Genomic DNA, 144,179 nt, shown 5'->3' with positions numbered 1-144,179 from the left:
GTGCAGGTCTTTTACCTCCTTAGTTAAGTTTATTCCTAGGTATCTTAATTTTTTGGTGCAATGGTAAATGGGATTTTTTTTTGTTTGTGTGTTTCTCTTTCTGTTTGTTCATTATTGGTGTATAAAAAGGCCATAGATTTCTAGGTGTTAATTTTGTATCCTGCTACAAGGCCGAATTCATTTATTAAGTCTAGTAGTTTTTTGATGGAGTCTTTCAGGTTTTTTGTATATAGTATCATGTCTTCTGCAAATAAGTACAGTTTTACTTCTTTTCCAATTTGGATGCTTTTTCTTTCTTCTTCTTGTCTGATCACTATGGCTAGCACTTCCAATACTATATTAAACAGGCATGGTGAAAGTGAGCATCCCTGTCTTGTTCATGTTCTTAAGGGAAATGGTTTTAGTTTTTGCCCATTGAGTATGGTGTTGACTGTAGGTTTTTCATATATGACTTTTATTATGTTGAGGTATAATCCCTCTATTCCTACTTTGCTGAGAGTTTTTAATCAAGAAAAGAGTGTTGGATTTTGTCAAATTCTTTTCCTGAATCGATTAATATGATTATGTGATTTTTGTCTCTCACTTTGTTTATGTGATGTATCACATTTATTGATTTGCAGATATTGTATCATCCTTTCATCCACAGAATAAACCCAGTTGGTCATGGCGTATCATCTTTCTAATGTAATACAGAATCTGATTTGCTAAAATTTGGTTGAGGATTTAAGCATGTACTTTCATCAAAAATATTGGCCTGGCCAAAACCGGTTTGGCTCAGTGGATAGAGCGTCGGCCTGCGGACTGAGAGGTCCCGGGTTCGATTCCGGTCAGTGGCATGTACCTGGGTTGCGGGCATATCCCCAGTGGGGGATGTGCAGGAGGCAGCTGATCGATGATTCTCTCTCATCGATGTTTCTAACTCTCTGTCTCCCTTCCTCTCTGTAAAAAATCAATAAAAAAATATTAAAAAAAAAATATTGGCCTGTAGTTCTCATTTTTTGTAATGTCTTTATCTGGTTTTGGGTTTAGGTAATGCTGGTTTCACAGGAAGAGCTTGGAAGTGTGCCTTCCTCTTGAATTTTTTGGAGTAGTCTGAGGAAGACAGGTTTTAGTTCTTCTTTGAATGCATAGTAGGATTCCCCTGTAAAGATGCCCAGACCAGGGCTTTTGTTTGCCAGAAGATTTTTTTATCGCTGCTTCAAATTCTTCGGTAATTATCGGCCTATTCCGGTTTTTTAATTCTTCCTGATTGATATTTGGTAACTTGTACGTTTTTAAGAAAATGTCCATTTAATCTAGGTTGTCCATTTTGTTGGAATAGAGTTGTTCATAGAATTTTTTCATAATCATTTGTATTTCTGTGGGATTGGTTGTTACTTTACCTCTTTCATTTCTGATTTTGTTTTGGGGCCCTCTCTCTTTGTTTCTTAGTGAGCCTGGCTAGAGGTTAATAAATCTTGTTTATCCTTACAAAGAACCAGCTCTTGGTTTTGTTGATCTTTTGTATTGTTTTTTTGGTCTCTATGTCATTTATTTCTGCTCTGATCTTTATTATTTTCTTCATTCTGCTTATGCTGGGCTATTCTTGGTGCTCTCTTTCTAACTCATTGAGTTGTAGAGTTAGAAAATTTATTACAATTTTTTCTTGTTTTTTGAGGTAAGCCTGTAGAGCTATGAACTTCCCCCTCAAGACTGCTTTCACTGTGTCTCATAGATTTTGGATTGTAGTGTTTTCATTGTCATTTGTTGCCATGACGCTTTTTATTTCTTCTTTGATCTCTTGGGTAACCCAATCATTGTTTAATAGCATGCTATTTAGCCTCCAGGTGTTTGAATTTTTAAATTCTTTTTATTGTAGTTGACTTCTAATTTTATGCCATTGTAATCTGAAAAGATGCTTGATATGATTTCTATCTTCTTGAATTTGAAGAGATTTTGCCTGTGTCCCAATATGTGGTCTATCTTTGAAAATGACCCATATGCACTTGAGAAGAATGTATATTCTGTGGCTTTGGAGTGAAATGTTCTGAAGATGTCAATTAATTTTACCTGATCTAGTGAGTCATTTAGGATTGATGTTTCTTCGCTGATTTTTTGTTTAGAGGATTTATCCAGTGGTGTTAGTGGGGTATTAAAGTCCCCTACCATGACTGTATTGCTGTAAATCTCTCCCTTGATATCCTCCAGAAGTTTTTTGTGTTTTTTTTTTTATGTATTTGGGTGCTCCTGTATTGGGTACATATATGTTTACCAGAATTATATCTTCTTGTTGAATTGTTCCCTTTAGTATTATGAAGTGGTCTTCCTTATCTCTTGTCAGGGCCTTCATTTTGAGGACTAATATGTCTGATATAAGTATTGCTACCCCAGCTTTTTTTCATTTCTGTTCACCTGAAAAACCTTTCTCCATCCCTTCACTCTCAACAAAGGTGTGAGTCCTTTGTTCTGAGATTGGTCTCCTATAGACAGCAAATATATGGATCATGTTTTCTTATCCACTCAGCTACCCTGTGTCTTTTGATTGGGCATTCAATCCTTTTACATTTTTTTTTTTTATATTTTATTGATTTTTTTTTTTTTTTACAAAGAGGAAGGGAGAGAGATAGAGAGTTAGAAACATCGATGAGAGAGAAACATCGATCAGCTGCCTCCTGCACATCTCCTACTGGGGATATGCCCGCAACCCAGGTACATGCCCTTGACCGGAATCGAACCTGGGACCCTTCAGTCCGCAGGCCGACGCTCTATCCACTGAGCCAAACCGGTTTCGGCCCTTTTACATTTAAAGTTATTAAGTGGGAACTTGTTTGTCACCATTTTTATTCTTTTTTTTAATTTATTTTTTTTAAATACATTTTTTTATTGATTTTAGAGAGGAAGGGAGAAGGGGAGAGAGAGAGATAGAAACATCAATGATGAGAGAGTCACTGATTGGCTGCCTCCTGCACGCCCTGCACTGGGGATCATGCCCTCAACTCCAGGCATGTGCCCTTGTCTGGAATTGAACCTGGGACCCTTCAGTTTGCAGGTTGACGCTCTATCCACTGAGCAAAACCGGCTAGGGCAGAAAAAAATTTTAAAGCATTTTCCTAAATGCCACCCAGCACATAATCCTCATTTCCTCTAATTTCAAACATAAATGAGAGCCCAGATCAAACCAGAAGGATCCTTGCTGCATGCTCACCAGCTCATGCATTCTCTTCATTCTGAGAGGCTCCAGCTCAAACAAAAGGTACAAGATGAAGGGCTACTCCAACTTCCTAGCAGAGCTAATCCATGCTTTGTCTTAAAAAAATAGAGATCTGTAATTCCTATTTGAACATGCTTTCAAAGTAGAGATCTTTGACAATGAGTTCCTCTTTAACATAATCTACTGCCCAATGGTGATCCATTAGCTCCAAAACTTCCCACTTTGACTTGAAAATTTTGTTGGTGTCTGCAGCATGCATTGCCATGGCTGCTCCAACATTGCTCTTGCATCATTTCTTTTATTTTTTTTAAATTAAATCTTTATTGTTCAGATTATTACAGTTGTTCTTTTCCCCCCATAGCTCCCCTCCACCCGTTTCCCACCCCACCCTCCACCCTCACCCCTGCCAATGTCCTCATCCATAGGTGCACGATTTTTGTTCAGTCTCTTCCTGCATCACCGACACCGCTTTCACCCGCAATAATAGTCAGTCCACTCCCTTTCTATGCCCATGATTCTATTATAATCACCAGTTCATTCTGTTCATCAGATTATTTATTCACTTGATTTTTAGATTTACTTGTTGATAAATGTGTATTTGTTGTTCATAGTTTGTATCTTTACCTTTTTCTTCTTCTTCCTCTTCTTAAAGGATACCTTTCAGCATTTCATATAATACTGCTTTGGTGGTGGTGAACTCCTTTAGCATTTTCTTATCTGTGAAGCTCTTTATCTGACCTTCAATTCTGAATGATAGCTTTGCTGGATAAAGTAATCTTGGTTGTAGGTTCTTGCTATTCATCACTATGAATATTTCTTGCCACTCCCTTCTGGCCTGCAAAGTTTCTGTTGAGAAATCAGCTGACAGTCATAGGGGTACTCCCTTGGAGGTAACTGACTTTTTTCTCTTGCTACTTTTAAGATTCTGTCTTTGTCTTTTGCTCTTGGCATTTTAATTATGATGTGTCTTGGTGTGGTCCTCTTTGGATTCCTTTTGCTTGGGGTTCTCTGCACTTCCTGGACTTGTAAGTCTATTTGTTTCACCAGGTAGGGGAAGTTTTCTGTCATTATTTCTTCAAATAGGTTTTCAATATCTTGCTCTCTCTCTTCTTCTGGCACCCCTATAATTCTGATGTTGGTACGCTTGAAGAGGCTCCTTACACTATCTTCGTATTTTTGGATTCTTTTTTCATTTTGCTTTTCCAGTTGGGTGTTTTTTGCTTCTTCGTATTTCAAATCTTTGACTTGATTCTTGCGATCCTCTAGTCTGCTGTTGGGAGTCTGTATAATATCCTTTATTTCAGTCAGTGTATGGTAATTGCTAGTTGGTCCTTTATCACAACCTCGAGGGTCTCATTAGATTTCTTGAGGATCTCATTAAGTTTATCAGCGGTTTCTAGAAAATTCTTGAGAAACCTTAAAAGTGTGGTTTTGAACTCTATATCCAGTAGTTTGCTTTCCTCCATTTCTGTCATTTGTGTCCTGTTTCTTTGTCTCCACATTTTTTTACGCTTCACTGTGTCGATAGAGTGGCTTTCTGTGCTAGGTGTCCTATAGGTCCTAGTGGCTCAGCCTCCCCAATTACCTGAGGTAGACACTTTTGGTGCACCCCCTTGAGGGCTTTGTGCACAGTCTTATTGTAGTTAAGCCTTGATTGTTGTAGGTAACACTGGGAGGGATTGACCTCCAGGCCAATTGGCTGTGAGAATCAGCTGTGTCTGCAGTGGGAGAACTTCTGTGCTGGAGACACCCCTCTGGGCAAGACTTGTTTCAATGGGGCTTTGGTGGTCAATGAGTCTGCCCCCTGAGTGTGTCCTTTATGGATCCAAGGAGCTGCAATCTGGATGGTCCCACTCTGACCACTGGGCACACTGCTCCTGGATCTTTAAGGAGGTGCTAATCTAGCCTCTGCCTGAGGCTACCCAGCAAGAGCCAGCTGTGATGCAATGCAAGTTCTGTGGCCTTGGGCCAGCTGCAGTTTGTTAGGTAATTATCAGATTGCAAAGGGCCAGGCCTTTCATATGCAAAAGCCTCCGTGCACGGCGGGATTCCAGGGGATCAACGGGGTGGAGCAAGCAGTTATGGCTGCTCTCAGTCCTGCCCTCAGAGGCCCTGCTTCTCAGTGTCCCAGCAATCGCTGCAAGTACCTCTGAGAGATAGCTGCCCTCGAGTTCTGACCGATGCCAGACAGTCCAGTTTCTCCCAGATGAGTCTGGGTCCCCAGAGACTCACCCAGAACTTGAGCTCAGAGCTTGAGACTCCCTCCTGATTGAAAAAGACAACCGTGTCCTCAGCCACCAGCCCTCTCCGCATGCGCCTATGTGCCTCTCTATTTTACTTCCGCACTGTGCCTCCTCTGAGTCTCGGTATGCTTTTCTCTTTCTTTCTAGTTGTAGAATTTCCACTCAGCCAGCCTTCCTGTGGTTCTGGATGTTGTCCGTTCCATCTTTTAGTTGTATTTTTGAAGTGGTTGTGTGAGGCAGCAATCTCTGGTGTTTACCTATGTCGCCATCTTGGTTTTTCCATTTTTATTCTTTATGCCTGTGTTGCTTCGTCCTTTCCTATTTCTTCTTTTTATAGCAGACCCTTGAGCATTTCTTGCATTGCTGGTTTGGTGGTAATAAATTCCCTTAGTCCTTTTGTGTGTGTGAAGCTCCTGATTTCACCCCAAACTTTGATTGATAGCCTTGCTGAATATAGTGTTCTTGGATTCAGACCCTTGCTTTGCATGACTTTGTATATTTCATTCCATTCCCTTCTGGCCTGATGTGTTTCTGTTCAGAAATCAGTTGATAGTCTGATGGGGGATTCCTTGAAGGTAACTTTCTGTCTCTCTCCAGCAGCCTTTAAGAGTCTTTGTTGTTGGTGTTTGCCAATTTAATTATAATGTGTCTTGGTGTTTGTTTTTTTGGGGGTCATCTTGTTTGGGACTCTGTGAGCTTCTTGGACTTGTATGAGTTTTTTCTTCCCTATATCAGGGAAATTTTCTGTCATATTTTCTTCAAACAGGTTTTCTATTCCTTACTCCATTTCCTCTCCTTCTGGCACCCCAATTATGAGGATGTTGTTTCATTTTGTATTGTCCCAAAGTTCCTTTAGGCTCTCCTCCTGATTTTTAGGTGTTTTTTTTTTTCTAGTTGCCTCGCTGCTTGGGTATTTTTTTCCTACCTTGTCTTCTAGCTCACTGATGTGGTCATTCACTTCTTCTAGTCTACTATTGATGCTTTCTATTGATTTCTTTATTGCAGCAAGTCATTTTTCATTTCTTCTTGGTTCTTCTTCAGCTCCTCATGTTCTCATACATATTGTTGAATTTTTCTCCCATCCTGTTCAGAGTCCTTATGACCAATGCTCTGAATTCTTTCCCTGACATATTGCTTGCATCCATTTTGTTTACTTCCTTTTGCAGTGATTCCTTCTTTACTTTTGTATGCAGGCTCTTTCTTTGCCTCCCCATGATCGCTCCTCTCAGGTTGTCTGGTTATGTAGCTCTCTCTCTCCTGCATTGACTTAAAGGCACAAAATGCAACACGACAAGAAACAATGCACAGGGCACCAAACAAAAATGTATTCACAATACTAATAACCCCAAATAAAGGTGACCACCTGAGAAAAGAGAATTAGGGGAGAGAAAATAGTGCAAAAATGATATTGAATAAAAGAAAAAATGTAAGAGAGAAAGTAAAGAGAAGAAAAAAGAAGGGTTCAAAATATATGTATATGGGGTGAGGGAAAAGTCCAATAAAACAACAATTAATCAAAAAAATGCAAACAACAAACACCCAGAGATGAATGCAAACAAGAAACAACAACTAATCCAAAAAATGAAAACAACAAACAACCAAACAACAAACACCAGATGAATCTGAGGATAGAGAGCTTAATTCCAGAATTTAAGGTCAAGGAATTGAATGAATGGGGAAATCACCACAATTCAGTATAGAGGAGGTAGAAAGGGTGTATAAGAAGAAAAATAAAAAACAAAATACAAAAAAGAAAAAAGTATAAATGTTAAAAATATATATATAAACTTCCCCTTTCTTTAATCTATCTATCTATGTATTTGTCTATTTTTGGAAAAGGAGAATAGAGAGTAGATAGGCCTGAGTTGGTGATTGAAATTAATTAAGCTATTAATAGAAGAAAAGAACAAGCAAGGAGAGAAAATACAGAAGCAGAAAAAGAAAAGAAAAGAGACTAATAAGCAATCAAACCAACAACAACAAGAAGACAGACAGAAAGACAAAGGAAGAAAAAAAGGAAGAGAAACAATTTGGATAGTGAAGAAAGAGAAGAGAGAAGTGTTTGTTTTCAAGCAGGCAGGATCTCTCTGTTCACTTTGTTTCTGCCTGCCTTCAGTTGTATTTACAAAAGAGTCAATTTCTCACATAACCCCTGGGTGGCAGTGTTTCTGTATTAATATCTGGGAATAAATGGGCCATCTACACACTGTTTTTTGTTTTGTTTTTAGTTTTGTTTTTTTTGTTTTTAGTAATATTTATTTCAGGTGATATGGACTTTATTTTTTTTAATTAAATATTTATTGTTCAGATTATTACAGTTGTTCCTCTTTTTCCCCCCCATAGGTCCCCTCCACCTGGTTCCCACCCCACTCTCTGCCCATACACCCCCACCCCACTGTCTTCATCCATAGGTGTACAATTTTTGTCCAGTTTCTTCCCGTACCCCCATACCCCTTTACCCCGAGAATAGTCAGTCCATTCCCTTTCAATGCTCCTGATTCTATTATATTCACCAGTTTATTCTGTTCATCAGATTATTTATTCACTTGATTTTTAGATTTACTTGTTGATAAATGTGTATTTGTTCTTCATAATTTGTATCTTTACTTTTTTTCTTCTTCTTCCTCTTCTTAAAGGATACCTTTCAGCATTTCATATAATACTGGTTTGGTGGTGATGAACTCCTTTAGCTTTTCCTTATCTGTGAAGCTCTTTATCTGACCTTCAATTCTGAATGATAGCTTTGCTGGGTAAAGTAATCTTGGTTGTGGGTTCTTGCTATTCATCACTTTGAATATTTCTTGCCACTCCCTTCTGGCCTGCATAGTTTCTTTGGAGAAATCAGCTGACAGTCATAGGGGTACTCCCTTGGAGGTAACTGACTATTTTTTCTTGCTGCTTTTAAGAGTCTCTCTTTGTCTTTTGCTCTTGGCATTTTAATGATGATGTGTCTTGGTGTGGTCCTCTTTGGATTCCTTTTGTTTGGGGTTCTCTGCACTTCCTGGACTTGTAAGTCTATTTCTTTCACCAAGTAGGGCAAGTTTTCTGTCATTATTTCTTCAAATAGGTTTTCAATATCTTGATCTCTCTCATCTTCTGGCACCCCTATAATTCGGATGTTGGTATGCTTGAAGCTGTCCCAGAGGCTCCTTACACTATCTTCATATTTTCGAATTCTTTTTTCTTTTTGCTTTTCCAGTTGGGTGTTTTTTGCTTCCTCATATTTCAAATCTTTGACTTGATTCTTGCGATCGTCTAGTCTGCTGTTGGGAGTCTGTATAATATTCTTTATTTCAGTCAGTGTGTGGTTAATTTCTAGTTGGTCCTTTTTTCATAACCTCGAGGGTCTCACTAGATTTATGGAAGGTCTCACTACATTTATCGGCAGTTTCTAGAAAATTCTTGAGAAACCTTAAAAGTGTGGTTTTGAACTCTATATCCAGTAGTTTGCTTTCCTCCATTTCTGTCATTTGTATCCTGTTTCTTTGTCTCTGCAATTTTTATGCTTCCCTGTGCTGATAGAGTGGCTTTCTGTGCTAGGTGTCCTATATTGCCCAGTGGCTCAGCCTCCCCAATTACCTGAGGTGGACACTCTTGGTGCACCCCCTTGTGGGCTTTGTGCACAGTCTTGTTGTAGTTCAGCCTTGATTGTTTTAAGTATCACTGGGAGGAATTGACCTCCAGGCCAATTGGCTATGAGAATCAGCTGTGTCCACAGTGGGAGAACTTCTGTGCTAGAAACACCCTTATGTGGCAAGACTTGCTTCAGTGGGGCTTTGGTGCTCACTGAGTCTGCCCCCTGAGTGTGTCCCTTATGGATCTGAGGAGTTGTAATCTGGATGGTCCCACTCTGACCACTGGGTACACTCTCTCTTGGATCTCTAAAGAAGTGCTAAATTAGCCTCTGCCTGAGGCTACCCAGCAGGAGCTATGGAGAGATCGGCAGATGCCTCTTCTTTGTTTGGGGTTTGGAGGTGCCCAGATTAGGCCCAGCTGTGAAGCAATGCAAGCTGCTGTGGGGCCTTGGGCCTTCTTTTGGAAGTTCTGGGCCTCTCTGACCCAGCTGCAGTTTGTTAGGTAATTTTCAGATTGCAAAGGGCCAGACCTTTCATATGCAAAAGCCTCTGTGCACAGCGTGGGTGGGGCAGAGTATCAGGGAATCAACAGGGCATAGCAAACAGCAATGGCTAATCCTCAGTCCTACCCTAAGAGGCCCGGGTCTCAGTGTCCCAGTAATCACTGCAAGCACCTCTGAGAGAAAGCTGCCCTTGAGTTCCGACCTATGCCAGACAGTTCAGTTTCTCCCCGTATGAGTCTGCGTCCCCAGAGATTCACCCAGAACTGGATTTTGGGAGGAAGCTTGAGGCTCCCTCCTGATTCAAAAAGACAACCGTGTCCTCAGTTGCCAGCTCTTTCCACGTTTGCCTCCGTACCTCTGCACTTTACTTCCACACCTCCTCTGAGTCTCAGTGTGCTTTTCTCTTTCCTTCTAGTTGTAGAATTTCCACTCAGCCAGCCTTCCTGTGGCTCTGGATGATGTCTGTTTTGTCTTTTAGTTGTATTTTTGAAGTGATTATGTGAGGCAGCAATTTCCGGTGTTTACCTATGCCGCCATCTTGGTTTCTCTGTCTCTATGCAGTGTTTAGACCAGGGGTGGGAAAACTTTTTGACTCGAGGGCCACAATGGGTTCTTAAACTGGACCCGAGGGCCGGAACAAAAGCATGGATGGAGTGTTTGTGTGAACTAATATAAATTCAAAGTAAACATCATTACATAAAAGGGTACGGTCTTTTTTTTTTTTTTTAGTTTTATTCATTTCAAATGGGCTGGATCCACCCTGGGCCGCGCTGCTTTAGGTGGTGGTGTTACTGTATTGGTTTCAGGGACCAAAGGACGCTTCAACCCAGTCCCTGAGTCTATTCAGATTCTTTGTTTCCTCTGCAAAGCTCAAGGCTGGGTATGCTGCACTAGTTGCCTGTGGGTGCTGGGAGGGGCTGGTTCTTTAGAAGAAAAATGGCTGCTTATGGTTGGAGGTACCAGAATGTCCCAGTGCTAGATTCCTGGTCACCTCTCCCTGTCCTGCTCTTCTCCACAGCCTCTCCCCTGCCTCCACAATACTGCCCTCTACCTTCACCACAGCCTTGGTGAGTGTTTTAATTGAAAGTAAAAGGGCGAGGGCTATGCCCTCCATCTTACCCTGGATCCTCCATGTTGGGGCAGAGGCCATGTGCTCAGAAGAGTGCCTTCTTCCCGGAAGCCCAGGCCCCTGCTGGCCACGCCCGGGATTTCTTTGAACTAACCAATGACAAGCAAGGGATGTGTGCGCCATAGAGATGACCACATCCTGTGTAACAAGACCCAACTTGCGCCTGGCCAATCGGCAGGGCCCACAGTCAGCTCCCCTCCCCTCACTATTAAAGCCCTGATTTTCTCATGGGTGGCACTCGGTTTCCGGTCGCTGCGTCGACTGGAGGCCCGGGTCGGGTTAGCTAACTCAATAAAGGACCTTCTGCTTTTGCATCGGACTGGCTCCCTGGCGTGGTTTCTTGGGGATCTTGAATTCTGAGCATAACATTTTGGGGGCTCGCCGGGATCCCCAACACCATCGAGGGGACCCCCAGCCCGGAGGGCCTGACTGACCGCGGTAGGTCTTGTTTGTGTCGTGTGTGTTTTGTTTTCTATCTATCCGGTGTGAGCTCACTTCTGAAATCTGTAAATGCCTGTAAATGCCTGTAATAATGATCTAAGTGGATGCACAGGATCAACAGGCGGGAGGAGCCGGGGGATGCCTTGATCCTCCATCTGAAGGGGTATAGCTTTGCTTCCGCGGAGTCGGAAGGTCTGTAGAAACCCCCTTAATCTGAGACAGGCAGGAGGAGTCAGGGGGCGCCTCGATCCTCCATCTGAAGAGGGGAAATTTTGCTTCTGCGGAGTCGGAAGGTCTGTAGCAACCCCTCAATCTGAGAAAAGGCGGGTCGCTCCTGTTGGTTGGCACGCAGCCATCGTCTAGCTTTCGGTTTTTGCTTCCATGGAGTTGGAAGGCTGTACTTTTTTGGGCCCTTTAGTTGTTTGTGTTTCCGTTTTATTTTGTGGACTTGCTGGATTAATAATTTCAAGGAGATTGGGGGAGGCTTTAGAGCTCCCTCAGGAATGGGGAAGTTGTTAGGAATTGAATGGATTGTTTAAACTCTGAATGAATGTCTGGTGAAAGTGTATGAATGTGGATGGAGGGGGACTGCTCTCACCTCTCCTTTGTGTGGCGGTCGGGCAGCCGCCTGAGTGAGGGTCTGTGGAAACAGGTCACCCCCTCCCCAAGTATTCTAAAATTAAAATCCTTCTTGTAATTGAAAAGCGTTTACAAATTTATAAATGCATCCGGGATTTCTGTGCACGTGTAAAGGGAAAAGGCCAGTTTAAAAACGAGTGCGCATAGTTTTGAGCTGGACTTGACTTTTTGCTGCGTACAGAATAAAAACCCAAGACTGTTTTGGCCTTAAAAATAGCGAAGATGAACCTAAGAAAGAACTACAGGCTGGTTTCCCAAGGCGATTTAAAGTAGCTCTTTTGAAATTTCCCGCCCTGAGGCAAGTACCACCAGGAAGTTGATAGTCAAGTTTACATATGAATAGCTATGACTTCCCCAGCAGGGTGACCATTTGTGAAATTTAGCAGCTATGCCAGGCTTATTGGCTGGAAACTTAAAACTTTTAAGTGCAAATCATCTAAAAGCATTGAAATTTATAATACTGAAATTTTGATCTAAATATGCCTAATATGAGGTCTAAATGATAGAAGTTAATCTGTTAATTGAAAATGCCTTTGCTTATTAATCTGATTGAAAAGAGAGGATTGATTTTGTGACCTCAACTGAAGATTTTTAATACAAAAACCAGTTTAAACTTAATTGATATTAAGAAGTTTTACCTAGGTTACCCAAGAAAGATTTTTCTTTTTTCTGTGTCTCTTAAAATGTATTGCTGATCACCTAAGAATTAAGGCTAAGAGTTCTAGCTACATGGAAAGCATGGCCTTGGTGTGATAGGAGAAAAAAAAGAAATGTTAAGTGAATAATATACCAGTGAGCTGGGACTGGTCACTAATGATGGATTGTGAGAAGGGCTAAATATGGCCTAATTTCTCCTTCCTTGGTACCCCTGAAACGTCAGAGGATCCAATGTGTTTAATCCTCTTGAAGGACATTGAATGGTTCTTTCCTTCCTCTTTAACTTTTAGGGGATTGTATAAATGGATTACTGATGTAGATTATCAAGAATCTCTAAGGGACTTGTCCTGTATCTGGAGGAATGGCTTCTAGATGGTATTCACCGTCTCTGGGACTTCCAGAGGAAAGTCGAAACTCGGACTGGCTAAGGGTTTTAGAAAGATAGAAAAGAAGCATTCCTAGACAGTTTTCTACCGCCTCTGTTCAGGGACTTGTTCTGTATCTTGACACAACTGAAACTGATTTGTTGGTATTTTGTGGTATAAATGTGGCATGCACCTCAAAGTTCTTAATGGGGAATGTATCTAGTTATCATGTCTATTTAGTCTTGATTTCCTTGTTCAATATGAGTACCTTTTCTATCTGGATGAGACATAGGTCAAGAATCCCGTCCTGGGACGGGGGAAAGGGAGGCCCCCACATCTGTTCCTGTCAGGCCCCCATCAGGGGACTTGGGCGGTGTTCCTGTTACCTGCTCAAGATCCCAAGACTGTATTTGTTTATGTAAGTGTGGAAACATATTCTGTGCTAGGTTGGGGTTTTGGAATTCTGGGGTAGATTTAAAAGATATTTGTGACTTTTCTAGTCTGATTGGGACATTTAAGGGTGGGGCTCACAGTTCCTCAGGGCAGAGATTCCATGGGCCCTTCCCCCTGCCTGTGCTGAATTAATACAGGCCAGTGTCATTTAGCTTGCTGGTTAAAGGAAAACAATGGACCTTAGAATCTGTAAAGGTGGGCGGGAATGAAGCTGGTCAAATGTACTGAAAGAGTTTGGTACCTATTGCTGCTAGCAAAGGAGGGGCTGATACCCACTTCTAGCGCACTCCCTTGAAAGAGGCCTGGTTGCTGCTCTGCCACAAAGGGAACTGGTAGAAAGACAAAAAAGCAGAGCGCTGTAACTGATAAACAGGGTTACCTAGAAGCCATCAGGACTTTGAAGTTCTCCAAGAGAGGAGGAATCTAACTCAGAGACTGGTGAGGACTGGGTGGCTTCTCTTTAACAATCTCTTTCCTTGAGAGGTTTCCAGAGGGTGCACGAGGACATTTGGTCACACCTCCGCGCCATCTACGGGACTAGCCCAACCCCAACTCCTCATCAGCACAGACCAGGAAATTGGGTCTACATCAGAAGGCACTGCTGTGAGACCCTAGAGCCACGTTAGAAGGGTCCCTACACTGTGGTGCTGAAGACCCCCACCGCTCTCAAGGTAGACGGTGTCACGACCTGGGTCCATCTGGAAAGACTTCATCACCAAATGGAGCATCGATCGATCGAGATCAACGCAACCCGCTCAAGCTCAAGCTACGGAGTGCTTGACCTGCCTGATGCCGGTAACATGACTCGCGATCGCTCCTGTCACCAGGAGCCCCCACAATACTGTGTAATACACTTAGATAGTGCCTGCATCTTCATGGACATGGCTCCAAAGAGACAAGGACCATTTATAGGATCACATGTTTAGTGGTAGATTTGGCTACCTGAAGCGGCCATGATGCCAATATTATGTTTCATTGTATTGATATGTTATATTAACCTTTGATTCTTTTGCAGGTTTGAATGTATGTTGGCTGTCCTGGAAGGGAGCTGTGTGGGGTGACCCCCAAAAGTAAAGGGTGTCTAGCTGCCAAGAGGACAAGTGCCCAACTGGGCAGGGAAGGGTGCCCATCAGGTTTTGGTCTCTGTTGAGAGACAGCTAACAGTTGACAGCCTGTAATACTGTCTTGCAGGCCTGAGTCACCATGCCCATGTCAGGGGTAGTAAAGCTGGAAAAAGCCTGTTTAGACTAGAAAGTCTGAGGCATGGTTATGCATAGAAAGAAGGTTTTATACCAACAATTACTGTTTTGTTTTAAATCCATGAAAAGAAATTAGCAAGAAAAATCAAATCGGTATGTTTTTCTCCTTATGTAATTCCTCCGAAATCTGGCAATGCTAAGTAAGTACGTTTCTTTGCATAGATTCAGTAAGACTGGTTCCTAATAGTGGTTTTATTAACGGAAACCTTTGACTGGAGTATCATGTTTTGAAGAGCCCTATCTGAGCTCTAAAGACTTGAAGCCACTAAGAATGCCATGAAGAAAGCCTGGTATCCTGCCTGGGAGCCCTGAAGATGGCTGGTGCTGGAGCGTCAGGCCCATGCCCTACCATCACTGGCGGTTGGTAAGAGTAGAAGGGGAGCAGTAAAGATGCCTCTGCATCCCTGCAAAACCCCCACACACTCTGGGCCGCAACGAGTAGGAGGGCTACTGAGATGGGCCTTAAAGCCTGGAGCGTGGGCTCACGTGGAGTTGCTACAGGTGAGGGATTCACCTAACTCAGCAGATACTGCAGGCAGGCCTGATGGCAGCTGGATGGCTCGGCTTCCTGGCCCTACGGGGCACATTAAGGTTCAACCATGAAATTCCAGCAAAGGTAGTCAGTTACCATTCTTGTTGTGTTTATGCAAACATCAGGACAGTAAATAAATTAATCTTGATTTGGCTTTTTAATAGCCATGGAGGAATTTTAAGAAGAAAAATCCTATTTCAATAGAAGTTGTTAAAGCTAAAATGGTTTCTTTCCCTTCCACCGGACTATTTGTTAAGTGTATAAAATAGTTCAGTTGATAGTTCTGTGTGCTCACTACGGGCCCCTAGCGACGGTGAAATAAAAGTGCAGTCCGTCTCATGATTGAGCCGGAAGTTCCAAGACAAGGGGGGAATGAAAGGGCGAGGGCTATGCCCTCCATCTTACCCTGGATCCTCCATGTTGGGGCAGAGGCCATGTGCTCAGAAGAGTGCCTTCTTCCCGGAAGCCCAGGCCCCTGCTGGCCACGCCCGGGATTTCTTTGAACTAACCAATGACAAGCAAGGGATGTGTGCGCCATAGAGATGACCACATCCTGTGTAACAAGACCCAACTTGCGCCTGGCCAATCGGCAGGGCCCACAGTCAGCTCCCCTCCCCTCACTATTAAAGCCCTGATTTTCTCATGGGTGGCACTCGGTTTCCGGTCGCTGCGTCAACTGGAGGCCCGGGTTGGGTTAGCTAACTCAATAAAGGACCTTCTGCTTTTGCATCGGACTGGCTCCCTGGCGTGGTTTCTTGGGGATCTTGAATTCTGGGCATAACAGAAAGGTCCTATGAACTGGGTTTAGTGAGTAAAAGCAAGGACAATATAAAGGCAAAACAGCTGTGCTGCTTTGAGTTTCTCTCCCCAACCCCGGTACCATGTGGCTAGGGCAGTTCTTCAGACTGCCTTTCTGGGCACAGCCTTTCACAGCAATGGACTTACATCTAGATTCCCTGGCTGCCAGCAGCCCCGTGGACCCCCTTCCACAGTCAAGTGTTATGTGTGTCGCCAAGGGACTCAGACTTGGTGCAGCACAGGTTCCTCTGGCCCTCTTGTCCCAGTAGTTGGGCATCTCTCTCTCTCCAGCCCAGTTTCCTGATCCTAGCTTTCTCCAGGCATCCTCTGTCCTTTCCAGCTGCAGATTGTCTCACCAGCTGTATTTAATTCACCAATTCCAGTTGGATGTTATTTGCTTTAGTTGTTTCTTCTATCTGCTCTGTGAGAAGGCACAGGACACGTCCACCTATTCAGCTGCCATTTTGTTTCTCATTTCTAAATCTCTGTTCCTGGTCAACCCCCACTGATCTGAGTCTAGTTATAGAGTGATTACTTTGTGCATATTTCCCTATCTCTTCACTGACAAAGAGGCTGCTCTGCTCAAGCTTCAGGCAGAATTTCTCTAGTTAATTAACATATCTATAGCAGAAGCTATTAGCCTGAAGGCCATCAGAAAGAACAAGCATTTCATTTCCTCTCCTTTCTCTTATGACATAAATCATTGTATTTTGGGCTCATCCTAAATCCAGAATGATCTCAAGGTGATTAACTTAATACACCTGTAAAGACCCTTTTTCCAAATCAGGTCACTTTTACAACATCCCAGAGTTAAGATTGAGACATTGTGGAGCGGGGGAGAGGGGGGATATTCAACTCCCTATATTGAGGGCAGAGTTAGACTTCAGTTCTTGAGTTCAGTTAAGAAAGAATTCAGAGCCAAGAACTCTGGCATAAGAAATTTATTTAGAAAATCAAGGAGGTAGAAGTAATGAGCCAACTAGTCTGCAAGGACTCAGGAGATAAGTTACAGAGGCAAAAGAAGGGACTTTGGAACTTATGAGAAAGCAAGCAAAGATAACACACCCAAGGGAAGAATAGGAAAGGCACAGGTGAGAGAGAGAGAGAGAGAGAGAGAGAGAGAGAGAGAGAGAGAGAACGAACAAGAACTGTGTCCTTTGTCTTAAGGGCTTTTATCTGTTTTCCAAAGGTGGGAATTTTAGGGGAGGATCTCAGTAGAATATTCATCATCTTTCCAGGGTGTGTCCTTTCAGGGTTGTTGTGTCTACTGATTGATTGGCAATAGGGTAGGGGCTAATTAGTCATTGCATCTGGTCCTGATGTCAGCATCTGGTTTTGCTGCTTTTCTGGGCCTGGAGCTGAAACACAACTGAGACCTAGATGTTATCTCTAGTTGGACCAGAACTATATCTCTATAGCCAACAGACCTGAGGCTTTGTTCCCGATTATTTGATGTAGGTCAGAACCTTACTATTCTGGGAACTTAATGCTTAAGGGAGTGGTTATGCAAGGGCTTGTATGGGAGTCATCTGAGGCTGTTCTCTAGCCCCCTTGTTCCTTATCTAAGGGGGTCTAAACCTCATGACTAGAGACATCTAGGGGAGAAAGTCACCCTGGCAGTAAGTTCTTAGCTTTTATAACTTTTTTCCCAAATTTTGCCTATTGCTTGGCACCTGGGATGTTCTACCCTGGTGACATTCTGTACCTAGCCTATCATTCCTGGTCTGCTCATGCCTGTCTAACTGCCTATTCTATCAACTACATCCAGCAGAAATGTGTAGGAATTGAAACTCGAAAATTGAACTGGAACCTGTGGTGTTCCTCTGGGTGGGATGATTCCTGGGTCCTTGTCCAGGTGGAGTCAGAAGAATGAAACCACAGACAAAAGGTAGTATAGGAAAAGATGGAAACTTATTGAGAAACAAGCACAAACTCCCATGTGAGGAGGCGGAGAGAGTCCCACTAAGTCCCTTTTTCTAAGGTTTATAAAGACTGCAGTTCTTTATGTCTTGCTATCCCCTCTGATTGGTCACTATAGCAACTTCAGAGCTGAAACCCCACATGAGGTTTCCCTTCTCTTCTCCCTTATTGTTTTTCTATTCCCTTTGGCCTTCCTCTTCCCTCTCTGAATGAGTGGCTTCCTTCCCTTTATTCTGTAAATGTATACCTTCTGGCAGCCCCCAGCTTTGCAGTCCTGTGGTTTTCCCAAGGACCCCCTAATTCTTAAAATTTCCTAAATCTGCCTATTTTATCCCTAAAAACTCCTTTCAGAATGTTATCCAAAATTTCTCTTCAGGTGCCCTTTGTTCTTATGATTTTTCCATGGAAAAGGGTGTGGCTGACAAACTGGTTTCTGTTCACACCCACAGGGTTCAGCTGTACCTCCCCTTTACATTTCTCTCCAGTAGTCGGTCCCTAACTGCCTAGCTGCTTATAACTGCTCAGGGACCAAAAAGACTCACAAAGGACTGCGCTCCCAACATTAAGTATCTTAAGAAGAAAGTTGCTGTGTCATTCTAAGGCAATGATTAACATAAGCAAAGAACTAGTATGGAAAGGTTAAGGAAACATGTAAGACAAGTTATCGTATTTTATTGAAACTAGTAGCCCTGAGCATGAATCCACGCACCAGAAGGTCGCTGCCGCCCTCCTGTAGCTCTCCGTCCACTGCCCCCCCTCCTGCAGCTCCCCCCGCCCCCGCCCTCATAGCTTGTTGCCCTGCCCTCTCCTGTAGCTCTCTGCCTCCCACTTGCTTGCTGCCCTGCCCAGTCCTGTAGCTCTCTGCCACCTGCTTGTAGCCAGTAGGTTGCTGCCACCCTCCTGTAGCTCTCTGCCCATGGCCATGCCCTCCTGTAGCTCCCTGACCCCTTCCCCCCCCCTCCCCATAGCTTGCTGCCCTGCCCCCTCCTGTAGCTCTCCACAGCCTGCTTGTACCTCACTGGCCCATTTTCTGCTGATCTGTGATCTGGTAGTGATGCATTTGGTCTTTACACCTCAGGGCATAAAGGCTAATTACCATATTCCTCTCTTATTATATAGGACTAGAGGCCTGATGTACAAAAATTTGTGCACTGGTGGGGGGGTGTCCCTCAGCCCCACTTGTGCCCTCTCACAGTCTGGGACCCCTCGGGACATAATGACCTGCTGGCTTAGGCCTGCTCCTGGGTGGCAGAGGGCAGGTCCAATCCCTAGGTGCAGCCCCTGGTCGGGCTAAGAGCAGGGCCGATTGGGGAGTTGGGGCGCTGCCCCCTGTCATGCACAGAGCAGGGCGGATCTGAAGGTTGCGATGCCACCCCCAGTCACGCTCAGGGTAGGGCCAATTGGGGGTTGGGGCGCCGCCCCCTGTCACACTCAAGGCAGGGTCGATGGGGAGGTTGTGGCGCCACCCCTGTCACGCACAGAGCAAGGCGGATCAGGGGGTTGGGCGCTGCCCCCTGCCACACACAGAGCAGGGCAGAAAGGGAGGTTGTGGCCCCGCCCCCTGTCACACACAGAGCCGCAGGGCAATCAGGGGGTTTGGGCACTGCCCCTTGTCATGCTGCTCCAGGGGCCAAGAGGCCTCCCGGATCCACTCATCTCAGTGCTGGGAGGCCTCGTGGCTCTGCTTGACACTGGGCAGTGAGGCCTCGATTCTCAGCTGATCCCGGTGCTAGGAGGCCTCGCTGCTCTGCTGATCCCGGTGCTAGGAGGCCTCGCTGCTCCGCTAAACCCAGTGCTGGGAGGCCTCGCTGCTCCGCTGAGCCCGGTGCTGGGAGGCCTCGCGGCTCCACTGATCCCGGTGCTGGGAGGCATATTACCCTTTTACTGTATAGCATAGAGGCCTGGTGCATGGGTGGGGGCTAGCTGCTTTGCCCTGAAGGGTGTCCCAGATCAGGGTGGGGGTCCCGCTTGGGTGCCTGGCCAGCCTGGGTGAGGAGATGATGGCTGTTTGCAGCTGGTCACACCCCCTTCAGGGTGGGGGTCCCCACTGGGGTGCCTGGCCAGTCTGGGTAAGGGGCTGAAGGCCGTTTTCAGGCTGGTGGGTGACTGAAGCTCCCAACCTCTCCTTTTTTTTCTTTTTTTTTTTATTCTGGGATTTATTTACCTTCTATGGCTGTCACTGGAGCTGAGAGCCGGCTTTAGCTCTGAGGCTCGGCACCAGCTCTGAGACCTTGGCTGCTGAAAGCAGGTATCTGGGTTTGTTTGGCTTCTATAATTGAAACACTGTTGCAACTCCAGCTCGGCCGGCTGGCTGAAAGCATGGGGTTTGTTTAGTTTCTATAATTGCAACATTGTTTCTTAGAGTGCAATCTCAGAGCCCAGCAGTGGCAGGTGGGGAACCTTGGCTTCCTCCTTTACTGGAGCAAGCAAGCCTCCTGTTCGCTTCAGCTGCCTGGCTGCCGGCCGCCATCTTGGTTGGCAGTAAATTTGCATATTGCTCTGATTAGCCAATGGGAAGCGTATCGGAGGTATCGTTAATTACCATGTTTGTCTATTATTAGATAGGACTAGAGGCCCGGTGCACAAAAATTTGTGCACTCGGGGTGGGTGGTCCCTCAGCCCAGCCTGTGCCCATTCACAGTCCAGGATCCCTTGGGGGATGTCCACCTGTCGACTTATGCCCACTCCCTAGGGGATAGGGCCTAAGCTTGCAGTCAGACAGCCTTCTAGCAACCAGGGAGCCCTTGGGGATGTCCGACTAAAGGATTAGCACCCAAGGGATCAGGTCTAAGCCATTAGTTGGACATTCTTAGTGCTGCCACGGAGGTGGGAGAGGCTCCTGTCACCACCACTGCACTGGCCAGCCATGAGCCAGCTTCTGGCTGAGTGGCACTCCCCATATGGAAGTGCACTGACCACCAGGGGGCAGCTCCTGCATTGAGCGTCTGCCCCCTGGTGGCCAGTGCACATCATAGCAACTGGTCATTCTGCCGTTCAGGCAATGTGCATATTAGCCTTTTATTATTATTACAAGAGGCCTGGTGCACAAAAATTTGTGCACTGGCGGGGGGGTGTCCCTCAGCCCCACTTGTGCCCTCTCACAGTCTGGGACCCCTTGGGACATAATGACCTGCTGGCTTAGGCCCGCTCCCGGGTAGCAGAGGGCAGGCCCAATCCCTAAGTGCAACCCCTGGTCGGGGTCAGAGCAGGGCCTATTGGGGAGTTGGGGTGCCTCCCCCTGTCATGCACAGAGCAGGGCGGATTGGGAGGTTGCGATGCCACCCCCAGTCACGCTCAGGGTAGGGCCGATTGGGCAGTTGGGGCGCTGCCCCATGTCACACTCAAGGCAGGGTTGATGGGGAGGTTGTGGCACCACCCCCGTCACGCACAGAGCAGGGCGGATCAGGGGGTTGTGGTGCCACCCCTGTCACATACAGAGCCGGCTGATCAGGGGGTTGGAGAGCTCCCCCCTCTCACACACAGAGCAGGGCCGATCAGGGGGTTGGGGAGCTCCCCCCTATCAGGCACAGAGCAGGGCCAATCAGGGGGCTGGGGCACCTTCCCCTGTCACGAACAGAGCAGGGAGGATAGGGAGGTTGTGGCCCCGCCCCCTGTCACACACAGAGCCACAGGGCGATCAGGGGGTTTGGGCGCTGCCCCCTGTCATGCTGCTCCAGGAGCCAGGAGGCCTTGTGGCTCCGCTGATCCCAGTGCTGGGAGACCTTGCGGCTCTGCTTGACACCGAGGCAATGAGGCCTCGCTGCTCAAGTGATCCCTGTGCTAGCAGGCCTCACTGCTCCGCTGATCCTGGGGCGTGAGGCCTCACGGCTCCGCTGATCCTGGGTTCGGGAGCCTTCGCAGCTCCGCCGATCCCGGTGCTGGGAGGCATATTACCCTTTTACTATATAGGATAGAGGCCTGGTGCACTGGTGGGGGCCAGCTGGTTTGCCCTGAGTGGTGTCCTGGATCAGGGTGGGGGTCCCACTTGGGTGCCTGGCCAGCCTGGGTGAGGAGATGATGGCTGTTTGCAGCTGGTCACACCCCCTTCAGAGTGGGGGGTCCCCACTGGGGTGCCTGGCCAGTCTGGATGAGGGGCTGAGGGCCGTTTTCAGCCTGGCGGGAGACTGAAACTCCCAACCTCTCCTTTTTTTCTTTTTTTCTTTTATTCTGGGATTTATTTACCTTCTATGGCTGTCACTGGAGCTGAGAGCCAGCTTTAGCTCTGAGGCCGTCTCCAGCTTGAGGCCTCAGCTGTTGAAAGGAGGAATCTAGGGTTTGTTTGGGTTCTATAATTGCAACATTCTTTCAGTCCTGCTCGCTCCAGCTCTGGCAGCTAAATGCAGGTTTCTGGGGTTTGTTTAGGTTCTATAATTGCAACTTTGTTTCTTAGAGTGCTAGCTCAGAGGCCGGCAGGGGCAGGCGGGGAACCTTGGCTTCCTCCATCACTGGAGCAAGCAATCCTCCTGTTCGCTTCAGCTGTCTAGCTTCCGTCCGCCATCTTGGTTGGCAGTTAATTTGCATATTTCCCTGATTAGCCAATGGAAAGCGTGTCGGAGGTAAGGTTAATTACTATGTTTGTCTATTATTAGATTGGATATAGGATATCCCTATTTCCCCCCTTTTGCCTCATCTACCCAGCTCTTGCCCCCCACTTCTCTATGGCCATCACCATACTGTTGTCTGTGTCCATGAGTTGTGCATATATTTTCTTTGGCTAATCCCTTCTTTAAATTCACTTCTTGGACAGACAGAAGATGGCGGCGATATAGGCAAATGCGTGGGACCCAGAAGACCCAGAAGCCACCTGATATGGTAGTAACTCTATCAGTAAGCACTCTGAAAGTCAGTGGCACAAATGCACCAATTAAAGGACAGATTATGAAGGTGAATCAAAAACAAAACCCACTTTAAATATAAAGACACATATAGATTAAAAGTAAATGAATGAGAGGAGAACCAAGATGGTGGCATAGGTTAACGCCGGAGTTTGCTGCCTTGAACAACTACTTCAAAAGTGAAACTAAAAGACGGAACGGACATCACCCAGAACCACAGGAATGCTGGCTGAGTGGAAGTCCTACAACTAGGAGGAAAGAGAAACGCATACGGACACTCAGAGGAGGCGCAGTGCTGAAGTCAAATTCTGAGGTGCGGAGTGCGTGGAGCGGGCTGGCGGCGGAGGGCGCGGTTGGCGTTTTCAATCGGGAGGGAGTCGCAGACTCTGAGCTCCAGATACGGGCGAGTCTTTAGGGACCCAGACTCAAACGGGAGAAGCGGGACTGTCTGGCTTCGGTCAGAGCGAGTGAAGCTTTCCCTCCGAGCTTTGCAGCGGGTGCTGGGACTCAGAGAGGCAGAGCCCCTGGGGACAGGACTGACAGCCGCCATAACTGCTCTCTCCGGCCCACCCTGTTGATCCTGTGCGACCCGCCCCACCCAAGCCCTGCACAGAGGCATTTGCCAGATAGCCTCAGGCAAACGCCAGATTAGCACCTCCCTAGAGGACAGAAGTTCTCTCACTGCAGACACAGCTGATTCTCATAGCCACTTGGCCTGGAGGTCAAACCCTCCCTGGTATTAGCTACAACAATCAAGGTTTAACTACAAGACTGCGCACAAAGGCCACTAGGGGGTGCACCAAGAAAGCATAACAAAATGCGGAGACAAAGAAATAGGGCAAAATTGTCAATGGAAGATCTAGAGTTCAGAACCACACTTTTAAGGTCTCTCAAGAACTGTTTAGAAGCCGCCGATAAACTTAGTGAGATCGACAAGAAAACTAATGAGACCCTCGATGTTATATTGAGGAACCAACTAGAAATTAAGCATACACGGACTGAAATAAACGAATATTATACAGACTCCCGACAGCAGACCAGAGGAGCGCAAGAATCAAGTCAATGATTTGAAATGCGAGGAAGCAAAAAACACCCAACCAGAAAAGCAAAATGAAAAAAGAATCCAAAAATGCGAGGATAGTGTAAGGAGCCTCTGGGACAGCTTCAAGCGTACCAACATCAGAATTATAGGGGTGCCAGAAGATGAGAGAGAGCAAGATATTGAAAACCTATTTGAAGAAATAATGACAGAAAACTTCCCCCACCTGGTGAAAGAAATGGACTTAGAGGTCCAAGAAGCGCGGAGAACCCCAAACAAAAGGAATCCAAAGAGGACCACACCAAGACACATCATAATTAAAATGCCAAGAGCAAAAGATAAAGAGAGAATCTTAAAAACAGCAAGAGAAAGAAACTCAGTTACCTACAAGGGAATACCCATACGACTGTCAGCTGATTTCTCAACAGAAACTTTGCAGGCCAGAAGGGAGTGGCAAGAAATATTCAAAGTGATGAATACCAAGAACCTACAAAGCTATCACTCAGAATTGAAGGTCAGATAAAGAGCTTTACAGATAAGGAAAAGCTAAAGGAGTTCATCACCACCAAACCAGGATTATATGAAATGCTGAAAGGTATCCTTTAAGAAGAGGAAGAGGAAGAAAAAGGTAAAGATACAAATTATGAACAACAAATATGCATCTATCAACAAGTGAATCTAAGAAGCAAGTGAATAAATAATCTGATGAACAGAATGAACTGGTGATTATAATAGAATCAGGGACATAGAAAGGGAATGGGCTGACTATTCTTTGGGGGGAAAGGGGTGTGGGAGATGCGGGAAGAGACTAGACAAAAATCGTGCACCTATGGATGAGGACAGTGGGTGGGGAGTGAGGGCGGAGGGTGGGGTGGGAACTGGGAGGAGGGGAGTTATGGGGGGGGAAAAAGAGGAACAAATGTAATAATCTGAACAATAAAGATTTAATTAAAAAAAACAAAACAAAACAAAAATTACCTCCGTTAAAGAAAACCTTTTATGCCTGAAGTCTTTTCTGAAAGAAAGGGTTTGTTGAGCCAAATGCTAGCCCAAAAAGGACAGGTTCTCGAGCATGCAGTCTAAACCACCAGCAGCATAGCTAGAGGGGGAAGACAATATGTCTTCTGTCCTGGAGTTGATGAACTCTTTTATATATTACTAGAGGCCCAGTGCACAAATTCATGCACGGGTGGGGTCCGGACAGCCCAGCCCCAATCAGTGTGGATTGGGGCAGGGCCGGCTGGGGGGAGGGGCCAAGGGTGATTGGCCAGTGGGCCCACCCCCGATTGGGGTGAGTGGCTGATTGAGGGCAGGCAGGGCCAGCTGTGGGGAGGGGCTGTAGGTGGTGGGCCAGTCGGCCCCACCCCTGATTGGGTTTGGGGGGCCGATCTGGGGTGGGGCCGGGTGGGAGGAGGGGCTGCAGGAGATTGGCTGGGCAGCCCTGCCCCCTATTGGGGTGGGGGGAAATCAGGGATGGGGCACGTGGGAGGGCTAGGAGGAAGGGCCTTGGGGTTTTGGCCAGCTGCCCTGACCTCGATTGGGGTGGGAGAGGCCGATCAGGGTAGGGACAGCCGGGGAGAGGGGCCGCAGGCTCTGCCTCCCCCATCAGGTGGGTTCGCTGGCCACAGTGGACGTCATAGCGACCGGTCATTCTGGCCATTATGGCATTATAGTCACTGGCTTTTTATATATATAGACTAGAGGCCCGGTGCACAAAAATTTGTGCACTCAGAGGAGGGCGGGGTCCCTCAGCCCGGCCTGTGCCCTCTCGCAGTCTGGGACCCCTCGGGAGATAACGACTTGCTGGCTTAGGCCTGCTCCCGGGTGGCAGAGGGCAGGCCAAATCCCTAGGTGCAGCCCCTGGTCGGGCTCAGAGCAGGGCCGATTGGGGAGTTTGGGCGCCGCCCCCTGCCATGCACAGAGCTGGGCGATCGGGAGGTTGTGATGCCACCCTCAGTCACGCTCAGGGTAGGGCTGATTGGGGGGTTGGGGCACCGTCCCCTGTCACACTCAAGGCAGGGTCGATGGGGAGGTTGCAGCGCCACCCCCTGTCAAGCACAGAGCAGGGCCCATCATGGGGTTGGGGCGCCGCACCCTGTCACACACAGAGCAGGGCCGATCAGGGGGTTGGGGCGCCGCACCCTGTCACACACAGAGCCGCAGGGCGATCAGGGGGTTGGGGAGCTCCCCCCTATCAGGCACAGAGCAGGGGTGATCAGGGGTTGGGGCGCCTTCCCCTGTCACGAACAGAGCAGGGTGGATAGGGAGGTTGTGGCCCCGCCCCCTGTCACACACAGAGCCGCAGGGCGATCAGGGGGTTTGGGCGCTGCCCCCTGTCACCCTGATCCCGGTGCCGGGAGGCCTCGCGGCTCCGCTGATCCCGGTGCTGGGAGGCATATTACCCTTTTACTATATAGGGTAGAGGCCTGGTGCACGGGTGGGTGCCAGCTGGTTTGCCCTGAAGGGTGTCCTGGATCAGGGTGGGGGTCCCCACTGGGGTTCCTGGCCAGCCTAGGTGAGGGGATGATGGCTGTTTGCAGCTGGTCACACACCCTTCAGGGTGGGGGTCCCCACTGGGGTGCCTGGCCAGTCTTGATGAAGGGCTGAGGTCTGTTTTCAGGCTGGGGGTGACTGAAGCTCACAACTGCTCCTTTTTCTTTTTTTTTTCTTTTTATTCTGGGTCAGCTTTAGCTTTGAGGTTTGGCTCCAGCTCTTAGGCCTCCGCTGCTGAAAGTAGGTTTCTGGCCTTTGCTTACAATGTTGTGATCCTGCTGGCCAAAGCCCGGCGACTAAAGCAGGTTTCTGGGGTTTTGTTTAGCTTCTATATTTGTTACATAGTTGCTTAGAGTTGCAATTCAGAGGCCTGCAGCGGCAGGCGGGGAACGTTGGACTCCTCCGTCACTGAAGCAAGCAAGCCTCATGTTAGTTTCAAGCTGCCTGGCTGCCGCCCGCCATCTTGGCTGGCAGTTAATTTGCATATTGCCCTGATTAGCCAATGGGAAGGGTAGCAGTCATACGCCAATTACCATGTTTCTCTTTTATTAGATAGGATGTTTCAGGGAAGAAAGATGTAACTTGTTTTGAAAGAATTTATGTTGGCTACAGATAAGGCGGTGGGAGGTGAAGGGGGCAGTTCTCGAATAGATGTACAGTCCTTAAGGAAGAAATATTTACCACTTTTGATTGGTGCTGGACAAGTTCTGCAAGTTCATGCATAAGCAGTATGTTGCGATGTCTAGTGGTCCATTACTTCTTTTCAGATAACCCCCTGAAGTTGATTCAAAGCTCCAACGTACATTCAGGAATGTGAGCACTCTATTGTTAGTTAGCCCACAGCTGGCTAAATACTCTTGTCTTTTCTCTCACTCTCCTGCCTGCAGTAATTTAATTTAGCACACCTCAGAATTTTTCTTGTCACCTTTATTGTGAAGTTGTTCTGAAGATCACTGACTCAGTCCATGTACGTACTAAACAGTTAGTGTTAGCTATGTGGGTCTGTATGGGCAAGTGGCAGGTGAAGGCTTTAATGGTCCATGCTCATCACAGACACAGGACAGCTTTTCAATAACCTGGACAGGGTACTGTGTTGGGGAGAGATAGCTGGGAGTCTGCCTGGATGAACATGGCATTGTCAGATAGACAGTGTTGGGAAGATCACATGGGAAGGACATCTCACAGAGCAGAAGCAGGATTTTAGAGCATCAAGTATATTTACTCTTGTCTTTCTATTTACCTGCAGTGCTGGCCAGCTTAAAGATCTGGATGGGAAACTGTTTCCTGGCTGGGTGACTCATCTATCTATGTGTACAGATAGAGATTTGTCTGGCTTCCTGAGTGTCTACCTGTCTAGATGGAGGAGTGGGGTGGGGTGGAGGGGTGTCTGTTGTCTTTCTGGCCAGGGGTTTGCATGTCTACACACATAGGGGTTTGTCTGAGGGTCTTATGAAGCTGGGAGTCAGTCTATCTGGAGCTCATTTTTCCAGTTGAATCAATCTACTTGCAGGTTCATGAGTCTGTTTGGCTAGGAGCTGGTATGTCTGTCTGGGTCAGTCTATTTGTCTATAAGGCTAGAGATCTGTCTTGCTGGATACAGATTTGTTTGCCAAGATGACAATGTGTCCATCTACTCAATGTGTCCATCTATTCCTTCTTTCAGTTCTCCAAGGGTTGGGGATCTATCTGGCCAGGGGTCTGTGTGAACAGCAAGGAAACAGTCTGGTTGGGGAGGGTCTTTCTCTCTGGCTGGGCTCTTTCTAAATAGGATCTGACTTACTAGAGATCAGTCATCTGTCCAGATGAGGGTCCACCCATTCATCTGGTTTGAGTTGACTGTCTAGTTTGGAATTTAACTAACCAATTGGCTTGAAGTCCACTTATCTCTCTGGCTGAGGATAGTCTCACTGTAGAAATGGGAGTCCATCTGTCCAAATAAGGGTCATTGGAGTCCTATTTTTCTGAGGGGCTGGAGGTCCCTCTGGCTAGTAGGAAGTCTGTCTGAAGGATCTGTTGATCTACAATGTATGCCTAGCTGGGAGGTAGTCAGGATTCTGTCTGGCTCATGATGCTCATGTTGACTGCCTGGGAGTTGACCTGATTGTCTTCCCATCAGGAGGTACAGCAATTTGTCAGCCAAAATGTGGGTTCTGTGTAGTTGGTGACTTAGTGGAGTTTGTCCACCTGTCTGGAGGTCCACCTATCTGCCTGGTTGTGAGTCTAGCCGGCTGATTGGGGTATCTGTGTATTGAAGGGTCTATGTGACTGTTGTCTATTTGGCTGGGAATCCATCTAGCTAGCTGGGAGTCTGTCTGCCCACCAGGGGGAGGGCATATCTGGCTAGCTAAGAGGATGCCTATGTGTCCATCCAGCTGTGTGAACTGTCCCTCTGAAAGTCTACTGGTATGGCTATCTGCCTGTCCAGCTTGGGGATCTCCCTCTCTTCTCTACTCATCTGAAGATCTTTTCACCTGTTTAAAATCATCCTACTTGCGCCAGCACCGGTTTGGCTCAGTGGATAGAGCGTCGGCCTGCGGACTGAGGGGTCCCGGGTTCGATTCCGGTCAAGGGCATGTACCTTGGTTGCGGGCACATCCCCAGTAGGGGGTGTGCAGGAGGCAGCTGATCGATGTTTCTCTCTCATCGATGTTTCTAACTCTGTCCCTCTCCCTTCCTCTCTGTCAAAAATCAATAAAATATATTAAAATAAATAAATAAAATAAAATAAAATAAAATCATCCTACTTGCCCTAGCTGGTTTGGCTCAGTGGATAGAGCATTGGCCTGTGGACTGAAGGGTCCCAGGTTCAATTCTGGTTAAGGGCACACGCCAGGGTTGCAGGCTCAATCCCCAGTAGGGGGCATGCAGGAGGCAGCTGATCAATGATTCTCTCATCATTGATGTTTGTCTTTCTCTCCCTCTCCTTTCTTCTCTGAAACCAATAAAAATATATATTAAAAAATAAAATAAGCCTACTTGACTATTGTCATGCCTAGCTTGGATCTGTCTGAATAGTGGGGGATAGTCTTTCTCAAGGTCCATCCATCTTTCTGTATCATCAGCTGAATGTCTGAGGAAGGGAGGCTTAGATACTGAGATGAACTGGTCTATTATGTGGTGATGGGGGCAGTCTCCAGAAGCCTATCTGTTCATCCTCCCCTTCACAACTGGGGGGCCCTTGGGGTTGAACCCATCCCTAATGTTCATTCTTGAACTACCCAGTTCAGTCTCACCAATCATTATCTCCCAGCTACCACCTCAAGCCTTGAATGCTATAGTTACTGGGACAAAACCCCCACTTTTCCCACTCTGAGAAATTTTATTTTGATCCAGGCCCAGTGTTTCCATTCCCAACACTTCACAAAGCAGAGCACAACCTTCAGCAGTCCAGGCACCCATGTGGGGTAGCAGGCAGGCTGGGCGCAGCATTCACACCCGGGTCCACTCCACAGGAGGGTCCCGGGGCCCTTTAGGCCTCCCAATGCGCAGGTTGAAACCTGGGAAAGGAAGGGCACCATGTGTCTCAGGGAGAAGTTAAGATGTGGAGAGGTAAGCAACTTAGGTACAGCCATCTTCAAGCCTTCAGACTCTCCTGGTTCACTGCAGCCCCATCCACAGAACTCCGAGGCCCAGAGCCCCATGCCACCATCCTTAAAACACCAAACTTCTAGAATTCAGTCAAAGCTGCAGAGTCCCAGAAACTTGGGCTTTGTCTGACTTACCTAGACCACTGGTCTGAGATCCACCAGCCACGTCCTCGTATGTGCCAGGCCCAGCAGGGCTCGGGTCAGCAGGAACTGCAGGCAGGAAACCAGTCTTCACGCATGGGCTCCCGTAGAGGGTGGGGGTGGGAATGAGGGAGAAGGGAGGAGGGGGCAGGTCCCAGACCTCTGCTCAAACAAGGTGACTTCCGGAGAAGCGCACCCAGTGCAGGCCCTGTGGTTTGGCCTGGGACACTTCCGGTCGTGACCAGCAGCCAGGTGGTGGCCAGATCTGCCTGGGGCAGAGGGTCCAGCTGTGGGAGTCCCCAGGAGATGGGGCCGGCCCTCCCCAACCCCTCCCCCAGCCTGTCAACTCACCACCGCCCAGTTGTGCCCCCTCCTCTGTGGGTGCCTGCGGCCAGCGGGTGCCCGGCGTCACATGGCTGTAGAGCGGTGCCCCCTCCGTGCTGCATGCCCCAGACCCTGACCCGGGGCCTGAAGTAGCCCTGCGCTTCTGCACCACCGCATATGTATCAGCCATGGCGAAGGCTGTGGGGCACTGAGATACTCCTGCCTGAGGGGAGTTCGGGAGGAAGTGAAACAGCTCGCCTGGGGGAGGGAGGGTTTGGGAGGAAGGCCTAGTGCACAAACCGCAGGCTTCCTTCCCGCCTCAGGCAGTCAGGCAGCCCACAGTTGTGGGGAGAGGAGCGGAGGAGGAGGGAGGGGTCTCTGGGTAACGGGCTTTCCTTTCCTGTCCCCATTGCCACTGGCAAGGTCAGTGGATGGAGAGGAGGCCAGTTTGGCAGGTGAGTGGCACAAAGTATTAGTATTGAGGGGTGGTTTTTTCTGTGTGAGATCGCTGAGAAAGAAGATGCCAACTAAGAAGGGCTCCTGGTGGCTCAAACTTAAAAAACAAAGTGCTTAGAAGGCATTTCTACACAGAGGTCTCTTACTGCAAACTGCACTTCAGGAAGAAGCCTGCACTGAACTGTGTTCCTGCTATCTGAGCAAGCCCTTATAAGGGAGTTCCTGGAATCCTATTTCAACCAATAGGACTGAGGCTTTTCCCATCCAATCAGAGTTGTGGCACCTACAATCAACCAGAGCAGCTCTGTTCTGACCCATCAGGACTGTGCCTTTTGGACCAAACTGTGAGGATTTGAAGTCCTAATTTGCATGACAACAGACTAATTAGGGACCAGAGGTGGAGACTTCTGTCCATATAGCCAGCTCCCCTCTGGCTCTGAAAGGAATCTTTCCCTTTCCACTGGAACTCAAGACTGCATCTCCCCCTCCCTAGTCTGGAGCTGACTGCTGCAGAGGGGCTGGCCCTAGGCCTGCCTGGCCCTAAGGCTGCCTCACAGTGGTGCTATTCTCATAGCTGTGCTATATCACACTTTAGCTGTTCTGCACGAAAAAATGTTTCCTTTTTCACCACACCCTTAATTGGGGATTCCTGTTGGAGATGAATTGGTGCCAGACAATTGACATGTGTAACTGTTTATCGAATAAAAGAATGAGGAAGAGGCATCTAAAGAAAAGGGGACCTTGCCAGTGTTGATCAGTGGTTAGAGTGTTGGCCCATGCACTGAAGGGTCATGGGTTTGATTCCTGATCAAGGGCACATACTTGTTTTGCAGGTTTGGCCTCCACTGAAACTTAATTTTTGGACTGGAACCCAGATTCTTTGTCTGCCAGAGTCGAAGAGTGAATCCACAGACAGAGGGCAGTATAGCAAAGGTGGAAATTTATTGAAGAACAAGTACAGACTCACACAAGGGGAGAGGGAAAGAGTCCATTCTGTTCTTCGACTCCAGTGGACAAAGAATCCAGGTTCCAGTCCAAAAATTCTGTTTCAAATGGTGCATTGGCCAGGAATTTCTCAGTAAGTCAGTCAACCCTCTTCATGGTGAATGGTGAGTAGCCAGAGAGTCTGTCCCTCTGCCTTTTCTGTCTCTTGTTTAACTTTGGAAGCTGACGGATGCCTGCCAGCACTTAAACTTGGCTGTCGTCTTAAAAGCGGGCATTTCTCTCTTTCCTTCACTGCTCCTTTCACCTGCCTTTTTCTTCTGCTTTCTACCTCAGTCAGTTCAAATAGTATCCAGCCAAAACCACTGCATCCGCAGTCCAGATCCCACTAAGCTTAACTCCTCAGTCTCCATTTGTGCAGGCCTTTATAGTAAGGGTACTGGGGAAAAACCTCTAGGTGAGAGTTAAGAAATGGGGGACCAGCTGTTTCCCGCTCTGGCATACGAGTGTGACTCTAGATCTTTCCATCAGGCATAACAGGAATTAATCACAGCCCTTAGCCACTTCTGCCACCACCCAGTAGAAGTTTTAGCCTTTTAGAGAATTCAGCATTACAGCCAGGCACAGCTGTTAAGTTAGCCCATTAATTACTAGGTAACTTGCCTCTCACCTTTATTGTGATTCTGTAAAATGGTTGCACACTCTCAGGAGTGTTCTTAAAAGTCTCATTTTCACCATGTTTTTATTTCCCAGTCCCTCATTTGAAATTTGGATTGGTGAGCCATTTCTCACAAATTAGGGATGCTTCTGGGACTCTCTATACCCATGTAGAGGGAAAGGCTAGTTCAAGGGGTCACACCCCACCTGATTTTGGTTGGCCTCTTGGCCTGAGCCCAATCTCTTCGTGGATGCTATAGAATAGGCCAGAGACGGTTTTTCTTTAGAAAATGGTGAAAATGACACAAGGGGAATATATGCGAGGCAACCAGGCAAGCCACATGGCCAAAATAGTCCATTGGAAAAATATTGAGGTTCTGGGAGGATCAGTTCCCCAAACCAGGGGCAAGGGACATTGGTTTTTTTTTTTTTTAATTAAATATTTATTGTTCAGATTATTACAGTTGTTCCTCTTCTTTCCCCCCATAGCTCGCCTCCACCTGGTTCCCACCCCACCCTCTGCCCTTCCCCCCCCCCCTCACTGTCCTCATCCATAGGTGTACGATTTTTGTCCAGTCTCTTCCCGGACCCCCCACACCCTTTCCCCCCCACCCTGAGAATTGACAGTCCACTCCCTTTCTATGCCCGATTCTATTATAACCACCAGTTTATTCTGTTCATCAGATTATTTATTCACTTGATTTTTAGATTTACTTGTTGATAAATGTGTATTTGTTGTTCATAATTTGTATCTTTACCTTTTTCTTCTTCTTCCTCTTCTTAAAGGATACCTTTCGGCATTTCATATAATACTAGTTTGGTGGTGATGAACTCCTTTAGCTTTTTCTTATCTGTGAAGCTCTTTATCTGACCTTCAATTCTGAATGATAGCTTTGCTGGGCAAAGTAATCTTGGTTGTAGGTTCTTGCTATTCATCACTTTGAATATTTCTTGCCACTGCCTTCGGGCCTGCATAGTTTCTATTGAGAAATCAGCTGACAGTCCTATGGGTACTCCCTTGTAGGTAACTGTCTTTCTCTTGCTGCTTTTAAGATTCTCTCTTTGTCTTTTGCTCTTGGCATTTTAATTATGATGTGTCTTGGTAAGGTCCTCTTTGGATTCCTTTTGTTTGGGGTTCTCTGTGCTTCCTGGACTTGTAAGTCCATTTCTTTCACCAGGTAGGGGAAGTTTTCTGTCATTATTTCGTCAAATAGGTTTTAAATATCGTGCTTTCTCTCTTCTTCTGGCACCCCCACAATTCGGATGTTGGTACGCTTGAAGTTGTCCCAGAGACTCCTTACACTATCTTCATATTTTTGGATTCTTTTTTCTTTTTGTTTTTCCGGTTGGTTGTTTTTTGCTTCTTCGTATTTCAAACCTTTGACTTGATTCTTGGGATCCTCTAGTCTGCTGTTGGATCTCTGTATAATATTCTTTATTTCAGTCAGTGTATGCTTAATTTCTAGTTGGTCCTTTTTCATATCCTCAAGGGTCTCACTAGATTTATCGAGCGTCTCCCTAAATTTATCAGCGGTTTCTAGAAAATTCTTGAAAAACCTTATAACCGTGGTTTTGAACTCTATGTCCAGTAGTTTGCTTTCCTCCATTTCTGTCATTTGTGACCCTTTTTTTGTCTCCTCATTTTGGCTGCTTCCCTGTGTTGATAGAGTGGCTTTCTGTGCTAGGTGTCCTATAGGGCCCAGTGGCTCAGCCTCCCCAATTACCTGAGGTGGACACTCTTGGTGCACCCCTTTGTGGGCTATGTGCACAGTCTTGTTGTACTTAAGCCTTGATTGTTTTAGGTATCACTGGGAGGAATTGACCTCCAGGACAATTGGCTGTGAGAATCAGCTGTGTCTACTGTGGGAGAATTTCTGTGCTAGAGACACCCTTCTGGGGCAAGACTTGCTTCAGTGGGGCTTTGGTGCTGAGTCTGCCTCCTGAGTGTGTCCCTTATGGATCTGAGGAGTTGTAATTGGATGGTCCCACTCTGACCACTGGGTACACTGGCTCTTGGATCTCTAAGGAGGTGCTAATTTAGCCTCTTCCTGAGGCTACCCAGCAGGAGCTATGGAGAGATCTTCAGATTCCTCTTCTTTGTTTGGGGTTTGGAGGTGCCCAGATGAGGCCCAGCTGTGAAGCAATGCAAGCTGCTATGGGGCCTTGGGCCTTCTTTTGGATGTTCTGGGTCTCTCTGACCCAGCTGTAGTTTGTGAGGTAATTTTAGATTACAAAGGGCCAGGTCATTCATATGCAAAAGCCTCTGAGCACAGCTCGCGTTGGGCAGGGTCTCAGGGAATCAACAGGGCAAACAACTATGGCTGATCCTCAGTTATGCCCTAAGAGGCCCCGGGTCTCAGTGTTCCTCAGTATTCACTGCAAGCACCTCTGAGAGAAAGCTGCCCTGGAGTTCCAACTGATGCCAGACAGTCCAGTTTCTCCCCGTATGAGTCTGGGTCCCCAGAGACCCGCCCGGAACTGGATTTCAGGGCCAGGAGCTTGTGTCTCCCTTCTGATTGAAAAAGATAACTGTGTCCTCAGTTGCCAGCCCTTTCTGTGTGCGCCTCTGTACCTCTGCACTTTACTTCCGCACCTCCTCTGAGTCTCAGTGTGCTTTTCTCTTACCTTCTAGTTGTAGAATTTCCACTCAGCCAGCCTTCCTGTGGTTCTGGATGGTGTCCTTTTTGTCTTTTAGTTGTATTTTTGAAGTGGTTGTGCGAGGCAATTTCCGGTGTTTACCTATGCTGCCATCTTGGTTTCCTTCGAGACTTTGCTTTTTAATGGAGTGCTTTGTCGAGTGTCAGTGGATTGTGCGATCTTGTAAATATTGTGTATAAGAATGTTTCTATTGATGGTTGAATCAATGTTTAAAGATAGGGCACGTCCCACCTTGCTGGGGCCCAGCTGTTTGTGGATAGGCTGAACATGTGGCAGGGTTTGAATCTTGAGAGTCTCTTTGTCTGTGATGTACCTTGGTTACTGATTGCTTTGCTAGCTTAGTTTGCTCTTCACGGTCTTTGTGAACATAGAAAGCCCTCTGTCTGTGCTCTGTGTAGGCTCTGTGTTACTCAGAACCAAAGGTTATTTTATTGGGTTAAGATTTTAAAATTCTAAGGCTAATTTCAAAGTGTAAAATTTGTGAAGGTTACATATATGTTAACCCAGGGAAGTTTAAACAGAGACCATTAACTGAAGTTGTAGCCTACCCATGGTTGACAAACCATTGTCTTCCCCGCCTGGAGCGAAGTGGGAGAAGGAAAAAAAAAAAGAGCAGTTTTACTCAGACAAGCGGCTTTTGGTTCTAAAAGTGGCAGAATAAGAGACAGCACTGGCGAAACCTGTGCAGGTGCTTAGAAAAGAGGCAGGGCCCCGCCCAGCATCATGTCCATTAAACATCCAGTAGGCAGCATAGGTATTGGGGACCACGTGGTCCGTGCCTGCCTATGATGCCTGTGCTGGAGACACCCTTATCCACTGGCCTAAGGGTGAACTGAGGCTGGCCTAAGCTGAACTGAGGCTGGCTAAAGAGCAGCCACTTCTGTTCCCCTTGGGGGCACGACAGCAAGGGAATGGGCAGAAGGTAATCATGTCCTCCTAGCATTTTCTCTACAATTCAAAGTATACTGTGGAATTATTAAAATATAACAATTTATTAGCCAGATTGAAAAGAATTAAGTCAGTGGTCTGGACCACTGAACAATTTATTAATTGTTAATTCAACAATTGTTAATTCAACAATTAATTGAGTGGTCTGGACCAAATCTTTAATGTTAAAGCCAGTTTAAATTTTAATAATCTTTAAATTGGGTATATTTGACAGCTTTTCCAAGTGTAATATTTCAAGAATTTAATGAGACAGCTTTGTGACATCCCAAGGGCCCTGAGGTGATGCAAAGATTTATTCTCTCTCCCTATAAAGAAATATTTTTGAACTAAATTAAACCAATACAATATACTTGAAATTACATGAGGAAACTCGGTCAAATAAAAATTAATAAAAATGTTCTATTTAAATACATATACGTTGAATGTCATAAAGGTTTCAGTCTACTTCAGAAAAGAACTTACACAGATTTAAAGCCAAGTTCAAAACGGAAACTTTCAATCAGGGAAAAAGGGCAAGTGTAATAATTCTCTGCAGCTGCCAATGACACTCTGGGTATTTTATATTTCATTTATTGGGATTTATAAATTGGTTTCAATACTTAATATACGGTCGGCAATAAGCCATGTGCCACATGTTATTTTTTTATATACAAATTGTTTGTGTACTAGAAGGTTGTTGTCTCAGAATATTATAAAGTAAAGGTTTTATCCATTGCATTTTAAACAAATATATAACCATGCCACTTTTAAATTTTGTCATTGGACAGCCATTGCCTTACTTTGGTGCATTTAAGTCTTTAGAAAAACCCATGGAAAGGAGTCTAACTTACTCTAAATTGCAGGCTTCTAAGCAGGTCAGATCTTTAAATTAAATAAGGATTTGTAAAACTTCACAGAATTATTAGATATATAGAAGGTAGTAACCCCTTTCTAACATACCTGAGTAAAATATACAGATGAACACAAAATATTCAGGGATAAATTTAAGTTTAAAAAGGGGGAAATAAAAATCTTTTCCACCAATATTCACCATTAATAAAAACTAAGAACATGTGCCTTTTACCTAAACTGTTCCCTGCAAAGGCAACTAGCATGTCCCTCTCCCAGGTGTTTTTCAGGGGAGCAACCAAGTTGGTTGCCCTGTTTAAAAGGAGATAAAAATCTTTAAGATGGCATTTTTAAGGTTTGGAAATAAAACAACAGAAATTAAGGGTCAATAAAAACTAAAAATCAAGCCAATAAACAGGGAGTTTAAAATATAAAATCAGGCCAGAAAGAGATTCCATCCTTTTCCCAAAAATCAGACAGAGGATAAATCCTTTAATACTGAGGGCATACAAGGGGCAGGGATCAGAGCTGTTTATACTTTCCTGGATACTAGCAGAACCAGGGTTCCGGATACTGTGTAAACTCTCTTAAGTCCTCATCCTAGAGTAGACCCCTTGGAAATTTAGTTTAGCAGGTACTTCAACCTATCCAGTTCAGTGGGTACTTCAAAACATTATGGTCAGCTCAGGCCCTTTTTAATCACAGAGCAAGACATGGTTTATACACACTTCCCCCAGGAGACAAGGGAGGAACCCACGACCTCTGCGTAAGCTTGGGTAGTTGGGGTGCAGTGGTAAAGTATGGTTATTCCACCTGACTGTGACCGTACACAGTAAGGGCCACTCACTCCAGATTTACGCGTGAGGTCTTAACTCCAAAATACACCCTTGGCCAGGAGAGGAGGCGTTTCACTGGCAAAGGTACCCTTGGTTGGAAGGGGGATGTGCCCCTGCCCCCATAAAAGAGGCGTACACAGTGGATGCAGGATGTCCTTTGTGGGTACAAGGATGCTGGTCATCCTTGTATAATTTCTTTTCTTTTCTTTCTTCTTTTCTTCTTTCAGATGGGAAGCATGTTATCTACTTTACCTAAAAGACAGCCCTTAGGATACATCCTCAAAGTTGGGATAATATTGACCCACCTGATCTCTCTCTGCCCTCAGGTTTGGCCTCAAATGCCAACTAGAAAATAGTGAAAACTAGCCCCAGAAGGAAGTTTTAATCTTTTCAGTAGGAAAAATGGGAAGTAGTTGGAAGTCCCATATATCCAGGCTTTCTTTATTCTAGGGGCCAAGTCAAAGGCAGGTGGGAAACTAAATTTAATCCTTTGCTCCTGGCAATAACAACCCAAGTCCACTGAGAGAGAGGGCAGAGACTGCACCCCCACCCAGGGCTGAGCCAACCTTAGCTTACCCCAAGACAGAAGAAGGATCTGGCCATAGTTTAGCCTAGATCCCCTTCTTACCCGGGACATGAGACAAATTAAAAGTGATCTAGGAAAGTTCTCAGAAGACCCTGGCAAATATATTGAGGTCTTCCAAAACCTCATTCAAGTATTTGATCTCTCATATAGAGACCAAATGTATATCATGCTCATATTACACCTGACCCTCTCTGCCACTGTAAAGCAAAATATACTAGAAAATAAAGCACTGCCAGTTCTGTATTATAGAAGGCCTCAAATGTAATAAAACAAAGCCTGTTAACTACTCTAAATTAACCACCATTAGTCAAGGAGATAACAAAAACCCCTCAACCTTTTTTGGAAGGCTCAAGAAGGCTTTTGGTTAAGTGTACCAACATTACCCCAGATTCAGAATTGGGACAGCTAATTTTAAAGGACAAATTTATCACTCAGGCTATCCCAGACATCAGGAGGTTGCAAGAACTGGCTATTGGTCCCAAAAGTACTTTAAAAAAATCTCCTGAAAATTACCACTTCTGTGTTCTATAATAGACACCAGAATAAGGAAAAAGGAGAAACAGGGGAAGCCAGGCCAGAACCAAGGTTCCTTGTGCCACGCTTTGGCAAGGCAAGAGCCCCCAGTCAGAGCCTAGAGGCGAATGGTCAGTCCCAGTCACCTGCTACAACTGTAGGCAGATTGGACTTATGGGCTGGAATTGTCCCAACGGACATGGTGAACTCCTAAAGCCCTATTCTACCTGTCAAGGAAACCACTGGAAGTTGGACTGCCCCTGGAGACTGAGGTCCCTTGGGACAGGGCTGCTGACCAGCTTGCCCAACAGGACTGATGGGGCTTGGAGGTCTCTCAATCTGGCTCCTCAGAGGACTACCTACTCCTCCAAGGAGCCCCAAGTAAGCCTGACAGATTTTTATTCACAGAAAAGCCCTCGATTGGGCAGGGCAAAGTCTGTGCCATGAATAACACTCTCTACTGCAAGCAGCTTAGCTAAAAGGAAGGCCTCATAGCCTCTTGCCCCAGAAGTCTGGGCACCAATCTATATATACATAAAAGCCTAAGTGACCATTACGACTGGATGACTGGCCAGTAGCTATGACACGCACTGACCACCAGGGGGAAGACGCTAAATGCAGGAGCTATCCCCTGGTGGTCAGTGTGCTCCCACAGCCAACCTCCTGTGGCCAGCCAACTTCCCACAGCCCCTCCCCCTAGCTGGCCTGCAGCCCCTCCCCTCCAGACCTACCCCCATTTGCGCTGACTGGATGGGCTGGCTGGTCAACCTCCCGTGGTCCCTTCCCCGGGCCTGCCCGCCCCAATCGGCTCTGATGGGGTGGCCACTCCCGCAGGCCGGCCGCCTGGATCGGGGCCAATTGGGGTGGGCCAGCCAGCCAACCTTCCACGGGCCTGCCCCAATCAGCCCCAGGCTCTGATAGGTGCGAGAGACAGCCCTGATTGGTCCAGATCACCAGCCAGGCCAAGGGACCCCACCCATGCATGAATTCATGCACCAGGCTTCTAGTTAAAGATATATATAATGCCATCCCTATTAGCTAGCTCCCCTTCTCAGACCTTGGTTTATACTGTTTTTTATTACTCATCTTTAACCACTGCCTGTTTAACCTTTGGGATGTCTCATATCCTCCCATTTAGAAGCCCTAAAGCGACAAATGGTCCTCCACAGGGAATAGCAAATGGAGGCCACTACATCCATCTTCCGTGAACCCTTAGACCACCCACTTCTGATGGGGTTCTGACTGCCACCCCAAGCTATGACCCCATTACCAGCAGGAAACAGCCAGAAAGATGTGGCATCTCCTGTCCCCAACGGCATTTGGGGTTTCCTAATCAGAGGGGGGATTGAAACAGGAATTTTATAGGAATATAGGCAGGTTTAGGGAATTTTTAGAATTGGGGTCCATGGAAAAACACAGGAATACAGATTGGGAGAAGGTACATTTCCATAACACAAGGAAGCCAGCTGCAGTTACATTTCCATAAGACAAGGGAGCAGGAACAAATACATTTCCATAAGGCATGGGAACTGGAAATAGCCCCAAAGGTCTATATTTACAAAATAAAGGAGGAAAAAAGCCCAGAGAGAATAGGAGGACAATGAGAGGAAGACCTCACATGTCTCATGTGATGTTTGACATTTCAGCTCAGGAGTTACTATAGTAACCAATTCAAAAGGGAATACTGACCAATCAGAGGGATATCAGGGCATAGGACCTGCAGCCTTTATAATCCATGGAAACAAGAAGTCGGTGGGACTCTTTCCACCTCGCCACGTGGGAGTCCATTCTGTGGGACTCTTCCCCTCTCCCCACATGGGAGTATGTACTTGTTCTTCAATAAATCTCCACCTTTGCTATACTATTCTCTGTCGTGGACTCATTTTTCAACTCCAGCGGACAAAGAATCCGGCTTCCAGTCCAAAAATTCCGTTCCACCACCCTGGTTGGGGTGTGTGCCGGAGGCAACTAATCAATGTGTTTCTCTCACGTTGATGTTTCTCTCTCTAGCCCCCCATCCCCACCCCTCCCTTCCTTCAAATCTCTAAAAATCAATGAAAAAAATATCCTGGGGTGAGGATTAAGAAAAAATAAATAAGATAAATAAAGAGGAGGAAAGGATAGCTTCAAAATGGACAGCAGTCTTAAGGACAAGGGTGTGTAATTTCTGCTGCAAAGGAGAGTCAATTTCATGTCTGCAGAACTGGACAGGAGGCCCAGCAAGTGGGCTGCATCAAGAAATATGTGCTCCAAAGGCAACAAAATCTTGGACATATGCCGAAGCAATTTCTTCACTGATACTGCTCCTAGGGCTCTGGAAACTAAAGAGAAAATAAACAAAGGGGACTACATCAAAATAAAAAGCTTCTGGGTGGGTCCCTGTGGCTGAGGGGGCTGTGCGCACAGACTTAGAAATGGCGGAGGTATAGATGGATGTGTCCTGTGCCTTGTCCCGGAGCTGTTAGGGTGAGCAGCTGAAGCAGGTAACATACAGCCCGAATAAGCAGAGGATATTCAGCTGACAGTTTGCAGCTGGGAACGGTGGAGGAATCCTGAGAAAGCGGATTGAAAGTTGGAGACTGCGGCTGAAATCTCCCCCAAATCGCCAGCTCAGCCACGGAGACCATGCCATCTTGAGTAGCTGTTTTTGGAAACGTATACTGTAGTCCCAAAGACCCAGTATCCAGAGATCAGCTGCAAACCCGGAGACACCGGATCTAGGACAGCGCGACTACGTGGAGTCCTGATTCTCACGGAAAGATCAGGTCTCGCCTGAAGCTATACGTGAAGCCTCCCCTAACCAGCCAGAACAGCCACTACAGCTGTGAACAGCACCCACTAGAGGAGCTGCTGCCAACTGAGGAGCAGCTGCTACCGCAACCACCCAAGGAGCAACCACAGCCCAAGGAGCCACTGCTACCCAGGGAGCAGGCACTGAATGACTCAACATCTAGATATGGCAGCGAGATCAAACATGGGTAGACAAAGAAACACACAAAGGAAAGAAAAGGAGGACTCACCAGAAGAGCAGCTAAGTGATACAAGGCATTCAACATGACAGAAAAAGAATTCAGAATAACGGTCCTAGAGTGCATAAACCAAATGGAGGAAAAAATCAACAACTTATGCAAGAAGCAAGAAGAAACAGATGAAAAAATCAATAACTTATGTAAGAACCAAGAAGAAATGAGCGATACAGCTGCAATAAAAAACACCATTGAAAGTATCAACAGTAGACTAGGAGAAGTGGTGGACCAAATTAGTGAATGAGAAGACAAGGAAGCAAAACACACCCAAAATGTACTGCAATTGGAGAAAAAGTTAAAAGACAGGAGGAGAACCTAAGGGAGCTTTGGGACAACATGAAACGAAACAACATACGAATAATAGGGGTGCCAGAACAACAGAAAGATGAACAAGGATTAGAAAACCTATTCGAAGAAATAATATCAGAAAACTTCCCTGAGGGGGCAAAGAAAAAATTCACACAAGCAAAGAGAGTCCCAAACAAGGTGAACCTGAATACACCCACACCAAGACACATCATAATTACCATGGCAAGTGTTCAGGACAAAGAGAGAATCTTACAGGCTGCAAGAGAGAGATGGAAAGTTACATACAAGGGACCTCCCATTAGATTATCAAATGATTTCTCAGCAGAAACACATCAGGCCAGAAAAGAATGGACAGAAATTTACAAAGTGATGCAAAGCAAAGGTCTGAATCCAAGAATACTATATCCAGCAAGGCTATCATTCAAAATTGAAGGGGAAATAAGAAGCTTCACAGACAAAAAAAAGGCTAAGGGAGTTTATCAACACCAAGCCAGCAATCCAAGAAATGCTAAAGGGACTGGTGTAAAAAGAAGAAATAAAATGCTCAGAAAGAAAACAGCCACACAAAAAAAGAAATGGCTACAAACAAGTACCTTTCAATAATAACTTTAAAAGTAAACGGACTAAATGCTCCAACCGAAAGACATAGAGTGGCTGAATGGATAAAAAAACATTTGCTGTCTACAAGAGACCCACCTCATTAGAAGGGACTCACACAGACTGAAAGTGAAGGGATAAAAAAATATCTTTCAGGCAAATGGAAAGGAAAAGAAAGCTGGGGTAGCAATACTTGTATCAGACAAAATAGACCTCAAAGTGAAGGCCATAACAAGAGATAAGGAAGGCCACTTCATAAAACTAAAGGGGTCAATACAACAAGACGATATAACCCTGATAAACATGTATGCACCCAAGGCAGGAGCACCCAAATACATAAAAAAAACTCCTGGAAGATATCAAAGGAGAGATCGACAACAATACAATCATAGTAGGGGACTTTAATACACCACTGACATCACTGGATAAATCCTCTAGACCAGGGGTGGGCAAACTTTTTGACTCGAGGGCCACAATGGGTTCTTAAACTGGACCGGAGGGCCAGAACAAAAGCATGCATGGAGTGTTTGTGTGAACTAATATAAATTCAAAGTAAACATCATTACATAAAAAGATACGGTCTTTTTTTTTTTAGTTTTATTCATTTCAAACGGGCCAGATCCAGCCAGCGGGCCGTAGTTTGCCCACGGCTGCTCTAGACAAACAATCAGCAAAGAAACAGCAATCCTAAATGACTCACTAGATCAGATGGACTTATTTGACATCTTCAGAACACTTCACCCCAAAACCACGGAATATACACTCTTCTCAAGTGCTCATGGGACATCGTCAAAAATAGACCACATATTGGGTCACAAAGTCTCCCCAAATTCAAGAAGATTGAAATCATACCAAGCATCTTCTCAGACCACAAAGTCATTAAATTAGAAATAAACTACAATAAAAACAACCCAAAATACTCAAACACTTGGTAGCCGAATACCATGTTAATAAATATTGATTGGATTACCAATGAGATCAAAGAAGAAATTTAAAAAAATCCTGGAAAGTAATGACAATGAAAACACAACAATCCAAAACCTATGGGACGCAATGAAAACAGTCCTGAGAGGGAAGTTTATAGCTCTACAGGCCTATCTCAATAAAAAAGAAAAAATGGTAGTAAATCAACTAGCTCTACAACTCAAAGAATTAGAAAGAGAGCAAAAAGAAAACCCCGGAGTGAGCAGAAGGAAGGAGATAATAAAGATTAGAGCAGAAATAAATGACATAGAGACCAAAAAAACAATACAGAAAATCAATGAAACCAAGAGCTGGTTCTTTGAAAGGATAAACAAGATTGACAAACCTCTAGCCAGGCTCACCAAGAAGCAAAGAGAGAGGACCCAAATAAACAAAATAAAAAATGATAGAAGCGAAATAACAACAGACCCCACAGAAATACAAATGATTGTTAAAAAATACTATGGACAACTCTACTCCAACAAACGAGACAACATGGAGGAAATGGACAAATTCCTAGAAAAATACAACATTCCAAAACTCAATCAGGAAGAATCTAAAAATCTCAACAGGCCAATAACTATGGAAGAAATTGAAGCAGTCATCAAAAAGCTTCCAGCAAACAAAAGCCCAGGACCAGATGGCTTCACAGGGGAGTTTTACCAAACATTCAAGGAAGAACTAAAACCTATCCTCCTCAGACTACTACAAAAAATTCAAGTGGAAGGAACACTTCCAAGCCCATTCTATGAAGCCAGCATCACCCTAATACCAAAACCAGGTAAAGAGAACACAATGAAAGACAATTACAGGCCAATATCCCTCATGAATATAGATATCAAAATCCTCAACAAAATCTTAGCAAATCAAATCCAGCAATACATCAGAAAGATCATACACCATGACCAAGTAAGTTTTATCCCAGGGATGCAAGGATGGTACAATATCCGCAAATCAATAAACGTGATACATCACATAAACAAAATGAAAGAAAAAAACCACATAGTCATATCAATTGATGCAGAAAAAGCATTTCACAAAATCCAACACTCATTTTTGATAAAAACTCTCAGCAAGGTGGGAGCAGAAGGATCTTACCTCAACATAATAAAAGCCATATATGACAAACCCACAGCCAACATCATACTCAATGGACAAAAACTAACACGATTTCCCCTAAGAACAGGAACAAGACAGGGATGCCCACTCTCACCACTTCTGTTCAACATAATACTGGAAGTATTAGCCATTGCAATTAGACAAGAAGAAGAAATAAAAGGCATCCAAATTGGAAAAGAGGAAGTAAAACTGTCCTTATTTGCAGACGACATATTATACATACAAAACCCTAAAAGACTGCATCAAAAAACTACTAGACTTAATACATGCATGAATTTGGCAATATAGCAGGATACAAAATAAACCCAAAGAAATCTATGGCATTTCTTACACCAATAGTGAACTTTCAGAAAGACAGACTAAAAAGACAATCCCATTTACCCTCGCACCAAAAAAATTAAGCTACCTAGGAATAAACTTAACTAAAGAGGTAAAAGACCTCTACTCAGAAAACTACAGGACGTTGAAAAAAGAGATAGAGGAAGACATAAACAAATGGAAGAACATACCATGTTCACGGATTGGTAGAATCAACATCATTAAAATGTCCATACTACCCAAAGCAATCTATAAATTCAACGCATTTCCCATTAAAATACCAATGGCATATTTCACAGATCTAGAATGAACTCTCCAAAAATTCATCTGGAATAAAAAAAGTCCCCGAATAGCTGCAGAGATCTTGAGAAAGAACAAAATAGGTGGGATCTCAATACCAGATATCAAGATGTATTACAAAGCCACTGTTCTCAAAACTGCCTGGTACTAGCACAAGAACAGGCATATAGATCAATGGAATAGAATAGAGAGCCCAGAAATCGGCCCAAACCAATATGCTCAATTAATATTTGACAAAGGAGGCAAAAACATACAATGGAGTCAAGATAGTCTCTTCAATAAATGGTGTTGGGAAAATTGGACAGATACATGCAAGATAATGAAACTAGACCACCAACTTACACCATACACAAAAATAAACTCAAAATGGATAAAGGACTTAAATGTACGACAGGAAACCATAAAAATTCTAGAAGAATTAAATGCAACAAATTCTCAGACATATGCCGAAGCAATTTCTTCACTGATACAGCTCCTAGGGCACTTGAAACTAAAGAGAAAATAAACACATGGGACTACATTAAAATAAAAAGCTTCTGCACAGCAAAAGAAACCATCAACAAAACAACAAGAAAGCCCACATCATGGGAAAACATATATGCCAATGTCATATCGGATAAGGGCCTAATCTCCAAAATTTATAGGGAACTCATACAACTTAACAAAAGGAAGATAAACAATCTAATCAAAAAATGGGCAAAGGACCTAAATAGACACCTTTCAAAAGGGGACATTCAGAAAGCCAAGAGACATATTAAAACATGCTCAAAGTCACTAATCATCCGAGAGATGCAAATCAAAACAACAATGAGGTACCATCTCACACCTGTCAGACTGGCTATCATCAACAAATCAACAAACGACAAGTGCTGGAGAGGATTTGGAGAAAAAGGAACACTCGTGCACTGCTGTTGGGAATGCAGACTGGTGCAGCCACTATGGAAGACAGTATGGAGCTTCCTCAAAAAACTAGAAATGGAAGTCCCATTTGACCCAGTGATCCCACTTCTAGGAATATATCCCAAGAAACCAGAAACACCAATCAGAAAGGATATATGCACCCCTATGTTCATAGCAGCACAATTCACCATAGCTAAGATCTGGAAACAGCCTAAGTGCCCATCAGTAGATGAATGGATTAGAAAACTGTGGTACATCTACATGATGCAATACTATGCTGCTGTAGAAAAGAAGGAATTCTAGACATTTGCAACAGCATCGATGGAAGTGGAGAGCATTATGCTAAGTGAAATAAGCCAGTCAATGAAGGAAAAATACCACATGATCTCACTCATTCATGAGTACTAAAGACCATTATAAACTTATGAAGAAAAACAGATACACAGGCAGAGCTGCCTCAAACAGACTGTCAAACTGCAGCAGGAAGGCCGGGGAGGGTAGGGGGGGAAAAGTGGGGGGTAAGAGATCAAGTGAAGGACTTATATGCATGCATATAAGCATAACCAATGGACGTAAGACACTGGGTGTAGGGGAGGCCAGGGGATTGTCAAGAGTGGGGGAAAAAAGGAGACATATGTAGTATTTTAAGCAATAAAACAAACAAACAAAAAAATATGAAAAAAACAAATAAACTCTTCCTCTTTCAAAATAAAAATAAAATAAAATATAATAAAATAAAATGCTTCTGGAAAAAACTAAGATGGCGGCAAAGGTAAACACCTGGAAATTGCTGCCTCCCACAACAACTTCAAAAATACAACGAAAAGACAAAACGGACATCATCCAGAACTACAGGGAGGTTGGCTGAGTGTAAATTCTACAACTAGAAGAAAAGAGAAAAGCACACTGAGACTCAGAAGAGCTGCGGAAGTAAAGTGCAAAGGTACGGAGGCTACCAGCGCGTGCAGAAAGGGGCTGGTACCTGAGGACGCGGCTGTCTTTTTGAATCAGGAGGGAGTCACAAGCTCCTGACTGCTCTGAACTCCGGTTCCAGGAAGTCTTTGGGGACCCAGGACTCATACGGGGAGAAACTGGACTTTCTGGCAGCAGGCAGAACACTGAACTTGAGTGCGGCTTTCCCTCAGAGGTGCTTGCAGCAATTAAATTATCGGGACACTGAGACTCGGGGCCCCTTAGGGCAGGGCTGAGGATCTGCCATAGCTGATTGCTCCGCCCTTTGATTCCCTGAGATCCCGCCCCACCTAGGCTGCGGCAGAGGCTTTTGCATATGAATGCCCCGGCCCTTTGCAACCTGAAAATTACCTAACAAATTGCACAACTTCCAAGGAAGGCCCAAGGCCCCACAGCAGCTTGCATTGCTTCACGGCTGGGCCTCATCAGGGCACCTCCAAACTCCAAAAAAGGAAGGGGAATCTGCAGTTCTCTTCATAGCTCCTGCTGGGTAACCTCAGACAGAGGCTAAATTAGCACCTCCTTAGATCCAATAGCCAGTGTACCCAGTGGTCAGAGGGGGACCATCCCGATTACAACTCCTCAGATCCCTAAGGGACACACTCAGGGCGCAGACTCAGTGAGCACCAAAGCCCCACTGAAGCAAGTCTTGCCCCAGAAGGGTTTCTTCAGCACAGAAGTTCTCCCACTGCAGACACAGCTGATTCTCACTGCCAACTGGCCTGGAGGTCAATTCCTCCCAGTGATCCTACAACAATCAAGGGATAACTACAAGACTGTGCACAAAGCTCACAAGGGGGTGCACCAAGAGTGTCCACCTCAGGTAACTGGGGAGGCTGAGCCACTGGGTCCTATAGGACACCTAGCACAAAAAGCCACTCTACCAACACAGGGAAACATAAAAAATGCGGAGACAAAGAAACAGATCACAAATGACAGAAATGGAGGAAAGCAAACGACTGGATATAGATTTCAAAACCACGTTTATAAGGTTTTTCAAGAATTTTCTGGAAACCGCCAATAAATTTAGTGAGACCCTGGAAGATATGAAAAAAGACCAACTAGAAATTAAGCATACACTGACTGAAATAAAGAATAATATACAGAGATCCAACAGCAGACGGGATCCCAAGAATCAAGTCAAAGATTTGAAATACGAAGAAAAAAAAATACCCAACCAAAAAAGAAAAAAGAAAAAAGATTCCAAAAATATGATGATAGTGTAAGGAGCCTCTGGGACAACTTCAAGCGTACCAACATCAGAATTATAGGGGTGCCCGCAGAAGAGAGAGAGCAAGATATTGAAAACCTATTTGAAGAAATCATGACAGAAAACTTCCCCTACCTGGTCAGAGAAATAGACTTACAAGTCCAGGAAGCACAGAGAACCTCAAACAAAAGGAACCCAAAGAGGACCACACCAAGACACATCATAATTAAAATGCCAAGAGCAAAAGACAAAGAGAGAATCTTAAAAGCAGCAAGAGAAAGACAGTCAGTTACCTACAACGGAGTACCCATACGACTGTCAGCTGATTTCTCAACAGAAACCATGCAGGCCAGAAGAGAGTGGCAAGAAATATTCAAAGTGATGAATAGCAAGAACCTGCAACCAAGATTACTTTATCCAGCAAAGCTATCATTCAGAATAGAAGGTCAGATAAAGAGCTTCATGGATAAGAAAAAGCTAAAGGAGTTCATCACCACCAAACCAGCATTATATGAAATGCTGAAAGGTATTCTTTAAGAAGAGGAAGAAGAAAAAGGAACTCTTACCATTTGCCACAGCATGGATGGAACTGGAGAGCGGATAAATACCACATGATCTCACTCATTTGTGGAATATAATGAACAACATAAACTGATGAACAAGGACTGATCCAGAGACAGAGAGGCATTGATTGGACTGTCGGTCCTTGGAGGGAAGGTAGGGGAGGGTGGGGGTAAGGGGGAAAGATCAACCAAAGGACTTATATGCAAGCATACAGGCCTAACCAATGGACACGTACAACGGGGGGGTGAGGGGATGAGCGGGGGGAGGGGGGCAGGGGGGTATAGGGGGTAACATGGGGATAAGGACACATATGTAATATCTTAATCAATATAAAATATATTTAAAAAATAAAATAAAATAAAAAATAAAAAGCTCTGCACAGCAAAAGAAACCATCAACAAAACGAGAAGAAATCCCACTGCATGGGAGAACATATTTGCCAATGTTATCACCGATAAGGGTTTAATCTCCAACATTTATAGGGAACTCATACAACTTAACAAAAGGAAGATAAACAACCCAATCAAAAAATGGGCAAAGGCCCTAACCGGTTTGGCTCAGCGGATAGAGCATCGGTCTTCGGACTGAAAGGTCCCAGGTTCGATTCCGGTCAAGGGCATGTACCTTGGTTGCAGGCACATACCCAGTAGGGGGCGTGCAAGAGGCAGCTGATAGATGTTTCTCTCTCATCGATGTTTCTAACTCTCTATACCTCTCCCCTCCTCTCTGTAAAAAAATCAATAAAATATATTTTTTTAAAAAATGGGCAAAGGACTTAAATAGACACTTTCAAAAGAGGACATTCAGAAAGCCAAGAGACATATGAAAACTTGCTCAAAGTCACTAATCATCCGAGAGATGCAAATCAAAACAACAATGAGGTACCATCTCACACCTGTCAGAATGGCTATCATCAACAAATCAACAAACGACAAGTGCTGGAGAGGGTGCGGAGAAGAAGGAACACTTGTGCACTGCTGGTGGGAATGCAGACTGGTGCAGCCGCTATGGAAGTTAGTATGGAGTTTCCTCAAAAAGTTAAAAATGGAAGTCCCATTTGACCCAGTGATCCCACTTTTAGGAATATATCCCAAGAAACCAGAAACACCAAAGAGAAAAGACATATGCATTCCTATGTTCATAGCAGCACAATTTACCATAGCGAAGATCTGGAAACAGCCTAAGTGCTTATCAGCAGATGAATGGATTAAAAAACTGTGGTACATCTACACAATGGAATACTATGCTGCTGTAAAAAAGAAGGAATTCTTACCATTTGCAACAGCATGGATGGAACTGGAGAGCATTATGCTAAGTGAAATAAGCCAGTCAATGAAAGAAATATACATTATCTCACTCATTTATGGATAATAAAGACCATTATAAACTTATGAACAAAAATAGATACAGAGGCAGAGCCGCCTTGAACAGACTGTCAAAATACAGCGGGAAGGCCGGGGAGGGTTGGGGGGGGGGAGGGGGGTTAAGAGATCAATCAAAGGATTTGTATGCATGCATATAAGCATAACTAATGGACATAAGACACTGGGGTGGTAGGGGAGACCCGGGGAATGTCAAGGGGGGCGGAGGGGTAGGAGACATATGTAATACCCTTTGTAATACTTTAAGCAATAAAACAAAATTAAAAAATAAAGAAATATGTGCTGATTAATGACTGAGGAAGCTAGGAAAGGGCTAACATGGGACCACTGGGCAAGCCTTTGAGGCAGGGGCAATGGGCTCTCTGGGATTAAGGAGTCATATTGGCATGGATTCCCAGAGATCATTCAAAGAAAGGATGAATCAATTTAGCGAACTGAACAGCAAGAAAGAGTCTGGTGTTTCAAGGATGAGGAAAGGGTTAGTCTCCCAGCATGAGAAATTAGAAAAGGAAGAATGAGGGACTGGAGCTAGGTACATGAGGAAAACACCAGGTAGGCCAGGCAGGCATGGCAGGAAGAGCCAGAAAACTCTGGAGGAAGATGGCATCATCAAAGAGTGGGCCACAATTCTGGGGAAAGACAGGAGGGAAGGACCTGAGGCTTCAAGAAAACTGGCCAGGCTCCTGATGGAATCACTGTGGGCTCTGTGGGGTAAGCTGAAGAGGAGATAGTCTGGAAGGGAGCAAGTAGGAGGACAAAGGTAGACATCATAGTGAGTTAGTCCCTGCTCCTAAAAGGAGACCAGAAGCTGGATGTGTGATGGTGGTGGTCATGCAACTGTGCTCTGGATCTTGGTCTGATGGTTTTGGTGGATGGAAAGGGTGCCTTGGTACTGCCTTGAGGTTCTGGGAATGGGGACTCAAGTTTTGGAGTTCTGAGAAGACCATCTGAACCACAGCATGGTACAGGAAACTGTATTACTCCTGACAGGGGAAGAAGTCATTGAGAAGGGAAGATGAGAAGGAGGGATGCATCTTTGAAAGGAGAAGCCTGAGCTTGTACCTGCGCTCTGCCTGCACAACTGCAGGCTGCTGCTACCACTTTGGGAGGACCAGGTCCAAGAGGCTGAAGTTAGGTGGGAGCCTCAGGGCCAGAGAGATGAGACACAAGAGCAAGCAGGCCCTCAGGGGCAGGAGACTGCACTGCACAGGCATACACGTATGCCCTCATTGTACCTGGGTCAGGAGCAACTGTTTCACATAATCCATAGTACAAAGGACACCTGTTTATCCACATCCCATGCTAAAATGCGAGAATCAGAGCCCAGTTAAGGCATGCCCACAATCCCTTTTAAGTGGGCATTTGGGAATGGGGGCCTTTTGATTTTCAGAACCCCCAGATTTTAGTTTAAAAGAAGAAAACTTTTGCCTGGCTGGCGGGCTCATTGGCTGAGTGTCGACCTCTAAATCAGGAGATTATGGTTCAATTCCTGGTCAGGGCACATGTCCAGGTTGCAGAGAATCACTGATCGGCTGCCTCCTGCCTGCCCCACACTCGATCCCCAGTGTGGGGCAGGCAGGAGGCAGCCGATCAGTGATTCTCTCTCATCATTAATGTTTCTATCGCTCTCTCCCTCTCCCTTCCTCTCTGAAATAAAAAATATATTTTAAAAAATAAGACAACTCTTTAATTGCTTACATCTGTTGAGCAGCAACTCCTGAGTTTACTCCCCAGTAGGCAGTTGACCTTCAATAAATGCTAACAATTTCAGTTGATACAATATGAACAAGTGTGGTCTCAGGTTACTCAAAATAGGCATTCAAACTGCAAGACTCTCTCCAAGCCTCCTTTCCCCATTCCCAGTCCCCTCTGTCCCACCAGACCCCAATTTCCTTAACCTTCAGTGGACACAGAGGGGGCTGGGGCCAGATCCCTGGAGGTAACAAGATCCTCCACCATGGCGAAAATACAGTCAGGATAGCTGTGGACCCCTCTGTTTGGCCAGAACACATACTGCAGCTGTTATACACATGAGATATTTAAAACACAGAAAAGTGGTGCAATGAATTTAAAAAAGAAAGCATTTATTGGGCACCTACTACATGTCAGAGCCAGTTCTAAACACCTTCCATTTAAATCCAACAGATAATAACTGAAGAGATGGGTATTGCTGTTAATGCCCATTTTACAGATGAGAAAACAGACAGGAAACAGCTCTCCCCATGTGAGAGCCTCTTCCTCCCCTTTTAGTACCTTCTAAAGGTGATCTGGAGGGTCCTGAGCATGATATCTGCATTCAGCCACATCTCTCTCATCTGAGGATGTGGGCAGGTGGGAAGAAGGAGGAGAACAAAGATCATGAGTGCCAAAAGACACATTTACAGAAAATAAAGCATTTTTGATTAAAAATCAAATACATGTTTTTCATGATCATCTAAACAAGAGGTGTAACAGGAGAGGGAGGTAATTTGGGTTAGACTGGGGACAGAGAAGGTAACAGGGCAAAAGGAGGGCCACACTTGACCCACCCCCAAAGCCGACCTTAACCCCAAACTCCTAATCCAGGAACCAGAAGTTTAGCAAGGTGTGAAGCAGGGGTCCCTGTGTGGCAATGTAGTCCTGACTTTCATCTGTGCCTTGGTAAAGGCCAAGTTCACTACCCAGATTATGCCGTCACCCCACCAAGTCTACCCCTTCCCTGAATCCCAGGCTTGCATACTCAACACAGCAAGGGGAATTCTGTTGGGCAGGGGCTCTAAACCCATAGACCTGATAAAGCCCATGCTTCCCCACCCCTTCCTCAGGCTCCTGCGATTACATCCCCCAGCTTGGTATCCATGCTGTGGGGAACCGATACAGGATTGAGCCTCGGACTGACCTGCTGGCAAAGTCACAAACAAGTCCCAGCTTAGAGGGCTCAGTCCTCTTAGCTTAATTAGGCTTGACCTTATAACACTCCCTGGATCTTATCTGCGAGGCTAATGGGCTGAGGAAAGTGCAGGAAGTGTAACTATGGTCAAAACAGGTGAAACTCACAAGAACTGTGTAACTATGGCGACCACTGCCTTGTTTACCTCTGACTATAAAAGGTTGGTACGGCCTGAGCACCGGTGGAAGTCCTTCCTCTTGAGTTGGACTTACCCGCCTGGCCCCCCAATATTCCCAAATTATCTTGTCTTTTCTCTTTCATTTGTGGGCGGCTCCTCTTCCAGATCCTGAACCCTGAACTACGCGGGACGTGGTGGGAAACATTTACAACACATGCCAGTTCCACAGTGGGGACAGCAGAATATTCTCTCTCTCTTCCCCTTCCTGCTATTATCCCACCCCTTCCTTGAAAGCTTCTCCCTGGTGACTGGACAACCTCTGTTCTTGGGGCTGGAACCATGAGAAAGCAGCTCAGCATTCCTAGAGTGTCCTGTTGAAGATAACTTTTTAACTGTACTAGAGGACCAGTGCACGAAATTTGTGCACAGGTGCAGTCCCTAGGCCTGGCCAGTGATCAAAGCATGAGTGTCTGGCATGGAAGAGCAGGTCCCAGCTGACCTCTGGGCCCTGAGCAGCACCCGGGCCTCTGCACGCACCCCTCCGCCTGAGTCACAGCACCCAAGTCCCCATGAGGAGATGTGGTGAGTGTGGCTGGACACCACGGGCCCGGGCACAGCATGGGCCTCTGGACCATCCAGCCATGCCACACGAAAGCCAGATAGGCAGCGCGCTGTCTCCCGGCCGGCCTCGCAGACCAGCTTCTGCACGTACCCATGGGGAGCGCGACCAGCCCCCTGCAGTCCTGGCAGCTACAGCCTGGCTCTTCACAGGCGACCGGTACCGGGGTACGGGGGCTTCCCCAGTGCATGAGCCCTGTGTCCCAGGGGAGGGTAGCAGGGGGAGTGAGAGCAAGCTTGGCGGACACCCCACATTCTCACCGCACTTCCGTCTCAGGGACTCACACCCCCAGGTAGTCTGGCGAGAGGTTGCAGCCCTCCACCTGGGCACCGCGGGAGGTTGGTCGCTGCCACCCACCCCCAGTTCTCCGTCACAACCTGGGGCCTGGGGCCAATCAGGCAATCAGTGCCTTCCAGCCACTGGTTGGTATCTGTGGGATGATCAGTCGGAGCTGGGCCCCCCACCCGGCTCTCTCAGAGCTTGGGAGCCAGGCAGTGGCCCCACCCCCTGCCACTAATGCAGGTAGCCGTCTCCGGGGTGATCGGGTGCCTGCTCGCACCTGCCTTGGCCTGGTGCTGCCCACTCACCTGCTCTACCATCCCACCAAGGTCCCACTCTTATCAGGGCCCATCAGGGTTGGCAGTGCCTCCACTGCCGCCCGCTGCTAGCGCTGCGCCACCGACACATGCCATGTTCTGCACCACCCGCTGGTGGTCAGCGCATATCACAGTGAGCAGTCAAACTCCCAGTTGAACAATTTGCATACGGGGCTTTTATTATATAAGGATTGTTTTTTTCCTGGACCAAAACTTTTTGCACTGTCCCCTTATCAATGTCACTCAGTTTTAATAAAGGAATCTTCTGAGGGAAAAAAAGTTATCATTGATGTAGACACCTTGTCCTTCCTCTTGCTAAGCAGCTCCAAGCCTAGCACTAGTGGCAGGCAGCCTCAGTTCACAGCTTAGGTTCTCCCAGACACCTCTAAGCCCAGCACAAGTGGCAAACATCTATAGGTCACTTTGTAGGTCATACCAAGTGGCCCCAGGCAGAGCAAAGGCAATGGCTGAATTTGGTTCCTCACAAGAGGCCCTGGAACCAACACACCCAGTGGCCTGATTCAGACCACATCAGAGCACTACCCAACCACCTTCACAAATGAAACCACAAAAGGGTAGGCTCAGCTGGCACCAGAGCCCTGCTAAAATGAATCCTGTTCCATGGGATCAGCCCCTATGCAACAGCTCCTCTGCTATAATGAATGAGATGAACCCAAAGAGGCCCACACCAAGACATATCATAATTAAAAAGATACAGTCCACTGACATGCCAATGGCCGCTGCTTCCAGGGTTCAGAAAGTCCCACTTCGGGCATCTATTTATGCCAGGGTTCATGTCCCAGCATCAAGAAGGGTTCAGGGATCTGGAAAGGGGCTGCACGTAGATGACATAGGAATCCAGAGAATAAAGAGTCCGGAGACGAGATATAATTTTGAAAGGCATTGGGGGTCAGAGGACCTTCAGCTAAAGGAACTGAAGAGCCCCTCCTTGCCTAGGACCCTTGCTTTTATTCACACAATTTGTCCGAAGGCAAGGAGGAGATAATACACTTCCAAAGGTAAGGTTTCAAAGGGTACAGAAGCATTGTCAGTTTGGGGAATAGCCTACGGCTGTTCAGGTGTTTGGCCAGTAGGAGGCAATAACATGTAGATTAAGATGCCCTTTAACTGTCTGGCAGCCACAATCAGTTTCCTATTCAGGTTTGGGGAAATGCCTTTAGCATTCCCAACAGGTGACTACATGTGTGACTCAACCCTGTTGAGTCCCCAAGTCTCATCAACCTTTTGATGAAACTCTTAAAATTATGACATGCTGGAATTGGTCTACGGCATCCAACAACAATTAAGGCTCAACTAGAACAGGGCACACACAACCCACCCAGGGACATACCTGGAGCACCTGGCTCAAGTGATTTAGGGAGACTGTGCCACTGGCCCCACAAGATACCTACTACATAAGGCCAGTCTACTAAGACCAGGAGACATAGCAGATATACCTATACATAGAAACAAACACAAGGATGCAGCCAAAATGCAGAGACAAAGAAACATGTCACAAATGAAAGAACAGAATAAATCTCCAGAGAAAATTAAGTGAAATGGAAGAAAACTACCAGATACATCATTCAAAACAATGCTTAAAAGGAACTTTAAGGAACTTAGTGAGAACATCAACAATATAAGAAAGGACCAGTCAAAAATGAAGTATACACTAACTGATATAAAGAATAATTTACAGAGGATCAATGGTAGAGTAGAGGAAGCCAAGAACCAAATCAAAGATTTGGAATATAAGAAAGCAAAAAACACCCCACCAGAAGAGCAAAAAGAAAAAAGAATCCAAAAATATGAAAATAGTGTAAGGAACCTCTGGGACAACTTCAAGTGTACCAACATTCACATCCTGGGGATACTGGGAGGAGAAGAGAGGGAGCAAGAAATCAAAAACCTATTTGAAAAAATGTCAGAAAACTTCCCCTACCTGGTGAAAGAAACAGACATACAAGTCCAGGAAGCATAGAGAGTCCCAAAAAAGATGAACCCAAAGGGACCAAGACACATCATAATTAAAATGCCAAAGACTGAAGACAAAGAGAGAATTTTAAAAACCTACAAGTGAGCACCTATATGACTGTCAGCTGATTTCTCAACAGAGACGTTGCAGGCCAGAAGGAGTGGTATGGAAACATGGAACAGACTGATGAATCTCAGAGGGAAAGGTGGAGTGGGGCTGGGAAGAGATTAACCAAACAACTTATATATATACCAGAGGCCTGATGCACAAAATTTGTGCAAGAGTGGGCCCTCGCAGCCCCAGCTTCGTCTGGTCGTTCCGCTGTCTGGCTGTTCAGTCGATTTGCATGTTACATGTTTATTATTATAGACTAGAGGCCTGGTGCAGAGATTCGTGCACCAGTGGGTCCCTCGGCCTGACCTGTGTCCTCTCACAATCCAGGACCACTTGTCAGATAGCTGGCTTCAGCCTTATCCCTGCACAACCAATCCAGACAGGAGGGAGCCCAATCATCTGCGTTGAGCGTCATTCCCCTGGTGGTCAGTGTGCATCAGAGTGACTGGTTGACCGGTCATTTGGTCACTTAGGCTTTTATATATAGACTAGAGGCCCGGTGCACAAAAATTTGTGCACTCGGGAGGGTCCCTCAGCCTGGCCTGTGCCTTCTCACAGTCTGGGACCCCTCGGGGGATGACCACCTGCTGGCTTAGGCCCGCTCCCCAAGGGATTGAGCCTAAGCTTGCAGTCAGACATCCCTCTGGTAGCCTGGGAGCCCTCGGGGGATATCCACTTGCCAGCGGGGAGCAGACCTAAGCTGCAGTCAAACATCCTTAGCGCTGCCGGGGAGGTGGGAGAGGCTCCCGCCACCACCGGTGTGCTGGCAGCCATCAGCCTGGCTTGTAGCTGAGCAGAACTCCCTCTGTGGGAGCACAATGACCACCAGGGGGCAGCTCCTGCATTGAGCGTCTGCCCCATGGTGGTCAGTGTGTGTCATGGTGACCCGTCATTCCCAGTCATTCTGCTGTTAGGGTCAATTTGCATATTACCCTTTTATTATATAGGACAGAGGCCTGGGCATGGATGGGGGCCAGCTGGTTTGCCCTGAAGGGTGTCCCAGATCAGGGTGGGGGTCCCACTAGGGTGCCTGGCCAGCCTGGTTGAGAGGCTGAGGGCTGTTTTCAGGCTGGCCACATCCCCTGCAGGGTGGACGGTCCTGCTGGAGTCCCTGGCCAGTCTGGGTGAGGGGCTGATGGCTGTTTGCAGGCTGGCCACAGCCCCCAGCCACCCAAGCTCCCATTGGAGGCTGGCTGGAAGCAGGTATCTGGGATTTATTTAGCTTCTATAATTGAAACTTTGCTGCCTTTTGTGGAGGCCACAGCCCACCAAAGCAGGCGGAAAGCTTGGCTTCCTCCATCGCTGGGGCAACCAAGTTTCCTGCTTGCTCCAGCTCTGTGGCTCCCGGCCGCCTCTTGGTTGGGTTAATTTGCATATAGTTGCTCTGATTGGCTGGTGGGCGTGGCAAAGGTACGGTCAATTAGCATCTTTGTCTTTTATTAGTGTAGATATGCATTATGTATGGAAACAGACAATAGGGTGGTGAAGGCTTGGGGCACAGTGGGAACCAGGTGGAAGGAGGCTATGGGGGGAAAAGGGGGACATCTGTAATAATCTCAATAATAAAGGTTTAAAAAAGAAGATAGAAAACAAACAAGAACCCATCAGAAATGAAGAATACAATAAATGGGGGAGAACCAAGATGGCAGCAAAGGGAAACACCTGTACTTGCTGCCTCTCACAACCACATCAAAATTACAACTATCATCCAGAACCGCAGGAAAACTGGCTGAGTGAGGGTACTACAACCGGAGAGGTGAAGAAAGCACATTGAGACTGACAGAGGTGCTGGCAATGGTCATTGTTCCTGCACTGGAACCTCAAAGGCACAGGGCTAACTGACAGCCATTACTGTTTGCTCCCCGCTGGTGATTCCTGAGATCACCAGGCGCCCCACCCAATTTACAACCACACCCAAACTGTGTGCAGTGGCTTTTGCATATGAATAGCCTGTTCCTTCTCAGCCTAAAACCTGTCAAACAGGCAGCCGCTGGGTCAGGGAGCCCCAAATCTATTAAAAGAAGGCCCAAGGCTGGCAGCAGCAGCCTGCCTTACTTCACAGCTGGGTCTCGTCTGGGCACTTCCAAATCCAATACAAGGAGGAGGAATCTACAGATCTCTCTGTAGCTCCTGCTGGGTGACTCCAGGCAGAGGCTGACTTTGCACCTCCTTGGAGATCCAAGAGCAAGTGTAGCCAGTCGTCAGTGTGAGACCACACCAGATTACAACTCTTCACATCCATAAGTGACACACTCAAGGGGCAGACTCAGTAAGCACCAAAGCCCCACTGAAGCAAGTTCTTCCCCATAAGAGTGTCTCCTGCACAGCAGCTCTTCCATTGTAGACACAGCTGGTCCTCACTGCCAATTGGCCTGGCGGTCAATTCCTCCCAGTGATACCAACAGCAATCAAGGCTCAACTACAAGACTGTGCACACAGCCCACAAAGGGGTGCACCAAGAGTGTCTACCTCAGGTGATTGGGGAGGCCGAGCCACTGGGCCCTATAGGACACCTACCACACAAGGCCACTGTATCAACACAAGGAGACTTAGCAGCTACCCAATACATAGAAACAAACACAGGGAAGCAGCCAAAATGTGGAGACAAAGAAACATGTCACAAATGAAAGAAATGGAAGAAAACAAAATACTGGATATAGAGTTCAAAACCACAGTTATAAGATCTCTCAAGAATGTTCTAGAAACTTCCAAGGAACTTAGTGAGAATGACAAAAATAAATGGAAAAGGATCAGACAGAAATTAAGAATACACTGACTGAAATAAAGAATACTATACAGAGGTTTAACAGAGTATGTTTATTTCCCTCATGTCCTGCGTGGTTCAGTGTTCAGGATCTAGAAGAGGAGCTGCACACAAATGAAAGAGACAAGAGATAATTTGGAAATATTGGGGGGCCAGGTGGGCAAGTCCAACTCAAGGGGAAGGATTTCCACCAGTGCCAAGGCCTCGCCAGCCTTTTATTCACTTTGGTTAAGCATAAAACCCTTAGTCAGGCAGGTAATTGCAGTAACAGACTATCTTAAAAGGTCAGTAAATATTAGGAGGATTTACTCTGAGACTATTTGACCAAGAAATAGCTTAAGCCCCCATTATCAGGATTAGACAATCGGTGCATAACTCAGGCCCTTGCCATGGGTTCAAGGGTCACCAGCATTCCGGGATCCTTGTTTGCACTTCTCTGCTAGTGAAGACAATGGGCGGCCTCCCACAAGACTAGAGGATCCCAAGAATCAAGTCAAAGATTTGAAATATGAGGAAACAAAAAACACCCAAATGGAAGAGCAAAAAGAAAAAAAGAATCCAAAAATATGAAGATAGTGTAAGGAGTCTCTGGGACAACTTCAAGCGTACCAACATCCAAATTATGAGGGTGCCAGAAGGAGAAAGAGAGCAAGATATTGAAAACCTATTTGAAGAAATAATGACAGAAAACTCCCCTACTTGGTGAAAGAAATAGACTTACAAGTCCAGGAAGTGCAGAAAATCCCAAACAAGAGGAATCCAAAGAGGACCACATCAAGACATCATAATTAAAATTATGCCAAGACATCATAATTAAAATTTTGCCAAGGGCAAAAGACAAAATCTTAAAAGCAGTAAGAGAAAAACAGTTACTTACCTACAAGGGAGTACCCATATGACAGTCAGCTGATTTCTCAACAGAAACTATGCAGGTCAGAAGGCAGTGGCAAGAAATATTCAAAGTGATGAATAGCAAGAACCTACAACCAAGATTACTCTACCCAGCAAAGCTATCATTTAGAATTGAAGGTCAGATAAAGAGCTTCACAGACAAGAAAAAGCTAAAGGAGTTCACCACCACCAAACCAGTATTATATGAAATGCTGAAGGGTATTTAAGAAAAGGAAGAAGTAGAAAAAGGTAAAGATAAAAATTATGAACAACAAAGTGACAACAAATACATATCTATCAACAAGTGAATCTAAAAATCAAGTGAATAAAAAATCTGATGGACAGAATAAACTGGTGAATATAATAGAATCAAAGGCACAGAAAAGAAATGGACTGACAACTCTCTGGGGGAAGGGGTGTGCGGGGTGCGGGAAGAGACTGGACAAAAATCTTACACCTATGGTCAAGGACAGTCGGGGGTCAGGGGGAATAAGGGCATGGGGTGGGGTGGGAACCGTGTGGAGGGGAGCTATGGGGGGAAAAAAGAGTAACATCTGTAATAATCTGAATAAATATTTTTTAAAAAAGGGGGGGAGACCACAGACAGTACAAGGTCATATGAAGACACAGGCAGAGACTAGCATGATGTAGTTACAAGCCAAGGAGCACCAACGATTGTTGGCAGCCATCAGAAGCTGGAAGGGGTAAGGAATGGAGGGCTTGTGGGTAGAGCTCACACCTTCATCTTCTACATCCGTCCTATAAACAAACACTCAGTTCGTGGTAATTTGTTATGGTAGCCCCAGGAAACCAACACAGATCATACTACTCTACTTCTTGTATGTATTTTGAAATCTCCATAACTTGCAAAAAATTTTTAATAGCATATTCTTCATTTGTGAAGTGAGGCTGTGGCAAGCTGCGAGGCTCCAGAAAAGCCCTGAAGAAGGAACTGGACTCATGAGTTGAGTTAGAATTATAGACATCCTGTGATGTCCCATCCCCTCCTCTCCCTGAATGCCATGGCCCATTTGGTCCTATGGGTCCCCTGCTCTCCCTCAAGACCCCTCTCCCACTGGGCTGCTCCTGGTCCTGAGACCCTTATGAGGACTGTCTACCTAAGAGTTTGCATGGACCATCTAGGTGGCCCCTGCTGTTTCATGCCATCATGTAGATCTCAGGGCACTTGCAGAGGCCTCTCCCTCTCCATTTTCCTGACTTTTTTCTTCATAGCCCTGTTCGCACCTGGCATGATAGATCTCTTTCTTACTGCTATCATTCTCCTTCCTGTCAACCTGTGTGCATTATGTAGGATCTTGTCATCCACTTTGTGTGACACCAGGGCTCTGAATACATAATAGAGAAGTGGGCAGAGAGGAAGGGCAAAGCAAATGAGTGTGGATAGGTCAAGTAAAGATCCCAGAATCTCCTGAGCAGCCGTGACCGTGCCCTGACCTCAGATAAACACTTCCCTAACGAGAGAGCAGGTGGTGTGCACAGCTGGTAGTCTCTAAAGTGTCAATGTGTCCCTAGTGAATGGAAAGGTGTGCCTGTGTGCTGAAGTAGGCAGAGGGATCCTGGGAAGCACTGACTAGGTCCCATCCTCTGTGTCAGCCCCCCGAGTCTCATGCTTACTTGGAGCAAATGTGACAGGCCCTGCTACCCATGCCCATCGTCCTCCCAGATGGGCAGCTGAGAAACAGCAGCTCCAACTCTCCCAGGGACAGTGCCAAACCGTCCTAATAACTCAAGAGGAAGCCAACATGCTGAGTCTGCTTTGTCCTACACACAATGTCAACACCAGGCCTGAGAATGTCCCCAAGCTGTCAGGTCCCCAGCTAAGAAGATCCCATGGACATCATCCTTTATACTTACCCTGACATCTGGTCTGTCCAAACCAAACAGAGGCAAATGGGGTGGTGTGGCACACAGACTTTATTCTGACCGCCCCCACCTCCTGGGTCCAAGCCCATATCCTGACAACAGAATGGGCTCACTCAGCACTTAGAAAGACCCTCTTGTGTGCAGTGTTGGTGTAAGGATGCCAACGCCACTCCACATCTGCTGTGGCCTCCTGTTCCAACGTGCCAAGGCGAATCATGTATACTGGTAGAGGGGAACAGAGACATTATCAACTATACAGCCAGCTTTTCCCCACCAACAGACCTGAGATAAAGTCCAAACTCACACTTGAGCTCAAAGCGAGGGCCAACCTCGGTCAGCTCCACATTGCGGTGGTTGGTCTTCCTGTACACATGGTGTCTGGGGCAAGGGGAGGCAGGGCAGGAGTGAGAGGAGGCAGGAGCAGCTATAGGTCAACAACCAATAGTATAGGGACACAAAGGTGAGGATACAATCCCAGAGCCCAGCCCATGGACACACCGGAAAGAGATGTAGTCATTCTGGTTTGCAAAGGTGATGACCCGATGGCTGTCTTCTTTGGGCACAGGGAACAGATAACGAAGTATGTCAGACACCTGGGGCAGAGAGAAGAAAACTGGGGAATGCCCAGCCTGGCATCGCCTGCCCCCAGCCCTAGTCCCATGATCCCAGACTCACCCGCTTGCCCAGACGGGAGGAGAAGCCATGAATGATGAGGTGAGGTTTGGCCTCTGACACGGTGCCCAGGTCAGGGATGTCATGCCGCATAAGCACATTGCATAGTGTGAAGTAAGCAGTGGGGCCAAAGGGCAGGTGACTGACAATGAACCCCACTGGTGGGGCCAGATAGGCAGTCAGAGACTATCTGCTCTCAGATGGCCAACCCGGCAAACACCCTGCTCCCTCCCACCAGCCTTACCAGGTGTGCCACGATGCTCATGGATAACTATCAGGTCGGTGACACCATTAGCTTTGCAGGCTCGCACCAGTGCCCCCACCTCATGTCGGCCACGGTTTATGCGCTGGGCACCGGGAAACACCAACTTCAGCTCCTGCACGTGTACACACACTAGTTAGGACTCAGGCCACTGGTACCTGAGCATCTTCCACTCCCTGCTTCTTTTGATACCTTTGCAAACATCTTGAGGCGTGAACTGGGGTCTCGGGAAGTCGTGATCATGACCTTGGGATCCTCAACCCCTGCCCATCGATATTCATCATCCACATGATTGGTCACACCTGTTAGATGCATGAGGGGCAAGAACATGAGATGATCTTGGGAAGTGAAATACTAACTTGGGAGTGGCAGAATCCATTCAGATCTGCACCATCTAACAATATCTTCAGTGATAGGATGCTCCACACCCACACTGGGCAATAGTGTGGCACCAAGCCATATTGGCTACAAGCACAAGTTTAATGCAGAACTGGATTTTTAAATTTGATTTAATTTCACTCATTTAAGCTGTATTATTCACACAGGGCTAATGGCTATTGTGTTAGCATAAGTACAGATTCTAATAAGGCCAAAGGTAACAGACTCCTATTTCTCCTAACAAATATTTACATCATTTGTGATTCCTTTCAGATGTGTTGAATAACACAATGAGTAAAACATTTGGGTGCCAATGAAGTGCTAAGAGCTCGGGAAATGGCAGTAAACATAATGGACACTATCCTGTACCAGCAAAATTCACATTCCAGTGAGGGAGACCAAAGCAAAACAGAGAGTAAGTTGGGTGGTATCATATGTGTCTCTAATTGGAATTGGGAGCACTCAGGACGAGCTCCTCTGAGTAGCCATCAGGGCAGAACCATGAAGACTCTGGGGCACAGTTCCAGGAACATGAGTCGCAGAGCCTTTCCTCAAGGTGTCTGAGGAAAGATATGGAGGCCAGTGAGCCCCAGTGTTGGGGAAGGTCACCTTCACCACCAGCGTCGTCAAACTCCAGGGAACCATGTAAGGCCAAAGCCTCCCTACGTAACTCCGTGGGGATCAGGCGGTTCTCTGCAGGGGAAAGACAGAGGGATAAGTGAGATATACAGATGAAGGTCTCAGTTAATACAACACTATGGCTTACAAACCTGATGGAAAAAATACCTTTCTTACTCCTTTCTGAGCAGAGATGATACTGGGGGGGTGAGAGGTTGGGGACTATTTCTATCTACATGCTAACCTGTTAACAATGGTTATAGGAAACAATCTGCTACAGTTCCTAAGTCTCATGGCTTGAAGGTTTTTAGACTGCTCTTTCTGTATAAAGGTGGACCAGAAATCCTGAAACTCTCTGACAACAAAGCTGCTAATCATGACACTCTAGGTCAGAAGTTTCCTCTGTGAACTAAAGCTTGACCTGGCATAGGGGCTGGGCTGTGGGAACATCCACCTTGGGAGTATAGGGCTATACATGACTGTGCTCCTGGAACCAGCACTTGTTAGCGTGCCCTGGTGGAATTCTTGCACATGGAAGATACTCACCTGAAGGAAATCTCCACTATACTCAAAGGATTTTAGAAACAATGCTGAACAAAAACATAAAACTGCCAAAGAATACATATAACCTAATACTACCTTTAAAACTAAAAATCAACCAATATGATTTAGGGATACAAATACGTACCATATAAGCACACACAAAAAAACCAAAGAAACAGTTTATTTTTAAACAATATTCAATACTGTGGTATTGAAGTTGTGGAAAATATTCCTGAATTTCAATACAGGGGTGGACAAAACTAGGTTTATAGTTGCATTGTAACATTCTTTGAGTTAATAAAGCTATTGTAATAATAACCTGAATGTCTTCCCATACAAAAAATGTAAACCTACTTTTGCCAACCCATGTATACTGACTACTTTCCATTTCTTAAGATGGGCGGATAGATTACAGTTGTTTAACATTATGCTTAACATAAACATACACACACATATGTATATGTAGATATGTATATACCTAACAACTAGGAACATCTAAGTAATTTAAAATAATCAGATACCGAGTTGGTGTACCTTCAGATAAGAAACAAAGCTTCACAAGAACTAACACAACTGGGTGAATAAATATGTCATTTTTAATCAGACATGTGTGACAAACTCTTCATTAGTATGGCAAATGTAAAGTGGGGAAAACATTGCAAAATTAGACCCTAATTTACAACACAACTAAAATTAAATTATATACGGATTAACAGTTTAAAAATGCAAGGGACTCATAATACCACTAAAAGACAGCAAGATATGCTTTAGTACCTGGTACTAAAGAAGATAACGAGATGAAAAACTACGGGGAGTGGAACGTCTACAAGGACCATAGGGATAATTTTAAATTTGAGAAGAACTAGACACACTGTAAGCAAAATAGACAAGCTGTAAAATCTCTATACTGTAGCATAAATGACAAGTAATTCATACCATCATCTGGAGGAGCACTTGCAAGCAACAGAAAGACCCAGCAGGCAAAGAAAATGACCAGTAAATACTTGAAAAGATGCCCAACTATACTACCAAAGAAATGCTAATTAAGTCACTTGGTTTTTCCATTGGGTTTTAAAATGCAAACCCGCAGTCTCGCTAAGGCTGGGTGACGCCGCCGGGTAGCGGGGACCATACCTTCGAGCGCGCGCCGCACCTTCTCCTTCCTCTCGTAGGCGGCGCGCTGCGCCTCCTCGCGGGCCTTGCGGTAGAGGTACTCGCGGCGAAGGCGCGCCTCACGGCGCAACTAGGGAACAGCGTGTCGGGTGAGCGCCTCTTTCTCCATGCACGTTCGGCCCCGGGGGCCCACCCATCCCGAGCCCACAGACCTCATCCCCAGCCCTCCGCGAACCCCCAACCTCCAAAACAGAAGCTCAAACATCCCTACCATCCTGGGCGCCGCTCCCACGTGGGTTTCGGAGAATCTGCGAGAGCTGCCGGCACTACGCAGCCCTCACTTCCGCCCTCAACCAAGAAAGGGGTAGAGGTTTACTAAACGCTGCTGATGGGAATCACAAGGCGATTGGCCAGCCCAGAAGCGCATGCTCACTGGAGCTACCAATAGGCAGAGGAAATGTCAAGATGTTAGGCGGCCTGGGGCTGCCATTAATAAAGATGTCTTCTTTGGCTTCACTATTTGTCGCGGCTGTGCAGAATGCCCAAATTGAAGATCATGTACCGCTAGTTATTATGCCATTGGCGGCTTGAAATAGTGCAGCAGCTGTAAAGCCAGCACAACGGTAGGCCGCAGGATTGATTAACAGCTCCTTTTGGAATTAAATCTAAAGCCGTTTCTCCCTTAAAATGGTTGCTACGCCTCCTTCCTTCGCCACAGCGATAGCCCTACTTTTAAAATGCAGCCGCTTCCAGAAGCGACTCAGAACCCCACAGCTCTCGCCAACTTTCCGGTTGGCTTATTCGCTTCGGATGCTAAGCGCAGAAAGCGACTACTCGGTTCCAATGCTGCTGCTCTGAGGACGCTTGCCCTTAGAAGCCGAGACTCCCACGGCTCTCAACCCCACGGCTTCCACTACGTGATCGCTGGGCCCACAGCGACGGCCGATCTCGAACGTCCATTGGCTACACTACCGGCACGGTGAGCGGTGATTGGGCGACCTAGAAGGAGACTGGCTCCAGATTAGAGCGCGGTGGGCCATGGCCGCAGCCGATTTACGGGCGGAGCTGGACTCGCTGCTGCTGCAGCTGCTCTGGGACCTGGAAGAGCTGGAGTCAAAGCGGGTGGCGCTGAACGCCCGGGTGGAGGAGGTGGGAGCCAGGGGCGGGCGGGCGGGGGGTCACGCCGAGGTAAACCTAGTTTTACTGATCCTCTCTCTTTCCGCAGGGCTGGCTTTCGCTCTCCAAAGCTCGCTATGCCATGGGTGCCAAGTCGGTAGGGCCCCTGCAGTATGCCTCCCGCATGGAGCCCCAGGTCTGCGTCTGCACCAGGTGAGGAGCCTTGCCTGCTGAATCGGGTGGGTGGGGAATGCGCAGGGTGGGGCTGTCAAAGATCCATCCTCCCTTCTCTTTCTTAAGCGAGGCGCAAAATGGACTCCAGAAGTTTCGTGTGGTAAGAGCCGGCGCCCAGAGTCCGGAGGAGGTGGGGCCCCGTGAAGCAGGTGAGCCCCGCTTCCCATCAGGGACCCCTCCCGATGTCAAAGACAAAGTACAATTAAGGAGGTGATTTTATTCAAGTTGCTTTGATAGAGCGCCCCAGATTTGAAGATCAAAATGTCTCAGCATAGTGGTTTTGGCCTTAGACTTTTATAGGGAGAAATAGGTGAAGTCTTTTACAGTTGGGATTGATTTGTAGTTACAGGAAGTCTCAGTCAGTTGGAAAGAAAATGTTTATCTCTTTCAGAAGGACAAACTTTCAATCTCAGCTAGTCATTCATAAAGAACAGGGAGTTGGAGGGTCTGTCTGACCTTTCAGCATGTTCAGGCAAAATGGGAAAGTTCATCAGTTGTGAAAGCCACAACCTGCACGGCTAGGGTTCAGGATCTGGAGAAGGGCCACGCACAAATGAGGAGACTAGACAAGAAATAAGAATTTGGAAATCATGAGGGTCTGGCGGAGAACAGCTCTCTAGTGGAAAGGCTTCACTGGGGCCCAGGCCCTGTTAGATTTTATTTAATTTTAGAACACACATCTTGCCCTTAGTCAGGCAGGCAATCTTAAAGGTCAGTAAATATTAGTAAATATTTACTTTGAGACTATTACATCAGGAAATTGCTTGAGCCAGCATTGTCTCAACAGAACAATCGGTGCATAGCTTTTAGCCCTTGCCAAAGCTCAAGATCCATCAGCCTTCTGGGTTCCCTGTTTGCACTTTCATGATAGTGTAGACCAGAGGTTCTCAACCTGTGGGTCGCGACCCCTTTGGGGGTCGAACGCCCTTTCACAAGGGTCACCTAAGACCATCGGAAAACATATATAATTACATATTGTTTTTGTGATTAGTCACTATGCTTTAATTATATTTAATTTGTAGCAATGAAATTGGGGGTCACCACAACACGAGGAACTGTATTAAAGGGTCGCGGCATTAGGAAGGTTGAGAACCACTGGTATAGACACTGGATAGCTTCCAGCAGTCAGTGTATAACTTTGTCTAAACAAGGGTTGGTTTTATGAGAGTCTTGAGAATGCATGGACAGTCTCACATTTGAATCACAAGTGGGGAACGGTGGTTTTTTTTGTGGTAAGCTGTTTTTTGGATCTTAAAAGGTTGCAGAGATTTTGCAACCATCAGTATTTCCCAGGATCATGAGCTCAGAGTTCAACATTGTCACCCAGAAGTTAAGGTCCAGGTAATAAGATTCCAACTTCTACCCTTTCTTTCTCCAGCTCTTCGAAGGCGCAAGGGCCTTACCAGGATTCCAGAGCCCGAGGTCTTCTCAGCCTCCCCAAACCCTCTGAACTGGTTTGGAATCCTGGTTCCACATAGCCTACGGCAAGCCCAAGCCAGCTTCCAGGAGGGTGAGTGGACTCTGCCAGTTGACCGTGTGGCTCTAAGCCAAAATTGGACCCTCTAATGCCAGGACTGGGATTAGTCTACAAAGGGTTTTGCAGGTTTTCTCCATTGCATACTTTTGTTGCATGCCTGCTGTTTTTTCTGAAAGCATTTACAGCATCTTGGCAGTGTTCTAAGCTCATGATCAGTGCTGGGATACAGCAGGAAATGAAAGGGACAAATATCCTCATAGAATGTTATACTGTTGAGGGGAGAAAGACAACCTGCAAATAAGTAAGTAATGAAAATTGTTATGCAAAAATAAGATAGGGTGTTGTTGATGAAGTGGGACAGGAATGGTCTGGGGGAACTGTTTTATGAAGGTGATCTGGGGGAATAGTGTTCTAAGCAGAGGGGCCAACTGGGGTGAAAAGGCAAGATTGTGTGGGCCATTGCAGAGAAGAGGCCAGTGGACTAGAGTTGGTGCAGCAGAGAGAGCCAGGAGCTGTGGTTAGAGGGCTCTAGGCTCCGATAATTTGACAGCTGAATAGGCCCTGTTGAGGACTTTGGGAGTAATGGGGTAGACTTGCAGCCTGACAGGAATCCAGTGGATTCTGCGTGGGAACAGATGAGCAGAAGTATTAAGTAGCCACCAGGGAGCAGCCAGGCTTAAGATGCAGGTAGAGGTTGGTACATACTAGATCTCAAGGCCTCCCTTTTACTTTTTTATGGCTTTCCCAGAATTTATGAGAATCATCTGGCAATTTTATCTTCACAAGTCCCAAGACTACTGACTTTCTCTGTCTTTTGAGAAAAACTCCCTCTACTCTCCTCTTCCAAATGACTGACTTCTTTGTTTGGTGGGCAAGATAAACTCTCCCTTCTCTCCCCTTCCCTTCCCCCTCCTTTTCTGCATTCTTTGGTTAGGAAGGAGAGGCATTAACCATCTGTTCTCAAGTGTCCTTGGCTGGGAAAGATAAGATCTTGCTGCAGACTAGCTGCAAGTTGCCCAAGCTGTTTGGCCTTGTTTAATTTTCTTGTCTCAGTTTCCTCCTGCACTGAAATCTTCTTAGCTTCTTAATATCCTTCTATAGAACCCCCCAGGATTTGCTGACAAATCCATTTGGGAATAAGGGAAGGATAGGAGTGAAGGATGAGCCCACTGGCTAGCCAGGAATCCTGGGAGGATGGAGCTGCCCTCACCAGGTGTGGGAGGAATGCAAAGCATCAGCTGAAAGGGTATGGTTGTGTTCCTAGTGGTGGAGATTCTGTGGGCAGTTGCACACATGCATCTGGAGTTTGGAAGAGGCTTCAGCTGGAGAGAGATTTCAGAGCCCACCACATAACTCTGGTATTTAAATTCCTAAGTTTCTGACACATGTAGCATTAAAGCTAAGATGGAGTAAAATCAGCAGGTGGACAGGAAGTGAAGGAGAGGAAGGGGGGAACCATTAGAGGAGACTGAGAAGCAGTAGTGAAGCAGGAGTAACACCTAGAGGGTGAGGTGTCCCAGAAGCCAAAAGGAGAATGTGTTTCCTGGATGGAGTTGATCAGATGTGTGGCCAGCTCTGCTGCTGGATAGGTAGGCTGAAGACAGGACTGGCCAGTGCGTTGGTTGGCATGGAGGCCCAGAGGATTTGGCAGCAGCTATTCCAGCAGAGGCATCAAGCAGAAGCCACCTAAATGTGGATCCAGAGTGTGGAATACTGTTGGAGGCAGAGAAAACAGGTGGAAGGAGTGAGGGTGAAAGCCGTGAGGGACTGTGGTAATGGAGAAAAGAAGGAAGAAAATAAGAGCATGAGACAGTGTGTGTAATGATCTGTGGATTATTAGTTCCTGGTGGGTGATAGAAGGGGGTCAAGAAAGTCTTTTGAGGAGGTGACATTTTAGCAAAGACCTGAAGAAGGTGAGGGTGTGGGTCCAGTGAGGTTTGGAGAAGCCATTGCAAGAGTGTACCTGGAATGTTTTAGGAATAATAGAGGCCTAGCGCCTTTCCAATGCCTGGGAATGCCCAGATTCCCTTAAGTCATGTGTCACACTACAGATACCATGGTGACAATTTCTCCCCTTCCTCTAGGCCTGCAGCTGGCTGTAGATATGGCCAGTCTCCAGATCCACATCAACTGGGGTCGAAGCCAGCTTCGAGGGCTCCAGGAGAAACTCAAGCAGCTTGAGCTTGGGGCTGCCTAACCTGTGGCCACAGAAGAAGATCATGAGTTCAGTTGTTCTTTGATGTGGTTGCTTTATCTCAGGCCTTCTTCCTTCATAGCTTGCTCGGCCCCTACCACTACCACCCCATCCCAGACAGCTAATCACCCCCACCTTAAAATTTTTCCAGTCTGCTGTTTCCAACTTTGTTATATGTGAAAATTTAAAGAGGCAAACTGAGTAGTGTTCAAAGTCACTACTATGAAACCACTTCCAGTCCTTGTTCTAGGACACACTCATATGGGGAGGGTCAAAGCTGTTAGGTTAGTTTATATTAGGGAGCAACAGAGCAATCTCATGCATAAATCACTGCAGAAGAAGTAGTGCATAGCTAGTGGCAGAAAGGACAAGAAGTAGGTGCTTCAGTTTCACTAGATCCTCAAAACTGATTTTGATGGAAAGAAAAAAAGATACATGGCTAGCAGATCAGGAGAATGATTTCACGTTGATAACAAACACAATTACCTGCATACATGGGCAGCCCTTGGCAGGTTTTAAGCCAAAAAGTAAAAAAGATCTAACCTAGATTTTCAAATGAACTATAGGAAAAGACCTTTCAGGTTTTGAAACACCTGCCTTCTGTCTTTTCAGTAGTGAGGCTGAACCTTTTGTAATTTGTTAAAAGGCCAATTGTATTTGCTATTCTGGGAACTCTGTCCTTATTTCGTTTTCCTATTGGGTTGTGGATATTTTTCACAGTTTTTAAAGAGCTAATTTTTATGCTTGGGGAAAATTGGTCCTTTGTTCACAATATGAGTGATTTTCCTAGTTTGTTTTTTAACTTTATGGTGTTTTTTTTTAATGTTTTTTTTAAAAAATAACTTTATTGTAAAATAAAACATTACATTATAGAACCACACAGAATAATTGAAAAGCTTAATGAATAATTAAGGTGAAAGCTATAGTAACTATCACCCAACTTGTGTTTCTTAGCCTGTTTTGTTTTTACATTTTATTTTCTCATCACCATTTATCCCCATATACCCTCTTCCAACTTCTTCCTCCCCGCTGCAATCACCACACTGTTGACCCTGTCCGTAAGTTCTCCCTTCTTTTTCTCAATCCCTTCATCCCCCACTTCAGCCAGAGCTTCAGTTTCACTAGTAGTGATCTAATCACATTCCCTGGTTCTTCCTGATTTAGTTTTGGAAGATTATATGTTTCTAGAAATCTATCCATTTTTTCCAGATTTCCAATTTGTTGGTATATTTCTTAGAATTCTTTGTATTTCTGTGGTGTCAGTTGTTACTTTCATTTCTGATTTTATTTGAATCCTCTCTATTTTTTTCTTGATGAGTTTTGTTAAGGGTTTGTCAATCTTGTTTCTTTTCAAAGAACCAGCTCTTGCTTTCATTGATCTTACTGCTATTTCATTTCTACTCTGATCTTTATTATTTTCTTCCTGCTGCTCTAGGCTTTCTTTTTTTTTCTTCAGATTCCTTTAAGTATAAAGTTCAATTGTTTATTTGCGCTTTTTGTTGTTTCTTGAGATCGGCCTGTAATGCTATGAATTTCTCTTTTAGGACTGTTTTCCCTGTTACCCACAGATTTTGGGTTGTTGTGTTCTCATTTCATTTGTTTCAAGGTATCTTTTGATTTCTTCTTTGTTAAGCGATTCATTGTTTAGTAATATGTAATTTAGTCTCCATATCTTTGTGGGTTTTTCAGTTTTCTTCTTGTGATTGATTTCAAGTTTCATGGCATTATGGCCAGAGAAGATTCTTGATAAGATTTCAGTCATAATTTATTGAGATTTGTTTTATATCCTAACACATGGTCTATTCTAGAAAATGTACCATGGACACTTAAAGGGAATGTATATACTGCTGTTTTGGAGTGAAATGCCCTCATGATATTGATTAAATCCATTTGGTGTGGTGTGTCACTTAAGACCACCGTCTCCTTGTTGATTTTTCTGTTTGGATGATCTTTCTATTGATGTCAATGGGGTGATAAAATACCCTACTATAACTGTATTACTGTCTTTCCTTTTATGTCCATCAAGATTTGCTTTACATATTTAGGTGCTCTTACTGTTCGTTACATAAATGTTTACAAGAATTATATCCTGTAGGTGGATTGCTCCTTTTATCATTATGTAATGTCCTTCTTTGTCTATTACTATAGCCTTGGTTTTAAAGTCTATTTTCTTACATAGTATTGCTACCCAAGCTTTTATTTCTTTTCCATTTGCATGAAATATCTTTTTCCATCCCTTTACTTTTTGTCTGTATCTTTTGTTCTGAGGTGGACCTCATGAAGGCAACATATACACGAGTCTTATTTTCTTATCCATTCAGCTATCTTATGTCTTTTGATTGGAGCATTTAAGCCTTTACACTTAAAGTGATTATTGATAGGTATGTATTTATTGCCATTTTATTTTTTAAATTATGTTCCTGGTTTTGTTTTGTTTTGTTTTCTTGTTCTCCTTTGCTTCTCTTTATTTTAAAAAAAATATATTTTTATTGATTTCAAAGAGGAAGGGAGAAGGAGAGAGAGATAGAAATATCAGTGATGAGAGAGAATCACTGATTGGCTTCCACCTATATGCCTTGACTGGGAATTGAACTGTGACCTGGTCCATAGGTCGACACTCAACCGCTGAGCCACGCTGGCTGGGCTTTTCCTTGCTTAGTCTTCTTCTCCTTCCTCTTCTCCTTGTCTTTCTCCTTCTCTTTGTCCTTCTCCCCTTCCTCCTCTTTCTTCTTGTTCTTCAAGTCCTTTAACATTTTTTTTAAAATACTGTTTTTTAAAAATACTGTTTTGTTAGTAAGAAAGTGCTTTAGCTTAAGCTCTTTATTTCTCCTTTAATTTTAAATGATAACCTTGCTGGGTAAAGTAGTCTTGGTTCTAGGTCCTTGTTTTTTATCACTTTGAATATTTCACACCAATCCCTTCTGGCCTGAAATGTTTCTGTTGAGAAATCAGCTGACAGTTTTATGAGAGCTTCCTTGTAGATTCCTTTCTCGTGGCTTTTAAGATTCTCTGTCTTTAACTTTTGCCATTTTATTTATGATGTAACTTGGTGTGGGCCTCTTTGGGTTCATCTTGTTTGGAACTCTGTGTTTCCTTGTATGTCTTTTTCCTTCAACAGGTTAGGAAAGTTTTCAGTCATTATTTCTTCAAATAGGTTCTCAATCCCTTGCTTTCTCTCTTTTCCTTCTGGTATCCCTATGACGTGGATTTTGTTGCACTTCACATTGTCACAAGGTCCCTTAAACTATACTCATTTTTAAAAATTATTTTTTCTTTTTTATGCTTTGAGTGGGTGTTTTTTGTTTACCAAATCGCTGATTTGATCCTCTACTTCATTGAGCACTCTGTTTATTCCTTCAGTGTATTCTTGATTTCAGATTTGACGTTCTTCATTTTTGACTGGTCTTTTTTTTTTTTTTTTAATTAAATCTTTATTGTTCAGATTATTACATTTGTTCCTCTTTTTTCCCCCCATAACTCCCCTCCTCCCAGTTCCCGCCCCACCATCCGCCCTCACTCCCCACCCACTGTCCTCATCCATAGGTGCACGATTTTTGTCCAGTCTCTTCCCGCATCTCCCACACCCCTTTCCCCCGCAAGAATAGTCAGTACATACCCTTTCTATGTCCCTGATTCTATTATAATCAACAGTTCATTCTGTTCATCGGATTATTTATTCACTTGATTCTTAGATTCACTTGTTGATAGATGCATATTTGTTGTTCATAATTTGTATCTTTACCCTTTTCTTCCTCTTCCTCTTCTTAAAGGATACCTTTCAGCATTTCATATAATCCTGGTTTGGTGGTGATGAACTCCTTCAGCTTTTCCTTATCTGTGAAGCTCTTTATCTGACCTTCAATTCTGAATGATAGCTTTGCTGGATAAAGTAATCTTGGTTGTAGGTTCTTGGTATTCATCACTTTGAATATTTCTTGCCACTCCCTTCTGGCCTGCAAAGTTTCTGTTGAGAAATCAGCTGACAGTCGTATGGGTATTCCCTTGTAGGTAACTGAGTTTCTTTCTCTTGCTGTTTTTAAGATTCTCTCTTTATCTTTTGCTCTTGGCATTTTAATTATGATGTGTCTTGGTGTGGTCCTCTTTGGATTCCTTTTGTTTGGGGTTCTCCGCGCTTCTTGGACCTGTAAGTCCATTTCTTTCACCAGGTGAGGGAAGTTTTCTGTCATTATTTCTTCAAATAGGTTTTCAATATCTTGCTCTCTCTCATCTTCTGGCACCCCTATAATTCTGATGTTGGTATGCTTGAAGCTGTCCCAGAGGCTCCTTACACTATCTTCATATTTTTGGATTCTTTTTTCATTTTGCTTTTCCGGTTGGGTGTTTTTTGCTTCCTCGCATTTCAAATCATTGACTTGATTCTTGCGCTCCTCTGTTCTGCTGTCGGGAGTCTGTATAATATTCTTTATTTCAGTCAGTGTATGCTTAATTTCTAGTTGGTTCCCCAATATAACATCGAGGGTCTCATTAGTTTTCTTGTAGATCTCATTAAGTTTATCGGCGGCTTCTAAACAGTTCTTGAGAGACCTTAAAAGTGTGGTTCTGAACTCTAGATCTTCCATTGACAATTTTGTCCTGTTTCTTTGTCTCCGCATTTTGTTATGCTTCCTTGGTGCACCCCCTAGTGGTCTTTGTGCGCAGTCTTATAAACCTTGATTGTTGTAGCTAATTCCAGGGAGGGTTTGACCTCCAGGCCAAGTGGCTATGAGAATCAGCTGTGTCAGCAGTGAGAGAACTTCTGTCCTCTAGGGAGGTGCTAATCTGGCGTTTGCCTGAGGCTATCCGGCAAATGCCTCTGTGCAGGGCTTGGGCGGGGCGGGTCGCACAGGATCAACAGGGTGGGCCGGAGAGAGCAGTTATGGAGGCTCTCAGTCCTGTCCCCAGGGGCTCTGCCTCTCTGAGTCCCAGCACCCGCTGCAAAGCTCGGAGAGAAAGCTGCCCTCGCTCTGACCGAAGCTAGGCAGTCCCGCTTCTCCCGTTTGAGTCTGGGTCCCTAAAGACTCGCCCGGATCTGGAGCTCAGAGTCTGCGACTCCCTCCCGATTGAAAACGCCAAACGCGCCCTCCGCCGCCAGCCCGCTCCGCGCACTCCGCACCTCAGAATTTGACTTCAGCACTGCGCCTCCTCTGAGTGTCCGTATGCGTTTCTCTTTCCTCCTAGTTGTAGGACTTCCACTCAGCCAGCGTTCCAGTGGTTTTGGGTGATGTCCGTTCCGTCTTTTAGTTTCACTTTTGAAATAGTTGTTCAAAGCAGCAAACTCCGGCGTTAACCTATGCCGCCATCTTGGTTCTCCTTGACTGGTCTTTTTTATGATTTCTATATCCTTTGTCATGCTGTTGAGCATCCTTATAATGATTACTCTGAACTCTCTTATTTGATAAATTGCTTACCTCCATTTCATTTAGCACTTCTTGTGGAGAATCCTCTTGTTCCTTCATTTGGGGCCTGTTTCTTTGTCTCTGCATTTTAGCTGCCTCTTTGTGTTTTTTTCTATGTTTTAAGTAGATCTACTATGGCTCCCTGTTTTTGTAGGGTGGCTTTATGTAGTCAGTGACCTGTGGGACCCAGTGGTGTAGTCTCCTTGATCACATGAGCTGGGTACTCTAAGAATGTCCCTTGTGCATGTTATATGGGCCCTCCTGTCATAATTCAGTCTTGATTGCTGTTGGTCCATTTGTGTGTGGGATCAGCACTCAGGCTGGCTGGTAGTGAAGCTCAACCCCCAATACAGCATGAAAATTACTACGCAGGTGCTGATCATACGAAGTGGAATTCGCCTCAGGATGGATCTGTGCGTGCTGAAATCTCCCTGTGGATATACTGTTTGTGAAGCTTATTGGATCCTGCTCTGTTGTCTAGAACTGGTCACTGGGTGTAATAGTTCTGGGCCTCTTTGGTGAGGCCCTGGTGCAGGCCAATGTCAAATGCTGTCTGTGACTGCCTCTGGGCAACCTGTTTGGAGCTATCAGCAATCCACAGCTTGTGGCTCCCTCTACTGGGCCTGGGTGTGTATAGGAAGGACCAAGCTGTGCACCAAAGTCTGCTTCATACATGTATATACATTAGGTCCTCGGGTTACATCGGAAATCCGTTTCTATGGTGCGACGTAACGCGATTTTCGCCCTAAGTCGGAACCCACCTACATAAGCACCTACGTCACAGACATGGAGCACATACACAGCAGTAATGAAGTGAAAGAGTAAAAAAAAATTAAAAGATAACAATTCCTGACCTTTACTTACGGTAAATAAATAATAAATCATTCAAGACTGAAGATACAATTATTGTCTTTAGAAAAGTCAGCCACTGGGTGTTTAAACAATGTTTCATTACTAAAGTTGTAAAGAAACCTGGGTTAAGCTTGGCAGGCAGCCTGGTGTAATAGTCTCTAAGAATAGTGTCCTTTTTAGTTGTCTCAATTGAAATGAACAAAGAAATGAGCAGCAGCAGTCAGTCTTGAGCAGATGTAAGGGTAACTGGAGGCATATGCAGAGGCACTGAGCCTGGCTATAGTGGGACTTTTAGGAGGGCTGCTAACTTGATCTTCCCGCTATGGCCTCCTGAATCTTGACCACAGTTCTCAGAAGAGACCTGTTATAAAATTTGGGTTTATATTAAAAATAATAGGAAGTCATTGAGACATTTCAAGTAGGGAGGTGACGTGATCTATTTTATGTTTTACATGATCAGCCTGTCTGTGGTGTGAGAGTGGATTAGAATGAATGGAGACAAATGAACATAGGAAGCTACTGTTAACACCTAAGCCATAAAGGATGGAGGCCTGAACTAATAGGAAGTGAAGAATGTACATAAGGGGCATCTGGTGGCTGATTAAATGTAGGAAGTGAGCCCTGACTAGTTTGGCTCAGTGGATAGAGCGTAGGCCTGTGGACTGGAGGGTCCCAGGTTTGATTCTGGTCAAGGGCATTAAAATAAATAAATGTAGGAAGTGAGGGACAAGGTGACATTGAGAAAAGAGAATCCTAGGTTATTAAAGAGCTAGTTTATTAAAGAGCTCATTTAAGCATAATGAGAAATGTAGCAAAATATTGGTAATAGACAGTAGGGGTGTGGTGTTGCCTTTCAGTTCTTCACCAAGGATCTGGGGATATTTTTTGTCTTGGTCTGTTCAGAGCATTTTTTTATCAGCTGGATTCTCTGTAACCTGCTTGACCTCTGCTATGGCCTACATCAAAAGAGCTAACATTTTCAGAGGATAATCTATGTTCTGAAATCTGCTATGGACTGAATTGTGCCACCATCCCAAATTTATCTGACGAAGTTCTAACCACCAATGAGACTATATTTAGAGATGCAGCCCATAAGAAGGTAATAAAGGTTCAAATAGGTCATAAGGGTGGGTCTTAACCTGATAGAACTGGTGTCCTTACAAGAAGAGGAAGAAATATGAGTGCTTGTCCCCTCCAGACACCCACATATATGAGAGGCCACATGAGCACACAGTGAGAAGGCAGCCATCTATAAGCCAGGAAGAGAAGTCTCACCAGAAACCAAACCTGCCAACAGCTTTGTCTTGAACTTCTGGCCTCCAGGACTATAAAGAAATGAGTTTCTGTTTTTTAGACTAGGTGGCATTTGTTAAGACATCTATGGTATTTTGTAACAGCAGCCCAGCAGACTAACAGTGTTAACAGGTAAGTATTGTCATTTTCATTTATAGATGATAATGAGGCTTGGTGTTTGACTTGACTAAGATCCCACAGGCAGTAGCATGTCACCCTCTGCACTCCAATGGATCCTTCCTTATATATCAGCCCTTTGTTTCTTCAGAGAATCATCTGGGCTTACCTGGGAAGTACCAAGTCTTCACCAATTCTATTTCTAAGATCCTAGCTGCTAGTCTTCCTTTCAGCCTGCTGTGCAGACCCATAAAATTGTAGCAGGATAGTAAGAAGCTAGGAAAATCCCTGGCGAAGTAGAACAAGGAAACAGACAAAATTAAACAAGGCCAAACAGTTTGGGCAACTTATAGCCAGCTTGTGAATCACATGACCTTATCTTCTCCAACCAAGGACACTTGAGAGCAAATGGTTTATACCCTCCTCCATAATCAGAAAATACATAGCTTAAATCACCCTGGCCTGGGAATCTAGAGAACAAAGACCCAATTAAGGACATTTGTGCCAGCTAAACCCAAGGACAGAGGACAGTGGGAAACAAGTAATAAAAATCCCGTTGAAGCCAGACAAACCTAAGATAAAACAGACCAAAGAATAATTTAAAAAACTCCCAATACACTCATTTGAGGTCTCAGCATATTAAAAATGCACCTGGCAAGCTGATGAATATTCTACCAAAACCCTCCCCTAAGAGTCTCATCTGCAAGAAAATGAGAGAGAGGGAGGGAGGGAGGGAGAGAGAGAGAGAGAGAGAGAGAGAGAGAGAGAGAGAGAGAGAGAGAAAGAAAGAAGAAAAACCACCTCAGTTCAAAGATTCAATGCTCACTCTAAAGAAGGCCCATGCCCCATCCTAGGCGTGAACTTTTTATTTCTTCCTAAATTCTAAGGATGTCCAGGAGACTTGCAGCCAGGATAGCATTGGGCAGTGCAGCTTGACCTGAGATCACACCCTGATCCTGTTTCTAAGGCCCCCTTTTCTCTCACTTCCCAGTGACTTAAAGCAGCCCAGCCTTGGCTCACTTCTTTCCTAGAAAGCCAAAGCAGAGCACCACTTGGGCTCCCCCTGTTATTTCTTCTACCCTAATTTCTTCCTTTGTTTCTCTGTCCCCAGGGCTGATAAACATACTCAAACCCACCTGGACTTGTATTAAGAAATCTTTCCTACATAAAGTTAAGAACCCACGCACTATAGGCTGGCCTGAGGCAGACCTGCTGTGGGCCAGCCCATGTCCTGTAACAGAATGGTGGAACTTCAAGGCCTACTCTGAAAAACTACTCAGACAGTCTTCCCAGTCTCAGAGGTCCTGAGCTTTGCTGCACCATTGTCCTCTCACAATAGCAAGGGGATTGTAAATCATCTATAAACTTCTCTGCAGTATACTGCCTGGCTGTATGTAATTTCACAGGAGACTCCAGCACCTCACCATGTTATGGAATTGCAATGTTGCTAGTTTTTTTTTAAAGATATGTTTTATTGATATTAAAGAGTGAGGAAGGGAGATAGAGAGAAACATCAATGTGAGAGAGAGAAATCGATCAGCTGCCTCCTGCATGTGCCCCGACTATGGATTGAATATGAAACCTGGGTATATGTTCTGACCAGAAATTGAACCCACCACCTTCTGGTATTGGAACATTGCTCCAACCACAGAACCACACTGGACAGGGCACAATGTTGCTAGATTTAAAGAGGAGCTTTTTCTAATTTAATTGTTTATTGTTACCTTTGTGTAAGATACCTAAGCTTGTAATACCCTTGTTTTAAGTATAGTTGCACAAGGTCCCTACTGAAGCAACTTCTTATGTTTTAGTGTGAACCAGATGAAATGACTGTTTTGGAGGTCAAAAAATGATCCAATATCAGCAATTTCATAAATGCAGTTGCCCCTAATCCCTCCCTTCTCTATCCCACTTGGTAATTCATGCTCCAGGTCCCTAACTGTGAAAAGGGTTAAGTAATTAGTTTAATACTGGAAGGGATAAGGTCTAGAGAGGATAGAAGCATCATGACCTGAAGAATTAAAACAACCATAAACCAAGGACAGAGGTATTTCTGGCCTGAGCAGCTAGGAGAGTTATAGGGGTAATAAAACATCTCTGGGGGGAAAAAAAAAAAAAAAGGCTATTTTACTTTTTTGAGCAGAGAAGGCAGCAGACAGCAGACAGCAGTTTCAGTCTCAAGGCTTGGCAGGATAAGGTTGCTAGGTACAATAAGATAAATAAATAATAACTCCAACTTAAACAAATAAGTTGGATATGTGAAGGACAAAAAAAAGTCACAGGATATTGGGGAAAAGGAAACATTTTCACAGAGAATAGAGGAATGTTGCAAAGTAAAGAAAAAGAAAGAGGGGAGAACCATGTGGGCTTTGACTTTAGCAGAGTGACCAATGAGGAAAGCACAGAGGTCCTAAGTTGGGAAAGGGTCCAATTAAAAAGGGTCATAAAAAACAAAACAAAAAGCTACAGCTTTTATAAATGCCTTAAGACAAATAAAGCAGTGGCCACCCTCTTTAAGGGACCCCCCACCACACCCTGTCTCTCCATGCCAGGAAAGACAGTCTTAGAATTAGAATTAGGGTTTTAAAAATAGCATCTGTTTGCAATAAAATTTCTTCTGCTTGCAATAGTTTCTGTACTTCTCGCTACCACCTTTTGTCCATGGCTTCATTCTTCGAATTCATCTGGACAAGAACCCAGGAAAGAAATCACCCCTGTAACCCTGCTCAATAAAAACCCGGAATTAGTTGGTGCATTGGCTGGGAACTTAGAAGCTGACCTCTTTACATCAAACAGTGAGCATATGAAGGACCCACGGATTCTATCCCTTCCTCTGCTATCCCTTTATAATTTTGCAGATATTATTAGGCATCTGCCAGCCACTTAAACCTGGCTGCCATCTTATGCCGGTATTTCTCCTTTCTCCTTTATTCTCCCTCCCATACTCACGCTCCACCTCTAGGGCCAAATTAAAGAGGGCATGGGTCAGTCAAATTAAGAGCCACAAGGGTGACTACCACATAAAAAGTCTCCCATGGGAGGTTAAACTGGTGATAGGTCAGGTTAGAGTATTAGGCTTCCCACCAGTTGCAAGACAAAGCCTGGCCATTGATTAAATGAGTGCTTGGATCCAGCACTGAAAAACAAATGCAGCAAGTCCTCCCTTTTGAATGTCCTTATGTAAGGGCCAAGTGGGGGTGCCTGGGGTCAATCTCTAAGACCAGCAGAGGCCTCATAGGAATACAACTGTAATTAAACTTTGGCCCACCGGGGATTGCACATAAGAGTTGGTCACTCACTTGCCCTAGCTGATTTGGCTCAGTGGATAGAGTGTTGGCCTGTGGACTAAAGGGTCCCAGGTTCAATTCTGGCCAAGGGCACATGCCTGGGTTGTGGGCTTGATCCCCCCGAGTAGGGTATGTGCAGGAGGTAGCCAATCAATGATTCTCTCTCATCATTAATGTTTCTATCTCTCTAACTCTCACCCTTCCTCTCTGAAATCAATAAAAGTATTTTTTTTTTTTTAAATTTTGTCACTAGCACTCTGGGCCCTCACAGTTGTCCTAGAGAGCTGTGGAGAGAAACCAAGACACATATGTGAAATCACAGTTGGACCCACAACACAAGTCCACTCTCCAACCCAGATCCTGAAAGGACAGAACAGGACTGATAGCTGTGTCCCTAACCCCTCTTCCAAGAAAAAGTCACAGAATTTATCAGTAATTCAGCCTGCCCTTATCTCGGCCAATGGGAAAGTGGGGGAAACTAGCCCAAGGCCAAAAGTATGCTAGCCACCGCCCCCCCCCCCCCCGGCTTTGTGTAACCAGACCCGAGCTGCACCCTGCCCTTGCGTCACTAACCCGCGGCCCTCACTCAACCAACTGGAATCGGCCAAATCAGTGGTCAGAGTGTGCCCCCCCCCCCCCACCCCAAGCCCTATAAATTCTTGTTCTCTTGGAACTCCGGGCTCTCTTGCACCCTATTGCTGATTGGTAGGGGAGGCAGAGGGACCAAGCCCGGGCTTGAATAAAGATTCTATGCTTTTGCATCAGACTTGGTGCTCCCTGGTGATGTCCTTTGGGGGATCTTGAAATCTGGGCATAACATTTGGGGGCTCGTGCGGGACCCCCAAGACTCACGAGGGACCCTGATCTGGAGAGTCTGACTGACCACGGTAAGTGTCTGTGTGTTGTCCATTCTGTTCTGTGTGTTGTATGTTCTGTTCTGTGTGAGCTCACTTCTGAAATCTGTAGTTCCCGAAACGGTCTAGGTGGACGCACTGGGGGACCATGGGCGGGAGGAGTCAGAGGACTCTCCGATCCTCCATCTGGAGAGGCGTGGAAACCCCTCACAGGGGGAGTGGGTTCCCTTTGAGAATCTGAGATGAGTGGCACATGGCCATCGTCTAATCTGTAGTTTTGCTTCCGCGGAGTCAGAAGGCTGTTTTGGTTTTGCTTCCATAGAGTTGGAAGACTGTATTTGTCTGTGTTTGTGTGTGTGTTTGTTTGTTTTCTGTTTTCTGTGGACTTACTGGACGGACATTATGGGACAGACTCAAACTACTCCTTTAAGCATTCTGGTCGTTTTAAAGTCAAGGGCTGGGCCAAACCTGCTTGCCAGCCTCAGGTGTGGTTTTCCAAAACCGCTGGGAACTTGGGACCTTGAAGCTTACTGAATTCAAATGATAAAAAACTTATGTCTTGCATTTTTGAAGTTTATTCTTAAAAATGTTACTGATTGAGAAATGCTGAATATTTGACTTGCCAGCTAAAAGTTTAAGATTCTGATTGAATTGGGAAAAACTGTGTGTTGTGGTAGCTAAATGCCTTTGCTGAATGAATGTCTGGTGAAAGTATGTGAGTGTGGATAGGAGGGGGCCTGCCCTCTCCTCTCCTTTGTGTGGCTCCACGACTTCGGTCAGGCGGGCATCTGAGTGAGGATCTGTGAAAACAGGTCACCCCCTCCCTTGTCTGTCTCTCGTCACCGATCATCATGAGGTCAGGACAAAGTAAACCTACTGTTCTTAATTACATGTTAGAGAATTTTAAAGGGATACAATAGAGATTATGGAATTGGAATTAATGCTGAAACATTGAGGAAGCATTAGTGAACAGCTGTTTGTTTGTGTGGGATTAGCCAATTTGCTACCGAGAGGGGGGACTGGATGCAGTCTTAACTCCTCCGGTAGGTTCTTACCAAGACGTTGGTCGAGAATTCTGTTCTGGGACATGGGTGCCAGGAGTGCCCCCACGCCCGTCTGGGGAGTTGGGCATTGTTCTGTTTATCTGCTCAGCTCCAGTCTGGGCTAGTCTACTGAGAGAGTGTGAATACGAGTGTTTGTCTATTTTGGCTGCTCATTACTGGTCTGTGTGAAGTGAAAGCTACTTTGATTTATTTTGCATTTCTGTTAATTCATCTGGCTGAACGTTTGGGCTGGACCCCGAAATAGTTTGCAAAATCTCTTAGCAGCTGTGAGAATTATTTTTTTCTCAGAGTCTTTTGCTCACTATTAAAGGGGAATCAGCCCGCTTAGTTAATATAAATTTCTGTCTATCAGTTGCTCTTACCTGGGTTGTAAATTCGTTGTATTAAATTGAAATTTTGAAATTCTAGGATAGATTTAAAGGCTAAAATAAAGGTTGGCTAGGTTCCAAGATTGCTTAGTTCTGAGATTGCTTGTACAAAAAGCAAGAGAGAAGTCTTTTCAAGTTAACTGTTTGCTTAGCAAATTAACAAAGTAGTAAATTTCAAAGAACTTGTTATTTATGATTTTCTTATCTCTTTGGTGGACACAAAGGGCTTACAGCTCCGCAGGGTGGCGAGATTTACTGGCCCTAGCCCTGCCTATGACGTGTTTTATTTGACTTGCCGTTTTCAGTTGTTTGTTGGAATCCTCATGGAGGACATGGCCTGGTCTTTCCCTTCCTCCCTCATCCTGATTCTGAAAGCATCTGTAACTGGATTTCAGATGGTCTCCAGGCTTTCTGTCTGCAAGGGACATCCCTGTCACCCGTTATCTTTCCAGGCCGACTAAAAGCAATCGGACTGGACTGAGAGAAGGGGGCAGGGGTGTTGGGAGTTATGCTACTGACTGCAGACCTAGCAGGTCTTATCAATGAACTTCAAGGTCACAAAAAGTAACTGTAAGCACAGTTAGTCTTTCTCTGCCCTGGTTTGTTCTTTTTAGCCCTTCCAATGCTAAATTAGACCGATGCCTATTCTTGGTTTTGTCACAGGAGGTCTGGATGTATCTTAAAAGTAAAGGTACTTTAAAATGTGTTCATAAATGTTAAAGTTGCTGACTGTTCACTTTTGGTAATTATTAAAAGATTAAGGTTTCTAAGAATAAAGAATTCTAATACGTTAAAAACAACTAAACTCCCAGGAGAAAAGCGGAGGAGGAACAAAGCTGAAGTCTGCAGCCACCCTGGTGATTTAGAACTGTTTGCCAGCAGACTGAGCCCCTGAGAGCCAGGTCAAAGAAGGGGGAGCTGGATGCCTGAGCTGAGCTGCTAGGGCCCTGAAAGAAGAAGCAGCAGCAAGCAAAGTAGGGAAAGCTGTGGATAGAGCTAGCAAACACTCCCTGTTTGCAAATGTACTGAAAGGGTTCAGTACCTGTTGCTGCTGGAAGAGGAGGGGCTGATATCCTCTTCCAGTGCACTCCCTTGGAAGAGGCCTGGTTGCTGCTCTGCCACAAAGGGAACTGGTGAGAAGACAGAAAAAGCAGGGCCCTGTAACTGATAAACAGGGTTAACAAAAGGGCACTCTCCCTGGACCTGGGAGCCATCAGAACTTTGAAGTTCTCCAAGAGAGGATGAGTCTGGCTCGGAGACTGGCCGAGGCCTCGTTGGGTTGGGAGAACCGGAGGCTGCGTATTGAACTTGTAGACTGCGGTTTGCTGGGCAGAGGTCCAAGCCCAGTTGTATAGGGGTTAAGCTGCCTGTGTACAGCAAAGCAGCTTTCTCCTGTGCCAGAATACATTTTAAGGAAATTGGACAGACTGTGTTTATAGCTAGAAAGAACTGGCCGCAGTGCACAGCCCTGACAGTAACCTGCAGAAAACTGTATAATAAACTTAAATGATGCCTGCATCTTCATGGACATGGCTCCAAAGAGACAATGACAATTTTGCCCTATAAAGGAAGGTCAAGAGTAGACTTTAGTACCTCCCTAAAATGTTTGTATAGCCCTACCGTATCTCATGTTTAGTAGCAGAAGATTTAGCTGCCTAAACTGGCCATGGTGCCAATATTATGTTTCATTGTATTAATATGTTATATTAACCTTCAATTCCCTTATAGGTTTGAATGTAGCTGTAGCTGCCGAGAGGGCAGGTGCCCAAATGGGCAAAGAAGAATACCCATCAGGTTTTGGTCTCTATTGAGAGACAGTTGACAGTTGGCAGCCTGTGTACTGTCTTGCAGGCCTGCGTGACCATGCCCATGTCAGGGGTGGTACAAACCTCGGCTGTAGAGAGCTGGGAAAGGCCTGTTTGGAATAGAAGGTCTGAGTCATGGTTGTGCATTTTTGAAGGACATGGAGGGAAGGTTTAAAGTCTGGTTTAAAAGTATAAAATTTATAAAGGTTGTGTACGTAATAAGAAGGAAAAAAGAAATGTTAAAAAGAAATTAATCAAATAGTACAAGCCAGTAAGCCAGAGAGAGTAAATAATTTACATTCTGCCTCCCTAAACAGAGGGTAAATAGTTATGCCAAAGTACTTAGGGGGGACTGATAAAAGAAATCCAACAGTTACTGTTTTGTTATAACTCTGAAGAATCCATGAAAAGAAACTGGCAAGCAAAATCAGAAAATCTTAGAGCAGATCAGTATGTTTTTCTCCTTATATAATTCCTCTGAAATTTGGCAATGCTTAATAAATCATGGCAATACATTTCTTTGCATATATTTGCCGGAGACCATTAATCGTCTTCACTAGCTGAGTTTAGACAGAGACCCCCAAAAGCTAGTAGCCCTTCAAAGTCCTAGTAAAGGTCAGGGCTTGAAAGTCCTAGCAAAGGTCAGGGCTGTGCACCACCCAGTTAATCTAGGAACCACTCAGTTAATTTAGGTAATAATAGTTGAAGCATCCCCACCTTAGTTCCCTTAATTCCTTAGATACTTATGTAGATTCTTGTTGATTATTGTTAATCAGATACCCTGCCTACTCCCAGAAACCTATTGATGAGCTAATCAGATACTTAATCTATTCCTGGAATTTGTCCGCTGATCCCTGTGTCATTGAAACCTCCTTACCCTAGGGCTACCCCAAACAAACCTCCTTACCCTAGGGCTACCCTAGATCAAATAAAAGGTTGGAGTGGCCTGAGCATCCGTGGAAGTCTTTCGGGACTTGCCCGCCTGGTCCCCCAATATTGCAAAATTATCTCGTGTCTTTTTCTCTCATTTGTTGTGAGGCTCCTCTTTCAGATACCGAACCCTACTCCACACAGAACGTGGAGGGAGTCATACTCGACATATATTCAATAAGACTAGTTCCTAATAGTGGTTTTATTAACGGAAAATTTTGACTGGAGTATCATGTTTTAAAGAGACCTGTCTGGACTCTGAAGACTTGAAGCCAATAAGAGTGCCACGGGAAAAGCCTGGTATCCTACTTAGGAGCCCTGAAGATGGCTGGCGCTGGAGCGTCAGGCCCATGCCCTACCATCACTGGCAGTTGGTCAGAGTAGAAGGGGAGCAATAAGGATGCCTCTGCATCCCTGCGGAACCCCACACACTCTGGGCTGCAACGAGTAGGAGGGCTACTGAGATGGGCCTTAAAGCCTAGAGCGTGGGCTCAGGTGGAATTGCTACAGGTGAGAGATTCACCTAACGCAGCAGATACTGCAGGCAGGCCTGATGGCATCTGGATGGCTTGGCTTCCTGGCCCTACGGGGCACATTAAGATCCTATCTAATAAAAGAGAAACATGGTAATTGGCATACGACCGCTACCCTTCCCATTGGCTAATCAGGGCGATATGCAAATTAACTGCCATCGAAGATGGCGGGCGGCAGCCAGGCAGCTTGAAACTAACATGAGGCTTGCTTGCTTCAGTGACAGAGGACTCCAATGTTCCCCGCCTGCTGCTGCAGGCCTCTGAGCTGCAACTCTAAGCAACTATGTAACAAATATAGAAGCTAAACAAAACCCCAGAAACCTGCTTTAGTCCGTCAGGGTTCAGCCAGCAGGATCGCAACATTGTAAGCAAAGGCCAGAAACCTACTTTCAGCAGCAGAGGCCTAAGAGCTGGAGCCAAGCCTCAAAGCTAAAGCTGGCCCAGAATAAAACAAAACAAAACAAAAAAAAACAACAAGGAGCGGTTGGGAGCTTCAGCCACCCCCAGCCTGAAAACAGCCCTCAGCCCCTAACCCAGACTGGCCAGGCACCCCAGTGGGGACCCACACCCTGAAGGGTGTGTGACCAGCTGCAAACAGCCATCATTCCCTCACCCAGGCTGGCCAGGAACCCCAGTGGGGACCCCCACCCTGATCCAGGACACCCTTCAGGGCAAACCAGCTGGCACCCACCCGTGCACCAGGCCTCTACCCTATATAGTAAAAGGGTAATATTCCTCCCAGCACCGGGATCAGCAGAGCCGTGAGGCCTCCTGGCACCGGGATCAGGGTGACAGGGGGCAGCGCCCAAACCCCCTGATCGCCCTGCGGCTCTGTGTGTGACAGGAGGCAGGGCCACAACCTCCCTATCCACCCTGCTCTGTTCATGACAGGAGAAGGCGCCCCAACCCCTGATCAGCCCTGCTCTGTGCCTGATAGGGGGAGTTCCCCAACCCCCTGATCGCCCTGCGGCTCTGTGTGTGACAGGGTGCGGCGCCCCAACCCCCCCCCCCCCCACGGGCCCTGCTCTGTGTGTGACGGGGTAGAGCCATAACCTCCCCATCGGCCCTGCCCTGAGTGTGAGAGTGGCGGAGCCCCAACCCCCTGATCAGCCCTGCTCTGTGGGTGATAGAGGGTGGCGACCCAACCCCCTGATGGGCCCTGCTCTGTGCATGACAGGGGGCAGCGCCTCAACCCTCTGATTGGCCCTGCTCTGTGCGTGACAGGGTACAGAGCCCCAACCCCCCTGATGGGCCCTGCTCTGTGAGTAACAGGGGGAAGTGCCCGAACCCCCTGATTGGCCCTGCTCTGTGCATGACAGAGGGTGGCGCTGCAACCTCCCCATCGACCCTGCCTTGAGTGTGACAGGGGGCAGTACCCCAACCCCCCAATCGGCCCTACCCGGTGACTGAGGGTGGCATCACAACCTCCCGATCGCCCTGCTCTGTGCATGACAGGGGGTGGCGCCCAAACTCCCCAATTGGCCCTGCTCTGAGCCCGACCAGGGGCTGCACCTAGGGATTGGGCCTGCCCTCTGCCACCCGGGAGCGGGCCTAAGCCAGCAGGTCATTATCTTCCGAGGGGTCCCAGACTGGGAGAGGGCACAGGCTGGGCTGAGGGACCCCCCCCCCCGCCCCCCGTGCACAAATTTTTGTGCACTGGGCCTCTAGTTCAATTATAAAATTCCAGCAAAGGTAGTCAGTTACCATTCTTGTTGTGTTTATGCAAACATCAGGCCAAATTGAATACAGTAGATAAATTAGTCTTAATTTGGCTTTTTGATAGCCATAGAGGAATTTTAAGAAGAAAAATCCTATTTCAATAGAGGTTGTTAAAACTAAAATGGTTTCTTTCCCTTCCACCGGACCATTTGTTATAGTTTGTCTCTGCCAGGTCACAAGCCCAGCTCCTTCTGTGCCCAGGACAGCAAGGAGCCTGACTGGAAGATGACCTCTGACCAGACACACCCGTTGCAGATCACCCTCAAGAAGACAGCGGACCTTGGTGGACCCCTTGTAATCCTCCTGATGCTGTTGACTTTCGGCCCTTGCATTATTAACAGACTAGTTCAATTTGTCAAGGAGTGTATAGGAGTAGTTCAGTTGATAGTTCAGTCCATCTCATGATTGAGCCAGAAGTTCCAAGACAAGGGGGGAATGAAAGGACAGAACAGGACTGATAGCTGTGTCCCTAACCCCTCTTCCAAGAAAAAGCCACAGAATGTATCAGTTACTCAGCCTGCCCTTATCTCGGCCAATGGGAAAGTGGGGGAAACTAGCCCAAGGCCAAAAGTATGCTAGCCACCCCCCCCCCCCCCGTCTTTATGTAACCAGACCCTAGCTGCACCCTGCCCTTGCGTAACTAGCCCGCGGCCCTCACTCAACCAACCAGAATCAGCCAAATCAGTGGTCAGAGTGTCTCCCCACCCCCCCCCCCCCGACCCCAAGCCCTATAAATTCTTGTTCTCTTGGAACTCCGGGCTCTCTCGCACCCTATTGCTGCATTGGTAGGGGAGTCAGAGGGACCAAGCCCCGGGCTTGAATAGACTCTATGCTTTGGCATCGGACTCGGCGCTCCCTGGTGATGTCCTTTGGGGGATCTTGAAATCTGGGCATAACAATCCCACTCAGCCTTTTCTTCTGCTTTCTATCAGTGGTATTAGGTCAGATGGCATCCAGCCAGGATCCCTTTGTTCCTAACCAGTTGGGCCCCCAGTATGACCACTGTCTCCTCGGTCCAGACCCAACTAAGTCTAAATTCTCAGTCTCCATTTGTACAAGCCTCTTTGATATAGAGGGAATCAGAGTCCTATGAAATCTCCTAGGCGAGGTAAATATTCCCCAAGACATCAGTTGGGGGGCAGCCATCTTCTTCCCACTCCTAGCATGTGATCCTGGCCCTGAATCTTCTCGGCAGGCATACCAGGACTTAATTACAGGTCTCTGTCATTTCTGCCACTAGCCCTATGAAGGTTTTAGTCTTTTAAGTATTTACTCTCAGTCCAAGCGGGTTTTTCCCAGGCAGTTTTACTGTGTACAGAATTAGAGGTTTTATTGCACCTGAGGGGCCAATTCCTCAGGTGGAAGAGGGTACTTGATTCATTAGGCATGATAAAGGCACAATCCTGCAGGAGGTTAATGACCAATGCCTCCTGATGAGAGCATCCCGGTGGGGGTTAGTTTAAGTTCAGAAGGGCTCTCCAGATCCCTTGGAATTCTAGGGTTGGAACTCCAAGTGATCTGCATGCAGCAGATATTAATATCAGCCTTACAAGAGGGCCTGAGGGTGTTAGAGAAATATTCCTATCATTGGGCACACAGCAGAAAGCAAACTTGGATATGCACCGCTTCCCTCAGGACAAGGAGAGTAGAAAGGATGGCTCGGCATGGGCGTGGATTTGTGATGTCTTGTACACAAGAAACATAATAATTATGTTCAGAGAGTAAGTATGGATAAGTCTGCCTGACCCTCATCTGCGACCCTACATAGTGAGTCAATCTTTTACTCCTTGCCAGTGGGAACTCCCTGTACTCTTAGCCAGGAAGGGGGCATCCCCCTCAGGGCAAAGGGAGAGTCACAAAGGATGCTGAATGTCCTTTTGTGTGTTTCCTTATAGATGGGAAGTGTGTTGTCCACACTGCATAAAGACAGACCCTTAGGGTGTATTCTTAAGCATTGGGATGATTTCTACTCACAAACGTTAAAGAAGAGATGTTCTGCACTCAGGCCTGGCCCCAGTATCATCTTTCAGATGGGGAGTGTTGTCCCCCAGAGGGAAGCCTTAAGTATAACACCATCCTGTAGTTAGATCTTTTCTGTAGGAGAGGAGGGAAATGGTCAGAAGTCCCATATGTCCAGGCTTTCTTTGCTCTAAGGGAAAAGCCAAATCTATATAAGAACTATAAACTTGATCACTCCCTCCTGGCAATAGTAACCCAAAACCCACCAGAGGAAAAAAAGAAGAATGAAAAGGCTCCAGTACCACCAGAGCCCTTTTGCCCTCCATCTGAATCCCCATGTGAATTATTTTGTCTCCCTTATCTTGGACTTTCAGAAAAAGTGCCTCCACCGGCATAAAAGCTAACACTCAAGACTGTCCCTACACAGAATCACCCAGGAGGCCTCTACACCCTTATAGAACAAGTGGGTGACTTTGGGTGTATCAGAGTACAGGCCCCTTTCAGCCTTAAGGACCTGAGCTAAATAAAGAAAAACCTGGGTAAATTCTCACATAGTCCTGATAGTTATATTGAGGTCTTTCAGAGCCTAAATCAAATATTTGACCTATATTACCAGGACTTAATACTCCTAGAGCAAAGCTTGTCCCACACAGAGGAGAAGATTTTGGCAGAGGCTCCAAACTTTGGCAATAATTATTATGTTTCTTGTGTACAAGACATCACAAATCCTGAAGAGAAAGAGAAATACTTGACAGGGTCTCAGGCAGTTCCCCTTGCAGACCCAGAGTGGGATCCTGATGTTAACATGTGGAAAATTAGACACTGTCTGGCTTCTATAATAATAAAAGGTAATATGCTAATTAGACCAGACAGCCAAATGACCTTCCAGACAAAGCCATGGCTGCAAGGGCCGAGCCCCTTGCACAAATTTCATGCATCGGGCCTCTAGTACATAATAAAAGTCATCAGGAGAAGCAAGTCTAAGCCTATTAATTACTCCAGACAAACTACCATCATCCAGGAGATAAATAAAAACTCTGGCACATTTTTAGAAAAACTCAGGGAGGCATTGATTAAGCACACCAATATAACCCCAGATTCATTAGAGAGGCAGTTAATTTTAAAAGATAAATTTAGCCCTCGCTGGTTTGGCTCAGTGGATAGAGCATCGGTCTGCTGACTGAAAGGTCCCAGGTTCGATCCCGGTCAAGGGCATGTACCTTGGTTGCAGGCTCATCCCCAGTAGGAGGTGTGCAGGAGGCAGCTGATAGATGTTTCTCTCTCGTTGATGTTTCTAACTCTCCCACTCCATTCCTCTCTGTAAAAAAATCAATAAAATATATTTTAAAAAATGTTTTTAAGAAAAGATAAATTTATCATTCAATCAGATCCAGACATCAGGAGAAAACTACAAAAATTGGTTATTGGTCCAAGAGCACCTTAGAAATCTCCTGAAAGTCGCCACCTCTGTGTTCTATAATAGAGACCAGGAGGAAGAGGACAGAAAGGACAGGAGAAACCAGACAAGAACTGAAGTCCTTTGTGCCATGCTTCGGGAGAACAAGGGCCCCCAGTCAGAGCCAAGAGGCAGGTGGTCAGTCCCAGGCACCTCTTACAACTATGGCCAGATTGGACATAGGACTGGGTTGCCCCAAGGGGCATGGTGAACCCCCTAATTTCTGTTCTGTCTGTCAAGGAAACCACTGGAAGTTGTACTGCCCTTGGAGATGAAGGTCCTTTGGGGCAGGGCAGCAACCTAGCTGGCCTAACAGGACTAAAGGGCCTGGGGTCTCCCTACCTGGCTCTTCATAGGACTGTCATTTTTACCCAGGAGCCCTGGTAAGCCTGACAGTTGAGGGAAAGAAAATTAATTTCCTCCTCGACATAGGAACCACGTTCTCCATACTTCTCTCTAACCCTAGTCAATTATCTTCAGAGGCAATAACCATTATAGATGTGTCTGAAAGGCCAATAAAGAAATATTTATCTCAACCTTTAGGGTATAACTGGGATGAGCTGTTCTCCCATGCCTTCCTAATAATGTCAGAAAACAAATTCTGGAGCACACAGTAGTTTACAGTACTAGATCTCAAGAATGCCTTTTTCTGTGTACCCCTGCATCCTGATCCACAATTTCTATTTGCCTTTGAAAATCCCAATAATCAGGACAGTCAACTAACATGGACAGTGCTGCCCCAGGGTTTTCGGAATAGCCCTCATTTATTTGGGCAGGCCTTATCAAAAGGCAGTTTAATTTCCCTAGCACTAAGGTCCCCCAGTATGTAGATGACCTTTTACTATGTGCCCCATTGGAGGAAATCTCTGAGGAAGGGACTAAGGCTTTACTAAATTTCCAGGTGGAAAAAGGCTATAAGGTTTCCAAAGCCAAGACCCAGTTGTGTTCCTGTTCAGTTAAATTCCTAGGCCTTAATCTATCAAAGAGAACACGAGCTTTAGGAGAGAACCAGATAGGCCCTATTCTCAGCTTCCCTCAGCCCTGGACCCTAAAGCAATTGAGAGGCTTCTTGGGCATCACTGAATATTGAAGACTATGCATCCCTGGCTATGGAAAATGAACACGTCCACTGTGCCAACTAATTGAAGAGGCACAGAAGGACAGCCTCTCTATTTTAGTCTGGGAACCTGAGGCCAAACAGGCCTTTAAACAACTTAAAAAAAAAAAAAAAAAGCCCTTTTACAGACACCAGCTTTAAGTTTCCCAACAGGCCAGGAATTCAACCTATATATAACAAAAAGGGGGGTAGCCTTGGGAGTCCTGACTCAACTTAGAGGACAGACCCAACAGCCATAGGATATCTAAGTAAGGAAATTAATATTATGGCTAAGGACTGGCCCTCCTACTTATGGGCAGTGGCAGCCATCGCTCTCCTGATCCCTGAGACAGTTAAACTAACTTTGGGATGGGACCTAATAATATCCATCTGTTTTGAATAAAGCCCTGGAAGCCAGCACAGGAGGAGGATGGAGCTGTATTGCCATCATCTGAATCATGGGACTCCTACTTGTGTGAGCCTTTGAAGGACCGGAAACTTCTCTTTTGAAAGAATCCTAGAGAGTTGATGAGTGTCAGATAAATAACATGCTCTGGTATTTCTGGATAATCATTATTTTCATCTTCCTAATAGTTCTTATTCTGTCTTTTTATGAGTGTCACTGAAACCCTAGGCTGGTACCTGGAGGAGACCTTTTCTACCCTTCTAGGACACAGAAACACCATAAAATACTCCTACTTATATCCCCCTTTCTTGGCCCTCTGTATATACTATTCTTATTACTCATCTTTAGCCCTTGCCTACTTAACCTTTTGGTATATTTCATATCCTACCACTTAGAAACCCTGAAACTGCAAATGGTCCTGGAAATGAAACCACAGATGGAGGCCACCGATTCCTTCTTCCTTGGACTCCTAGTCACCCACCTCTGATGGGACCCTGACTGCTGCCCCAATCATCACCCCTGTCCAGTAGGAAATAGCCAGAACAATTGATGCCTGCTGTCCCCAATGGCAGTTGGGGATTTCCTAATCTACTTGCAATAAAGTTTCTTTTGCTTGCAATAAAGTTACTATACTTCTCATATATCACCTTTTGTCTGTGGCTTCATTCTTTGAATCCATCTGGACAAGACCTGGGAAAGAAATCACCCTTATACCTTGCTCAATAAAAAAAATAAAAGTAAAAAAAAAGGGCCCTAGCCAGTTTGGCTCAGTGGATAGAGCATCGGCCTGTGGACTCAAGGGTCCCAGGTTCAATTCCAGTCAAGGGCATGTACCTTGGTTGCAGGCACATCCCCAGTGGGGAATGTGCAGGAGGCAGCTGATAGATGTTTCTCTCTCATCGATGTTTCTAACTCTCTATCCCTCTCCCTTCCTCTCTGTAAAAAATCAATAAAATATATTTATAAAAAAAAAATAAAGCCGTGACTGGTTTGGCTCAGTGGATAGAGAGTTGGCCTGCGGACTGAAGGGTCCCAGGTTCGATTCCAGTCAAGGGCATGTACCTTGGTTGCGGGCCCATCCCCAGTAGGGAGTGTGCAGGAGGCAGCTGATTGATGTTTCTCTCTCATTGATGTTTCTAACTCTCTATCCCTCTCCCTTCCTCTCTGTAAAAAAATCAATAAAATATATATATTTTTTAAAAAAGTAAAAAAAGAACAAACAAACAAACGAAAGCAACTGCTTTCTACCACCCAGCCAGCCAGTTTCCCAGGTCTGCATAGATACTGGGCCTGGGAGAAAAATGCACAAAGGAAGAGTGACAAATGTCCAGAGAGATAGAAGAAGGCTACAGAAACCAGGAGGCAGAGGATTTAAGAGGATATGACCTAGTGTGTTCCTCCCTCCCTAAGGCTACCACAACCATGGAATTTCTAGAGTTCCTCTATCAGGAGCAAGGAAGGCACTGGGAGCCCAAACGCCCTCTCCACTTCTATCCTGGCCTCGTGAATGGCCTTTGTACAACGTTGGTACTGCATTGACAATATAATGAAGAGAAAACAACTTTGTCATAATTCTCAACAAAGCCAGCCCAGCCTTTGGGCTGGCAGGTCCCAATTGGAAGATGTTGGCAGGATTTTGTAAGAAAGACCTTGTGGTTCAAGACAGGAACAAGGAAAGTTCTAGGTGAGCAAAAGCCTGTAACATCCTGTCTCAGAGATGGTCTGATAAGGGCCTCAGAGGTGGGCCCAGTGGGAGTGTCCCAACGTGGGCTGGACTAGACCCAGAAGTTTAGATGAGCTGAGGTTTAAAGAATAGGGAGGGGCTGTGCAGGAAGCTGCCCATTGTCTTCCCTAGCAGAGAAGTGCAAACGAGGATTCTGGAATGCTGGTGAACCTTGAACCCATGGCAAGGGCCAGTGTTATGCACCAATTGTCTAGTCCAGACAATGGAGGCTCAAGTTATTTCCTGATCAAAGTCTCAGAGTAAATCCTTCTAATATTTACTGACCTTTAAGATTGTCTGCTACCGCAATTACCTGCCTAAGAGCTAGATGTGTTTCAATATTGAATAAAAGGCTGGCAAGGCCTGGGCACCAGTGGAAGTTCTTCCCCTTGAGTTGGGCTTGCCTGTCTGGCCCCCAATATTTCCAAATTATTTCTTGTCTCGTCTCTTTCATTTGCGTGTGGCCCTGCTTCTAGATCCTGAACCCTGAACCACACGGGACGTGGGGGAACATTCACAGGGCTGCCTTTCCTAGAGTGCAGCTTGCTGATTTGGAGCAGACTGGTAGGTGCTGGGCTCTCATCAGGTGTGCTCTTTGCATTTTGGGAGGAGCTTTCTATGAATTGGTCAATTGGTTAGCATCCCCAACTTGGGAGAACTAAATGCTAACAGCACTCTCAGGGCATCAGGACAACCTACAACAGTGGTTCTCAACCTTGGCTGCACATTAGAATCACCTTGGAATCTTTTTAAAATCCTGATTTCTGGGCCTCATCCTCCAGAAATTCTGTTTCTTTGTTATGGGGTGGGGCCACAACATTAGCAACAAAGAAACAGAATTTCCAGAGGATGAGACCCGGAAATCAGGATTTTAAAAAGATTCCCAGGTGATTCTAATGTGCAGCCAAGGTTGGGAACCACTGACCTACAAGGACAGGGCTGGCAGCTGAACACAGTTTATGGTCTTCTCATTTAAAAGAGGTATTCCCTTAGATAGGGGAAGAACTCAAAAGAATATTCAGTAGCTTTCCAGGTGTGTCCTTTCAGGATTGTGTTCTCCACTGATTGGTTGGCACCAGGGCAGGGAGTCATTATTCAATGTAGGTGGTCCTGAGGTCAGCTGTGGTAGATTTTGTTGCTCTTCTGTGCTTGAGCTGGAATACAACTGAGGCATAGATGTTATCTCTAGGGAGAAAAGGTCAGGGGGTTCAAACTGCATGCCAGAAATATGCTAGGGGAGGAAAAGTCACCCTTAGACAGTGGTTCTCAACCTTGGCTGCACATTAGAATCACCTTGGAATCTTTTAAAAATCCTTATTTCTGGGCCTCATCCTCCAGAAATTCTGTTTCTTTGTTATGGGGTGGGGCCACAACATTAGTAACAAAGAAACAGAATTTCCGGAGGATGAGGCCCAGAAATCAGGATTTAAAAAAGATTCTCAGGTGATTCTAATGTGCAGCCAAGGTTGAGAACCACTGCCCTAAGAGAAAGGTCCCACCCTACAATTGTTCTTTGCTATGAACCTGGTGCATTCTGCCCTGGTGACCTTCTGTACCTGGTCTATTGTCTTCTGTACTCTGATCATGTCTTACTGTCTACCACAATTTCAAGACCAACCTTTGATGAGAGTAGGTGTTTTAGAGGACACTTTTTCACTTCTTCACTCCGGAGGTATGCACATAAGCCTGAGCACAGAGAGGGGCAACTCCCTCAGAAGCAGACCAGCCAAAAAGCAGCAGAGGTGGATATTCTGGGTACCTGGGGGAGGTGGTACTAGTTTATAGTGTCAGAGTGGGGGCCTACACTGTGTGGTGAGGAAGACATCCTGGAAACCCTCAAGTTGCCCTACCCAGGTGGTTAACACTCATGAATACACCTTGAAGAGACACAAAAGAGCAGGGAGTTTGTAACACTAGTTCACTTTAGGACTATTTTGTTCTCTGTATTACCAGGGCCTAGAGGAGCTGAATGAGTAAGTAAATGATGCCCTATCTTGGTTGCTAAGTTGGTTGGAGCATTATCCCATACACCAAAAGGTTGCAAGTTCACTTCCCAGTCAGGGCACATACTTAGGTTGCCAGTTCAATCCTTGATTGGGGCACATATGGGAAGCAGCCAACTGATGTTTTTCTCTCACATTGTTGTTTCTCTCTTTCTCTCTTTCTCTTTCTTTCTCTCTTTCTTTTTCCCTTTGTCTCTCTCTAAAAAAATATCAGTGAAAACATATCCTCTGGTAAGGATTTAAAACAAAAAGAGTAAGTAAGGGGAGAACCAAGATGGCGGCATAGGTTAACGCCGGAGTTTGCTGCTTTGAACAACTACTTCAAAAGTGAAACTAAAAGACAGAACGGACATCACCCAAAACCACTGGAACGCTGGCTGAATGGAAGTCCTACAACTAGGAGGAAAGAGAAACGCATACGGACACTCAGAGGAGGCGCAGTGCTGAAGTCAAATTCTGAGGTGCGGAGTGCGCAGAGCGGGCTGGCGGCGGAGGGCGCGTTTGGCGTTTTCAATCGGGAGGGAGTCGCAGACTCTGAGCTCCAGATCCGGGCGAGTCTTTAGGGACCCAGACTCAAACGGGAGAAGCGGGACTGCCTAGCTTCGGTCAGAGCGAGGGCAGCTTTCTCTCCGAGCTTTGCAGCGGGTGCTGGGACTCAGAGAGGCAGAGCCCCTGGGGACAGGACTGAGAGCCGCCATAACTGCTCTCTCCGGCCCACCCTGTTGATCCTGTGCGACCCGCCCCGCCCAAGCCCTGCACAGAGGCATTTGCCAGATAGCCTCAGGCAAACGCCAGATTAGCACCTCCCTAGAGGACAGAAGTTCTCTCACTGCTGACACAGCTGATTCTCATAGCCACTTGGCCTGGAGGTCAAACCCTCCCTGGAATTAGCTACAACAATCAAGATTTAACTATAAAACCACAAACAAAGACCACTAGGGGGTGCACCAAGGAAGCATAACAAAATGCGGAGACAAAGAAACAGGACAAAATTGTCAATGGAAGATCTAGAGTTCAGAACCACACTTTTAAGGTCTCTCAAGAACTGTTTAGAAGCCGCCGATAAACTTAATGAGATCTACAAGAAAACTAATGAGACCCTCGATGTTATATTGGGGAACCAACTAGAAATTAAGCATACACTGACTGAAATAAAGAATATTATACAGACTCCCAACAGCAGACTAGATGATCGCAAGAATCAAGTCAATGATTTGAAATGCGAGGAAGCAAAAAACACCCAACCGGAAAAGCAAAATGAAAAAAGAATCCAAAAATGCGAGGATAGTGTAAGGAGCCTCTGGGACAGCTTCAGGCGTACCAACATCAGAATTATAGGGGTGCCAGAAGATGAGAGAGAGCAAGATATTGAAAACCTATTTGAAGAAATAATGACAGAAAACTTCCCTCACCTGGTGAAAGAAATGGACTTACAGGTCCAAGAAGCGCGGAGAACCCCAAACAAAAGGAATCCAAAGAGGACCACACCAAGACACATCATAATTAAAATGCCAAGAGCAAAAGATAAAGAGAGAATCTTAAAAACAGCAAGAGAAAGAAACTCAGTTACCTACAAGGGAATACCCATACGACTGTCAGCTGATTTCTCAACAGAAACTTTGCAGGCCAGAAGGGAGTGGCAAGAAATATTCAAAGTGATGAATACCAAGAACCTACAACCAAGATTACTTTATCCAGCAAAGCTATCATTCAGAATTGAAGGTCAGATAAAGAGCTTCACAGATAAGGAAAAGCTGAAGGAGTTCATCACCACCAAACCAGGATTATATGAAATGCTGAAAGGTATCCTTTAAGAAGAGGAAGAGGAAGAAAAGGGTAAAGATACAAATTATGAACAACAAATATGCATCTATCAACAAGTGAATCTAAGAATCAAGTGAATAAATAATCCGATGAACAGAATGAACTGTTGATTATAATAGAATCAGGGACATAGAAAGGGAATGGACTGACTATTCTTGGGGGGGAAAGGGGTGTGGGAGATGCGGGAAGAGACTGGACAAAAATCGTGCACCTATGGATGAGGACAGTGGGTGGGGAGTGAGGGCGGATGGTGGGGCGGGAACTGGGAGGAGGGGAGTTATGGGGGGAAAAAAGAGGAACAAATGTAATAATCTGAACAATAAAGATTTAATTTAAAAAAAAAAAAAGAGTAAGTAAGGATATACCCTGACAAATGGAGGCCCCAGACATTAAGTTGGTATTTTCTGAAGCATCAGCCAAGAGATAAATTATAATTCAAAGTTCCAGGGCCATCACAGTGGGGATAATAAAGATCTGGGGTCTAGAAGACTCAGAGGTGGATCATCAAGGGGAATTCCTTGTGGGGTAGGAGCTAATAAATACCCCAAATTAGAGAACCAGTTGATACTCACTACTAAGGACAACTCCTTGAGCAACTGAAATATCCAGGTGGATCATCTCACCTGGACAACTGATGATTTATAAAGAATCAGGACTTTGAAGGTATGTCACCATGTTGCTATGGACATAAGATCATGATCCAACATTAAAGAATAAAGCAGTGACAGTGCCAAAACACACCTTGGATGTTGTTCTACCCTCATAATGCACCCACAAGGCCAGGACCCAAATGGGCCTTCATCTGACTAATGATAATGTATAGGTCTCATAGCTATTTGGTAGGTGTGAGCAGCAATATAACATAACTGCATGATATATGCAAACAATAGGCCATAACTGAGAGAGACCATTTTCATGTCATGGCATCACTGTCTTGTTTAAATAGATACTGCTGCCCCAACTTTTGTGGTCCTTAACAATGACCATGGGTTAGCATGTGGGAAACCACAACTATTACTCTGATGGAAGAACTCAGGTCACCATTCTTATTTTAAAATACATTTTTATTTATTTCAAAGAGGAGGAGGAGAGAGAGAGAGAGAAATCAATGATGAGAGAGAATCATCAATAGGCTGCCTCCTGTATGCCACACAGTGGGGATCGAGCCAGCAACCCAAGCATGTGCCTGACCAGGAATTGAACCTGGGACTCTTCAGTCTGCAGGGCGACACTCTATCCACTGAGCCACACCGGCCAGGGCTCATGTCACCATTCTTGATGTGTATGACTGGCCCTCCCTCAGGACACAACCTGGACTTTCTCCATATCATACCATCTATAGGAGGCAGCAGAAGTAAATAAAAGATGGAATAAACTTCCAGAAAAGCAAATACACACAACCACTCCCACTCTAAGTCAGAGGACATGCTGTCTACCAAAGCAGGAAGAGCATATAGGAGCTATCAATAGGAAAAGAGGAGTATCCTCAATTCAACCTTTCCTTAATGCAGCTCAACATGGAGGGGTAGACATGGGGTAGATGTGGACATTATTCCATTGAGTACTTCTGTTTTCATTTCAGCAGCATGACTATGGGATCTATGAAGCTGGGGCCCAGCATCCTGTCTGAAGGAATGTGGATTCTGGACAGACCATAGTATCCCATTACCTCAAAGTTTCCTTCCCGCGGAACTCTTTCCATTTGCAACAGCATAGATGGACATGGAGAGCATTATGCTAAGTGAAATAAGCCAGTTGGAGAAAGATAAGTATCACATAATCTCACTCATTTGTGGAATATAATGAACAACATAAACTGATGAACAAAAATAGAGCCAAAGGAAAAAAATATTTTAGAATATCATAGAAGTAATCCTGTTATTTGCAGATTTTAAATATTTCCTACAACTTTTGTGATATTTTACTATGTTAGTACAGTTTTGGTAATATTATTATATTTAAAATATTTTTTTGTAATATTAATATTTATTGCATGTAATCTAATATAATAATAGAGGAATATGCAAATTAGCCAGTATGCTGTAATATCATGACCAATCTATAAGCTGCGCAGAGCTACAGGAGGGCAGGGCAGTGGGCAAAGAGCTACAGGAGGGCAGGGCAGCAAGCTACCAGCTATGGGAGCTACTCATGCACAGATTCGTGTTCAGGGCTACTAGTATTATTATATTTTAAATAATTTTTCTTAAAATATATTAATGTTTATTGCATGTACATGGCTAATTATTTTGTATATAAAATCTGGTAATAGATTTATTTTGTATATTGTAAAAAGAATGATTTAAAAAAAAGAAAGATGGGAAAAAAAAGTTTCCTTTCCCCTAGAATGGTTTGGGCAAATCTTGAACTCCAGCCCCACAAGGGATGATAGTGGGAGGAGACATATGCAGACCATAGGAAATAAGTGGGAGTATTTTTTCACAACCAGCCTCCAAACCATGACCTATGGAAATGGAACTTCTGAAAGCACTGTGGCAGGCACTACTTTACTGCCCTTTTTCAATAGGAATAGAATTATTAGCTGGGCATATAGATGATCTGAATAGACCACATTTCCCAGCCTCTCTTGTAGCTTGAAACTTTCCTGTCATGGGGATGTGAGTAGAAGTTAGGTGTGCACCTTCTTGGTCATACCCTCAAATGGAAATGGCTCTCCCTCCCCACTACTTTCTCCCCTTTCCACTGGTGGAAATGCCATACCCAGACACAGAGGAGGATCTTCCCACAGGGATGGTGAAATAAAAAGGTAGAAGAAGCCTGGCCTGCTGATGGCTTTATAAAACAGAGCCTCCATATCTATTTGAACTTTTACATGCAAAAGAAATACAATGTTTAAGTCAACATTCTTCTGGATGTCTTTTGTCCTCAGCCAAACCAATATCCAACTAATAAGTGACACAAAAAAAGGGGAACTAAGTGGAGTCTGGTAATTTCAGAGAATTGAGAGAACATAGGATAGGTGGCTGAGAAAGATCAAGGATGATGTGAGTTGAAATCTAATGGTAAAATTGCTGCAAGGCAATTGGATCAGCCACCAGAGAGAATATTGCCCCAGAGAGAGAAACCAAGATGGCGGCATAGGTTAACGCCGGAGATTGCTGCCTCGAACAACCACTTCAAAAAACAACAAAAAGACGGAACGGACATCATCCAGAACCACAGGAAGGCTAGCTGAGTGGAAATTCTACAGCTAGGAGGAAAGAGAATATCATACCCAGACTCAGAGGAGGCACAGTGCTGAAGTGAAATACTAAGGTGCGGAGTGCACATGGAGCGGGCTGGAGGTGGAGGGCGCGGTTGCTGTTTTCAATCGGGAGGGAGTTTCAGACTCTGAGCTCCAGATCCGGGCAGGTCTCTAGGGACCCAGACTCAAATGGGAGAAACAGGACTGTCTGGCTTCGGTCGGAACTCGAAGGCAGCTTTCTCTCCAAGGTTTGCAGCGGTTGCTGGGACTCTGTGAGGCAGAGCCCCTAGGGACGGAACTGAGAGCAGCCATAGCTGCTCGCTCCGGCCCACCCTGTAGATCCCCGGGGATTCGCCCCGCCCAAGCCCTGCCCAGAGCCATTTGCCGGATAGCCTCAGGCAAATGCTAGATTAGCACCGCCCTAGAGATCCAGCACAGAAGCTCTCCCACTGCAGACACAGCAGACTCTCATAGCCAGTTAGCCTGGAGGTCAAATCACCCCCAGTATTGCCGACAACAATCAAGGCTTAACTACAACAAGACTGCACACAAAGACCACTAGGGGGTGCACCAAGAAAGCATAAAAAAATGCGGAGACAAACAGGACAAAACTGTCAATGGAGGATATTGAGTTCAGAACCACACTTTTAAGGTCTCTCAAGAACTGTCTAGAAGCCGCTGATAAACTTAATGAGATCCTCAACAAATCTAATGAGACCCTCGATGTTATGATAAAGAACCAACTAGAAATTAAGCATACACGGACTGAAATAATGAGTACTATACAGACTCCCAACAGCAGACCAGAGGAGCGCAAGAATCAAGGCAAAGATTTGAAATGAGAAGAAGCAAAAAACACCCAACCAGAAAAGCAAAATGAAAAAAGAATCCGAAAATATGAAGATAGTGTAAGGAGCCTCTGGGACAGCTTCAAGCATACCAACATCAGAATTATAGGGGTGCCAGAAGATGAGAGAGAGCAAGATATTGAAAACCTATTTGAAGAAATAATGACATAAAACTTCCCCCACCTGGTGAAAGAAATAGACTTACAGGTCCAGGAAGCGCAGAGAACCCCAAACAAAAGGAATCCAAAGAGGACCACACCAAGACACATCATAATTAAAATGCTAAGAGCAAAAGTCAAAGAGAGAATCTTAAAAGCAGCAAGAGAAAGAAACTCAGTTACCTACAAGGGAATACCCATACGACTGTCAGCTGATTTCTCAACAGAAACTTTGCAGGCCAGAAGGGAATGGCAAGAAATATTCAAAGTGATGAATAGCAAGAACCTACAACCAAGATTACTTTATCCAGCAAAGTTATCATTCAGAACTGAAGGTCAGATAAAGAGCTTCCCAGATAAGGAAAAGCTAAAGGAGTTCATCACCACCAAACCAGGATTATATGAAATGCTGAAAGGTATCCTTTAAAAAGAGGAAGAAGAAGAAAAAGGTAAAGATACAAATTATGAACAACAAATATGCATCTATCAACAAGTGAATCTAAGAATCAAGTGAATAAATAATCTGGTGATCATAATAGAATCAGGGACATAGAAAGGGAATGGACTGACTATTCTTGGGGGGGAAAGGGGTGTGGGAGATGCGGGAAGAGACTGGACAAATATCGTGCACCTACGGATGAGGACAGTGGGTGGGGAGTGAGGGTGGAGGGTGGGGCGGGAACTGGGAGGAGGGGAGCTATGGGGGGAAAAAAGAGGAACAAATGTAATAATCTGAACAATAAAGATTTAATTTAAAAAAATATATATTGCCCCATAGAACCAAATGCCAGGGAGCGGGGAGAAGGACCTCCCTGGGTGTCCCATACTAATTCTGGTGATAATCTTGCTACAATAGTGTCCTGAAATAGGCATCAACCCCCCACAGGTAGTGGGGGAGCCATAAGGGTGTGACTTGGTGAGCCCCATTCTATGAGGGTTGACTAGGGATATTCAAAGAACTATGTGGAAACAGACAACATCATGCTAAGGCACACTTCAAGGAAACTATCAGGCAAACATAAGCCAGGTCCTTACCTAGTAAACAGAGGCTCTTGAGAGAAACACACCTACACATTCCAACCTTCTGGAGTGCTAAGGGTGAACTATACCAGCTTAGGAATGGCTTGGCCACCACAACCTTGACTGACAGGTAGATCCACTAGAGATTTGTATAAAAGAGAAGGTTCTGAGTTCCTGGTATCTGTTAACCTAACAACAGTATAAAAAGCAGTATATCTATGCCTATGGGTACCTCTGGTCTGGAAGATTTCTCACTCCTATGTACATAGCTGGGAATAATGAATCTCAGGTATCCTATCTAATAAAAGAGTAATATGCAAATTAACAGTCATTCTCTCACTCCGTCACTCCCTCACTATGTCATAAAGATGGCGGTGGCCACGGAGCTGGAGTGAACAGGGAGCTTGGATTGCCCTGGTGATGGAGGAAGCCAAGCTTCCTGCCTTCTCTGGCCAGGCCTGAGCTCTGCTCAAGGCTATAAAGTTTAAATTATAGAAGATAAATAAATCCCAGATACCTGCTTCCAGCCCAGGGCGTGGCCAGCCTGAAAATGGCCATCAGCCCCTCACCCAGGCTGGCCAGTCACTCCAGTAGGGACTCCCACCCTGAAAGGGTGGTGGGCAGCCTGAAAACAGCCATCAGCCCCTCACCCAGGCTGGCCAGGCACCCCAGTGGGACACCCCCCCACACCCTAAAGGGGCTGTGGCCAGCCTGAAAATGGCCCTCAGCCCCTCACCCAGGCTGGCCACACCCCCATGGGGTGAGGGTCCCCACTGGGGGGTTTTACCAGCTTTCAAACAGCACTCAGCCCCTCACCCAGGCTGGCCAGGAACCCCAGCAGGACCCCTGATCCAGGACACCCTTTAGGGCAAACCCGCTGGCTCCCACCCATGCACCAGGCCTCTATCCTATATAATAAAAGGGTACTATGCAAATTGACCCTAACAGCAGAATGACTGGGAATGACTGGTCACTATGACACACACTGACCACCAGGGGCAGACACTCAATGCAGGAGCTGCCCCCTGGTGGTCAGTGTGCTCCCACAGAGGGAGCTCTGCTCAGCCACAAGCCAGGCTGATGGCTGCCAGCACAGCGGTGGGGCAGGAGCTTCTCCCGCCTCCCCAGCAGCGCTAAGAATATCTGACTGCAGCTTAGGTCTGCTCCCTGCTGGCAAGTGGACATCCCCTGAGGGCTCCCAGGCTGCCAGAGGGATGTCTGACTGCCAGCTTAGGCTCAACCCCCCCGGGGAGCGGGCCTAAGCCAGCAGGTGGACATCCCCCGAGGGGTCCCAGACTGCGAGAGGGCACAGGCCAGGCTGAGGGACCCCCGCCCCCTAAGTGCACAAATTTTTGTGCACCGGGCTTCTAGTACCTCCATAAGGAACAAGGATTCATTGGGTAGCCAGGTCTAATTGCATTGACTATAACCCTGATCTCACATATCTCTTGTCCAGATCTTGTTTGCTGGTTCCATACTAAAAAAAGAAGGCATGTAGGGAGGGAGGGAGGGAGGGAGGAAGGAACCTCAGCTGGGACCTGGCATTCAGGTGTTATGCTATGTGCTGCACAATGTCAGGAAGCACCGTTCACATAGATTCCAGTACTGATGGCATTTCCTGGAACTGTGCATTGTTTATGTACTGACCTCAGGTGAATCCAAGTAATCAAGACCAGAGTCCAGAACCCTATCAGTAGAGATGGCCTGCCTGGCTCAATGTTGATGAGGGTCCATGTGAACAACCTTGAATTCAGGCTGTGTAGAGAAGGAAGAGAGGCCACTGTGAGCTGTGAGACTGGGAGAAATAAAGAAGAGTTCCAGGGACTGAAGACCCCTAGGAGGACCAAGAATAGGGACTGAGGGTGTGGGGGAACAGGAAAAACCTTGCCATCTTCCTCAAAACTGATATTTAGACTTAAGTCTCATGTACAAAAAACCCCTGCTGTATAACGCTGGGTACATTACTTAATCTCTGCAGACTTGTTTGCTCTTCTATAAAATACCCAACTCACAGGGTGATAGTGAGGATTAAACAAGGTAACCTGAGCAAAGCCCATGCTGGGGCCTGGCATGGGGTTGATGCTCAGCAAACACTGGTTTCCTCTCATTCCCTCATCAGGTCTTCAGATTTCCTGAGATTGTCTGCAAAACTGTTCTGAACAAACAAAGAACCACAGTGTTAGAGGCTAGAAGAGATGAGCAGTGGGGCAGAGAACAAGACACAGGTATATGGAAGGGAGAGGAAAGGCGTGCTGGATGCCCACTTGCTTTCCTATGATTTTTAAGACCTCACAAATTAAGTCTGTCTTGTGAGAGCTCCACTTCCCCAGCACCCACTTTCTCCAAGGGATTTAACTTTGATCCACACCACTCCACTGGGGCTGCACTTAAATGCTCAGTCCTACTACCTTTCTGAGTCTAGTGCCCCATGCAGGGTTAGGCTCATTGAGCTCAATAAATCTTTGTGAAATTAAAATGTCTGTCTTCTCTTGTGGTCATCACTATAAACAGATGATCAAACTTAGCTCTGATAATAGCGGGATAGATTGTGGTAGCATAGTTAACCCTGTGACCTCTAAGCAACATAGAACTGTACACTTTATTCATTCATTTATTTAATTATTTATTTTAAGGTTATTTTTATTTACAAGTTTTGAAAAATATACATTTTTTTACATGGGTTATTTGTGCAAAGTTAAATTTAGAAGAATGATAAATGCACACAAGGTGACAATGGAACATTTAGACAAAATATTTATAAGCCTTGTCCCACACTGCTACTTAAAAGGTACTATTTAAAAGTATGAATATCCAAAGAAAGATTGCAAGCTTTTACTTTAAGGTTCTTATACTGAAAGGAAAGAAGAAACTAAAGCATGCAGCATTAATTCAGGATTTCTGTGGAAAATAGTTTGCCACCGATATGCTTCTTTCATTGGGTTAAAACTCTATAAAATGAGGGGAGATTTTAAATTTGTTCATTTAAGGTAGCACTGCTCCTTTTAAAAGATTAAAGGATCACATACCTTCCCCATCTTAAAAATATGTTTCCATTCCACAGCTCTTTAAAAAGTAAAACCCAGACAACTTCCAGTACAGTAGTCCTAAGTAGCCATCAAAAGAGATACAACCATCTGAGGCTTAACTACCTAGTACACATCAGCAAAAACAAAACGTCCTCCCTGTGGTCCCCCCCCCCCCCGCCCAAATTTTCAATCTGGTGTTGGTTGAATCCATGGATGTGGTACCTGTGGCTATAGAAGGCTGACTTCTGAAACTTAGCATGGATGAGTATCTTGCAAGGAGAGGATGTGTCAGTTACTACAATGATTGTACTCCTTTGGCTGAGTCCTTTAACATTCTCCTTCCTACTAAAAAAACCACCTTGTAATGCACATTGTTAGATCTTAGAAACATAGCATTTTTAACTTTCATCTCTTTCAAAATGGATGTTTATATGGATTTGTTTCCCTGTTTTCTATAGGCCATATTCCAAATGTTCACTTTTAAGTCCAACACAAGTGTCTCAGCTAGGATGAAACACTTGAATCATTCTGTTAAAAATAACATCCTGGGGGGAAAAAGATGGCAACTGGCAGGATGGCAGTGAGGAAGAGAGTGTGAGAGAGTGAGGGAATAAAAGGGGAGTGTGTGGACATGTGGGGTGTGTGTGTGATTGTGTGTGTGTGTGTGTGTGTGTGTGTGTGTGTGAAAGTGAGGAACAAATAGATCCTGCAGGACTTTCGAGGGATGGAAAACTGGGCTGTCTTGGATGGCAAGACCCCACTGCTGCTGCAGGCACTCCCTGGTGGCCGGCACTGGTACAAAAGCCATGCCATCTTGAAGGGCAGAGCTGCTGTGACTGGGAGCCCAGCCTCACCACCAGCCAGACTGACCTCAGGCGCAAACCAGGACCCTACAGCCTCTCTGGACAGACCTATTACCACAGCTGCAGACCCTCGGACACCGAGATATCAGCCATCCCAGCCACAGGCTCCAGTGAATCCCGGAACACATTCCTCTCCTGCTGATCCGCTGCAGTGGAATATGTCCCGCACATCCCATGGTGCATGAGCGGGCCTCCTGCCAACAGGAGGTGTGCAGCAGCTGTGCCACCAACTCCACCTGGGCCCCAAGTGCCCATGACTCTGATACTTGAAGCACACAAATGGGACTGTGGCCAACCCGCCCCCAAGTGCACCCATGAATCTGCCTCTTGGTGCACACACGGGGCTGCTGCTGCCAACTCACAGCATCTGCACCGCCTGCTTCCGAGCACCCGTGACTCTGCCTCTCGGCATCTGTGCACAGGGCTGCTGTCGAAGCACGGTGGCCACAACATCTGCTACCAAGCACACCCATGACTCTGCCTCTATGCATGGGTGCATGAGGTTGCTGTTAACATGCTGCAGCCTCGTCACATGGCCCTGAGCACCCATGAGTCTGCCTCTCAGACACACATGGGGTTCCTGCTGACCCACCATGGCCAGGTTTCTCAGTGCCTGAGCTCTCCCATGATTCTCAGGGTGTGTGATGCCCCCACCAAGCCCACCACCACATCTCAGGCACCCACAAATGGGTGCTTGGACACTTCAGTGATAGCAAAATGGGGAGACAATGAAACAATGACCAAAGGAAAGAAAAGGAGGAATCGCCCCCCCCCCCCTGCCAAAGAACTAAATGAACTGGAGGCATATAATATGTCAGAAAAACAATTCAGAGTAATGGTATACAGTTCATAAACTGGATGGATGAAAAAATCAACAACCTATGTAAGAATCAGAAATAAATCAAAAGTGATATAGCTACAATAAAAAAAAAAACACGATGGAAGGTTTCAACAGTAGGCTGGAAGAAGCAGAGGACCGACTTAGTGAGTGAGAAGATAAGAAAGAGAAACAAGCCCAATCTAAACAGCAATTGGAGAAAAAAATATTAGAAAGCAGGAGGAGAGCCTAAGGGAGATTTGGGACAACATGTAACGAAGTCATATACATATAATAGGGGTTCCAGAAGGGCAAGAAGAGTAGCACGGACTAGAGAATCTATTTGAAAAAATAATGACAAAAATCTTCCCTGATATGAGTAAGAGAAGTCACACAAGCACAGAGAGTTCCAAACAAGACAAACCCCAAAAGACCCACATCAAGTCATGTTGTAATTACAATGGCAAATGTTAACAACAAAGAGAAAATCTTAAGGTCTGCAAGGGAGAGACAGAGAGTTACCTACAAAGGATCTCCCATTAGATTATCAAATAATTTCTAAATAGAAATCATCAATCCAGAAGGGGATGGAATGAAGTATAAAAAGTGATGAATAGCAAGGGACTGAATCCAAGAATACTCTATCCACGAAAGCTATGAATCAACATTGCAGGTGAAATCAGGAGCTTCACAGACAAAAAAAAATGCTAAGGGAGTTTATCACTACCAAGCCAGCAATGCAAGAAATGCTAAAGGTACTGTTGTAAAACGAAGAAATAGAAAGGGAAGAAGAAACACAGGCACAAAGAATAAAAATGGCGCCCTAACTGGTTTGGATCAATGGATAAAGCATCGGCCTGTGAACTCAAGGGTCCCAGGTTCGATTCTGGTCAAGGGCATGTACCTTGGTTGTGGGCACATACCCAGTCGGGAGTGTGCAGGAGGCAGCTGATCGATGTTTCTCTCTTATTGATGTTTCTAACTCTCTATCCCTCTCCCTTCCTCTCTGTAAAAAATCAATAATATATATATGTAAAATTTTAAAAAAGAATAAAAATGGCTTCAAACAAGTAATTATCAATAATAACATTAAATGTAAATGGACTGAATGTTCTCATCAAAAAACATAGAGTAGCTAAATGAATAAAAAAACATGACCCATATATATTCTGTCTAGGGGAAATCCACCTCAGAACAAGGGACTCACACAGACTGAAAGTGAAGGGATGGAAAAATATTTTTCAGACAAATGGAAATGAAAAAAAAAAGCAGGGGTAGCAATACATATACCTGACAAAATAGACCTCAAAGTGAAGGCCATAACAAAATACAAGGAAGGCCACTTCATAATTCTGAAGGGATCAATACAAAAAGAGGATATAACTCTGGTAAACATATATGCACCCAATGCAGGAACACCCAAATACATAAAAAAACATCTGGAAGATATCAGGGGAGAGAGTGAAAGCAATACAATCATAGTAGAGGACTTTAATACCTCATTGACATCACTGGATAAATCCTCTAGACAAAATATCAGAAAAGAAACAGCAATCCTAAATGATTCACTAGGTCAGAAGGACTTAATCAACAACTTCAGGACATTCCACCACAAAGCTACAGAATATACATTCTTCTCAAGTGCACATGGGACATTTTCAAAGATAGACCACATATTGGGACACAGGCAAAGTATCTCCAAATTGAAGAAGATTGAAATTATATTAAGCATCTTCTCAGATCACAATGGCAGAATATTAGAAGTTAACTACAATAAAAACAACAACAAATACTCAAACATTTGGAGGCTAAGTAGCATATTATTAAACAATGATTTTGTTGCCAAAGAGATCAAAGAAGAAATAAAAAATTTAACAAAGGAGGCAAGAGCATACAACGGAATCAAGACAGTCTCTTCATTAAATGGTGCTGGGAAAATTGGTCAGATACAAGAAAAAAAAAATAATGAAAGTAGACCACCAACTTACACCATACACAAAAATAAACTCAAAATGGATAAAGGACTTAAACATAAGATGGGAAACCATAAAAATCTTACAGGAATCCACAAGCAGAAAAATCTCAGACATATGCTGAAGCAATATCTTCACTGATACAGCTCCTAGGGCAGTGATGGCGAACCTTTTGAGCTCGGTTTGTCAGCATTTTGAAAAACCCAACTTAACTCTGGTGCCGTGTCACATATAGAAATTTTTTGATATTTTCAACCATAGTAAAACAAAGATTTATATTTTTGATATGTATTTTATATATTTAAATGTCATTTAATAAAGAAAAATCAACCAAAAAATGAGTTCGCGTGTCACCTCTGACATGCGTGTCATAGGTTCGCCATCACTGTCCTAAGGCAATGAAAACTAAGAGAAAATAAACAAATGGGACTACATCAAAATAAAAAGCTTCTGCACAGCAAAAGAAACCATCCACAAAACAACAAGAAAGCCCACTGCGGGGGAGAACATATTTGCAAATGTTATCACAAAAAATGGGCAACAGACCCAAATAGATACCATTTGAAAGAGGACATAAGGAAGGCCAAGAAACAAATGAAAACATGCTCAAAGTCACTAATCATCTGGTAGATGCAAATCAGAACAACAATGTGGTACCATCTTACACCTGTCAGAATGGCTACCATCAACAAATCAAAAACGATAAGTGCTGGCAAGGATGTGGAGAAAAAGAAACCCTTGTGCACTGCTGGTGGGAATGCAGACTGGTGCATCCACTGTGGAGAACACTATGGAGTTTCCTCAACAAATTAAAAATGGAATTCCCATTTGACCCAGTGATCCCACTTCTAGGACTATATCCCTAGAAACACCAATCAGAAAGGATATATGCACCCCTATGTTCATAGCAGCACAATTTACAATAGCTAAGATTTGGAAACAGCCTAAGTGCCCATCAGAAGATGAGTGGTTTACAAAACTGTGGTACATCTACACAATGGAATACTACACTGCAGTAAAAAAGAAGGAATTCTTACCATTTGCAACAGCATGGATAGAACTGGAGAGCATTATGCTAAGTGAAATAAGCCAGTTGGAGAAAGATAAATATCACATGATCTCACTCATTTATGGAATATAATAAAAACATAAACTGATGAACAAAAGCAGATCCAGAGAAGCACAAATCAGACCGTCAAACCTCAGAGGGAAGGTAGGGGAGGGTGGGAGTAAAGGGGAGAGATCAACCAAAGAACTTGTATACATACATATAAGCCTATACAATAGACACAGACATTAGGGGGGTAAGGGCATGAGTGGGGGGTGTGGAGTGGTGGTACAATGGGGAGATAAGGACACATATGTAATACCTTAATCAATAAAGAAAAAAAAATTAAGAAGAATCCATAGGAAGCAAAATATCAGACATATTTTGTAGCAATATCTTTACCGATACAGCTCCTAGGGCAATGGAAACTAAGGAGAAAATAAACAAATCAGACTACATCAAAATAAAAAGTTTCTGCATAGCAAAAGAAACCATCAACAGAGAGAAACAAAGATGGCGGCATAGGTAAACACTGGAAATTGCTGCCTCCGACAACAACTTCAAAAATACAACGAAAAGGCAAAACGGACATCATCCAGAACTACAGGAAGGCTGGCTGAGTGGAAATTCTACAACTAGAAGGAAAGAGAAAAGTACACTGAGACTCAGAGGAGCTGCGGAAGTAAAGTGCAGAAGTACGGAAGCTCGAGCGTGCGTGGAAAGGGCCTGGAACCTGAGGACGCGGCTGTCTTTTTGAATCAGGAGGGAGTCACAAGCTCCCGACTGCTCTGAACTCCAGTTCCGGGAAGTCTCTGGGGACCCAAGACTCATACGGGGAGAAACTGGACTGTCTGGAATCAGGCAGAACTCTGAACTTGAGGGCCGCTTTCCCTCAGAGATGCTTTCAGCAATTACCGGGACACTGAGATGCAGGGCCCCTTACGGCAGGGCTGAGGATCAGCCATAGCTGCTTGCTTCACCCTGTTGATTCCCTGAGACCCCACCCCACCAAGGCTGCGGCAGAGGCTTTTGCATATGAACGACCTGGCCCTTTGCAATCTGAAAATTACCTAACAAATTGCAGCTGGGCCAGACAGACCCAGAACTTCCAAGAGAAGGCCCAAGGCCCCACAGCAGCTTGCATTGCTTCACAGCTGGGCCTCACTTGGGCACCTCCAAACCCCCAAAAAGGAAGGGGAATCTGCAGATCTCTTCGTAGCTCCTGCTGGGTAACCGCAGGCAGAGGCTAAATTAGCACCTCCTTAGATCCAAGAGCCAGTGTACCCAGTGGTCAGATGGGACCATCCAGATTACAACTCCTCAGATCCATAAAGGACACACTCAGGGGGCAGACTCAGTGAGCACCAAAGCCCCACTGAAGCAAGTCTTGCCCCAGAAGGGTGTCTTCAGCACAGAAGTTCTCCCACTGAAGACACAGCTGATTCTCACAGTCAATTGGCCTGGAGGTCAATTCCTCCCAGTGATACCTAAAACAATCAAGGCTTAACTACAACAAGACTACAACAAGACTGTGCACAAAGCTCACAAAGGGGTGCACCAAGATGGTCCACCTCAGGAAATTGAGGAGGCTGAGCCACTGGGCCCTATACGACACCTAGCACACAAAGCCACTTTACCAACACAGGGAAGCATAAAAAATGCAGAGACAAAGAAACAGGTCACAAATGACAAAAATGGAGGAAAGCAAACTAGTGGATATAGAGTTCAAAACCACGTTTATAAGGTTTTTCAAGAATTTTATGGAAACCACCGATAAATTTAGTGAGACCCTGGAGGATATGAAAAAAGACCAACTAGAAATTAAGCATACACTGACTGAAATAAGAATAATATACAGAGATCCAACAGCAGACAAGAGGATCCCAAGAATCAAGTCAAAGATTTGAAATACAAAGAAGCAAAAGACACCCAACCGGAAAAGCAATATGAAAAAAGAATCCGAAAATACGAAGATAGTGTAAGGAGCCTCTGGGACAGCTTCAAGCATACCAACATCCGAATTATAGGGGTGCCAGAAGAAGAGAGAGAGCAAGATATTGAAAACCCATTTGAAGAAATAATGACAGAAAACTTCCCTTACCGGGTGAAAGAAATAGACTTACAAGTCCAGGAAGCGCAGAGAACCCCAAACAAAAGGAATCCAAAGAGGACCACACCAAGACACATCATAATTAAAATGCCAAGGGCAAAAGACAAAGAGAGAATCTTAAAAGCAGCAAGAGAAAAACAGTCAGTTACCTACAAGGGAGTACCCATAGGACTGTCAGCTGATTTCTCAACAGAAACTATGCAGGCCCGAAGGCAGTGGCAAGAAATATTCAAAGTGATGAATAGCAAGAACCTACAACCAAGATTACTTTACCCAGCAAAGCTATCATTCAGAATTGAAGGTCAGATAAAGAGCTTCACGGATAACAAAAAGCTAAAGGAGTTCATCACCACAAAACCAGCATTATATGAAATGTGAAAGGTATTCTTTAAGAAGAGGAAGAAGAAAAAGGTAAAGATAAAAATTATGAACAGCAAATATATATCTATCAACAAGTGAATCTAAAAATCAAGTGAATAAAATATCTGATGAACAGAGTAAACTGGTGAATATAATAGAACCAGGGGCATGGAAAAGGAGTGGACTAACAATTCTTTGGGTGAAAAAGTGTGGGGATTCAGGAAGAGACTGGACAAACATCATACACCTATGGATGAGGACAGTGGGAGGGGTAAGGGCAGAGGGTGGGGTGGGAACTGGTTGGAGGAGAGCTATTTCGGGGGCGGGGGGGAGAGGAACAACTGTAATAATCTGAACAATAAAGATTTAACTAAAAAAAGAATTTAGCAAGAAAATAAACATCCATGTACCCACCTTAAAAAAAAATAAGAAAAAGGAAACCATCAACAAAACAACAAGAAAGCCCACTGCACGGGAGAACATATTTGCTAACGTTATCCTATATAAGATAAAGCTAATATGCAAATAGACCAAAAGGCAGAACAACTGAACAACCAGTCGCTATGATGTGCACTGACCACCAGGGGGCAGACGTGGAACGTGGTGGGTGTTGGCAGCAGGCGGCAGAGCGTGGCATCAGCCACAGAGGGATGGTGGAGCAGGTTAGCAGGAGTGCCAGACCAAGGCAGGGCACCAGTAACTGTCATTGGGGCTAGCCTCCGGTGATTACTGAAAATTCTTTGCTTTGCACACTACAGTTTCGCCAGGTGCCTTCTCCTGCTGTCTGCACCAGCCCCAGTCACACTAGCTGCCAGCACCGGAGCCACAGCTCACATCCACCTCCAGTGCCTGGTGCCAGTCCCTATCACTTGGCGCCATCAGTGGGTGCAAGTGGCGGCTGCTGGCCCTGATAGCCCCTGAGGGCTTCTGAACCTCCCCCTGCTCCTGAGGGCTGAGCAGGACCTGAGCCCTCAGCACCTTGCAGTAGCTGTGGTGGTGGCGGGAACGCAGCTGCCAACAGACAGAGAACTGTGGGAAATGATGGGAGGGGCTGAGAGGAGGTGCAGAGTATGGGCTGAGACCTGTCCCTGTGCCCACCACAGCCTTGCAAGGCTCCCAGTTCCTTTCGAGGTGCATAAATTCATGCACTGGGCCCTTAGTATCCTGTAAGGGCCTAATCTCCAAAATTTATAGGGAACTCATACATCTTAACAAAAAAAAGGTAAACAATCCAATATAAAAAATGTGCAGGATCCAATATGACTGCCAACAGGACGGCAAGCTGCAAGATAGTGAGTGAGTGAAAGAACAAAAAGAGTGTGTGTAGATGTGCGGGGAGTGTCTGTATTTGTGAGTGAGGGGCAGTTATATTCCAAGGTATTGTTGGGGACTGCCGGACCAGGTTTCCCTGGCCGGGTAGCCTCTACTGCTGCTGAAATCTCTCCCAGAGCAGCCGGCTCCACCGCGGAAACTGTGCCATCTTGAAGGGAGAGTGTCAGTAATCTGAAGCCCAGCCTTACCTTCAACCAGGGACCTCAGATACCTCCCGGGACCCTACAACCACAACCCCCAGGGATGAGCTGCCTCAGCTGTGAACCCAGGAATACCAAGACTCCAGCCTTTCCAACCGCAGGTGCCTAGAAAGTCTGTCTAGAAGGAGACAAAGTGGTGCGAATATGCGGACCAGCCCTGTGCCTTCTCACAGAGCAGAGAGAAGGAACAGCTGAATGGATTAATATACACCCAGAATTGGCAAATTAAGTAGAGGTCAGATATCGCCTAGGGAAATGTGAGATCTGGGATCCAGGCTGGAGGGAGAAATGCGTGCAAAATGCCAAAGACTCAATCAAAAAACTACTACACCTAATAAATGAATTTGGCAATGTAGCAGGATACAAAATTAACACCAAGAAATCTATGGCCTTTTTATACACCAATAATGAACTCACAGAAAGAAAAATGAAAAAAAAAATCCCATTTACCATTGCACCAAAAAAATTAAGATACCTAGGAATAAACTTAACCAAGGACATAAAAGACCTGTACTTGGAAAACTTCAGGACATTGAAAAAAGAGATAGAGGAAGACATAAACAAATGAAAGAACATATCATGTTCATGGATTGGTAGAATCAGCATCATTAAAATGTCCATACTACCCAGAGCAATCTACAGATTCAATACAATCCCCATTAAAATACCAACAGCATATTTCAAAGATCTAGAACAAACTCTCCAAAAATTAATCTGGAATAACAAAAGACCCTGAATAGCCACAGCAATCCTGAGAAAGAAGAACAAAGTTGGAGGGATCACAATACCAGGTATCAAGCTATAGTACCAAGCCATGGTTCTCAAAACTGCCTGCTACTGGCACAAGAACAGACATATAGACCAATGGAACAGAACAGAGAACCCAGAAATCGACCCAAGCCATTATGCTCAATATTTTATAAAGGAGGCAAGAGCAAACAATGGAGTCAAATCAGTCTTTTTAATAAATGGTGCTGGTAAATTTGGACAGATACATGCAAAAAAATGAAACTATATCACCAACTTACACCATACACCAAAACAATATCAAAATGGCTAACGGACTTGAATGTAAAACGGGAAACCATAAAAATCCTACAAGACTGCCGGAGTCCATTCATTGTCTTCACTAGCTGAGTTTAGACAGAGACCCCCCAAAAGCTAGTAACCTTTGAAGTTCTAGCAAAGGTCAGAACTGTGCACCACCCAGTTAATTTAGGTAATAATAGTTGAAGCATCCCCACCTTAGTTCCCTTAATTCCTTAGATACTTATGTAGATTCTTGTTGATTATTGTTAATCAGATACCCTGCCTACTCCCAGAAACCTATTGATGAGCTAATCAGATACTTTGTCTATTCCTGGAAATTGTTTGCTGATCTGTGTGTCATTGAAACCTCCTTACCCTAAGGGCTACTCCAGATCAATAAAAGATTGGAGCAGCCTGAGCAGTGGTGGAAGTCCTTCGGGACTTGCCCGCCTGGTCCCCCAATATTGCAAAATTATCTCGTGTCTTTTTTTCTCATTTGTTATGCGGCTCCTCTTTCAGATACCGAACCCTACTCCACGCTGAACGTGGAGAGAGTCTTACTCGACATCTGGCACCCGACGGGTAATCTGGAAGTGCAGGCCTCGCTGGAGCGAGAAAAGGAAGTTTTCACCGAAAAGGTGTGGAAAACTCACCTAAAAAAGGTGAGGGGAATTCTACCGCACGCAATGCCCAGGATCAACTACAGAAGCCCAGGTCTGTAAGTACTCTGGGAACGTTTTCTTAACCAGGCTAACAAACGGGGCAGGATTTGGCTTTAAAAAGGTAGATTCGGCTTTATAAAGGTATATTTGGCTTTTAAAAAGGTAAAAAACTTTATTATAGGCTTTTGATTTGCATGTTTAAAGTATTAAAATTTTAGAAGGTAATCTTTTACAGTTTTTGCATGTTGTTATAGAATATAATCTTTGTTTTTCTTGAAAAAGGTACTCTTTTAGATCAGGCTGAAAAAATAGTGCCATGGTCATCTTAATGTGTTTTCTTAATCAAATTAAAATCTTAATTTGTATTTGGATTCTATCTGTAATAAGAAATGAAACCCCGCTGCCAAATCTCTCTCTGGTTTGGAGAGATTCAAAGGTGGCAGGAGAGCACAGAGCAATAAGCTCTCCCACAATGAGATTACTTAATGTTCTGTTTAAAAACTACCTGAGAACATGTCGGGAAGTGCAAAGTCTAGACAAGGTCACCTTGGGTGCTAGCTATTACTTTGGAAAGCGAAAAGGGAAAAAAAATTTTAAAATCTGTTTTTCTATTAAGCATGACTTTGGGAACAAATACACCACCTGAGTCATTTGCTGAAACTTCCCCCAAAGCAGGATGTGGGGGAAAGGAAGGAAAGAAGCTCACGTGGTCATCCAATATGGACATCACTCCCCAAGAAAGCCACATTTTCGCCTCATCTTCACCATCTTTATCCTTTTTTTCCAGCTAATGACTTAAAGCTTTTACAAATTCATAAATGCATCCGGGATTTCTGTGCACATGTAAAGGGAAAAGGCCAGTTTAAAAACGAGTGCGCATAGTTTTGAGCTGAACTTGACCTTTTGCTGTGTACAGAATAAAAACCCAAGACTGTTTTGGCCTTAAAAATGGTGGAGATGAACCTGAGAAAGAAATACAGGCTGGTTTCCCAAGGCAATTTAAAGTAACTCTTTTGAAATTTCCCACCCTGAGGCAAGTACCACCAGGAAGTTGATAGTCAAGTTTACATGTGAATAGCTATAGGTTTGCTTCTTGACTTCCCCAGCAGGAAAATTGTGACCATTTTGAAATTTAGCAGCTATGCCCGGCTTATTGGCTGGAAACTTAAAACTTTTAAGTTCAAATCATCTAAAAGTATTGAGATGTTGATAACACTGAAATGTTGATCTGAGTATGCCTAGTATGAAGTCTAGATGATAGAAATTAATCTATTAATTGAAAATGCCTTATATTTTATTTGAAATGTATCCTTAAATGTAAAAGTATTGATTTGAAAAATGCTAAGTATTTAATTTGCTACCTAAGATTTAAAGCTCTGAAAGTTTAAGGTCTCTTTTCTTGCCATTAAAATGTTTAAAGCTACACCCTTTTTTTAATGGAGGGAGGGGTAGACACGCCCTTCCCCTAGCATGCAGGTAACCCAATTCCCGCCAGCAGCCATCTTTAGGAATGTTAATTTGCATTTCAATGGCTACACCTTTTGCTAGCCAACCTTCCCAGAAAAGGTCAAGTGGCCAAAAGGTGGCTCCTTTGAAATCAGCTTTCCTCCAGTAGTCATTTTTTAATACCTACAAGTTTGCTTCTCAGTTTCCCCAGGCAGAAAAAACATGGTTTAAAGTTAATTATTAGATTTTAAAATTTATTCTTAAAAATATAAAAGTGTAGTTAATCAAAGAACTGCTAATATTTGACTTATAAGCTCTGAAAGTTTAAAGTGCAAATTGAATCGGGAGAAATTAAATAAATATCTAATGTATAACTTGTTTTTGAAAAAATAAAATGTGTTTTCTCTTAGATGATTAGGAATTCAAAATATGTTGCTTATTGATCTGATAAAAAGAGGATTAATTTTGTGATCTCAACTGAAATTTTTAATACAAAAACCAGTTTAAACTTAATTGATATTCTTTAAAATAATTATAAAACGTATAAACAGATAATGGGATTTCTGCTTGTCTGAATATAATGTTGGCCATCTATCTTTTAGGGGTTTTGGTTTGCTCTGTCAAAGAACAGTGTAGACAGCTGCCACTTTGAGCTGCCTGACTTGGCAGCCACCATGATGGCCGCATGGCTTATCGCGCCCCTGGGGGCTGCCATCTTGCAACAGCAAAGGCCCTTCCCTCTGACTTAACCAATCACAAAAGGAGTGTCTGCTCACTGAGGCAGTTTAATTTAATTGATATCTCTTAATAATTATAATAAGTATATAATTTTTAAATCATATACATATATTTATATATATTTGATGGTCTTTCAAGTTGGATTTCAAAACTATAACCAAGGAATGACTTTGAGAAATTTCACAGGGCCTGAAATGTTTTTCAAAAGTTTATTCTCTCTTTTTAAAGGATTTTTTAATTTAGCTAAATTTAATATACTTGAAATCACATGGATAGCTTTATCAAATAAAAATTAATAAATATATTTTAAGTTTTTGCCTCTGAGAAAGGACAAAACAAGTTATTTTGTTTAATATTTCTTAAAATACAGCAGTGAAATTTTAAGATGTAATTTGAAATAACAAAAGCTCCTCACTACTGCATTTTAAATTAGGCTGGAAGTGGTGCAGTGTTTACCCCTAGTAAATCAAAAGTTTACTAAATACTAAATTTACTTGCTTCGCTTTGCCTATTACTATCCTTGTAAGCAATTGAATCCTAGTAAAGTAAATTCTTCTGAAAAGGTTACTGAAGGCTTCCCATGATTCCTCTGTATATGCAAATAAGCCAAAGGGTATACTCTTTAAAATATAATTGCTAACATTTACAGATTGTTGTTAAAATACTAAATCTGACAATAATTAGTCACCATAAATGAAAAATCACTTGAAATATATAGCTTTGCGACAGTATTTGTTAAAATCTCAAAAGGTAACCATGTTCCTTACATTTGTTGCTTGTGTGAGAAAGAAAGCTGTCTGGAAGGAAATAAAAAGAGGTTTCCTTCAGATGTCTAACTAAAATTAAAAATCAATATATTGGGCCTCATAAGCTAAATTAAATGATTTGTGTTTTGCCTCCTTAAACAAAGTTTATGTAAATTTACCCAAAGACTAATACCAGAAATTTAATGTCATTTACTGTCCATAACTTAGGACAAGTAAAGTTAAAAGAATAAATGTTATTTCAAACTGACTTAAAACTGGCAAATTGGGCTAAGTGGATATTCAGGGGAACTTAGCTGTCACCTATTAAAATATAAACTACTACAATTTTTATATAAGACCTCCATCATTATACCAAAAAACACTAGGCAGGAACCAATTCCTGGAGCTTTAACTGTTTTTACTGATGGGTCATCAAATGGGAAAGCTGCCTATCATACTTTAAATTCTGACCGAGTCATACTGACCAGTCATACTTCTGTGCAAAGAAATGAATTAGAAGGTATTAAAGCTGCATTGCAAGATTTACAAAAGCCTGTTAATATAATTTCTGATTCCTCTTATGCTTCGGGCCTAGTAAGTAGAATTGAAACTGCCCAGTTGAAATGGCTTAGTGACCAAAGTTTATTCTTACTACTTAAGCAAGTTCAACAGATTGTGCAGCAGAGAAAATACCCTTTTCATATCACCCACATCAGGGCTCACAGCATATTACCTAGCCTATTAACTAAGGGAAATGCACATGCTGATCAATTGGTTGCTTTATTAAAAGAGGCTTCAGAGTCTCATCAGCTTTTAAAAATTCCAATTTGAAAAACAAAAAAGGGGGATGATGGAGAAATCACCTTTGGGTAGGCGGCACCTAGCTTTAATTACTCTAAAATTTTTCACTTGTGATGCTAATGGAAAGACACCTATGGAGCTACATTGGTGTCAGAATAAAAGGAACAGCCCAGAGACCACCTGGGGCATGGTAAAGTGAAGTATGGTAACAATCATTTCAGGTAAAAACTATAGTTTCATACTGGTCTTAAAAGACACATTTTTCCTTTACCTGGGAAGGACAGCACAGCTATCCCAAGGTTAGAGGGCTCTAGTTAATATGTCAACTCAGTGTTCCGGAGACCCAAAACTGCCTAAGTGCCTAAGTTTAACCCAGGTCACTCAAGGGTTCTAGACCCAAAACCGTAATTTATATAACATGCCTAAGTTTAACCTAGGTCACCAAGGACTCTAGATAATGTGTTCACCCAAAAAAACCTGTAATTTAGATAGCATACTGTCTCCGTTTCTGTAAATTGCTTTTTTTTTGAAAACTAGGTTCCTCATTCCAAACCTTGAGTTTAAGATTTAAGTTGTCATGACCTAGAGCAAAGAATATTCTTACATGGTATTATTCTACAAGTTTTATTAATAATTTTTGATGCTTTACAACAGTATATTATGCATTTATCCCAAACAAACTTACAAATTAATTCTTTAAATGTTTGAGAATGTGAAGGGATTTATTCCCTCCTGGGAAGGCACGTAAGCATTCTGTATTGACCTCTCTTGACCTTTTTTTTTGCCAAAAGGATTCCAGTTGTCTACAGCTGTTATCTAGGCTCTCCCGTTCAAGCTGAGATCATGAAAAGCTGGTACCATGGATCTGTCTCTTGCCCAATGGCGTAAGCTGGGCCCTCTCTGGAGAAGAAACCTGGGTTCCCTATGATCAATGCCGGGACCCCGCCAGCAGGCGAGGGGATCCAAAGGCAGTTGCTGGGCATGGAGGCCAGAGGGACATAGGCTACCAAGGAGACAGAACTGAACCTCACATCACCCTACTTGGCCCAGAGATGGCTGGTAGTCAAAGACGGGTAAGACCCCACAGGGTGGGGTGACCTAAGACAGGCACAGTTGGGGGCCAGTAGGAGAAAACTTGGGGATCAACAGAGGTGGGGCACAGATCCTCACCCCCTCAATGGTGCAGGGGCTTGAACACTCGCCTCTTCTGAGGAAGGTCTCCTGTCCCCATGGCTGCTTCTTGCTTCCCATGCCCAGCCCAGATCAGGAACCAAATACAAAAGAGATTTGGTCCAGCTGAAATCAGAATCCAGATAAACAGAGCCTTGGCTAACAGACCCTATGTCTAAATCTAGCCTAACAACAGGAATGCTCAGAGCCTTCACAAGGATGTAAAGTGATCCTTTTCATTAATATTTACAGTGTAAATTAAGATTATTGTTAAAATATTAAATTTGACAGCAAAACAGTTTTCAAATTAAAGTCAAGTTTTCAAATTAATTAAATTTGGCTAATTTGAGGTAAGTAATTATTCAAAAACTATTAACCAAAATTTTCATTTCGTGGTAAACATGCTATGAACCTAAAGCATGTTCAGGTTCCTTTTTTTTGTGTGCAAAAAATTAATATTTAAAGCTATCTAGACTGCATTATACAATTTCCAAAAAGACTTCTAATTAAATCAAAAAAAGGGGGATAGTGGAAAAATGCCATGTAAGAAAATAGATCTTATAACTAAATTAAAATTTTTTCGTTAGTGAGACACCCAGAAAAAAACACACATTATGCCAGGGTAAGCCAGGGAAGATCATTTTAAAGAAAAGACCCCAAGTAAGGATTTTTCCTTTAACCTTTGGTCGAGAATATGTTTTTATACTTTCAGAGAACAGCTACAAGACCATGTGGATTCCTGTAACAACAGATCCCAGAAAGCCAACCACAGAGACAGAAGAGACAGCTCAGAGATGGAGATGTTGAAGATGCCTTGCCATGCTAGCAGTCAGCAGCTGTGCATTGCTGCAGGGTGCCCAGGACCAGACCATAAAGGACCGGACCTGCATTTTCAACCAATCAGAACCAACATTTCATTGCTGGCATGTACACATGAACTGTCGGACATTGAAACTTGGACTCAGAACTGTTGGACATTGAAATTGGGACTTGTTCTTATATTTCTAGTCTACAGATACTTGATTTTTTAAAGAAAATATAAGGGGGAGATGCCGGAGTCCATTCATTGTCTTCACTAGCTGAGTTTAGACAGAGACCCCCCCAAAAGCTAGTAACCTTTGAAGTCCTAGCAAAGGTCAGAACTGTGCACCACCCAGTTAATTTAGGTAATAATAGTTGAAGCATCCCCACCTTAGTTCCCTTAATTCCTTAGATACTTATGTAGATCCTTGTTGATTATTGTTAATCAGATACTCTGCCTACTCCTGGAAATCTATTGATGAGCTAATCAGATACTTTGTCTATTCCTGGAAATTGTTTGCTGATCTGTGTGTCATTGAAACCTCCTTACCCTAAGGGCTACTCCAGATCAATAAAAGATTGGAGCAGCCTGAGCAGTGGTGGAAGTCCTTCGGGACTTGCCCGCCTGGTCCCCCAATATTGCAAAATTATCTCGTGTCTTTTCTCTCATTTGTTGTGCGGCCCCTCTTTCAGATACCAAACCCTACTCCACACAGAACGTGGAGGGAGTCTTACTCGACACAAGACTCCATAGGCAGCAAAGTAGCAGACATGTCGCAGTAATATCTTTACAGACACAGCTCCTAGGGCAATGGAGACGAAGGAGAAAATAAACAAATGGGACTACATCAAAATAAAAGCTTCTGCACGGCAAAAGAAACCATCAACAAAACAACAAGAAAGCCCACTCCATGGGAGAACATATTTGCCAATGATATTTCTGATAAGGGCTTAATCTCCAAAATTTACAGAGAACTCATACAACTTAACAAAAGGAAGATAAACAATCCAATCAAAAAATGGGCAAAGGACCTAAATAGACACCTTTCAAAAGAGGACATTCAGAAGACTGAAAGACATATGAAAACATGCTCAAAGTCACTAATCATCTAAGAGATGCAAATCAAAACAACAATGAAGTAACATCTCAGACCTGTGAGAATTGCTATCATCGACAAATCAACAAATGACAAGTGCTGGCAAGGATGTGGAGAAAAAGAAACCCTCCTGCACTGGCGGTGGGAATACAGACTGGTGCATCCACTGTGGAAGACAGTATGGCGTTTCCTCAAAAAGTTAAAAATGGAACCCCCATTTGACCCAGTAATCCCACTCCTAGGACTATATCCCAAGAAAACAGAAACACCAATCAGAAAGGATATATGCACCCCTATGTTCATAGGGCAGTAATACCTTTGTCTATTCCTGGAAATTGTTTGCTGATCTGTGTGTCATTGAAACCTCCTTACCCTAAGATTTGGAATAGCTAAGATTTGGAAACATTCTAAGTGCCCATCAGAAGATGAGCGGTTTACAAAACTGTGGTACATCTACACAATGGAATACTATGCTGCTATAAAAAAGAAGGAACTTTTAACATTTGCAACAACATGGATGGAACTGGAGAACATTATGCTAAGCAAAATAAGCCATTTGGAGAAAGATAAATATCACATGATCTCACTCATATTTGGAATATAATGATCAACATAATTTGATGAACAAGAATAGATGCTCCTACCAATAGGTTAGCTTGCTGCTGGGTTCTGACTGTTCCGAACTGGGCCAGATGGGCCGGACACACCCTGGAGCCCTCTCACAGTCCCTCTCAGGCCCCGTTCCTGCACCAGTGGGGTCCCTTGGCCTGGCCTGTGCCCTCTGGCACTCCAAGACCCCTTGGGGGATGTCAGAGAGCCGGTTTTAGCCTGATCACTACAGGCCAGGCTGAGGGACCCCACTGGTGCATGAATCCGTGCACCAGGCCTCTGGCAAAATAATAAAAGTAGGAACAACTTGACCATATAGATATTCTGATCTGATGTTTTGTGAAATATACAGCATCACCTGGGAGGTATTACTGCCCAAAATGTTTAACTTGAATCAAATCGAGCCTCTTGACCTTACTTCAGTTTACAGGAAGTACAGGGAATAGAAAAAATAATGCTAAGAGCCTGGATGGATGGCTCAGTGCTTGAACATCGACCCATGAATCAGGAAGTCAGTGTTTGATTACCACATGCCTGGTTTTGGGCTTGATGATGAGTAGGGGGCATGCAGGAGGCAGTCGATTAATGATTCTCTCTCATCATTGTTGCTTCTCTCCCTCTCCCTCTCTCTGAAATTTTATTTATATATATATAATGCTAAGATACACTTAAAGGAAACTGTGAGACAAACCAAAAAAGTAAAATACTCAATGTCATTTAAAAAAAAGAAAGGGAATTATTCTAGAGTGAGAGACATAACAATCCCATGCAATATGTGAAACTTGAATGAACTTTGGTTTAAGAAAAGCAATGGTAAAAACATTTAGGTGTACAATTGGGGAAATTTGAATATGCACTGAATATGAGGGGTTATTGTCCATTTTCTAGGTGCAGTGAAGGCACTATGTTATGTAGTAAGCTGTCCTTACTCTTAGGAGATAATTGTGGAAATATTTTTGGGGCAAATGTCATGATGTCTACAACTTTCAAATGTTTCTGAAACTTACAAACACAGACACAGACACAGACACACACACACAGACACACACACACACACAGATAGGTAAAGCAAACATGACCAAGTGTTAATTATTGAATTGAAGTGGTTAGTATGTAGGTTTTGTTGTACTATCCTTTCAACTTTTCTTCATGTTTGAAATATTTAATAGGAAGATGAAATGAATAAGTTCCTTCATTTTTTCCCTTTCCATGTTCACTGCCACCACCCTAAACAGCACATTACCCTCTGAGAGATATAACCAGGTACTCACCCTTCTCTAGGGCACTTTGCCTCATTTCTCCAAACAGTGAGTCCTCCAAGCCTATATTAAGTGCCCACAGCAGCCTATGCCACACTGCTTATTGTCTACTTACTGTCTGTCTTTCCTACATGTCAGTGAGCTTCGAGAGGGCAGGGACCATATCCCATCATCTGTATATTCCCCCAGCACAGAGCCTGACACAGTGCAAGTGATCCATAATGAAAGATTGTATGGGTGGATGGACAGATAAACAGAAAAGTGGACGAAGTACTGAACTGGTCTGCTAGCATCTAGGCCCCACTGCTCCAGTCCAGCTCACCACTGGGCAAGTCTGTTGAGGCAGAGTTATCCTAGTACCATTTCCCTACTCAGCACACCTCAGTGGCTTCTCACAGCCCAGCCTCACTCTCCCACTATAACTCCTGTATGACCCAGTCACCTTTTTTTCAAGAAAACAAAAAAATTCTTTATTCCATTAAAAAAAGAATGTTTTCATTGATTTGAGAAAGAGAGAAAGGGAGAAGGAGAGAGAGAAACATCGATGAAAGAGAACCAACATTGATTGGTTGCCTTCTGCACAACTCCAGCTGGGGATGAAGCCGGCAACCTGGGCATGTGCCCTGACCAGAAATCCAGCCCGTGACCTCTTGATGCCTGGGTGTAAACTCAACTACTGAGCCACACTGGCCAGGCTGACCCAGTCACATTGGATTACTTGCAATAATTGGAAAAACTCTATTCACTTTCCTTCAATGTTTCCTTTGCCCCAAATGCTCTTTTCTCCCGTCCATCCTCTCATTTCTCAGGGCCCTGCTAAAAAGCCATTTCATTAAGAAAACATTTCAGGAATTCCTGAACATGGCGGCTGAGGGGGAGAGTGTGAGAGAGTAAAGGAATGAGAGGGGCATGTGTGGACATGTGTAGTGTGTAAGTGGGTGAGTGAAGGACAGTTCGATGTCACAGGAGTCCCAGGGACTGCCAGATTGGGCTCTCCTAGATGGGGAGCCCCTGCTACTACTGCAGGAACTCCCAGGCAGGCATGGCTTTGGAGCCCACACCATCTTGTGGAGGGGAGCAATGGAGGCCAGGTGCACAGCCACACCAATACCCTGACTGACCTCGGACATGACTTCTGGACCTGTGCAAGGAACCACTTATTAGCCATAACCTGCATGGAACCATCATCACGCCCTGGCAGTGAGATGCACAGTTCCTGGTAGTGGGCTTCCAGACGTCTGCCACAAGCACATACCAGAGAGACCTCCCAGCTGCGCTTCAGGACACCTGCTGTAAGTGCAAGCCAGGTGTACCCTACACCCAGCCCCAGGGCAGAGCAGCCACCTTGGACGAGGTCCATTGCAGGTCACAGGACAGAGCTGTCAGAAATGCAAGAAATATTAAAGGGACTGTTGTAAAAAGAAGAAATAGAAAGGGAACAAAGAACACAGGCATAAAGAATAAAAATGGCAACAAACAAGTACCTATCTAAATATATAAAAGGCTAAGCCACCATCCAACTGTCTGACCAGTAGCTATGGTGTGCACTGACCACCAGGGGGCAGACACTCAACACAGAAGCTGGTGAGCTGTGGTGACTTGGCAGTGGCGGTTCTTGGGTGACGCAACCCAGAACCAGAGAGGAGGGAGCCTGAGAACTGCCCTCTCACAATCTGGGACCCCTTGGGGCATGTCAGAGAGCTGGTTTCAGCCCGATCCCCACAGGCCAGGCCGAGGGACCCCACCTGCTGGAGGGACCCAGCTCACTCCAGGTGCAGCAGGCCTGGAAGAGACCATGGAAGGTTGGCTCCAGGGCGTGTATGGCCCGTCTCACCCAGTCCCACTTGCTGGCCACCTTCTAATTAATTTCTTTTCCATGTGCACGAATCCATGCACCAGGGCACTAGTCAATAATAACCTTAAATGTAAATGGATTAAATGCTCCAGTAAAAGACATAGGGTGGCTGGATGGATAAGAAAACATGACCCATATATATGCTGTCTTTAAGAAACCCACCTCAGAACAAAGGACTAACACAGACTGAAAGTGAAGGGACAGGAAAAAATTTTTTCGGAAAATGAAAAAAGAGCTGGGGTAGCAATACTTATACCTGACAAAGTAGACCTCAAAGTGAAGGCCATAACAAAAAATATGGAAGGTCACTTCATAATTGTGGAGAGCAGCTACAGCATTCGGACAGGATCAAGCCTTGGACTGACTTGTGACAAAACCACATACAAGTCCCAGCTTGGAGGGCAAAGTCCTCCCAGCACAATTATAGCCAAAAGGCTATGGTTGTAAGCTTGACCTTATAGTCTGACTCTGCAGGAGGTGCAGAAAGTGCTGCCAAAACAAAGCTTGATAGATTTCAGAGAATGGTAACAACAGGAAAAAAGCAGATTTGAAAACATCTTGCCCTTGCTTTGCTTTGTGTGATCTGACTATAAAATAAAGCTTCAGCTTACAGGCTGGGTACTGTTTCCTCATCCAGGCACAGTGATCCACCTGGCCCCAACTGTATTCTCTTGTCTGTTTTCCTTAATCCTTCACCATCCCTCCTCAGGTTCACCCCGGCCGTGCTGGATGCAGTTCATGTGGCACCCAACATGGGTCCTGAGTACGGGGGAATTATAATTGTAAGGTGAAAAGATGCTCCAGTGAAGCACGTGCAGAAAGTGAAAGTAAGGTAGGGAGCACAGTTTAGTAGCAGCTGGGTGTAAAACATGGGAAACTCTGGTTAGCAGAATACTTAAAGCTAAGCCAGGGCATTTTTGTTAAGGAATGAAAAGCAAAAAAATGGAAGTTGGAAGGCCATGGGGAGTGGAAAAAAGCAGCCTGGACTATATCCTAGATGCAGGAAAGGAAAGCATTGGACAAATGAATGCCACTCTAAGACTGATGTTGATGATAACCCATTGCCCCCTAGGAAGGGAAACTTCAAGCGGGGCCAGCCCCAGTCCCACCAAACAGTAGGGACCTTATTCTTGACCCCATTGCAGCCTTTCCAGTTGGCTCAGTCCCAAAGCCAACCATCTGAGCAGCCTAATCCTCAGAATCTGGAGTCAGCTCAGCTGATTTGGGTGCCAGAGATGATAGTGATGTGGAAGAAAAAGATAATGAAGGCTATGCAAGGGTCTAAGATGCCAACATGGGGCCAACTGAAGAAGTTAATGACTGAGGCCCAGCAGGTGGTAGAAAAGCAGGAGTGGAAGCTACTCCCTCAGCCATGTTTCTGGCTATGCTAGCATTGGTGAGCTGCCAGTTTTCTGTAAAGTCTTGCACAGCCAAATCTGAGGACTCCAAGTAGATATACACCAGCAGCAAAAGAAACTTTCAATTTGTGGAAATAGTCCTGAAAATGTTAACATATCTGTGGTTTAGTTTCTCTCTTGTTGCTGTATTACATTAACATGATTTTGTTGTTATTAGACAGAGTTTTGTTCTTGATGTTTTTGGTGATGCTGTATAATTTGCCCAAAGCTTTTGATACCAAGTAAACAGGAGCACGTTTTTACTTTTATGGTTATTGTAGTAGCTTAAAGTTTTAGATAATTCTTAACTTTGGAATAATCCTTATAAGCCCAAGTGATTATGATGAATAATGTAAATAGAAGTGATTAAAAACAAAAAAGGGGGAGATGTGGAGAGTGGCTACAGTGTTCTGACAGGATCAAGTCTCCAACTGATTTGTGGCGAAGCCCTCCAAGCATGATTATAGCCAAAAGGCTATGGTTGTAAGCTTATCACATAAACAAATTGAGAGACAAAAATCACAAGATCATATCAATTAATGCAGAAAAAGCATTTGACAAAATCCAACACCCTTTCTTGATAAAAACTCACAGCAAAGTGGGAATAGAGGGATCATACCTCAACATAATAAAAACCTTATATGACAAACCTATAGCCAACATCATACTCAATGGGCAAAATCTAAACCCATTTCCCCTAAGAACGAGACCAAGACAGGGATGCCCACTTTCATCATTCCTTGTCGATACAGTCCTGGAAGTGCTAGCCATAGTGATCAGACAAGGAGAAGAAATAAAAAGCATTCAAATTGGAAAAGAAGAAGTAAAACTCTCATTATTCACTGATGACATGATATTGTACATAGAAAACCCTAAAGACTCCATCAAAAAACTACTTGATTTAGTAAATGAGTTCTGCAATGTAGCAGGATACAAAATTAGCACCCAAACATTGATGGCTTTTTTTTTATACACCAATAATGATCTCACAAAAAGAGAAACATAAAAACCAATCCCATTTACCATTGCAGAAAACAGAAAAATTAAGATACCTAGGAATAAACTTAACTAAGGAGATAAAAGACCTGTAACTCGGAAAACTACAGGACATTTGAAAAAATAGAGGAAGAATATACCATGTTCACGGATTTGTAAAATTAACATCATTAAAATGTCTATACTACCCAAAGCTATAGATTCAATGCAATCTCCATTAAAATACCAACAGCATATTTCACAGACCTAGAACTAACTCTCTAAAAATTCATATGGAATAAAATATAGCCACAACAATCCTGAGCAAAAAGAACATAGTTGGAGGGATCACAATACCAGACATCAAGTTATATTACAAAGCCACTGTCCTCAAAATAGCATGGTACTGTCACAAGAACAGATATATAGACCAATGGAACAGAACAGAAAACTCAGAAATCGACCCAAAGCATTATGATTAATTAATATTTAACAAAGGAGGCAAAAGCATACAATGGAATCAAGACAGTCTCTTCAATAAATGGTGTTGGGAAAATTGGACAGATACATGCAAAAAAATGAAACTTGACCACCAACTTACACCATACACAAAAATAAACTCATAATGGATAAAAGACTTAAATATAAGACAGAAAACCATAAAAATCTTAGAAGAATCCATAGGCAGCAACATATCAGATATAGCTCCGAAGCAATATGTTTACTGATATATCTTCTAGGACAATGGAAACTAAGGAGAAAATAAACAAATGGGACTACATCAAAATAAAAAGCTTCTGCCTCCATGCAAACCCCAGGATGTGGTGAGCCCCGGGGCACCGTCCGCTGCTGCTGGCTCCTGCCTGAGAACCTCTTAAGATATATGAAATCTGGGGGCAAGACTTGCAGTAATTTCCCATAAGCAATAAAAACATTTAAAAAAAGAGAGAGACTGCTGCTGAAATCTCTCCAGGAGTGACCAGCTCTGCCATGGAGACTGTGCCATCTTGAAGGGGAGAGTGGCTGTGATCAAAGCCTCATCTTACCTTCAACCAGGAGGGATCGGATACCTCCTGGGATCCTACAACCACAACACCCAGTGACCAGCAGTGAACCAAAAAACACCGGGGCTCAAGCAATGCAAAGACACGGACTTGTACGCGCTCTGCACCTTCTCATGGAAAGGTCAGACTTCTCCTAGAGAAAGGTGAGGTCTGCGATTCAGGCTAGAGGGAGAAACGCACGCAGCAGGAGAGGTTCAGAGGAAGTCTGTGCCCCACAGAATCCACGGCTGTTGGGGCCAGCATGGTCCATGAATGTGGAAGTGGATCCACAGGGTGGCTGGCAGAAGGGAACTCTAGAAATCAACCCATAGCTGGACTGGGCATAAAACGGCAGCCTGAAGTTTTACCAGTATATCTGTTGCTTAGTGTCAGTGGAAAAAAGACATGTGCAGAGAAGTTCACAGAGTTGCACACAGTGCCGGAAGGTAAAAGTCACGAGTTCGCGTGCTTACTCTGGCTCTTTTTTTCTCTTTAAATCCTTGCTTTTGATTGCTAAGCCCAGTACATAGGACCACCCAATTAAAAACACTCTCAGAGACTACAGGGGAAAGTTGTGTTTGTGGAACCTGGGAATCAGAGAGGGGAGAAACATCAGAAAACAGCTCTGTGGCAGCCCATTCCCCCAAATCAGTATTAAGTGCAGCAGGGAAAACAAAATCTAAATACTGGCTAGAGAGGACTTATAGCCCCAGATGTCAATCCAGAAACACTGCCACACAGGGGTTGAATCACAAATTGACTCTTGTATAAATACAACAAAAGGCAGTCTGGGAAACAAAGAAATACTGCCTGCATGAAAATCAGGACTGTGGCTTACAACACAGAGGAGTAGTGGAACACAGGGGACTTCAATAATGTCCTGAATACCTGAGAGGAAACAGGCATGCCAAACAGAACAGTAGAGGAAGTGAATGACCTTCACTACTGCACATTTTAATTTTTCATCTTTTACGTAAGAAAAGAATTTTTTTTCTTTTTTTCTCACTTGATTTTACCTTTCTAATTATTACATTTTTATTTTTAATCAGTATTATTACTACTCTTATTTTACCTTTTTTAAAAGTGTCCTTTTATTTTCTCTTTATTTTATTTTATTTTGGGATTAGTGTTCTACATTCTATTTTCATTTTTCCTTTAGCATCATTTTACTCTATCTCAACTTTACCTTTATGCCAACACTCTCTTCCTCACTTTTCCCCTTTAGTTGTCCTGTTTTTCTTACCCTATTCCTGCTATAGATTTTCCCTATTTCTTCTTTTTTACTCCCTGTTAAAAATTCATCCTACTTATATATCTAATTTCCAATCCCCTGCTTCAAGTCCATATACACTTGTCTCTTCTCTTTCTTCACTATCCAAATGATTTTTCTCTCTTCAATTTTTTGGGGTTTTTTTTGTTGTTTGTTTCTTTGTTTATGTTTTTTGTTTTATTTTGTTTTGTTTTGCCCTTCTTTCTCTCTGTCCTATTGTTGTTTGATTGTTGATTAGATTGGTTTTTTTGATTGTTAGTGTGATTTTTTCTCCGTTTTTTTTTTTTTGCTTCTATTTTTCCTCTCCTAGTTGGTTATTAGTTGTTGTTTGTAGTTTGCATTCATCTCTGGGTGTTTATTATTTGCATTTTTTGAATTAGTTGTTGTTCTATTGGAGTTTTCTCCCCATATAAATAGTTTTTTCCCTCATCTTTTTTATTCTCTTTCTTTTCTCTCTTACTTTCTTCTCTTTTCTCAATATCAGTTTTGCACTCCTTTTTTCCCCCCTTATTCCCTAATTCTCTTTTCTCTGGTGGTCACCTTTATTTGGTGTTATTAGTATCGTGAATACATTTGTGTTCAGTGCCTTGTGCGTTGTGCCTTGCTATGTTGTACTGTGTGCCTTTAAGTCAATGCAGGAGAGAGAGAGCTACATAACCAGACACCTGGAGAGGAGAGATCATGGGGAAGACAAAGAAACAGCATGCATATGAAAGAAAAGGAGGCATCACCAGAAAAGAAAGTAAATGAAATGGATGCAAGCACTATGTCAGAGAAAGAATTCAGAGAAATGGTTATAAGCTCGCTGAAAAGATTGGAAGACAAATTCAACAATATGTGTAAGAACCAAGAGGAAATGAAGAAGAACCAAGAAGAAATGAAAAATGACATTGCTGCAATAAAGAACTCAATAGAAAGCATCAAGAGTAGACTAGAAGAAGCAGAGGACTGCATCAGTGAGCTAGAAGACAAGGTACTAAAAAATACCGAAGCAGAGCAAAACTAGAAAAAAAAAAAACTTTAAAAAAAGGAGGAAAGCCTAAGGGAAATATGGGACAACATGAAACAAAACAACATCCACATAATAGGGATGCCAGAAGGAGAGGATACTGAGCAAGGAATGGAAAACATGTTTGAAGAAATAATGACAGAAAACTTCCCTGATATAGGGAAGAAAAACTTACACAAGTCCAAGAAGCTCACAGAGTCCCAAACAAAATGAACCCCAAAAGACTGACACCAAGGCACATTTTAATTTAATTGGCACACACCAGCGACCAAGTAAGAATCTTAAAAGTGGCCAGAGAGAGGCAGAAAGTTACCTACAAAGGATCCCCCATCAGACTAGCAACTGATTTCTCAACAGAAACACATCAGGACAGAAGGGAATGGAATGAAATATACAAAGTCACGTAAAACAAGGGTCTGAATCCAAGAATACTGTACCCAGCAAGGCTATCAATCAAAATTTAGCGTGAAATCAGGAGCTTCACAGACAAAAAAGGACTAAGGGAGTTGATTACCACCAAACCAGCAGGCAAGAAATGCTCAAGGGTTTGCTATAAAAAGAAGAAATAGGAAGCAAAGAAGGAACTCAGGCCTAAAGAATAAAAAGGGCAACAAACAAGTACCTACCAATAATAACTTTAAACGTAAATGGATTAAATGCCTCAATCAAAGGACATAGGGTAGCTGAGTGGATAAGAAAACATGACCCATATATCTGCTGTCTAAGAAAACCCACTTCAGAAAAAAGGACTCACAAACACTGATGGTGAAGGGATGGAAAAAGGTGTTTCAGGCAAATGGAAATGAAAAAAAAAAAGCTGGGGTAGCAATACTTATATCTGACAATTAGATCTCAAAGTAAAGGACATAGCAAGAGATAAGGAAGGCCACTTCATAATATTAAAGGGAGCAATCCAACAGGAAGATATAACTCTGGTAAACATATAAGCACCCAATACAGGAGCACCTAAATACATAATAAAACTTCTGGAGGATATCAAGGGAGAGATTGACAGCAATACAGCCAGACCAACGGACTTTAATACCCCACTAACACCACTGGACAAATCCTCTAAACAAAAAATCAGCAAAGAAACATCAATCCTAAATGACTCACTAGATCAGATGGAATTAATTGACATCTTCAGAACATTTCACCACAAAGCCACAGAATATAAATTCTTCTCAAATGCACATGGGTCATCTTCAAAGACAGACCATACATTGTGACACAGGCAAAGTCTCTTCAATTTCAAGAAGATAGAAATCATATCAAGCATCTTCTCAGATAATAATGGCATAAAACTGGAAATCAACTATGATAAAAAACAATAAAAAAACAAACACCTGGAGGCTAAATAGCATGCTATTAAACAATGACTGGGTTACCAGAGAGATCAAAGAAGAAATAAAAAGCGTCATGGCAACAAACGACAATGAAAACACAACAATCCAAAATCTATGGGACACAGTTAAAGCAGTCTTGAGAGGGAAGTTCATAGCTCTACAGGCCTACATCAAAAAACAATGGTAATAAATTATCTAACCGTACAACTCAAGGTCTCAAAGTGTTAGAAAGAGAGCAATAAGAAAAGTCCAGCATAAGCAGAAGGAAGGAAATAATAAAGTTCAGAGCAGAGATAGAGAGGAAAAAAAAACCAAACACAATAAAAAATGTTCAACAAAACCAAGAGCTGGTTCTTTAAAAAGATAAACAAGATTGATAAACCCCTAGCCAGGCTTACCAAGAAGCAAAGAGAGAGGACCCAAATAAACAAAATCAGAAATGAAAGAGGAGAGGAACAACCGATCCCATAGAAATACAAATGATTATGAAAAAATACTATAAACAACTCTATTCCAACAAAATGGACAACCTAGATGAAATGGACTGATTCTTCGAAAAATACAAGCTCCGAAAACTCAACCAAGAAGAATCAAAAAACCTGAATAGTTCAATAACTACTGAAGAAATTGAAACAGCAATTAAAAAACTTCCAGCAAACAAAAGCCCTGGTCCAGATGGCTTTACAGAGGAGTTATACCAAGCATTCAAAGAAGAACTAAAACTTATCCTCCTCAGACTATTCCAAAAAATTCAAGATGAAGCAACACTTCCAAGCTCTTTCTATGAAGCCAGCATTACCATAATCCCAAAATCAGATAAAAACACCACAAAAATAGAGAGCTACAGGCCAATAATCTTTGATGAATATAGATGCTGAAATCCTCAACAAAATTCTAGCAAATCAGATTCAGCAATGCATTTGAAAGATAATATACCATGACCAAGTGGGATTCATTCTGGGGATGCAAGGATGATACAATATCTGCAAATCAATAAATGTGATACATCACATAAACAAACTGAGAGAAAAAAAACACATAATCATATCAACTGATGCAGAAAAAGCATTTGTCAAAATCCAGTGCCCTTTCTTGATATAAACTCTCAGTAAAGTGGGAATAGAGGGATCATACCTCAACATAATAAAAGCCCTGTATGAAAACCTACAACCAACATCATACTCAATGGGCAAAATCTAAACCCATTTCCCCTAACAACAGGAACAAGACAAGAATGCCAACTTTCACCACTCCTGTTTGACATAGTACTAGAAGTACTAGCCATAGTGAACAGATGAGAAGAAGAAATAAAAGGCATCCAAATTGGAAAAGAAGAAGTAAAACTGTCCTTATTTGCAGATGACATGATATTGTACATAGAAAACCCCAAAGACTCCATCAAAAAACTACTACACCTAATAAATGAATTTGGCAATGAAGCAGGATACAAAATTAACACCAAGAAATCTATGGCCTTTTTATACACCAATAATGAACTCACAGAAAGAGAAATGAAAAAAAAAAAAAACAATCCCATTTACCATTGCAACAAAATTTAGGATACCTAGGAATAAACTTAAGTAAGGACATAAAAGATCTGTACTAGGAAAACAGCAGGACATTGAAAAAAGAGATAGAGGAAGACATAAACAAATGGAAGAACATACCATGTTCATGGATTGTAGAATCAACATCATTAAAATGTCCATACTACCCAAAGAAATGTATAGATTCAATGCAATACCTATTAAAATACCAATGGCATGTTTCAAAGTTCTAGAATAAACTCTCTAAAAATTCATCTGGAATAAAAAAAGACCCCGAATAGCCACAACTATCCTGAGAAACATGGACAAAGTTGGAGGGATCACAATACCAGACATCAAACTATATTACCAAGCCACGGTTCTCAAAGCTGCCTGCTACTGGCACAAGAACAGACATATAGACCAATGGAACAGAATAGAGAACCCAGAAATGGACCCAAGCCATTATTCTCAATTAATATTTGACAAAGGAAGCAAGAGCATACAATGGAGTCAAAACAGTCTCTTTAATGAATGGTGCTGGGAAATTTGGTAAGATACATGCAAAAAAATGAAACTAGATGAAATGGCTAACAGACTTGAATGTAAGACAGGAAACCATAAAAATCCTAGAAGACTCCAAACGTAGAAAAATTGCAGACATATATTGTAGCAATATCTTTACAGACATAGATCCTAGGACAAGAGAGACTAAGGAGAAAATAAACAAGTGGGACTACATCAAAATAAAAAGCTTCTGCACAACAAAAGAAATCATCAGCAAAACAAGAAAGCCCGCTCCTTGGGAGAACATATTTGCCAATGTTATTTCCGATAAGGGTTTAATCTCAAACATTAACAGGGAACTCATACAACTTAACAAAAGAAAGATAAACACCACAATAAAAAAATGGGCAAAGGACTTAAATAGACACTTTGCAAAAGAGGACATTCAGAAAGCCAAGACAAATATGAAAACATGCTCAAAGTCACTAATCATCTGAGAGATGCAAATCAACACAACAGTGGGGTACCACCTCACACCTGTCAGCATGGCTATCATCAACAAATCAACAAAGGACAAGTGCTGACGAGGATGTGGAGAAAAAGAAACCCCCCTGCACTGCTCCTGGGAATGCAGACTGGTGCAGCCGCTGTGGAAAATAGTGTGGCATGTCCTCAAGAATTTAAAAATGGAACTGCCATTTGACCCAGTGATACCACTTCTAGGAATATATCCCAAGAAACCAGAAACACCAATCAGAAAGGATATATGCACCCCTATGTTCATAGCAGCACAATTTACAATAGCTAAGATTAAGAAACAGCCTAAATGCCCATCAGCAGATGCGTGGTTTACAAAACTGTGGTACATCTACACAATGGAATACTATGCTGCTGTAAAAAAGAAGGAATTCTTTTTTTTAAATATATTTTTTATTGATTAAGATATTACATATGTGTCCTTGTCCCCACATTACCCTTTACCCCCCCCCCCCGCTCATGCCCTCACCCCCCCGTTGTCCGTGTCCATTGGTTAGGCCTATATGCTTGCATATAAGTCCTTTGGTTGATCTTTCCACCTTACCCCTCCCCTCCCCTACCTTCCCTCCAAGGCCCGAAAGTCCAATCAATGCCTCTCCGTCTCTGGATCAGTCCTTGTTCATCAGTTTATGTTGTTCATTATATTCCACAAATGAGTGAGATCCTGTGGTATTTATCTGCTCTCCAGTTCCATCCATGCTGTGGCAAATGGTAAGAGTTCCTTTTTCTTCTTCCTCTTCTTAAAGAATACCTTTCAGCATTTCATATAATGCTGGTTTGGTGGTGATGAACTCCTTTAGCTTTTTCTTATCCGTGAAGCTCTTTATCTGACCTATTCTGAATGATAGCTTTGCTGGATAAAGTAATCTTGGTTGCAGGTTCTTGCTATTCATCACTTTGAATATTTCTTGCCACTCTCTTCTGGCCTGCATGGTTTCTGTTGAGAAATCAGCTGACAGTCTTATGGGTACTCCGTTGTAGGTAACTGACTGTCTTTCTCTTGCTGCTTTTAAGATTCTCTCTTTGTCTTTTGCTCTTGGCATTTTAATTATGATGTGTCTTGGTGTGGTCCTCTTTGGATTCCTTTTGTTTGGGGTTCTCTGCGCTTCCTGGACTTGTAAGTCCATTTCTTTCACCAGGTAGGGGAAGTTTTCTGTCATTATTTCTTCAAAATGTTTTCAATATCTTGCCCTCTCTCTCCTTCTGGTACCCCTATAATTCTGATGTTGGTATGCTTGAAGTTGTCCCAGAGGTTCCTTACACTATCTTCATATTTTTTGAATCTCTTTTCTTTTTTCTTTTTCGGTTGGGTATTTTTTGTTTCTTTGTATTTCAAATCTTTGACTTGATTCTTGGGATCCTCTTGTCTGCTGTTGGATCTCTGTAAATTATTCTTTATTTCAGTCAGTGTATGCTTTATTTCTAGTTGGTCCTTTTTCATGTCCTCCATGGTCTCTCTATACTTATTGAGGGATTCATTAAATTTATCGGCGGTTTCCATAAAATTCTTGAAAAACCTTATAAACGTGGCCTTGAACTCTATATCCAGTCATTTGCTTTCCTCCATTTCTGCCATTTGTGACCTGTTTCTTTGTCTCCGCATTTTGGCTGCTTCCCTGTGTTGATAGAGTGGCCCTGCGTGCCAGGTGTCCTTTAGGGCCCAGTGGCTCACCCTCCCCAGTTACCTGTGGTGGACACTCTTGGTGCAATCTTGGTGCCTTGGTTGTTGTAGGATCACTGGGAGGAATTGCCCTCCAGGCCAATTGACTGTGAAAATCAGCTGTGTCTGAAGTGGGAGAACTTCTGTGCTGAAGACACCCTTCTGGGGCAAGACTTGCTTCAGTGGGGCTTTGGTGCTCACTGAGACTGCACCCTGAGTGTGTCCCTTATGGATCTGAGGAGTTGCAATCTGGATGGTCCCCCTCTGACCACTGGGTACAGTGGCTCCTGGATCTAAGGCGGTGCTAATTCAGCCTCTGCCTGAGGCCACACAGCAGGAGCCATGAAGAGGCTCAGCTGTGAAGCAATGCAAGCCGCTGCGGGGCCTTGGGTCTTCTCTTGGAAGTTCCGGGACTGCCTGGCTTGGCTGCAGTTAGGTACATTCACATGCAAAAGCCTCTGCCGCAGCCTGGGTGGGGCGGGGTCTCAGGGAATCAAAGGGCGGAGCAAGCCGCTATGGCTGATTCTCTGTCCAGCCCTAAGGAGTCCAGCGTCTCAGTGACCAGATAATTGCTGCAAGCACCTCTGAGGGAAAGCCACACTCAAGTTCGCCCACTGCCCAACAGACCAGTTTCTCCCCGTATGAGTCCTGGGTCCCCAGAGACTTCCCGGAACCGGAGTTCAGAGCAGTCGGGAGCTTGTGATTCAAAAAGACAGCCGCATCCTCAGGTGCCACCCCCTTTCCGCGCGCGCGAGCTGCCGTACCTCTGCACTTTACTTCCGCAGCTCCTCTGGCTCTCAGTGTGCTTTTCTTTCCTTCTAGTTGTAGAATTTACACTCAGCCAGCTTTCCTGCTGTTCTGGGTGATGTCCGCTCTGTCCTTTGCGGTATTTTTCAATTGTTGTGGGAGGCGGCAATTTCCTGGTGTTTATCTATGCCGCCATCTTAGTTTTCCCCAAAAGAAGGAATTCTTACCATTTACAACAGCATGGATGGAACTGGAGAGCATTATGCTAAGTGAAATAAGCCAGTCAATGAAAGAAAAATACCACATGATCTCACTTATTTATGGATAATTAAGACCATTATAAACTGATGAACAAAAATAGATACAGAGGCAGAGCAACATCGAACACACTGTCAAACTACAGCGGGAAGTCTGGGGAGGGTTTGGGGTGGTGGTGGTGAGAGATCAACTGAAAGACTTGTATGCATGAATATAAGCATAACCAATGGACACAAGACACTGGGGGGTAGGGGAGGCCAAGGGAAGGTCAAGGGGAGGGGAAAAAAAGGAAACCTATGTAATACTCTTTGTAATACTTTAAGCAATAAAACAAAATTTAAAATAAATAAATAAATTAATTAATTAATTAATTTTTTAAAAAGCGATAAGCCAGGCAGTGAAAGAAAAGCACCACATGATCTCACTCATTTATGGATTATAAAGAACTTTATAAACTGATGAACAAAAATAGATACAGAGGCAGAGAAGCATCAAACAGACTGTCAAATTACAGCGGGAAGGCTAGGGGAGGTGGCGGGGTTCGGGGAGGGGATGTAAGAGATCAATCGAAGGACTTGCATGCATGCATATAAGCATAACCAATGGACGCAAGACAGTGGGGGTGGGGGGGAGGTGAGAGAATGTGCTGGGGGGTAGGGGTGGCTGGGGGAAGGTCAATGGGAAAAATAGGAGACATATGTATTACTATTTGTAATACTTTACATAATAAATTAAAATTTAAAGAAAAAAAACAAATAAAAAAACAAATAAATAGCTTCTGCACACAAAAGAAATCATCAACAAAATAAGAGAGCCTTGCCGAAACCGGTTTGGCTCATTGGATGGAGCGTCGGCCTGCGGACTGAGAGGTCCCAGGTTCGATTCCGGCCAAGGGCATGTACCTGGGTTGCGGGCACATCCCCAGTGGGAGATGTGCAGGAGGCGGCTGATCGATGTTTCTCTCTCATCGATGTTTCTAACTCTCTATCTCTCTCCCTTCCTCTCTGTAAAAAATCAATAAAATATATATTAAAAAAAAAATAAGAGAGCCCACTGCATTGGAAAACACATTTTCCAATATGTCATTTGATAAGGGTTTAATCTCCCAAATTTATAGGGAACTCATACAACTTAACAAAAGGAAGATAAATATTCAAAAAGTGGACAAAGGACCTAAATAGACACTTCTTGAAAGTGGACATACAGAAGGCCAAGAGGGATATGAAAAAATGCTCAAAATCACTAATCATCTGAGAAATACAAATCAAAACAACAATGTACCAGCTCACACCAGTCATAATGGCTATCATCAACAAATCAACAAATTACAACTGCTAGTGAGGATGTGAAGAAACGGGAACCCTCGTACTCTGTTGGTGTAAATGGAGACTGGTGCAGCCACTGTGGAAAACATTATGGAGTTTCCTCAAAAAATGAAAAATGGAACTCCTATTTGACCCAGTAATCCCACTTCTAGTCTAGGAATATATCCCAAAATATCAGAAACACCAGTCCAAAAGAACATATGCATCTCTATGTTCATAGCAGCACAATTTACAGCTAAGATTTGGAAACAGCCTAAGTGCCCATCAGCAGATGAGTGGATTAGAAAACTGTGGTACATCTACACAATGGTATACTATGCTCCTTTAAAAAGAAAGCATTCTTACCATTTGCAATAGCATCGATGGACCTGGAGAGCATTATGCTAAGCGAAATAAGCCAATCAGAGAAAGATAAGTATCACATGATCTCACTCATTTGTGGAATATAATAAACAACATAAACTGATGAACAAAAATAGACCCATCCCTAGCTGGTTTGGTTCAGTGGATAGAGCGTCGGCCTGCAGACTGAAGGGTCCTGGGTTCAATTCCAGTCAAGGGCACATGCCAGGGTACAGGCTAGATCCCCAGTGGTGGGTATGCAGTAAGCAGCCAATCAGTGATTCTCTCTCATCATTGATGTTTCTCTCTCTCCCTCTCCCTTCCTCTCTGAAATCAATAAAGACATATTTTTTTAAAAAATAGATCCAGAGACACAGAATCATCAAACAGACCATCAAACTTCAGAGGGAGGGTGAGAAGGGCAAGGGTTAAGAGATCAACCAAAGAACTTGTATGCATATAAGCATAACCAAGGGACACAGGCAATGGGAGGAGGGGGGTTAGTGAAGGCCGGGGCTTTGGGACAGGGGCAGGCTAGGAGAGGACTACAGGGACAAAACGAAACATCTATAATACTTTCAACAATAAAGAATTAAAAAATAAATAAAGGTAATAACACCCACAAACAAACAAAAAAAACCTTTCAGATTTCAACAAAAGGACCTTCCCTCATCCCCAACTCCCCAAACCACTTTGATTATAAAATGGTATATATTTTAAAATTTTATCTTAGCTGCTAACAACAGAATTCTTTAAAAGGTATTTAACATCAATGTTTTAGAAAAATATGGTAATAAGTTTGGTTACTTGGGTTTCCTGGCATTTCAAACTATAGCCATGAAAATAAGGTACTTACTTTCTCAAGGTCTTCAAGCTCCTAATAAAACAGACTTACATTTCTTTCAACAAAATCATTCTAAGCACTTAAATTTCTTTCCTACACTTTAAGTCTTAATTTAAAGATTCCATAAATCAAATTATCTTAAAAATCTAAACACTGATTACAAAAGTAATCAGATTTTTAGACACATTTCAAATTATCCAAATCTATTATCATTCAATTCTATACATATTTCCAAATAAATTACAAAAAACTTATATTAAATCCTCTTGTGTTAACATCACAAGATAACATCACAAGTATAATATGTCAGATTCTCTAATGTAACATTCTTCTAAATATTTTATATGCCTTAGAAGCAGTACATACAAATTACCATAATGATTTAAAATGTTATTTCTTGTTGGGGTCCAACCTCAACAGGTCCAGGGTCCCCAAAGGTGTGGACAGAGTCGGCGAAGAAGGAATGACATGGGGACAGTGTTCAGTTGATCAGCAGCCTATCCAGGATCTCTAGCCAGGATCTCCAGCCAAGTTCTGTCTTTTATTGTCTTGTTACATCTGTATTTATACCAGTTGATTTTGATCCTATCAATTTCTATTCCAAAGGTTAGGGTGTTTCTTATCTCCATTCCAGGGAGTAAAGATTATGTAGCTTAAGGGTGATTGTTCGTAGTTAAAGTGATTAACTACCCGCCTGGCATTTAGTTAAGGGGTTTTATTCCCTCCCTAACTTCAGGGAAAAATCCCTACCTGGGGAAACAACCTTTCTCAGACAGGTGACCTTGGTTAAAACACATAGCGCCAAGAAGGTGAGCAAACATATTAAGAAAA

General features: G+C 44.3%; 3 protein-coding genes across 15 annotated transcripts; 1 reads left to right on the top strand and 2 right to left on the bottom strand.

Annotated features, from left to right (window-relative positions):
- Window positions 1-29,374: 29,374 nt before the first annotated feature.
- PTPN18 (protein tyrosine phosphatase non-receptor type 18) lies at window positions 29,375-53,970 on the bottom strand (the record flags this gene model as incomplete). Its single annotated transcript, XM_081083921.1, is given in 8 exon segments — window positions 29,375-29,568; window positions 29,794-29,868; window positions 30,151-30,346; window positions 52,413-52,463; window positions 52,469-52,522; window positions 52,749-52,763; window positions 52,767-52,843; window positions 53,967-53,970. Coding segments are annotated over 8 exon segments (540 nt in total). The 3' UTR covers window positions 29,375-29,500.
- Window positions 53,971-62,130: 8,160 nt separating this feature from the next.
- On the bottom strand, window positions 62,131-66,595 carry IMP4 (IMP U3 small nucleolar ribonucleoprotein 4). Of its 2 annotated transcripts, none has more exons than XM_081083487.1 (9): window positions 65,955-66,595; window positions 65,705-65,813; window positions 64,019-64,102; window positions 63,224-63,333; window positions 63,014-63,146; window positions 62,773-62,825; window positions 62,596-62,690; window positions 62,402-62,475; window positions 62,131-62,319 (listed from the first exon to the last, which is right to left on the bottom strand). In XM_081083487.1, the coding sequence occupies exons 1-9, from the start codon at window positions 65,955-65,957 to the stop codon at window positions 62,207-62,209; spliced, it is 774 nt and encodes a 257-aa protein (XP_080939613.1). In that variant the 5' UTR covers window positions 65,958-66,595; the 3' UTR covers window positions 62,131-62,206. The 2 variants fall into 2 exon arrangements, with proteins under 2 accessions (XP_080939613.1, XP_080939612.1); XM_081083486.1 differs by having other exon boundaries at window positions 62,773-62,927; window positions 65,955-66,586.
- On the top strand, window positions 66,169-124,723 carry VMA22 (vacuolar ATPase assembly factor VMA22). 12 transcript variants are annotated; one of them, XM_081083493.1, is made up of 6 exons: window positions 66,701-66,832; window positions 66,909-67,012; window positions 67,100-67,182; window positions 68,412-68,543; window positions 70,595-70,733; window positions 76,473-76,987. In XM_081083493.1, the coding sequence occupies exons 1-5, from the start codon at window positions 66,722-66,724 to the stop codon at window positions 70,705-70,707; spliced, it is 543 nt and encodes a 180-aa protein (XP_080939619.1). In that variant the 5' UTR covers window positions 66,701-66,721; the 3' UTR covers window positions 70,708-70,733; window positions 76,473-76,987. The 12 variants fall into 12 exon arrangements, 11 of the variants coding, with proteins under 11 accessions (XP_080939621.1, XP_080939619.1, XP_080939614.1 ...); XR_013995539.1 differs by lacking the exons at window positions 70,595-70,733; window positions 76,473-76,987 and adding exons at window positions 100,975-101,158; window positions 117,898-118,616 and having other exon boundaries at window positions 66,702-66,832; XM_081083488.1 differs by lacking the exons at window positions 70,595-70,733; window positions 76,473-76,987 and adding exons at window positions 117,898-118,092; window positions 123,654-124,723 and having other exon boundaries at window positions 66,702-66,832.
- Window positions 124,724-144,179: the final 19,456 nt, after the last annotated feature.

The sequence above is a fragment of the Myotis nattereri genome, assembly GCF_964212035.1.
Source record: "Myotis nattereri genome assembly, chromosome: 2".
In the NCBI taxonomy this organism is placed as follows: domain Eukaryota; kingdom Metazoa; phylum Chordata; class Mammalia; order Chiroptera; family Vespertilionidae; genus Myotis; species Myotis nattereri.
This window is presented reverse-complemented; position numbering and strand designations above follow the sequence as displayed.

Coding starts and splice junctions, on each gene's coding strand:
- IMP4 (XM_081083486.1), bottom strand. Junction 62,691..62,772: donor CCTCCCGTCTGGGCAAGCGG/GTGAGTCTGGGA, acceptor TCTCTGCCCCAG/GTGTCTGACATACTTCGTTA. Junction 62,476..62,595: donor AATGACTACATCTCTTTCCG/GTGTGTCCATGG, acceptor CCCTTGCCCCAG/ACACCATGTGTACAGGAAGA.
- VMA22 (XM_081083488.1), top strand. CDS start 66,722: ATGGCCGCAGCCGATTTACGGGCGGAGCTGGACTCGCTGCTGCTGCAG. Junction 67,183..68,411: donor GGTGGGGCCCCGTGAAGCAG/GTGAGCCCCGCT, acceptor TTCTTTCTCCAG/CTCTTCGAAGGCGCAAGGGC. Junction 118,093..123,653: donor GATCAACTACAGAAGCCCAG/GTCTGTAAGTAC, acceptor TTATACTTTCAG/AGAACAGCTACAAGACCATG.